This window comes from Lycorma delicatula, chromosome 6, assembly GCF_047948215.1.
Source record: "Lycorma delicatula isolate Av1 chromosome 6, ASM4794821v1, whole genome shotgun sequence".
NCBI lineage: Eukaryota > Metazoa > Arthropoda > Insecta > Hemiptera > Fulgoridae > Lycorma > Lycorma delicatula.
The window spans coordinates 152,610,227-152,754,405 of NC_134460.1; positions in this window are offsets into that span (position 1 = coordinate 152,610,227).

Sequence of the window (144,179 nt, forward strand, 5' to 3'; positions counted from 1 at the left end):
AGAGAATGAATGAAGATGATTTGCATGAATATAAATGAAGTGTAGTCTTTTACTGTGTCAGGTCGACCGCTCCTGAGATGTGTGGTTAATTGGAACCTAACCACCAAAGAGCACCGGTATCCACGATTTGTATTCAAATCCGTACAAAATTAACTGTGTTACTAGAATTTGAACCTTAAAACTCTCGACTTCGAAATCAGCTGATATGCGATGACGAGTTCACCACAAGCTTAACCCACTGGGTTACTTGAAATCGGTCTAGGTTTATATAATGTGCGAGTGCGGTTTTGTGTGCAAGAATTCACAGATTTGTCGGAGATTGTACAGTTTTCTACGGCACATATTGCCTACTTGTAGTTTTATCTTGAATTAGATCTTTCAGCGGAATAATTTCAATATAGATTATGAAATTAATGGTATCTAATTACCGGTTTGATTTCTTGAACTTATGAGCTTTAAAATTTGAAGAAGTTATTGATTAGTTACAGAGCTTTCAGTAATTAAAAATGTGCGCACTAACAGTATGGACTTAGAATAATATTACAAAAAAAAATATGTGCAAAAACGCTTCATAAATTGTACATAGGCAAGACGTAATATTTTTAAATTATCTTAACCGCTTAATAATTTAATATTACTGTTATTTTTCAATACTGCATTTAATTAAATTTTAAAAATGGCGGTGAAATATGAACTTTTCATTTTACAGTAGAAGTACCGCATTCTTTTACTGTACTGTAGAAGAATGCGGTTCAATGTAATTTGTCCAATTGGTTTTGTCCAACGTAATTTTACAGCTTAACAAATCAGATGATATAAATTTGCATCAATAAAATCTCTATTAAATTTTCTACTGACACTACAAATTCCAGTTTCACCGTTTAAATTCGGTATCACAAAAATGTAATGGAAACTAAAATTATATTTACTTTTTTCAATATTTCTTTTATAAAATTTTATACGAATAAAACTTTCCATAAGAGTCTGTATTTCGTACTAATAACGACGGGACTAAAGTATAATCGACAATCACTCATATCTCGCAAACGAAACAATACGGAATAATAATACATTTTATTCGATACAAAAACTTACATTTATTTACTCCGTGTAGTCATCCTTTACAGCTGTACTGTTTCTCCAACGGTGAACCAATTTTTACTGCCTCATTATTGTTCGTCAATGAAGAATATTGGCGGTCTTTCCTCGATCCACGACCTCACTGCGTCCTTTATTTTATCATCGGTGGAAAAATTAAACTCTATATCTTCTTAATATTGCAGAAACGAGTAAACGTTGAAAATAGGAAAAAAGTTCAAATTTTAACTTCACAAGAACCAAATGGACGGTCGCTCACGATGTGTGTGGCCGAGCATTATCGTATCGCAAAATTATCGACTCAATGGTCGACGAAGACTACACACACGTCTCCCGAGGTAATTTAACGTTTATAAGTATCGGACTGAATTTACAGTCGATATGGCTTCCAGATAGTAGTGATGTATAGTAGAACAAAGTTAATTTAGCGTAACCACCGCACAGCACGGTATGGAATGCTAGACGGGTGGAAGTAAGACTGGGTCTGCGGTGCGAACGCCTGCGCCCACACCGACCTACGTATTCCATCTGTGCACTCAATACGCGTACGTGATGAATGGCAACTAGGGGCGCGCTGTTGTTTGTTATTTTTTACGAAATTTTCTTTTTGCATATTTTATTTATTGTTTTATTTTTAAATTTCTTTAAATTCTCAACGTTATTTTTCAAAAAGGAAAAATAGGATAGTATTGATCGGGCAGATAATAAATGATGAGATACTGTATCTTTATTTTTTTTTTTTTTTTTTTTAATAAACCATGTATTATTTTAGTCAGTCAAGTGGCTCGATGCCATTCATACCATCGTCAATTATATTTTCCGTATCGTCGCTATCTGATATTTTTCAGACTCACTGGCATTTTTATCGCTGTTATTAGTCACTACAATAAATTTTTTTTCAGTTTGCATATCAACAACTGCATCCGTCTCTGAATACTCTTTTGCAAATTTTAAAGCACGTATCCGAAACATAATTTCCAGTCATCAGTCGTTAATTCAGAAAATTTTTGTTCTGCTATTTCCTTAACTTCACTTTAATACTCGTATTTTGCTGAACGTTTTTGTTTTTCACTAACAAATTTCTGTTAGCAACAGTCATTTTCCACCTGAAAAATTCTCTTCGGCTATCTGATTCTTTACTCTTGCCCGAATCAGTTCGATCGGGTTAAGTTGAGGACGGTACGGTCTTTTTTTTTTTTTTCTTCAGTCATTTGACTGGTTTGATGCAGCTCTCCAAGATTCCCTATCTAGTGCTAGTCGTTTCATTTCAGTATACCCTCTACATCCTACATCACCAACAATTTGTTTTACATACTCCAAACGTGGCCTGCCTACACAATTTTTCCCTTCTACCTGTCCTTCCAATATTAAAGCGACTATTCCAGGATGCCTTAGTATGTGGCCTATAAGTCTGTCTCTTCTTTTAACTATATTTTTCCAAACGCTTCTTTCTTCATCTATTTGCCGCAATACCTCTTCATTTGTCACTTTATCCACCCATCTGATTTTTAACATTCTCCTATAGCACCACATTTCAAAAGCTTCTAATCTTTTCTTCTCAGGTACTCCGATCGTCCAAGTTTCACTTCCATATAAAGCGACGCTCCAAACATATACTTTCAAAAATCTTTTCCTGACATTTAAATTAATTTTTGATGTAAACAAATTATATTTCTTACTGAAGGCTCGTTTCGCTTGTGCTATTCGGCATTTTATATCGCTCCTGCTTCGTCCATCTTTAGTAATTTTACTTCCCAAATAACAAAATTCTTCTACCTCCATAATCTTTTCTCCTCCTATTTTCACATTCAGCGGTCCATCTTTGTTATTTCTACTACATTTCATTACTTTTGTTTTGTTCTTGTTTATTTTCATGCGATAGTTCTTGCGTAGGACTTCATCTATGCCGTTCATTGTTTCTTCTAAATCCTTTTTACTCTCGGCTAGAATTACTATATCATCAGCAAATCGTAGCATCTTTATCTTTTCACCTTGTACTGTTACTCCGAATCTAAATTGTTCTTTAACATCATTAACTGCTAGTTCCATGTAAAGATTAAAAAGTGACGGAGATAGGGAACATCCTTGTCGGACTCCCTTTCTTATTAGGGCTTCTTTCTTATGTTCTTCAATTGTTATTGTTGCTGTTTGGTTCCTGTACATGTTAGCAATTGTTCTTCTATCTCTGTATTTGAACCGTAATTTTTTTAAAACGCTGAACATTATATTCCAATCTACGTTATCGAAAGCCTTTTCTAGGTCTATAAACGCCAAGTATGTTGGTTTGTTTTTCTTTAATCTTCCTTCTACTATTAATCTGAGGCCTAAAATTGCTTCCCTTGTTCCTATACTTTTCCTGAAACCAAATTGGTCTTCTCCTTACACTTCTTCCACTCTCCTCTCAATTCTTCTGTATACGGTACGGTCATAGTCTTAAAACACTGTGACCGTAGTAATCCAATATTTTGTCAAAAGATAATTGTTCGTTGCGCACTTTATTTAACTTCACCTTATCGATAAAGTTGTACTTTTAACATCAGCTACGAGCACGGAATATTTCTAGTTTGCAACCGTTCTAATAGCATTTGGTTTCTATAATTTGAGTTCGAAACACGGTGTAATTTTTTATAACGGTAAGATGCATTGTCGAAAACTAAAACCGAACGAGGTGGAAGATTTGGAATCGATTTTGTTTTTAGCAATTTTTCATAATTATCGGTATTCATGTCGTCACGATAATCACCTTGTTTCTGATCCGATTTGAATATTAAAAGAGCATTGGGATTTCTCCGGTTTCACCTCCGGCGTGCACCAATATCGATCTCTGTCCTTTCGATATAGGTTTCTTGTAACCGTGAACAGTCACCAAAACTTTTTATGCAAATTGAATGAATGCAAAGCTCCTCAGAAAAAATAATTACTCGGCCATCATTTCTATACCTCTGTAAATTTTGCAAATAATTTACGCGTTTTAAACGAATATCGTGTTTTTCCGCTAACAAATTTCTGTTAGCAGCAGTCTTTTTCCACCTGAAATCCAAATTTCGTGGAATGTTTCTTAACGTTTCACGCGTAAAATCAAAATCCAAGTTTTACGTTCTGTGTTTAACACCGCTAATAAGTTATTTAAGACGGTAATTATTGATAGCGTATATGAAGATTATATGTAGTATTCTTTAATGCGCATCTTTGAAAATCTTCAATACTAAATTTTTTCTTTATTCTTTTTCGAGATTTTCCTGGCGTAGTGAAATATTCGTTTTCATCAAGTTCATATTTTTTAGTTAAAATTTATCACATCATGTGAATTTACGCGACACATAAATCAGCAAAGCGAGCTAGTGTTTCTTAAAGTAACATACCAGGATTTTCTTGTGAAATCTTTTTGTAGACGTTCATTATAATATATAGTCTGGATTCTTAGAGCCCTCCCCGTCAAAATCTACAATTAGATCTTGGTTGAGGCATTACTGTAATTCTATCTAAAAATACACCGATTTCGAAAGTAGTATTGAAATTAATATTATATTTTACACAGTGAAAGGAGTATTGACTGCTGTAGAGTATACACATGTTTTGGTTGCGTGTGTGCTTGTGGTGGGGATGGGAGTGCAAGTCAGTCAATTTCAAGTCGAGCTGCCTAGGAGATGTATACGTGCAGTGTTTAGTTAATATATGTTTAGGCAGGATTATAATTTAAACAGTACAATTCCCGTTATTCATATGTCATTTTTACACCGTAAAAATAAAACATTATTTCGTAAATTTAATTGAACTTTATCTGGGAGTAGTTTATTCCCTAACATTGATAAATAATGTTTTAAAAAAAGGTAATACTATTTTATTACACCCAAGCAAACCACTAGACAGGAATGCTACCGATGGTCACCTTCCCCCTCCATACACACACACACACACACACACAAAAGTTTTTCTACCGCAACGTTATGTTTACGCTATGTTAACTTTGACATCCTCTACAAGTGTTTGTAATTCCACGACACTGCCCAGAAATTTTATTTGCTGGTTACGTTATGAATTTTGTTTTGATAGCATTGAATCAAGGTACCGGTATTCCATCCTCTGCTGTTTTTCTTCCGGGTCGCGATGATGCGACCAGAGTTTCGTCTCCCGTCACAATATGAAAAAGGAAGTGATGTTTCTCATCACGATGACATTTCAGAAGCGGTTTGCAACATTATTTTCGTTGTTGTTTTCTGCAAGTCTGGTGGCACTCGCCGCGAACAGATTTTACTGCAGCTCAATCGAACTGTAATATGTCCTATTCGTTATTTCGATAAGCCTCTTCGAGTGGCGATGCGTTGCTGTATAATGCGATTCATCCACCTCCTTCTCATCGATCATAGAAACCGGTCGACCGATGCGATTTTCCATCCTCAATATTCGCTTTACCGGTTTTTGATGCAGGAAATCTTATCGTCCGCCTTTTCCCAGAATTCGACCACCAACTTAATCATTATGATCGCCTTTTATTCAATGATGAATATCACTAGCGTTCACTTTTCCCGCTGTTAAAAATTCAATCGCTGCGCGTTGTGTTAGCCGCGTTGACGTAGCAGGCGAACTCGATTCCATATCAATGGCAACTGAAAAATTATAGGGCTTGGGGCAACGAGTTTTGGAATTTTGGTAGCAGGGAAATGAAACTACAAGATGACGGCATTTTGTTCCTCCGTTACATTCCAGTGTACATTAGCTTTCAGCATCCCCCGTATTCATTAAACAAAAATTTCTCGTAGTCCTGACTCAATTTGAACAATTTAAGTCCAACACCATTTCCAGATATCCCGTTTCCATTTTCTATATTTATGTAATAAAACTCAGTCTAGTGTTAATGTTATAATCTTACTAATATTTTAAAACTCTTTAGTAAAGATATAGAACGATAAGTTTATGTTAAATTAAACACAATCACTATATTTACTGGCTTAGCTATTGACATGTTAATTATTTATATACTGGCATATTTGAATTTACTGTTACTTCTATTACGACGAAATAAATAAGTAAATAATTTTTTTTCCTGAATTTTTACGGGCATCGACTGCTAAGGTCATAAGCCCTCGTCACATTCTTTAAAAGAAATTATTATCTCCATTAGGATCGTCATATGTAAGGGTGTAAAGGGCCCTTACATTTTATTTAAAAACACAAACTTCACAATAAACATTAAGACATAAAAGACAAGGACAATCACAAACACTTACGGAGTGTAAAGGGCCCCGATATTAAAATTTGAGATAAGGTTCTCAAAAGACCATGAAATTAAAAATTCAACTTATCAATACCATTTCTTTCTTTATATATATATAAAACTACCGCTTAGAGATTCTTTTATCACAGCTTTAAACTTTCATTTTATAGACTTTTAAGAAGTCCACTGGCGTGTAAAAATGCAACTATATTTTCTTCATTTCCATTATCCAGATCAGCACTAATATTATTTGTAAAACGGAACCTCTTTCTGAGGTCCTCATATATGGTACACTCTTCTATTAGATGCTTGATTGTCAGTGTTTTATTACAAACACTGCACATTGGTCTCACTTCACCGGTTAACAAATATAAATTTGTTAATCGCGTGTGACCGATTCTAAGTCTGGTCACCGCTAAAAAGAGACTTAAAGTCTCTTTTCCATTTATAAGGAGAAGTTTTTACCGAGTTTAATTTTGTATTTAAACTCCTCCATTCAGCATTCCATTTGTTTTTTACTATGTTTGTTAGACGGGTTTTAACATCTGCCACTCTTACAGGAAATGCATCCAAATCATCGCGGACTGTTGCCTTTCTGGCAGCTTCGTCTGCGATTTCATTACCTGTAATACCAGCATGCCCCGGAGTCCATTCAAATACGCATCGCTGTCCTCGTTGTTTTAGAACGTATAAAATGGACAGGATGTTTGCAATTAGGACATCCTTAATGTTCTTGTTCCGAATTGCGACAAGTGCACTTAAAGAATCGGAACATATTAACACTCTCTCTTCGCAATAGTGTTCAGTGTAGCGAAGAGCTTGCTGAATTGCAGTGAGTTCTGCCGTGTAGACACTGGCCACATCTGGCAGTTTCCAAAAGTGGGCTTCTCCATTTACATATATTGAGCATCCAACACCATGTTCGGTTTTAGAACCGTCAGTATAAATTCTAATATGTTCTTCGTAACTACTGACGGTTGCCAAAAATTCCTGTTGGATGATCACTGCTGGTTTCTTTTTTATTTCTCCTTGAGAGAGATCCAAACTTGTATTTACCGCTGGCAAGAGCCATGGCGGTATTTTTCTAGTAGAAATTGCCAATGTATCTGGAAAGGCAATTTCGTATTTACTTCTTAATTCGTGGTACCTAATTCCGGCTGGTCTGGAATAGGTAGCACGACGTTCGTATAATGCAGCCATAGGATGATTCGTAAACAATTTATTATTTATATTAGCAGGATAAGCCCATACATTTGCTGCATATCTTAACAAAAGGATCTCTCTTCTATAATGTAGTAGCATTATTCCGGCTTCAGACATCAGACTAGCCGCCGGACTTGTGCGGAAAGCGCCTGTTGCATATCTTATTCCGCTATTATGAACTACGTCTAACTTTCTTAAGTGCGACTTTCTAGCGGATGAATATACGATACATCCGTAGTCTAGTTTAGATTGAACCAATGCTTTATACAATCTCAATAATGTCTCTTTGTCTGAGCCCCAATTTAAGTTCGATAAACATTTTATAATGTTTAGGGCTCTTTTGCATCTATCAGTCAAGTCCTGTATATGTAAGGGATCCAATACTAGTCCTAAATATCTTATGCTGTCTTTATATTGTATTGGATTATCATCAATTGTCAACGCAGGACTTTGATGAGGAATTCTCTTCCTACAAAAGTGTACACAGCACGTTTTTTCTGGTGAGAATTGGAATCTGTTATTCCTTGCAACTTCATTTAAAGCATTGATTGCTCGTTGCAATTTGTACCTCACCATAGCAGTCTTGTTGCTGGCATACACAATTGCCAGATCATCAACACAGGCGCTTTTGCTGATTTCTACTGGAATGGCTAATATCAATTTATTAATGGCAATGGTAAACAAGCTACCGCTCAACGGCGAACCCTGCGGTATGCCATTTTCCAAGATTCTTTCACATGAATATTCATTGTTGATGCGTACTTGGAAGGTCATTCATATAGTTGCTGAGCAGTATAGGCAGATTGCCACGAATGCCCCATTCATGTATCTGGAGCATTATACCATGACGCCAGGTCATATCGAAAGCCTTCTGAAGATCAAAGAAGACTCCGACACAATGTTTCCTTTTAATGAAGCTGTTATATATAACGTCCTCTAAGCTGATCATTTGATCAGTGGTAGAATGGTATTGCCGAAAACCTGCTTGATACGGTGATATCAAGTTTTCTTTTTCCAAAACCCAGACGAGTCGATTATTAATCATTTTTTCAAATATTTTTTCCATAGCACACGTCAAAGAAATAGGACCGTAGCTATTAGGATCTGATTTTTATTTTTCTTTGGTACTGGAACAACATGAGCTTTTTTCCACTGCTGCGGGTACGTTCCATCCCGCCATATTTGATTATAAAGTTCTAATAATCTGCGTTTTGCAGTGGTAATCAGCTGCCTATTATAATGGATTTCATCCGGACCAGCAGCTGTGTTACCTGCTTTTTCCAACGCTTTCACGAATTCTTTCATTTTAAATGGTACATTATATGAGTAAATAATTTTGTGATAGGTCGACTTAAAAAATCTAAATTTCATCACAGATTAGTTACAACAAAGAACTCTTTAATAACATCTTTAAAAAAAATATTATTTTAAATTAAAACATCTGATGTGGACAATACATGACTTTGTACGCCTATTAAATTACACTTACACATTTTTTTAAAAAGAAAAGTACATAAATTTTTTTTTCAAAAAATGAAAAAATATCAGAAGTTATTCTGATTGAATATTAACAATTGAATATTAACAAGGTTGTTGAGTGGGCTGACCGCAACTGTATGCCCTTGAATTTTCGGAAGACCAATCATTTGACTTTGTCTCGTAAGACGTCGAGCTCTGTTTTCAGCTATAGGATTGGTACGCACGCTATTGTCGCTGAGACATTGGTTGAGGACCTCGGGATTTTATTTGACGCGAAGTTGTATTTTCACGAATATGTTGCTCGGATTGTCAATAAAGCACGCCGGGACTTTGGTCTTGTCCTTTGAATTTGTGGACGGTTTAACAATATTTCCACTTGTAACCTGCTGTACAAATCTTTGGTGAGGAGTCGCTTGGAGTACTCGACCGTGGTGTGGAATAGTACACGACGTTTTGCCTCTGATCTGATTGAGGGTGTTCAGAATAGGTTCTTGAACTGGATGCGTTTTAAGTTTGGAGATTGTTTTGTCGGTGCTAGTAGAGAGGATATGTTGAGGCGATTAGGCCTTTCCAGGTTATCTGATAGAAGAACGTACTTCGACTTGGTTTTCTTTTATAAAGCACTGCACAATAAACTTCCGACGCGTTACCATGTTGTCTTGCGGAACCAGGCCAGGTCAGTGAGGTCTTTTAGGCAATTTGTGACGCCGGTTGGTTCCACCGTGTCTCCGATTGAGCTGTGTACCAGTGTTGCAGTGGAGTTCCAGGATAAGCTAATCTTTTGGGAAGATGAGGCAACCTTCATTAAAAATTTGAGAGGGTTACGTGGCGATGGATCATTGTCCTTGGTGTAATGCTCACTTTCATGATTTAAAATTATTGTTGTTTTTTTAAGGATTATTGCTTATAACTTGTTTTATTTGGAATGTATTAGTAATATTGTGTTTTTGTTTTTGTATGTTTTCATCCATGTGTTTTTATTATCACTCCGTAGCTACCGTTTTTAAAGTTCTAATTTTTTTTTGTATTTGACTGTATAATTGTTATTATTTTTATTATTGTGTTTTGAATATTGTATTTTTAATTTATATGTGGGTTGTTGACTTGTGGCTGTTCTTTTGTGACTTTATGTGATATTGTGCAGCATACAAAGGTTTTGTAACTGTTCTGTTGCACAAACAAAGCAAATAAAATAAAATAAAAAAATTATTATTATTATTATTATTATTAATAATAATAATTCATCGTAATTTTTTTTTACAACGAGAGGTTAATAATTATTAATAAATCAAGATATTTAATTTAAAAAAAAAAAAATATTAAAAAAAGGAGATTAAGACTGATTTGAACCGATGTGCTTTCCCCTAAAATCCAGATATTTCATTAATTAAACTTTAACTCTGAAACCGATGAAAATATGTACCACTTATGATATACCGTTGAAAATCTCTTAGGGTTTATTACTGCAATTAAGAAAAAATCAAAAAACCAAATTTGTTGGATTTTGGGTTTTTTTTTGACATTTTGGTCCAGTCGATTGCAATCAAAAGGGGAGGTGCACAACTAGATATTACAACAGTCCTAAATCCAAAATTTCAACATCCTACGGCTAATCGTTTTTGAATTATGCGAGATACATACGTACGTTCAGACGTCACGCTGAAACTAGTCAAAATGGATTCAGAATGCTCAAAAAGGATATTTCCGTTGAAACCTGGAAACCGAAATTTTTCGCGATCATAATACTTCCTTTACTTCGTACAAGGAGGAAAAAAGATATCTTAACATATACCTTTTTTTACATAAAATAATATTTAAAAAAATAATGAAACAATTTGTTTTATGTTGAATAGTCCCTGTTTGTCGACCTAATTTTTAATTTTAATTTTATATAAAATAAATTTTAAATCATTCAGTTAAAAAATTGATAGACAATTTTCCTAAATATTTAAATGTTTGCTAATTTTAAACTGCATACAGCCGTTTAGAAAATTAAAAATACCTGATAATTTCATTGATGTATTAAAAAAAATTATATTAATTACGAAAAACTAAAAAAAAAAAATTACCTGAGGTCCATGAACATGAGAGTAATTATTTATAACCAATTAATTGTAGAGTGTGTTGTAATGATGTACCTGAAAAAAAAAATAAATTATATAATGAAGAGTAAATTGAAATAAAATTGTCTTTGGTTTAATTAATGATAAAAACATATTACCCTCATATAAAAAAAAAAATTTAACTACGGTTTATTTCTATTTATATTAAACTTAAATAACTCGTTTAGTTACAACGAAAACAGAACCTAGAATAGACGTGTTTTATTTCCCAGTCACTTTTTTCTTAATTGAAGTAATTTCATTTCCTTACTGAAACGTATTTTAAAAACCTGAAAAAAGTTACTTTTCGCATACTTTTAATGAAATTGCGAAGTTTTAGATAAACGGTTTTCCAGTTGCCATCTGTTCTAAAGTAGAATTAAATTCATTCTATATCAATAAGATATAAGAACAAAAAACCGGAACAATTATTTTAAAAATAAAAATTTAATGTGGACACCACATGACTACCTTGTACGCTTATTAAATTACATACACACATTTTTTAAAATGAAAGTACGTAAAATTTTATTTCATTAAGAACTTCTGATATTATTTCATATTCTTTTTTTATTGTTATTGAATTATTATTTATCGTAATTTTTTGTACAATCAGAGATTAAAAATTATTAATAAATCAATATAATTAAATTTAAAAAAAGGAGTTGGAAGTCTGATTCGAACCAATGTGCCTTCCCCTTGTAACATATAAACATTTCATTAATTAAAATTTCATTTGGCTATAACTCTGGAACCGATGAAAATAAGTACCACTTACGACATATCGTTGAAAAGCTCTCCATGAGGGCTTATTGTTACAGTTAAGAAAAAGTAAAAAATCCAGTTTTTTTTGGGATATTGGGCTTTTTTGGACACTTTTGACCCAGTTGATTGCAATCAAAACTGAAGGTTCACAACTAGATGTTATAACAGTCCTAAATCCAAAATTTCAACATACTATGGCTAATCGTTTTTGATTTATACGAGATACGTACGTACATATGTGCGTACAGACGTCACGCCGAAACTAGCCAAAATGGATCCACAGATGGTCAAAATGGATATTTTCATTGACATCTGAAAATTGAAATTATTTTTGATCAAAATAATTCCTTTACTTCGTACAAGGAAGTAAAAAGTATTGCATTTTTTCTAAATTCGTGACTACAATATATTAAGGTAAACAGATACCCATCAAAATCCATTTTAAAAAAGCCGACAAAGGATTGCATAAATTTCCCGGCTTTGTTCTTGAAAAATTTTAATTTAAAATACGCGATTGGGTTTTGAAATATCAATGATTCTTATTATAATTATTCTTACTTAACATTGATCAAATAATATTCAGTTTCAAGTCTGCGACACAAACCAATTCTTCATGCGAGCGAAGAGATGAAAATCACTCGTCGCCTAGTCCGGTTTGTAAGGGGGATGATCAAAATTTCCCATTGGAATTGATTCAGAAGTTCTTGAGTTCTTGGATCACTGTGAGGACGAGCGCTGTCATGCAAAAAAAACAACACCGGATGATAGCATACCGCGGTTCGCCTAATTTTGTTCAACGTTTTACCGAAGATTTGAGTCAAATGGCATGCATTGCAATACTTAGATGATGATAACGAACTTAAAAATGCCGTGAAAGGTTGGCTACGTACCCAGGTGGCTGAATTTTATTAAGAAAATATTTGGAAATTAGTGAAACGCTATGACAAATGTATGAATTTAAATGGCGACCAGTCGAAAAATAATTAAAAGCTGTAGTTTTAATTTTTACATAATAAAATATTTTTATCTATGCCGGTTTTTTTATTTACAACCAACCGGAGGTTACTTTGAGAACCGCCCTCGTATCAAAATAAAAACCAATACACTATCAACACATACATACACATCTTCAGAAATTTCTATTTGTTTTCTTGAATACATATCACTATAAAATGTATGATTTCTGCTGCAATAGCAATAGAACTATGGCGGGAAAAATAAAAATAAAAATAAAACACTTATGGCAATTTGAACAAAAATACAAACATATCCTCTTTGATAATACCTTTCTAATGGTTTCATTCAAATGCAGTAGAATTGAACATCCGATAATAAAAATCAAAAATCCAGTAACAAAGGAACGGATTATTTTTTTTATTTTATTTTTTTTTCGATATTATTTTTTTCAAATGGAAAATAGTTGTTTATATTTTTTATTGGATAACATTTAATTAACAAACAAAAAAGCCACTTTTTTCACGTGAAAAACTTTTAGGCCAAATAACGGAGTATTAAAAACTACTGCGATATAATAAACCATCACTTAAATTGATATGTAATTTTATCTAATTTATTTATTATTCTATTTTATGTTTAAAATGAAAATTTTTAATTACAAATATCATGAGATGGTTTATTTATTTACATACAGAATAAACACATTTGTTATTTTAAAATAACACAATTTGTTATTTTCTGAAATGACCGCAACACAATTCAAAAGTTTTCAGTTAATTATATTATTACGTACATTGTAAAACGAAAACTGCTATATAAATAAAAGGAGTTAGACGACTGAAACGTATGAAAATATAAAAGCATATAGATTATTTTATCCTTTGATAGAATATATATTATTTAAAATGTATTTTACATAAACTTTGTACAAGCCAACAATATTTATAAAAACAAAAATATTTCATACGCGATGATTACATTAAAAGGTGAATAATTTTAATAAATAAAAACTGTAAATTACAAATAATTTCATCGAAGTCTAATTCTTTATTTAACATTTTATAATATCACATTCTGATCCCTGTAGGAGAAGACACTCACCTTGTGACGATCTGAGTTGCTACACCGCCCCCTCTGTTCCTAGCACTGATGCGCTTTGCCGGAGTTCCGTCTTTTAGATCCTCTAAACCTGACAACGTAACATAGTCATAGGTTTGGCCTTTGTCAAAATGCCACCGTTGCAAACGCCTCGGCAAACATTTCCATCAGTGTATTAACAAAAATTATTATCGTCTTCGAATCGCTTCTTCCAACCACGACCGCCTACCATAACTTACAACCCTCAATTATCAAATTAACCGATTTGCGGAAGCACGAACCCTGCGCCTTCCTCTAACACCGAAGTTTACGCAGAAACTTTCCTTCCATATCTAGCTTAAATTAAACTAAGCAGTCAGATCCTTTACTTGATTGAGTCTTTAAACACCAGTAATACTATTCTCATATCAAAAAAACAACTGTCGGATCGCAACAACGACAATCTTGACCTACAATTCAATTTACTCAGTAATTTGATTAACTTAAAAATCAAGAACAGATTAAAAAATTTAATAAGCCTCTAATGAAAACATATCCTATCTCTCTCTGCTGTGGACCGCTTTCGGGAGCGATGTCAATGCCTACACCCTCCCACACCGCAGCTCCAGATTAAAAAACTACCAGGTTGGTGGTGAGATCATTTAAATGATGCGATGATTACAAATGAAACTGGCACTTTCGATGCTTTGTGAACAATTTATTTTTCAAATGTATTATTCCTTACACGGTTTAATATAGGAATTTTATCAAAATTTGTATTTATAAAATGTACGAAAATGTTTTCCATGTACGACCGGAGTCACACAAAAGATATCAACATGCAATTCAAATCGTTCAAAAAACACGCGAAAGGGCCAAAGACGCTTAATACTAGAAGCAGAGTTTGAGATTCGTTGTTTTAAGTCATCTACGTTATCAGGAACAGCACGGACAAAAACTTTGTCTTCATAAAACCCCACAAAAAGTAGTCACAAGGTGTTACGTCTGGATTTCTTGATACTAAATTTATTGATGCCATGATTTCGTCAGTTGTACAGCCAGTCCAAAACGCTGAGGGGGTGGGGTGTGAGCGGCTATGTTAGGAGAATGTTGGAAAACTATTTTAACGATATGAAGCTGGTATACAAGCTTGATGACACTGATCTCTGGTTCCGGTCCACGTGTGGGGTGCCCCAGTGCTCCTTTTTTAGCCCCCACCTGTGGAATATCGTGTACGATGAAGTCCTCCGGTTGGGATACCCGCGAGGTGTGACTCCTATTGCCTACGCTGATGATTTAGCCCTGGTTATTGTAAAAAAGACCGAAGAGGAGGTGACACGTGCCGCGAATGCCGCTATCGCGATGGTCGGCGAGTGGATGGCCGGAGTGGAACTCCATCTGTCCTGCGATAAATCTTTATTTGTATCAATGGCGTGAAGGCGGCGATTGATGCCTTTCCCGATTTTGATGGAGAGAGCGATGGTCCGATCACGAGAGGCCGCCAAATATCTTGGAGTGTGGTTGGACCATAGGTGGTCGTTCACTCGTCACGTCCAGGCGTCGAGTGAGAAACCTGGGCAGACTGTCAAGAACTTGGTTAAGTTATTATCGAACGTTGAAGGGCCTCGTACCTCGAAGAGGAGGCTGTACGCGCATGTGGCGAACTCAATTCTTCTTTATGGCCCACCAGTGGGAAAGAGAGCTATGGCGATAGGGCGTAACAGAAGACTGTTGGAGGGAGTACATCGCCGTATGGCTCTCAAGGTGGCGTCGGCATACGCCTCTGTCCGACTGAGGCGGTGCTGATGATGACTGGGTTACCGCCACTGCAGCAGCTGGTGGCGGCTTGTGCGCAAATTTACCAGGGTGTGTCAAAGAACAATTCCAACACAACTGTCTACAGGGATTGGCATGCCACGTGGGATGCATGCCACGAAAGGGGGTGGACGCATCGTTTGATCGCGCACATTGAGCCGTGGGCCGAGAGAAAGTTTGGCGAACTGACATTCTGGCTGACACAATTCCTGACCGTGGGGCTATGGGGTCTTTCGTTCATACCTGTGTGGACGAAGAAGAGCTGAAGAGCTGAAGATCCCTTCTGCCCCTACTGTCGAGAGTTAGACACGCCGGAACAAGTGACCAGTGGCCGCGGTGGAATGACGAACGCCGCGACTGTACTGCCGTAACTGGACCTCTCGAGTGGGGACCATCTTTGGAATGATGTTACGGAATTCGGTGGACTTCGACACTCTGACGAGGTTTGTGTTGGGAATACTGCAACTGCAACATCGGGAAGCGAGGCGGTGAGGAACAGCTCCGTTCGCCCGTATACATATATATATATATATTTTTTTTGTTTTTATATAAAAGAGTCATTAGCGGAAATAGGAAATTGCTAGCGTATGAAAAGATGTCATGTCTAATCGGGATTCGAACCCGGAACCTCTGCACTAAATACTGAGACGCTACCAACTCAGATAAGGAGGTCGACCAAAATATTTTAGTATATTGTCCTAAACTAAAAAAACCTTTTAATAAGTTAAATAATTATGATTTTTAAATAATTATGAACCATTGGCCCAAGGGGTGGAAAAAATGGGATTTCGGAAAAAAAAATCATACCTCCCTTAATACGGACAGTATCGAATCGGTTTAAAGTGGTCGACAGTCCTCTCAACATTACATAAAACCTTTGTCTTCAACAAGTCTTCAACAATATGACTAACCCTTACGACAAGGGATGACCAAAATGTTGTTGGAATTGTAAGAAGATGGAGCTTGTATGATAAGCATGTGAAACGTTTTTCACTTGCAATTGTCGTATTTAGTAAATTGAAGTTTAAGAAACTTAGGCGGAAATCTTTTTTATCCCCTGCTTAGCACCGGTGAAATCTACCTTCGCCTTCCGAAAAAATTTTTTTTTTTTTTAATATGGATAGGCCTACAATAGAATCGCTTGTTAAAAAAAAATTTGTTTGTAACAAACCCAAACGTTAGAAAACTTTATAAAACAAGAGAAGAAATTGTTAACAAAGTGGAGTTGAATACGGAAATTAATTTTATTTACTTTAATCCTTCATTTTTGTATTAAATTTCTTGGGTTTTTCCTGAATGCATATGTGAATGTAGCAATGTATCCTACGTTATTATAATCCAATATCCTTGATGAGGATAACAAAGAAAACAGCGAATTTTTTCAACAGTAATTTTTAATTTAACACATTATCTGCCTAAGGTTCTTTGGAAAAAAATTAGAACGAATTTCCTAGAAAATTTAATCCAAAAAAGTAAAATAATAATAGCTCAAATTTATCTGATTAGTTAAGTAAGATTTTAAATGCAAAAAATAAATAAATACAAACGAATTAAATTCAAACTCTTTTAATGAAAATTTTTGTGATAGCGATTAGAAAAAAAACGTTTTTTTTTTTGGTAATCGATATAAATTAAATTTGACGAAAAAGTAGTTCGTGAACTCATCAGTCGTGTTTAATCTTTCAGTGACTAAAGACGACTAAGAAAAGAAATTTTCCAAAGAAAAAAATTTCTTTATCTCGTATTCAATGTTTAATTAAAATCAATTCTGCAATAGATATATTTTGAGGTAAACATTATATTATTTAAATTATACAAATATTCTACGCATTTTTCTTTAACAAAAGTATGTTAATTGCATTAAATTTATTAAAGTTTTTCACTGTAATAAATCAATAGTCTTCTCTGGAAAGAGTTTATTATTAATATATTAATAAAGTTTGATATCAAACGTTTGATACAAAACGATATCAAATTTTAGTTGATTTATTCTATACGTCTCAAGCTATCTGTGGTTGTTTATATCTTGTAAGGGTATATAAGTAACACAGTGTTTGAAACTAATGAAGTTCATTACAAGGAAATCTTTCTAGTAAATAGAGTGAAGGGTGTCGCTTACGGAGATGAAATTAGAAGCTGATAAGCAACAGTACATTGTGTTTTGCTTAGTGCAAAAGGATACAGGAAGTCGTTTCCTACGTTACTTTCCTTTGCAAACTTAGTACGGGAATTTGTTTTATTTTAGGATATAGCTGAATTAATTTTTTAACAAAAAATCATAGCAGTTGATGCATCTTTGATAATCAGACAAAATACAAACTTCTTTGAGATTTATAGTATTACTTGGAACGTGATACAAATCGATTTTTATTAATTTTATTTTCTTTAGTAGATATTACGAGAAATTTTTGTGAGAATTATATTCAAAATTCATTTTTGAATATAATTTATTAAAGAATCATTTTTAAAATATCTGAAAAATTTTATTTTTATAAATTAAGCATGTACATACATTTATATATTAGCCGGCCCGTCCAGCCAGAACCTACATCCTCGGGGCTCAAGTCAGGCCAGGCAAATCCCGGAGCCAACACAGGAGCTCCTCGGGAACTTCCCGGACCAAGGGGCCTGCCCCATAGCCGCAAAGCTCGTTTCGCTCACCATTCCAAATTTTCCAGGGAGACCGGCACCCTGGACACCGGCAGTTCTTGCTTCGGTCACCATTCCCGTCCACCCAGAGGGCTCTACCCCCTGGACCCCGCACTGAACGTTTTCCTCATGATTGAATAAGAATAATACTGATAAATAATAATTATAGTATTCAAGCTTTATAGACACCTGAAAAAGAAACTAAATTACAAAAGATAGAATAATAGTAACTTTCTTTCTTTCTTTCTTTCTTACCTGTTTAGCCTCCGGTAACTACCGTTTAGATAATTCTTCAGAGGATGAATGAGGATGATATGTATGAGTGTAAATGAAGTGTAGTCTTGTACATTCTCAGTTCGACCGTTCCTGAGATGTGTGGTTAATTGAAACCCAACCACCAAAGAACACCGGTATCCACGATCTAGTATTCAAATCCGTGTAAAAATAACTGGCTTTACTAGGACTTGAACGCTGTAACTCTCGACTTCCAAATCAGCTGATTTGGGAAGACGCGTTAACCACTAGACCAACCGGGTGGGTCAGAATAATAGTAACTAAGGTAACTAAAGTACACACACCTATGACGACGAAAATTTCATAACTTTTTCTTTGCCGTATTGGCAAAAATATATATTGAAGAAATAATGAATATTTAAAATATTTTAACCTTCAAAGGAGCTAGGGTCACGATCTGTGGCTTAAAACTTTCCACGGTATAATACGAATGTATCCCGAAAATTTGAAAGAAGTTGTTCGGTTGGATCTTCGAGATTTTTCGAGATAACATACATCTAAAAAACCTCTCGGTTATGCCAAGAAACATGAATAAGAATTTGGTTGCGATTGATCGAGTAGTTCTTTATTTAACCCGAACAAACAAAAAACTCTCTTCATCTTTATATAATATGTGTGTGTTTGTGTTTTAACTGTTATAATCATAAAGGTTGTCGGAAAATAACACGAATCGCAAGACCCTTCTAAAAATTACACAATCAGACTCAAGGATAACATCCTGTCCCCGTACGGGAAGACACACTTGTAACGATCCCAGTAGCCACACCAACCTCTCCGTTCGTAACCCTGATGGGCTTTACCGGGCGTCGTGTTTTATATCCTCTAAACCTGATAATAATACACAGTCATCGGTTTGGTTTCTGTCAGTACGCTACCGATACAAATGCCTCGGCAGACATTTCCATCAATGTATTTACACAACTTACTATCTACTTGTTATGGTCTCTTCCAAACAAGACCACCTACCATAATTTACAACACTCAACTATCAAATTAACCGATTCGCGGAAGCGCAATTACCGCGCCTTCCTCTAGCACTGAAGTTTTCACACGAATACTTTCTTCCCGTATAACTTCAATTAGACTATGCGGTCAGATCATTACTTGATTGAGTCTTCACACCAAAAATACTATTCTCGCACCGACAAAACTAGTGTTGATCGTTAGAATAACCATATGACTATGTATATAGTAATTATATTATTATTATTTTATACATAAATATATATACGTTAAGTTCGAGACTCGACGAATTGAGTTTTTAAAAAGTATTTATTTTTATTAAACTAATATTTTATTATGTTAAATATGTACAATTTGGATAACTATCGAGTGTAATATTAATTATTAATTAATTTATAAATTATATATATAAATGAATTATATATAAATTCATGATAACGGTTGAATATGGTATATACTTTTCTATAGATAATAAACGAATATTACCGAAAAAAACATGAAATGAGCAAAAAAATTTTTACATCGGCAGTTGGTTCTGTCGTCTGAAGCTAAAATTCTTCAGACTCGTTAAATCGAACCCGAAATACCTACGAACACGAGAAATTTGTATTTATACGCTGTCAGGCAATCCTTTTCAAAATTTTGGGCAGTTGTGCTACCTTTCATTTACAATGGTAACGTATAAAACACAAATCTATTTTATAATCCGATTCAAAAGTTATGAATTTTCAAAAAAATTAAGTTATAAAAGTACAGTCCTGTACAAATTAATGTGAACAAGAGGTAATTTTTATTTAGTTATGTTGTATCACTGATTCCAATGCAGGTGTTTCCTTCCATTTCAAGTATTGTCTGAAAATATCTTGTTTGTTTTGAGAGGTTGTATGTATCGCTTACCTATTTTATTTTGGTTTCTTCTAGTGTAAATGATTTTATTGTGATTTCGTAAATGTATTTAGAAAAGTAGTAATATTGACTTAAGTGCAAAGAAAAGAAGCAAGATAATAACACTGTATGAACATACTCGTACGACTCAAAGACTGATAGCTGCGTAAGGTTAGACTAGGTGTAGTCGATAAGATAATTAGACAAAATCTTGAGACGGCTACAATTTGTGAAAGAAAATGTAAAATCACCTTAAAAGATGATGCTATTTTACGTACAATAAGTAAGTAAAATTATTCCTCAGAAAATAGTTTTGAGTTACAAAAAGACTTGGAATTATCCTCTATGAAAATTGACGACTTTACTGTACGCAAAAGACCATGAAAAAGAAAATTCTTCTTTGGGCCAAAAATACAATAACTGGAGTGCTGAGATTCGCCGAAAAGTTCTTGTGGTTTCGCCAAAACACATCAAACAAGTTGTAAAGCTTCCGTAAAAGAAGATGTTTTCAGGATGTTTCAGCTACTTTGAACCCAAAATTTAGTACCCATCTCTGGGATGATGAACAGTGAAAATTACATCCCGCGATTTGACTTCAAAAACTTGCAGATTTACTTGAAATCGAAAACGCTGTTTTTCAACAAGTTTGGCCCTCTGCCACTCATCGAAGAAAGTTAAGCTCTTCACGTCTCAAAAGGGGATTCAGTCTTTGGACCGGTCTGTAAATTCACCAGAACTTAACCCGATTGAAAATTTGTAGGCACTACCAAAGAGAAGATGATTTGTGCTGTGATAAAGGTTGGTTTCAAGATCATAAAAGTAAAGAAATATGTAAAAAATGTATAGATTCAATGCATAAAAGAATTGAAATTGTTAACGAGCGAGGAGGACATATTAAATACTAAAAAAATATTTTAATAAACATTGTACATTGTTTGCGTGTAATAAATTTGATTATTTTTGAAAATATATTCTTGTTCACATTAATTTGCAGAAGAATATATAGTTGAAACCGATTCAAATACCGATTCGATATTAACTTAAACGTCAGGATTAAATAAGTAAATTCTAAATCTTTAATCGAGGGATGAAATCAGCGTAATAGAAAAATAAATACGAAATTCTCATCGTTTTTGCAAATATAATGATTATAATTACTACTTTATGTAAATTTTATTCTGCCATTAGCATGCTATTTACATGAACGCTTAAAGGCCTATCTACAATTACAGCGAATCGAGTGGACAAATAAATATGACGGCACACTAATGTTTGTGTTTAAGTATACTTCGTAATATCAACAGGACGTATTTCAACATACAGGTATATTATGTATGTAAAAGCACGAGTTTAGAAACACAAACATAGAGATAATATTACAGATATTAGGAATATAGGTATCATTATACATAAATAATATAAGAGATCGTTTCAATTTATCTGAAACTAAATTTAAATATAATTATTTCTTTTTTCTTTTTTTACGGGTAAGCTTTTACAATGTTTTACTAACAGATCTATTTTATTTGTTTTAATTATCCGTAAAATATAAGTTTAGCTGAGTTGCATAACTATGAAATATTTATTTTGAAAAGTAATAATAACTTCTATATCGATTATCGGAACGATAATGATTATTATTAATAGGCAAATACCCTCTTATACTATTTTATATTTTATTCGGATTATTTTGCGCGTCACGAAATATTGAGAAAAAATTTTTTTAAATTATATTTTTTATTATTTAACCTTTTAATTTTAATCGTAGAGTTAAAATTTAACAATTCTCCAAATCTTAAATTGACTTTTAATCTAATGACATTCTTTCTTCTAATTTTCTTATTTTCCTTTTCACTATTAGTGTAAATGGATTGTTAAATTAAAAATTGGGCCGTAATAAAAACTAGTGAAAATTAATTTATTCGAAAGAATAAAAAAATATTAACTTCAGTTTGTGATTTAGTCCTAGTATTTTCATGCTTGTATTGCATATAAAATCACTGAAAGTATTACAGACGCCGATCAGAATTGTTTTCTATAAGAGTATTTTCAGTATAAAACCAGTTTCTTAGTATTACTTTTAATTCTGAATATAATTTATATTTCAGTTAGTTTTATGTGTTGTTACGCGACCGTTCGTTTGATTCATTAAAGAACGCTATAGAATACCATTTCTCTCTTCATTTTCCTAAGTCTGACACTGGATGCTTGTTATTCTTGATGTAATTTTTAGTGTATTGGCATTTATATCAGATAACCTAAACGGTTAAAGGTCTTCACACTCAGACACACTCACATGTTTGTGAAATTTTTGGTTGAAAGCTTTTTTTATTTGATGATGTCTCGTTTAAAGAATAAAATAATTTTCAAGCTAAAAACAGGTTGGAAAAAATACTTTAAAGTTGTAAAATTATAAAAGGTAAAAGGTTATACTGAAAATGATTACTCTTATAGAAAACTATTCTGATCGGCGTCTGTAATACTTTCAGTGATTTTATTTTAATTAGCAGTTTAAAGGCTGAATTTGAAAAGTCTACCCGCTTTAAGAACAATTATCTAAGAAAAAAAACGAAGTTTGTATGCGGGGGTACTTTTAAACAAAAAAGTTTTGGTAAAAGTTTTTTTTTTTTTAAATAAAGGTGGTGAGTTTTTGAATTTATATTTTCTTCTTTTTAATTTTATTATTTCTATTGTCATTTCCGTAATATTTTCCAACATGATTTTTTCCTAATTAAATAAAATTACAAAATTTCAACCCGCTAAACACTACAACAACTTCCATAAAATTTATTTATACATTCAATCTAATACACAACTCATCTCACGAAATTTTGCTACTAAAGATAAAGATTCTCCTGATAGAAAAAAAATATCGCCCAGTACAGATAGGTTCCAAATTGCAAGGCAATCTCTCGTGAGATGATTCCGTAGTCAAAATAAGAAAAGATTTCGTATAAACATACGTCAGAAAAAGCTCGTTGGCGAGTTTGGAATGCGAAACATTTAGTCTTGGTTTATACTTTCTGTTAAATTAAGCCGTACTAAAATTCTTGCGCTACAAATCGAAGGATAAATTTAGTGCTTCCTAATGGTTTCTGATCTAAGAAATTGAATAAAAGTAGACCCAGATCTCTATCTCGCTTATGTTTTAAGACAAACAAGATAAAACACGAAAATTTTATCGTAAAATACACGTTTTGAATAAAATGTTAATTTATCAAAATACAAACAGAAATGTTTAAATTTGTATAGAATTTATTTCTGAAAAAATTGATGTAAATTAACGTCTATTACAATTAAACACAATTTAAATAGAAATTTAAATCGTGTATTTTGTTTTTTTTATTAAAGTAGAACTTCTTAAATTTACGTTTAATTTCAGAATGACCTCATTTCACTAAAGGGAATTGAAATCCCGGTGAAATTTTACTCAATAACAAAGCGTTTTCGGATAATGTTTTTATAAACCTTTTCCTCCTGAATCATTTTGTGTATATATATATTTTTTTTTTATTCAGTCATTTGACTGGTTTGATGCAGCTCTCCAAGATTCCCTATCTAGTGCTAGTCGTTTCATTTCAGTATACCCTCTACATCCTACATCCCTAACAATTTGTTTTACATATTCCAAACGTGGCCTGCCTACAAAATTTTTTCCTTCTACCTGTCCTTCCAATATTAAAGCGACTATTCCAGGATGCCTTAGTATGTGGCCTATAAGTTAACTATATTTTTCCAAATGCTTCTTTGTTCATCTATTTGCCGCAATACCTCTTCATTTGTCACTTTATCCACCCATCTGATTTTTAACATTCTCTTATAGCACCACATTTCAAAAGCTTCTAATCTTTATATATATATATATATATATATATATATATGTATGTATATTATCAGCCTTTCTTTAAATTACGTATTTCTTTTTTTTGACACTAAATGAAAATAACTAACGACTTAGTAATCCATCATAAATTTAAGTTGACGTCAAAAGGTCCATATTTGTAAAAAAATTTGAATAACTGTTTTCTTTTGCAGTGAATGAAGTAAATTTTATTATTTTTTTAGTTTATTTAATATTTTTTTATTTCTATTTTCATTAAAATATTGATGACCAGCAAATAAATAATGTCATATAGAGACATCGCTCTCAAAAAAAAAAAAAAAACAGAAAAGCAAGAAACCTTCTCTTGATAAAAATAATCAATGTGATTTGGTGAAACGTTTTGAATTTTCCTCTAAGAATACTTTAAATATGAGTTAAGACAATATAAGACTTATAAAGGTTATATTATACAACAATCTAGTAATAAATTATGACGACGATAAAAAAAAATCTCATTAAATCCTCTTTACAGGAAAATTTAATTTTAATTTAAATATTCCACACTTAAATTTCGTGGCTAAACTTTCAAACGGGACCATCAGAGAAAGTTTATAAACAAAATAAAACGAGAATCATAGAAACCGATTCATTTAGTGAAAAGAAATATTTGAATATTCATACAAATAAAACGAATATACGGCGAACTTTACCTGTAATTGAAATTTATTAAAAAACAAAAAATTAATTTTGTAAACTATTACATTTAACCTTCGTTTATTTCTAAATCAACAAAAAATTTGTGTAAAATTTTACGTTCGATAATATACAATTTAATTATAACTTATTAGATTTCTATAGTGAAAATCCTACCCTACTAAACGGCATTTGTTTGTGTGTCTGTGTCTGTGTTCCCCTTAGCTTAGCACAACAATGTACCGAACAGTAGCGTTAATGCCGATTCGTTAGTAATGTCTCGTGGTCATCAGGTGTATACTTGTTATATTATTATATATCGATATACCATATATATATATATATATATATATCGATATATATGCGAAATATATAACGATAAACCGTATTCGAATTTTCGGACGAAAATCTCAAATATCTCAAAACGGTCGGTCGTAGCGCTCTGAAAAATTGTTTCAACCCCGCTCGACAATAATTCCTTCCGCTCCCGATGACACCCGTCGGATGATAATATTTTTAAGTGCTCCCGGGGCACCGTTCGGAAATTGGGGAAGGGGCGACGGGGTGCCACGGCAACCTTGGCAACCTTCCGTCTGATTTTCACGATTCAAACAGCGTACGTATCAGCAGGCCGAGCACTAACCGTTTAACGCATCGGATACACTCTTGATCGACCGGATTTTGGTTATCCGGAAATTAAATCGTTTACCCGTATGTTTTGATTGCACTCACCCACCGTAAAACGTACCGATCCGATCTTTCGCTAAATACGCTGAACCCTGTGCGCTAACGCAGCTGTAAAATATAAACTTATTAACAGTAAAAAGTAAAAAAATAAAAAAAATATTTTAAAAACTATTCTAATATTATATGTACTAAAAAGCAAAAAAAAAGTTAAAACACCACTTAAATTAAACGCACTAAAATGTAAAAAATAATTTTAGGACGGTGTTTCAGAATGGATTTGACACCAACTTTGATAGTGATATATAAAATTATGTGAAAGTCTTAGCTTGAAATTAAAAATTTACCGGCGACACCCCACTCTTTAGGCCATTCAACATGCACATGAAAAATTGGCAGAAACATTACATTTTTAATTTAAAGCTATAACTTTCACACAGTCATACATATCACCGTCAAAGCTTGTCATCAAATCCATTCTGAGATACCTTCATAAAATTATTTTTTACAATTTATTGCATTTAATTTGAGTGGTGTTTTAAAAATTCTTTTTACATATTTTTTATCTATTTACGTGATTGTTTTTCTTAGTAAAATAATGAACTATAATCAAAAAGTAGGCGCCGGAATGTACCGATCAATAGCGGAAAAGCCCGAATTGTTAGTACCGATTTCTAGAATTAAATTTCTTATTTAACTTTCGTAATATCGATTTTCATCATTCAAAAAAAAATATTTTTACACAAGAGGTAATCAATTTTGGACACCTAATAATCCTATTCCGGGATGCCGCCCGCCAGGAGGGCCTAGCTGCAGGGCGTGCCTACGGCACCCCTCCGTTTTAATTACAACTAAACCGATTGAGAATTTTTTTTTAACGAACAAAGTAAATGCTTTTACGGTAAATTTTAATTTTGAATAAGAAAGGATCAAAAATTAAATACAATTAAAAGTGGATGAAATAAAAATAATCGTTTTCTTTAATAAAGTTTCATGTAATAATCCTATTACTCAGAATAATTTGTTTTGGCGTGCAGACATTTTTCATTGTTAAAAAATATTATATTATTTCTTCTAATCGAAAATATATTAATTATAATAGAATTAATAATTAACAAAATAAACAAATTATAGGAGTCATATGCTTTCGATTAAATAATTTTTATCAATAGTATTCTTAAATAAAAAGACAACACGATTTTTCCATACGTTAAAGATTCAGCTCGTCTCCGATTTAAAATAACAACTGGACAATTCAAATTTATTTTTTTATATTTGCTCTAAAAGCCTGGTCGCAACATGAAAAACAGAAGAATGCAGGCTGTTTTTGAAAATATGATTTTTATTAAAACCTCTTTTTTGTCTCTAAACAATCAGATGAAAGTTACTTTGAATTAATATATTTCATTAGTAATTAGTGAGCTTCAGTAATTTTAGAAATTACTTTTGATAATGTTTTATTTTAGATTTCATTAATATTTTTTACGTGTAATATCAGAAATCAATATTTTATTACGGAATCAAACTAATAATTCAGTCGACATTTTCAGTCCTCAAAAATAGTAAATATTTTTTGAAAAAAGGTTTTTTAAAAGCGGCTTTTGCAAATTAAAAAATTAAACACCGGCTAACTAAAGAAGCCGATATTTTTTTTTTTTGTAATAACCTAAATCATAAGTTACGAAATAAATTCTTTAGACTTTTTTTTTCTTAATATTTTGACAATCTGTAATTTTATCGAAGATCAATAATCTATAATGCGTTGCCTCTACCTTTAACTGTAAACAAGAAATATTAACATGGAAAAAAGGAAAATTCTAAAAAGATTCACTTTACGACGTAAGATTATTTTTCCATTATTCAATTCTTTTTATAACTAGAGTAAAAAAGAATATCGAGGTTTTAATGTCTTACAATACCTTTTGAATGAGGTGTACAGTGTTGATTTAAACCTCGGATGAAAATGTAGAAGGACAGTATTAGTTGCGTGCATGGCCGTTCACTGATTCCCACTTGACAGAGCTTTCAACCAAAGACAGGACTCCTGAACAGAAAGCCTTCTCTATTTTTCAGTTTCCTAAACATGAATCTGTAGTTACACATCGACGTAAGTTCCGTAAAATGTTTAATTGTGGTCCTCCGAGTGTCGATAACATTCATCGATCACATAATCGGTTTGAAACGACCTCCAATTACAATGTTTACGTACTAACATCCGTAAGAGACTAGAAAGAGTACTCCCGTACACTAAATGGAGGAGTCCTGCGCAGTCGTAAAAAATCTTTTAGGAAGGCCGGTCACATACTAGCGACACCGGTGATGACAGTATGGAATGTTTTAAGAAAACGCTTAGGTTGGCGTCCATATCGTTTACAGCAGTTACAGGGTTTGAAGCCTACCGATTGCGCTGTGCGTTCTGACTTCGCACTTAGGGATCGAAATGTTGCATCATGAAGATGAATACAACTTTCTCGATCGTATCGTGTTTAGTGATAAGTTAACATTTCATTTAATCGATCAGAAAATCCTCGTGAACGCCTACAATCCGAAACGGACACCACGAAATTGTTTTCTGGCCAATATTCCGACGACAAATTAACAGGCCGTTCTTTTTCGCTAAGCAAGCACAACAGATTTGTTTATTTGGATACTTGTTTTTTTCTCAACTGCGAAATGGATTAGGGTATTCTATTTGTCAAAAAGTCGGTGTGGCTGTTCACTGGCTACGATTGAATGGCGTTTCCCGGACCGCTGGATCGGTCAACACTTATCGGATTACAGAGCTTGTTTGCTGTAACCTCCAAGGTCACTTACTCTTCCTGACCACCACGTGATTTTCTCCTTTGGCGTTTTGTAAAGCCTGAAAAACAGCTATCGTTCCCTGAAGCAATTATCGCTTCCATTACTCCAGACATCCTGATTGAAGAGTGGGACGAACTCTCCTATCTGTTAGATGTGTGCCGCCTGACAAAAGGTGCACATTGAACACTTGCTGGAAAAAACTGTAATAGTTACTCTCATTTTATTTCTGAATGTATTTATTTATTTAATGTCGGTCGATATACACGAATCAGTTTTTAAGAAATTTTGTCATACGATCACAATTTCTGTCTCGTTTTAAATTTTCACTGGTATTGAATCTAAGTCGTGAATATAAGAATTAGCATGATGCGTATTTTTGTAAAAACGAGCAAAGATTAATGAATTATAAATTTACTTAAAAATATAAATATTGAAAAGTTACATTATTTAAACGTAAGCAATTGTTAAGAAAATGAAAAAATGTAATTTATTATTTATAAGACAACCGCTTACTGGGTTGGTATAGGGATAAAATCTTCGTCGTAAATCAGCAGTTTTATACGAGATTTTTGAAGTTGAAGATTTTCAGGTACAAATCCTAGAAAAAGTAAGTTGCTTTTATAAGAATTTGAATACTAGACAGCGGACACCGGTGTTATTTGGTGGTTGGGGTTCAATTATCCTTACATCTCAGGAATGGTCGGCCTGAGGCTACGCAAGACTACAACTCATTATTTACATGTCATACACATCATCCTCATCTCAATAGGCCATAGGGTTGTTTAATGTTCACAAGTACTACAGATTGCCACGTAAACATCAGAATAAAAAATATTATAATAATAATAATAAAAATATCAGTTTATTTAGAAATTATATGGGTTATTCAGGCCACCAAAAAAATGTAATAGCCATCGGAATTCTTAATCTTGTACTTCTGTCATCACCAAAGATTTAACAGATGAATACGGTATTTCTATGAATATAAAATTTATCACATCGTTACTAAAACATATACAATATAAGATAAAGAAGAAGAAAACAAAGAAGAAAACTAACAAGAACGGCCAAAGCTTGTCGAATTTTGCAGAAACCATAATATGATCTCAAAATCCACCTATTTTATGAGAAAACCAAACAAATTGAAGACTTGGAAACACCCAGATTGGAAAAAAGGGAAATGGTAACTCGATCATGTTTGCATGGACCGGAATTATCACAAGGAGATTTATAATGTAAAAGTCTTGAGAGGAACAGATACTGGATCGGACCATTACTTAATTAAAGTTAAAATAAAATTCACCCCGCATAAAAAGAAAAAATCCCAACCTAAAAACAAAAGAGCTTATGATCCACATAAATTAATAAACAATGCCATCTTTGAAGAAACAACAAAAAAAATCAAATTAACTAATAATTTAAAAGAACTGACATCCCAACTGAAAGAAATAGCTGAAGAACTAGCCCCTATAAACCCAAGAAAAAAACACCAATGGTGGAATGAAGAATCTGACAAAGCATTCAAAGACCGACACCGGGCTTGGATCAACCACCAAACCCAGAAAACTGAAGAATCTAACCAAGAATTCACCAAACAAAGGAAAATAACTCAGAAAATTATAAGAGGAACCAAACGACAAGCCCAAAAAACTTGATTCAGCAAATAGAAGAAAGTTCCAAGAAAACTAACTCCCGAGACTATTATAAAATTTTTGGTCAGGCTCTTCAAAGATATGAACCACCCTTATGCTGAGAGGAAAAAAAGGAAATATGGCTCCCACCAATAAAGAAAATGCTGAAATTTTGGCAGAAACCTTCAATAGATTCCTCAACTGTGACGACTCCCCAAAGCTTTTTGAGATTGACACTGAAACTCCAGTTAAAACTTCACCGGTAAATATCAACCCGCCAACAATTCAAGAAGTTCTCGCTGCCTTAAATGAAATAAAAAACTACAAAGCAAGCGGAGAAGACCAGCTTTTCGCAGAACTCTGGAAACACTCATCAGTTTATTCAGTCAAAACTTCCCTACATTTATGCCTCGTGAAAATATGGAACGAAGAAAAACTTCCAGAACACTGGACCACAGCCCTCATTCATCCATTGCACAAAAAAGGGGATAACACTAATCCGGAAAACTACAGAGGCATATCTCTCCTGGATTGCACATACAAAATCCTGTTGAGAATCATATACAACCGATGCAAAGACCAACTTGAACTGGAACTTGGGGAATACCAATGGGAATTTAGGCCATGGAGAGGTTGCCCGGAGTAAATAATATCCCTAAAACTTAAGACTTTCCGTCTTTTATATAAAAAAGACGGAAAAAAACAACTAATAATCACCTTCGTCGACTTTAAAAGGGCCTATGATTGTATACACCGACCATCCATGCTGAATATACTGAGAAACCTGGGCCTTCACCCTAAACTCGTAAACATGATAAAATTAACTTTAACCAATACCCAGTCCAGAGTGAAATTCAGAGTTGAACTCTCTCGACCCTTCTACATAAAAACTGGATTGAGGCAAGGAGACGGCCTCTCACCACTCCTTTTTAACTGCGTCCTCGAATTTGTCACGAGAAAATGGTATGAAATAAATCCCAAAAATATAAAAATGGGTACTAAGAAAAACTCCATCACACTAAATTGCCTAGGATTTGCAGATGACCTCGCTCTTTTAGCAAATAATATTCAAGAAGCCAAAACACAAATCATGAGCCTTCAAAACCAAGCACAAAAGATAGGGCTTCATATCTCTTTCGAAAACTGAACTGATGGCCATAGATCCTCTGGTAATAGAGCACATTACGGTAAACAATCAGAAAATTAAAATAGTAAAACAATTTAAATATCTAGTGGAAATAATAACTTATAATTTAAATGAAAAAGTGACATGGCAAAACAGGACAAATAAAATGATTAAATCCCAAAAATTAACTCGGTCAACATATAACAAAAAATGCCTTTCTGCTAAAACAAAACTTAAACATTATAAAACTGTAGTACAGCCAGAAGTCACCTACGGAAGCGAGACCCTTTTCAAAATCACTCAGAAAAACCGAATCGAAAAAATTCTGAAAATAGAGAGGAGAATTGTCAGAACGTGTATCAATAAAAACACCAAAAAGAAGGCCGATGGTGGATTGTGCCAAATGAGGTGGTGTATCGAGAAATAGAGCCTGTTACTGATACTATGCGGAAAAAAAGAATCTCTTTCTTCGGTCATCTGATAAGGACACCGGAAACAAGACCGTTAAGAAATATCATCGAAAAGCTCTGGTTCCAAAAGCTAGAAGTAGGATGGATCAAAGAAATTAGAGAAGATATGAAAGAATTAGGAATTTTCCTGACTGACCTACAGAATAAAATTGGAAAAATTACAAAGCTAAAAGACAAAAACATTAGATTTAAACAAACGACAGAATACAACGAAGAGGGTGTTTACAGATGAAGAAAAGAAAGCAAGATCTGAACGGATGAAGAAATACTGGGCAGCTCGGAATAGTAAAATAACACGCTTTTCTCAGAAAAGATCCAACTACAATTGACTTAAGTGGTCCCATGTTGGCCGTAAAGCATAATAATAATAATAATAAGATAAAGTGAATTTAAGTCCAGCGGTCCAAATCTGCGTCAGCTAGAAGTTAAGGTCGTATAACCTTATATTTATATTTATAAATATAATTAAATTTATAAAAATTTAACGTTGTTTAATAATAAAAATATTTATATTTTTATAATTAAACAACGTATGATTAATATGTAAATGTAAGCAAATACGTACTGTTGTATACATTTAAAATATTTAAGTAGCAGCGATGACTAATTTGTATAAATACAAAATCTTAAATTCATATACTACAGTAGTAAAATTTATCGCTGGTTTTACTACCGTCCTTAATTTCATTTCATTTATTTAAAAGGTAGTTTTTTCTTTAGCTTTTTAGATAATAATTTTGGTTCAAACCAAATTAATGTGCGCATAAAAACACGGTAAATTTTACTGAATAAGCCACTAACTATTTGCAGTCAGTATTATCAAAATAACATTTTTTTATAAAAATACAAAACACTGTACATCAAAAATATAAAAAACAATGAAGACGGGTGAAAAAATTAAATGTATTGAGATAGGCTATGAATAATAATTACTACGAACTAATAAACAAGACTGAAAGAAAAATAACAATTTTTTAAAATTTATACTTCATAAAAAAACAGTTTTCACAATGGAAGACTAAACATACCGAGCATTAATACGCACACTTGGAATGTCACTGAGCGTACATTCTTTTTTCCAAATTTGGTGGAACACTTTTTCTCAGATGAAATATAACGATTCTTTTTAGCATATAATTCTTTAACATTTTTTTAATAATAAATATAAAATCTCAAATTTAAGCGTTAAAATTTAATATTTAGTTCCTAAAAATGATAAATTTATTAACTCGGTTAACGTAACGGGACGCTAAGAAACCAATTTTTAAATCGGAATAATGCGAACAAGTGTTCGTAGAAAAATACTCAAAACGAGATGCTACGCACAGTGTCCATGTCTTACAAATAACTGTACGTGAAATTCCTAATGGGATTTCACGACCTGATGTTGACATTATGTGAGACCCGATCTGGATCTCATAGTAAGTTAAAAAGGGCTCGAAAAATCGACGTGGCAAAAATGTTCTGTGTCCATTTTTTCTACAGTTAAACGGGAAATTTTACGAAAAATTACAATTTAAATTAACGAATCAACTTTATATTACTTCCATAGTTTTTTATTTTCAAAAATTAATATTTCTGAAGACATAAAATTAATATTTGCACGTACTAGAAAGAGCGGATGTAAATTTAGGAAACAACTAAAGTTGTATTTTTCAGAGTTGAGCGCAGGGTGGGAGAGAAGAAATGCTAAATTTTATCTAAAATATATATTTCTTGATCTTACGTAATATCTCTTCACCCTCTCAAACATAAAGAGCAACAAATACGGAAAGTATCTAAGTGACTTGCTACAGATTGTAGAAAGGTCGACTGCGGGTACGCAAAGATTTGAGAATGTTGTGGCGGGTTGAGAGACAGAGATGGTTTATTGTTGAAGCTATACTTAACGACTATAAGGAAGTTCTCTTTCGACTAAATCTAGCTTTTAACTCTGAAAAATACAGGAGTAGTAATGAATCAACGGTTCACTCAGACCCATCCCTAAATCGTTTCGGTGGTAACGTGTGGAAAGGATCGATTGTTGCTCTTCATGTACGCAAATTTACTGTAACTTTTTGGTTTACTAAAAACGAAAAATTTCTTTAAACGTTTACAGTCAAAGTAAATTCGTCTATTTTTATTACTAAGTATGGCGAGTAATAGAAGTAAATAAAGTTTTTACACGGTCGATAAGGGTGAGATTTTAATAAATTCTTTTTTCTTTTACCAAATTCACAAATTTCTTTCTAAATAATTCTAGCGAGCAAAACATATAGTTTATAAAAACTATTACGAATAATAACGATGAAAAGAAATAAAAGCGTTTACAAAGAAGAAATGCTTTTACTTTGATTTCAACTACGTACTTTATTGTACCGTACTTATATATCGCAATAAATAGGATCAGTCAAATGGAAAGCGAAAATCTTGAATATTAAACATATTTCTTTATGAAATATTCGTATACATGGCTTACGTATTTCTTAATATAATTATTTGAATGAACACAAAATACCTTGGGAATTGTAAACCAATAAAATTGAAAACTGTCTTTTTACTATTTACAATCCATCAAACATATACAAAAAAAAAGAAAAGAAAACATTACAAGATATGAAAATTGAAAAAATATAAAGTACCATTTAATATAATAAAAGACGTTTTTTTTTTTTATAGAAGAGGAGAAATAAATATAACTTATCAATTCTATACAAATATTTACGCTCTTTATTTAATAATTTCAATAGTAGAACCGAATCACTGTTATATTATTCAAAAAAATATTTATTTGTAACAAATATATATATATTTAAGTGTAATTTATTTAATGTATGTAATTTATGTGTAAGTACGTAATAAATAATAGTTATTGAAGTATATTGCAAAACAAAACCGATCTTTTTTTTCAATCAAAGATAATGTTTAAATATAAATTTAGACTTGTTTACCTACATAAATCGGTTACAACTGCTTCAGTAGTAGAAATTTAAATTAACTATTTATTAAATTATCTTGCTTTAATTTTCTAAAGAACTATTGTTATAATATTTAAAGGTAGGGGAAAACAGTTTAAATATAGAAGGAAATTACACCGGTAAATTAAATACAGAAGAAACTCAATTATTTATTCTGGCTTCGTACCGGACCGTTGTAGTTAGAGAACAGATAGACAACAAACTTCTTTGCAGGATTAATACGATTTTAACTGCTTTTATCAGATAAATTTTCTTGAATCCCCTGTTAAATAATTTTATACCATTTTTCCTTTATCATGTATCTTTCGATTTTAATCGGTTAATACCGGTTTATTAATTCTTCCTTTTTTATCCTGAGTGTTGAAAAGTGTTTTCTTCTTTTTTTATTCCGTTTAACCCAGTTTAACGTAGTTAAAACCCGTTTTAACTAAAATTATCAACTTTATTTTATTTTATTTTTCATCCGCTTTAAACACGTTATATCTGCTTTTATATGATTTATCATTTTATATCTGGTTTTTCCTTGTTTTACCCGATCTGTTTAATGCAGTATTATCTATTTTTAACCGGAAATTTATCCAAGTTTGCCCTTTTTTATTTAGTTTTACTCACTTTTAACGAAATTAAAAAAAACAGTGATTTTCTTAATTATTCGTTTTATTTTTTTAACAAAGAAATCTTAAATTGACAAGATATACCTCAGCACTACAGCTTCTGATTTAAACAGCTGCAATTATGTTTTGATGTTTGTCCATAGTTATTTATTCATTATGTACCCTATCATAACGCTACTCCGGTACAAAAACGAATTATTTTATATTCAAGATTTAAATTTTTAATAACGATTTTATTTACCCTTTTCATATCAACATAACCTCATCCCAACATTATTAATAGAAGATCTGAAAAATATCATTATCCAAATTAATTCATAACCTTCCAAAGGAAGGGAGGTGTACGATTTTTGTTTTGAACAGATATAACCGAGAATATGACTCAAATATGATTCAAAGAAATCAGAATATGATTCAAAGAAACGGGAAATTTTGAAAGTTGTGTTGGTAGCCGTAGGCGATTAGTACCACTTGGTAAGTGGCGCCAGCCTCTCTATCCTATCCTGCCATTTAGTTGTCATGGATCCTTGGAGTGGTGCGCAACGTGTATTTGATATCAAAGCGTTTTACAAAAATAATAACAGTGTGGAGGGAGCGCGAAGAGAATTTTAATCTGGGACGGTACGACCGTGTTCCATCAGCACGTGCAATTAAAACATGAATATCTAATTTTGAGGAAACCGGTTCGGCAATGAAAAAGAAACCTCCAGGCCGTGAGCGAACCGTCCGTACACCGCAGAATGTTCAAGCTTTACAAGATGCTGTCACACGAAGTCCACATCGGTCAATCCGTCGTCTCTCAGCATCTTTACAACCGCATAGTTCAAGCGTTCGAAGAATGTTAGCGAAGGACTTGCAATACCATCCATACAAGTTGCAGATCGTCCAGGAACTGAAACCGAACGATGCAGTTATGCGAGCACAATTCTGTAATGTAATGCTTCACAAGATAAATGATAACGAAGAGTTTTTTCACGAACTGTGGATGTCAGACGAAGCGCATTTCCACCTCAGCGGATTTGTTAACGAGCAAAATTTCAGATACTGGGGACAAGAAAATCCTACGCAACTACACCAGCATCCGCTGCACAGCCAGAAAGTGACCGTGTGGTGTGCTACGTCATCTTACGGTGTTATAGGCCCTTATTTTTTTGAGGATGACAACGATCTTGCGATTACAGTGACGTCCGCCCGTTACGTAGCCGTGCTTGAAACTTTTGTTGTGGAACAACAAAAGAGATTTCCACCGATTCTTAACACAGCCTGGTTTCAACAAGACGGAGCAACGTCACATACTGCACGAATATCGATGGCAGCTGTACGCCGATTGTTTGGACAACGTGTCATTTCAAGAAAAGGTGACATTAGATAGCCTCCCAGAACGTCTGATCTCTCAGCTTGCGATTACTTTTTTTGGAGTCACCTTAAAAGCAAAGTGTTCCACAGAAGACCTGCTACAACGGAAGAACTGAAGGCAAAGATCCGAGAAGCAATTGCGGAAATTCCAGTTGAGATGTTACGTCAAACCATGAACAATTTAACCAAGAGACTTCGTGAGTGTTTACGTAGAAGAGGAGGTCACCTACAAGATGTCATCTTTACTAAATAAACTAAAATGTATGTATCCTAAAATGGCAACATTTGTACAATTACATGAAATAAAATTCATTTTCTAAAAAAAATTTTTCATTGTTATTTAATTTTTTAAATTTACCGTTTCTTTGAATCACCTGTATATAATTTCAAAAAGCTTACCAAATTCTAATTTGATTTCCTCAAACGCTTTCGGCTATTCTGCCATCATCAAGAGGATAATTATGACTAAATATATAAAACTATAATCTTAGATAATTACATTTTATATATATAAATATTTTCCGGAAAAAATTAAGAAGTCCATCTGGAAAATTACAAACCTCATATATTAATTGTTAATTAAGTATTGTTTTCATCTCATTTTATATTAGAAATATTTATAACCGATAGATTTTGTTGAAATTTATTATATTTTTAAATTTATAATTGATAATTTTATTATAATTATTACATACCTTACTGAAATATTTATTGACTAATAGAAACAAAATATGTTATTTGATTTTCACAAAATTTATTTTAAAAATTCCAACAGTTGTTTCGGTACACATTACCGTCATCAGATGTTACGAACAGAATACTCAGCGTTCTTTAGTATTCTGTTCGTAATATTTGTGTACCAAAACAGCTGTCGTAATTTTACTTTTCCATCTAGCGCTGTAGCAGAGCTATAGCTCTGGAAGGGAAAGTATTTTAATCGGTCCAATTTGAGCGTATGCGGTTTTCACCGGTTCTTGACGTTTTGATACCTACAGAACCCAAAAAACCGGATGGAAATTTTCCGGATGTTTGTACGTACGTATGTTTGGTATCGCCCTCGAAATCACTTTATATCTTCAGAACAACCGGACCGACTTTGACCAAACTTGATTAGATTACTTCTATATACGGGGCAATCATGCCATTAAATTTACAACTTAAAAGGTCAAGGGGTGAGACCGTAGAGGAAGGTCACTCTTAGTATTTCCAGATTTCCCTAATTAAGGTCTTATTTTTCTTATATACATTTGTTAAAAATTAAAAAATAATAATATTTGAAAACTCTTTTTTGCATCGCACCCTCACCCAAAAAAATGCTGTTGTCGACTGCTATGTTGTGACGTCACAGGTGAGCGGTAGAATTAAATAAAATAATAATATTTAAAGTGTAAAAAAAGCATATAAAGTTGCCGCTAGTACCACCACATTCGCGTGAATTAAATATTATATTTAAATAATATGAATATTTTAAATACGTTGTGTTCCTATGTATGTGAAGCCGTGCATCAGAAAAAGCCGCGCGACGGGGAAATCCTACAACCGTGTTGAATAATTTCTTTGAAAATCAAATAACATTTTATTTTATTTTTGTTATCATGGATTCTCATCAAGTAACGGTTTCATTCATCGATTACTTAGAATTGTGACAAACTTAAAATTTTTAAGCAAGTTATTTAAATTATTGGTAGTAATTTAAGATTTTTTTTTAAACATTTTGTACGCTACTTTATCTTTTTCTAATTCTGTAACGAAATAAATTCCATAATCAGTTTGATAATTTTCAAACCCTTGATTAAAAAAAAAAAAGCTAATTTATCAGACTTATTAAGGGTCTTGTGTTTAGGGAGAAAGAGTAAAAAGTTATTTTATAGTCACTGTTATCGTAAAAGCAACTTATCGTACCGAAACGGCTACACAATATACCAAAATATAAAAAATTCCGAGTCGTATTTTAGAACACAAAGGGGTCATTATACACTGTTTTGCAACGAGTCGAAATAGATATACCCAAAAAATGAGTAGTGCAAATTCATAGTTTCTTTTCTTTTGTTACATTTCATATTATTGGTCGGACAAGACGGAACACTAGTCCGATTAAAAGGAGTTCGTCTGTGGGTTTTTGTTCCTTTCCTTAGCATTTATTTTCTCTTCCTTAGATAAACATCACGGTGATCGGGACAATTACATAGATACCATCTAAGGTCCCGTTCCGATACCTTGTGCCAGTCGCTCCTTTATCGTAGTTTACCTTGTTAACGATCATGTATGCCCGTTGAAATGTCGAGGGTCTTTGTTTCCTATACTCGTTGTGTAACTGGCATGGCAATGATTTATCGGTAGGTTATACGCTACGGAAGTAAAAACATTGTCTCTAAGAACGTATACATTATAAATCACTTGATGGAAAAAAAATCATTCTGTAATTATTAAATTTTATGTTTTTATGAATTATTCTGGTAAGATCGAAAAATCTGTAGTAATGACGGCGAAATATACACAAAAATTAATACGGCTTTCACTTTTCTTTTTTCTATTCAGCGTCCGGAACCACCGTAAGGTATTACTTCAAAGGATGATATGTATGAATGTAAATGAAGTGTACAGTCTCAGGTCGACCACTCCTGAGAAGTGTGGTTAATTGAAACCCAACCACCAAAAAACACCTGTATCCACGAACTAGTATTCAGATCCGTATAAAAGTAACCGCCTTTGCTAGGATTTGAACATCAGAACTCTCGACTTCGAAATCAGCTGATTTGCGATGACGAGTTCACCTCTAGACCAGTCCGGTGGGCTATAACTCAGTTATCAGAAAGATAATAAATATTTATTAATATTTAACATGCATTTGTGTATTCGTGAGTATATGTGTGTGATTGTTTGATTTTTTGAATGCCTGTCCCTACATGTAAGAGGTTTATGTCGGTGCATTTCACAATTTTATTTTTTTGTCATTTTTTACGAACGTAGCAAACAAGAAGATACAACAATATGAAGATGTAAATAATATTTATATTGTTCTCTTTTATGCTTAATATATTTGTAATACATATTATAATATATATTTGTAATATATTTATGCTTAATATAAAAATTGGAAGAGAAAAAATTATGGTGGTAGAAGAATTACTAAAGATGGACGAACCAGGAGCATTATAAAATGCCGAATATTTTTTTACATTAAAAATTAATTTAAACGTCAGGAAAACATTTTTGAAAGTACATGTTTGGAGTGTCGCTTTATATGGAAGTGAAACTTGGACAATCGGAGTATCTGAGAAGAAAAGATTAGAAGCTTTTGAAATTCGGTGCTATAGGAGAATGTTAAAAATCAGATGGGTGGATAAAGTGACAAATGAAGAAGTGTCACGGCAAGTTAATAAAGAAAGAAGCATTTGGAAAAATATAGTTAACAAAAGAGATAGACTTATAGGCCGCATATTAAGGCATCCTGGAATAATCGCTTGAATATTGAAGGGACAGATAGAAGTGAAAAATTGTGCAGGCAGGCAACGTTTGGAATATGTAAAACAAATTTTTAGGGATGTAGGATGTAGGGGGTTCACCGAAATGAAAAGACTGGCACTAGATAGGGAATCTTGGAGAGCTGCATCAAACCAGTCAAATGGCTGAAGACAAAAAAAGTTGCATAATTTGGAGTAAAATTGATATTGTTATATCTGTTATGTTAAAACCATTTTTAACGACACAAAATAATTCAAAATAATCGTAGTGTTAATATTATGACTATAATTATAAATTTACGTTTTATAAGTTTGCCTTCCTTAGTTTGGATTACCTCGGTTACGCATTAGAAAATTAACTAATTACGTATCATTTAGACACAAAGGTACAAAGGTACTGTTTACAGTAGTGATTCGTACACATTATTTTTCATTACCGACTCCATCTATTTCTTTAAGGAGGTTTTTGTTTGCTATGCTATACATAAATTTAGTAGGAATAAGATTTATTAGTTTAGCGGAAATATACGTTAAATGTGTTCTGTAGACTAATTGGTCAATTGATATATATTTTTAAATTGGCTGCTTTAAAAGTCTAATATTTAGAAAAATTCTCCGTAACAATAAAAATTATAAAAATTTACTTTCATATTTGTGTATGTGTGTGCGAGTGCGCGCGCCGTGTATGTATTAAAACGCATGAAGTTGAGCGTTTTAATACTAAGCCGTCTTGAATGAATATAATAACAATAATAATGAGATTAAAAAAAATAAATTTTCATCCTACACACGTCATGACCATCTACGCGAGTTTTTATCCCTACTTATGTAAAGAAAATAAAAAAATGGAAATTAAAATGGGCACTTGAATTTTGAATAATATGCGCTTTGTACGTGATCTCGTATAAGTGCTTCTTATTAATATTCAGTATACACTAAGCTGAGAACAATTCAAAACGGGAGTAATTTAAAATTGTAATTTGGTTATTGCTGTATTATAAAAAAAAAATATTGACTTCTAAACTTTAATATTAGGATAATTTTTTTTTGGAATTTACAAGTTCTCATTTGTCAAATAACTTTATAAACAATACAAACACAATTTTTATTAAGCGTAATGCAGTTTATATCAAAATAATAAAATCATATTAACATATTACCTTAAGTAACAATTTTTTTCATAAAATAAAAATAATACAATGATACACTTCTAGTTATTAGTAGATTCAATTCTAGACCGTGGTCTACTCACCAGTTCCTTGTACTTATGAATAGAACTTTCTTTATACCTACTACCGAAACTTTACCTAATTCATGGTCCTTTCCTACCCTGTGGTTTTCTGTAGATTTTTACTAAGTGTAAATTTGATCCGATAAGGATGTTGTGTTTTCTTTGAATTATTTTATTGTTTACTGGAATAGATCTGACTATAAGCCGACCTGCAGGTTCCCTTTTTTATCCGATAACTTCACGAAATAATTAACTTCAATTACTAATCGGACAAGCCGGGCCCTCTAATCCGCCTTAATAAAGGTGTGATATAAATCATTAAACTAAAAACAACGGGTTTAAAATTTATCGTCAATTGTAGAGCCATTAATAGGGAAGAGAAAAATAAAAATATAACTAAATCCCAAAAAAATTAACTTGAATTTGATGTATAACTGCAAATGCTGGCACAACATTTTTTAGTTCTGAAACGTGTAATGTAAATTAAACGAATAATTTATCAAAACTTAAGCGTTGAAAATACTTTAAATTAATCAATAAGAACAAAATATCTAACAAAAATTTACATTTTTTTTTCACTCTCCATAGCAAAGGATGGTACCTGGGGTTTGTTCGTTCAATGCGCTCATACTTTTATTTTAATTGCTACTAGCGCACAGCGGACCAATGTTGGTGCGCCGGCCGGCTGCGCGCAGCTCACGAACGATTCAGTCGTTTAAACTATTTTACTTCTCGAATGATTCATTCGTTTGAACAAATTATATTTCTTGATACGAACGATTTATCTAAAAATATAGTTTTCTGCTTTGGGAATAAAAAAAGAAAACACTGGGGTTAAAGCCGTGTTAAAAAATCACAATTCAAGAAACAGCTAAAAATGGATTTTGAAGTTTTTCATTGTAAACGTTGTTGGTATCGTTCGTACGTTAAATTCATGGACGTTATTTAGTTGCAAATGGCAAAAATATTTAACAAAATTACGCGTAATGAAACATAAACCATGTAACATTTTTCCGGGGGGCCATATAATGCCTTCGGCCTTTTGCCGAATGCATTATAAACTTAAAGTCAAATTTAAAAACCAACAAACTTTAAAATAATCCAAAGAAGAATACGATAACCACTTCTCACTAGCTAAAACAAGAAAAAGAAAATCAAATCAAAAATAAATTAAAACAACTCAAAAAATCAATAACGTAAACTTTTCAATCAAATTATTTAGAAAAATTAATACATAGAACGAATTATTATACAAGAGAAATATACTTCATTGTAAATTTTTTTTTGGATTTTACGCAACAATAAGACCCTACAGATCTTTTTTGTAATTCAAATTTACGACCGGTTCTAGATAACGAGTCATAAAATATTATACATTTAAATAAAAATTTATTTTGTTTTAAAATCAGAAATAAAAATCATAAGAATGTGTATTTTTTAGGTAACAGATTTGAGGTGGAATAGGTGACGTCATTTAAAATATTTTTAGAATTTATATAAAAAAAGGAAGATGAAGGCTAAATATTTATTATAAAAGTAAATTTTTGAATATCATCTCATATCAACTAAAACAAGTTTGGCAAACGTTTTGTACAGAATGTAATGCTGCACGGATGTAAAAGATCGAACGACTGGAAAAATAGCCGTGAAAGTTTTAAAAACTGATATTGTAAAAGAATAAAAAAAGACAAATTTTACGATAAAGAAAAAGAAAATATCTCGGTTAGATCGTTTATTCATCCCGTTTACTACATCGGAATTATCTAAATCAGAGGACACAGAACGAAAAAGTGGAGCAAAAGAGAAGGTTAACAGTGCCACCATATGTCAAAGAAAAAAAGTTACAAAGAAATGAAAGTTATTCAGGACTGAGAAAATCCACTAGACACCTGTCGTGAGACAGATTTAGAAAAAATAAGAACCAAAGTAAAGCCATATTTTTTATTTAGCAGAGACCATAAAGAAGTCAGTAATAGTGGTACTCTAATAAAATTCTACAATATTACGTTAGAAAAACAGATGAATAAAGAAATAATAATAAAGAAAAATAACAAAATAAATTACTGACCCTCAATCTTCATTTTATGTCACTATTTAGGGTTTTTTTTCAAAATGAAATTCATACACATATATGTCGGTTATTTTTATAATCGTTAACATGCAGAGTGATTTTTTAGTCCTGTGTACCCAATTTTAAATGTAATTTAAGGAAGGAAAATTTAGGTGGAATAAAAAAATGTATTTATTACAAAAGAGTTTTAATAAAACGCTATTACTTACATAATTGTTAAAGAATATGCTCAAAATGCCCCCACCCCTTGCGGTTACACACGCACGGACTCTTTTCAGCATATTAGCAGAAACCTTTTTAAGAGTCGCATTGGAAATATTCGCGATTAAGTCTGTAATATTGACTTTAAGTTCATCAATAGTGTGAGGATTGTTTTTGAAGGCCTCGGACTTAATATAGCCCACAAAAAGTAGTCAGGAGATGTGAGGTCTGGGAACCTTGGAGGCCATAAGCCCTTGCTTATTATTCGACCGTCAAAGAACTCTTGCAGAAAATCCACGGTTTCTCAAGACGTGTAGCATGTAGCGCCGTCTTGCTGAAACCAGCAATACCGTACTTGATGTTCTAGGAGGGACACAAATTGGCGCACAATATTCTTGTATACTTCACCGTTTACTGTCTGTTCGAAGAATATGGATCTGACTATACCATTACCAGATATCGCACACTATACACCAATGTTGTCAGGATGCTACGATTTGTCTTGTAAAGCGTTAGGATTTTCAACCGCCCAAATTCGATAGTTTTGACTGTTCACATAACCATCGAGATGGATCCAAGCTTCATCGCTAAAGAACACTGTGTTTAAAAATTCCGTTATCAATTACGAGAGACCTAAACAGACAGCAATATTGCAGTCGCTTGTTTAAATCTGGAGGCTGAAGCCCTTGGACTAATCGTACGCGATACGGATGCAATTTCAATTTTTTAGCGGCTTTCCGAACACTCGAATATGACAAACCGACTTGCGTGGAAAGTTTTCGTAAACGTTTCCGTGGAGAATTGTGCAATCTTGTTTTCACATTTTCTAAAACGTCATCTGTCAAGCGAGTCGGTCGACCACTAGGTTTTCTGTCACAAACATTACGTCTCTCGAAATCATGTTGCTAGCCTAGAAATAGACATTTTTTCCAGAAAAAATGTCAATTTCTAGGCTAGCAACATTTCTAGGCTAGCAACGGAGGAACACCAAAAAATTTAATTTTAAATTATTCTTTTACACTCGCGTACGATTTCGTAGTAAAATATTGTTCAAGAGTGAAAACTCGTTGTTCTATGGTAAAAGACATTCTGTTCGTAACATGACCGGAAACGGCTCAAAAGTTTACACAGCTCAAGGAGAATCAACTCACATTGCCGTATCTATGCCGGTTGAGTAGCGCTACCAATTTCGTGTTACAAAACAAAATTTCCCTTTCTTAGAAAAAAATTACTAAACAATCACCCTGTATTACCCAATTTTTTAATGATTAATTCCCCAATAAATTCGAAGCTTGTACGAAAGGATATAATTTGGACATATTTTAACATTTAAAATATTACAAGAATGACCGAGATTACATCCTGAGTCTTTCAGATATTTTCCTAAAACGGCACCACTTCATCACAAAAAGTTCTGTTTTTTTCCCCGAGCACAAACCAAAGTGTCGTTATTAGGCACGAATTCGATATTTATATAATAAAATTAAATTTAAAAGAACTTAAAAATTAAACCAAAGTAATATATAAACAGAGTAGAATGAAAATTCCTATGTCATATATTTGTACGTACGTACGCGCCCGCGCGCGTGTGTGTGTTTGTTCGGTGTTGGCCTCGAAATCATCTTATACCTCCAGAACTACTGGACGATTTTAACCAAACTTGGTCAAATTACTTCTATATATGGGGCACTGTTGCCATTAAATTTTCAATTTAAAAGATCAAGGGGGTGAGGCTGTAGAGCAAGGCCACCCTCAGTATCTTGAGATTTCGCCTAATTAGATCGCATTTTTTTTAGGCGCATTTGTTAACAATTAAAAAATTACATTTGCAAAATTACACAACCACCCCAAAAAATGCTGTTTGGTCGTCTGCTATTTGTTTGGTCGTATGCTTTTTCTAGTCAAGCTGATCTTTAGATTCCCATGTCGTTTGCTAAAAGCGAAATAAAACCATAATTAAATGCATTAATTAAAATTTAAGAAGAACAAAAATACACCAGCTGGCATACGCCAAATGGCAAAAATAGACGAAAAAGATTTTACAAATAATTTTTGAATCCAGATGTACGGCCTTTTAAGAAATCAAACGACATTCGACAATATAGTCATATCGTTCCTAAAATATTTGTAATGTTAACCCCAAATATAAATTTCCGACGCCGTGCCGTGTAACAGATACGGTCTACTAGTATGTGGTGTACCGTCAGTTTACAATCGCAGCGAACATAAACGGGTGCATCAGTCTGATTTATCAGATATCCATGAATGAACCTAGTGTGCCGTATTCCAAAACGGCAAATTATAACCGGTCTCCAAGCTGAATTACATCAGTCGGATTCATAGTTTTTTTTCTATTTGCTACAAATTCTTACAGCACATTTCCTATAGTAACAGGAAGGATATCCGGCTGTAAATTCCGCCAATTCCCTACCGCCTTATAACAAAGAAAAAAAAAATGGAAAGAAAAACCGCCTGTAATCCTACGTCACCTATAATCGATAATGTCTCAAATAAAAAGAAAATATTTAATAAATTAAAAATAACGGAATGAATTAAAATATATTTCTATTAATTTTATTGTTTTCCTTTTTTTATGAAATAGCGGACATTGACAGCTACGGTCATACCACGGTGGAAATTGGTAACGTATGAAAGGATGTCAGCCTGTCCGGCATTCGAACCCGGGACCTCTTCACGAAAGGACGAGACGACATCTACCAATAATTTATTTAATATACTCAAAATAAAACAAATATAGTTACGAGAATCTAATGGAATAATCTGTTCTAGTGACGTACTCGTATTAGATCTATATAAGTCGGTTTACACCGGTGTGTTATTATTAAAACAAAAAACAATTAAAACAATGGAATAAATAAATTTTTTATTAAACATTACCTTTTGCGTACAAATAATTTGATTAAGAATGCGATGGAATTCATTCAAAATTGTAAAGCAAAAACTTCAGATAATAAAGATTTTTAAAAAAAGAAGATAAAAAATAAAACGTATGATAAAAGTAGATGAAATGAAATACTGAACAGAAAAGATGCAATTTCCGGTATAAAAAAAGAAAAAAAAATTGTTGTAGACCGACTATAGAATATAAGCAATGAGCCAAATCGTGATTGTCCAGATAAAGGATCGCGCGCGCACTAAAGAAAAGTAAAGATAGAGACGGATAGTCTCTAAGAATGTGTTTCTATACTGATCTGACAAGATCCTAAGGGAATAATTCTTCCTATAGGAATTCAAAAAAGCTCATGCCTAGAAGACAGGTTCTCAGTTTCTTAATATAAAAAAAGGATTTTTCTTCCCTGTATTTATTTGTACGTTCTATAAAATTACATACTATATATACACAGTAGAAAATAAATCTTAGAATACCGCTAAAAATAATTTATTCTTTTATAAATTGTTCAAGAAATAAGATAAATATTCTATTTATTTTTCTAATTACACAAAACCTCCGATAAATAAGCAATATTACCGATATATAAGCGCCTTAAGCTTAGAAAACAATTTTTTTAAATAAAAAAAGCAGAATTTAGCTTACGAGAAGAAAATTCTTTACCATCGGAAAATATTTTAATATTTATATTTTCAACGTCATATGAACCGAGGAAATTTGTTTATAATAAAATGATATTATACACAAGCGAAATATCAATCTTCTCTTTCATTTATTCATTCTATAATCCTGTTCTTGCTCGTCATCTTAGGAAATCAAAATAGCAGGAAAATTCCTCTTGAAAACATTCGTTAAAATCTATTTAAAAATTTCTCCCGACGTTAAAAATTTGTGCAAATTCTGATCGATCGAATAATGTTAATTCTCCCATTTTATGAATCAAATTTTATTTGATTTAATTTATCATTCAAGTTAATACATTTTAAAGGTTAATACTGAGGTTTTAAAAATTATTTAGCCCCTCAAGATAAGAATTAAGGCTTGAACACAATTTGTATTTTAAAAGAGATTTGAAAATCGGCATTAACCGATTGGCACGACAGGCGTTAGGCTATATGTCTGATCGCTGCTAGAAAAAACCAGACAGGAAAGCTTCTCGGTTGGCACATACTCTCTTCCTACTAGATCCAGTAAAAACTAGATTTTATTGGATAAAAGTTATTTGTCGGAAAAGAAGCTAACGTTGAGTTAAAAGGCAAATACGTAAAATGAAGTAAATAAGAAACTTAATAAAAAGAGCTCTTAAAATAATATTGCGTATTAATATACAACTTTTAACTTGTTTAGAAACCCCGATGATTCGTAAATCTATAAGAGCTGTATGTATGTGTAGACCATTCGAAAAGTTCTGGGCTTGGCAAAGAATGAATTTTTCAGAATCTTGTTTAATTTTCTGCCTAGTCATCTTGCAATTGTATGCATTTAAGCCAAAGACTTTACATTTTTTTAATAACTTCCGTATAATGCGATTTGTCTGATTCTCCAAAATAAGAGGTTGCCTCAGATTTGATTTGAGGTTTGCCTTTTGAATAATTAATGATTTAATTAAATAATTTCAATGAATAATCGTCCAGGGAGCTATTATTTTAGGTTTGGGAAAAGGAAGTAATCGCTGGGAACCAATCCAGTGAAGACAGAGCACGAGGAAGTTCTTCGAAGCTTAGATCAAGGAAATTTGCACCAACAAGCCTAAACCTATGTGCAGGGGCATTATTGTAATGAATAGCACCTTATTTTTGGCCAAATGTGGATGTTTAGCTTGAACAGCATCCTTCAGTCATTTAAGTAGTGAAATGTAATACTCCCCGACAAATTTCCTGCCTATTTCCAGGCGGTCTACGAGCATCACGCCACAAGAATCCTAAAAAATTGTAGTCATAATTATTTCCTACACACAGAACAGTTTTCTCTTTCTTTAACGCCGTTTGACTTATTCCCACCCGCTGTTTGGACTGGTTATTGGTCTCTGGCGTGAATGGTAGATCCGCATTTCGTCTGCTATTATAAAACGTCATCTACTTTATAAAACTCAAAGAAATAGCATTTAAATAATTTTAAATACTCTCGAGAACTGCTCAATCGTATGCGTTTTTGATTGATTGCTGGTAGAGGCTACCCTATTGTCGCAGAGCCCGCTTTGCTCGCCACTCATATCTATCCAGAGGGCTCCACGTCCTGGACCCCGCACTGTTAGTTTACCTGATTATTGAGATAATAGTACTGATAAATAATAATTAAAGTATTCAGGCTTAATAGAAACCCGAAAAAGAAACTAAATAACCAAAAGCAGAATAATAGCGGCTTTCTTTCTTTTTCCTGTTTGGCCTCCGGCAATTACCGTTCAGGTATTACTTCAGAGGATGATTGAGGATGATAAGTATGAATGTAAATTAAGTACAGTCTTGTGTAGTCTCAGTTCGACCGTTCCTGAGATGTGTGGTTAATTGAAAGCCAACCACCAAAGAACACCAGTATCCACGATCTAGTATTCAAATCCGCAAAAGTAACTGCCGTTACTAGGACTGGAACGCTGGAACTCTCGATTTCCAAATCAGCTGATTTGGGAAGACCTGTAGAATAATAGTAGCTATGGAACCTAAAGTACACACGCCTATGACGACGAAAAATTGATGACTTATTTCTTTACCATGGAAGCAGAAATATCATAATGAAGTAAAAGGATTAATTTTTTTTTCCTTAATGAATATCTTTAATTTAAAACTTCATCCTCCTTGAGGGTGAAGAAATAAAGAATATTTTTAATATTTTAAACGTCAAGGGAGTTAGGGCCTCGGTCTGTGGCTTAAAACCTTCCATGGTATAATACTAATGTATCCTGAAAATTTGAAAGCATTCGATCGGTTGGTTCTTCTAGATTTTTTCGAGATGAAATATATCGTACAACTTTCTCAGTATGCCAATAAACATAGGTATAAGTTTGGTTGCAATTGATCGCGTATTTTATTTATCCCGAAAAAAACAAAAACCCTCTTCCTGTTTATATATCAGCATAGAAGATATATATGTGTTAATGCATATACTTTTTTATCGATTGTACATTTAAACGTACTTCAATTGTTTTTGTATATATCATTATTGTTATTAGCGTATTTATATTTTTTTTATAATTACTTTCACCTCAGTATTTTCGTGAAACCCTAAAATACATCCCCTACAAATATTTTATTATCCGCCTTTGAGTTTAATAAATATTAAATAATATTTTCCCCATAGAAATTCCCATTTACCATCCACAATCTGGTTACTTTAAGTAATGTTATACTCAATTGTCAACCGCTTGATTGAGCTGAATCATATGATTTTTATTTTATGAAAAATCAGTGTTCAAGAAATAAAAATAATATATAAAATAATAAATATATAATAATAATAATAATAAAGAAATAAAAATAAAATATTCAAACAAATTAACTTCTACTAATACTGATTTCGTAAATTTCCTTCCTGCGTAGTCGGGTAAGAAATGTCATCAAGAAGGTACAAATAAGATATTTTAAATATTGGTGAAAAGAAAACGAATTTACTCAGAAAATAATAGTGAAGTACATTCAAGATTCAGTAAAATTTGAACAAAATGAAATATTATGAAAATTGAAAATGTACAAAATAAGAGAAAGATAACAAATTAAAAATTATGTAATATAATAGGGCGTAACATAATAGAATAATGATAGTTCTGTTTTGTTACAGGTTACCTTATGACATAACGTTATAATTTTCTGTTGGTGGAACATACACGTAAAAATATGGCAATTAAATCAAAATGTTTAATTCCTTAATTGTTAGAAAATTAATACGGCAATTTGTAGAATTTTTATGCATTTCATACGATCGTAAATTCGAGTAAGGTTTAAGTAGCAAAAATATGGATATTTTAATTTTCTTTTACATTTTTAAATAATAATTTCAATAATGAATTGAAATTACGTTTAACGTAGAAGTAATTGAGGAATAAAACAAACACCAACCTAAATTTTTTACGAAGCTATTTGCTAAGATTTAATCTTACTATAAAAGTTATAATATAACTGATGAAATATTTTTAATTTGTTGCGCAAACGAAATAATGGTACTCGTACATTACACAGATATGTTGTATACTCCTACATAAACAGTATAGTAAAACATAGTCCGTTCCATAAAGATTAAATACCTCTTTTAATTAGCATTAGACCTATAACAAACATCTTATATAAAAACTTTTACCGAAAAGGTCTGAATAATCTTACTTTTTAATTATATCTCGATTATTTAAATAAATAACACGAATAAAAAACCCATATTTTTTTTTAAGTTGAATAAAAGATATATTAAAACATTTTAAAATATAATAAAATTGAAAGGTAGCACACAGGAATAGGGAAAATGCCCAAATCCTTGCCAAAGCATTCGAAGAACTTTTAAATGCGGAAGAGTCTGAGGAACTCCTGAGAATTGACACGGACACACCAATGAAAACAGAGCAATCAAAATTGACTCCGTCTGCTGTACAAGAGATCGAACAAGCCCTTAAGGAAATGAAAAACTATAAGGCGAGCGGAGAAGACCAAACAGTTGCCGTGCATTGGAAATACGCTACGCCTAACATTTTACAGATACTGCCAAGGAAACTTACTAAAATTTGGAACAGCGAGGGTCTTCCAGACCACTGGCCAACAGCAATCATCCACCCCCTATTCAAGAAAGGCGATAAGATGGATCCAAACAACTATAGAGGGATCTCCCTATTAGATTGTACGTACAAGATATTCTCTAGAATACTTTATAACCGTATAAAGGATCAACTGGAGAAAGAATTAGGAGAATATCAGGGGGGATTCAGACCCTGGAGAAGTTGTGCAGAACAAATTATCACCTTGAAACTAATTATGGATATGTACAAGTTGCGACGCAAGGGCTTAATCATTACGTTTGTGGACGTAATGTAATCCTATGCTTAGGATTCTGAGGAATTTTGGGCTGCACCCAAAACTGGTGAAAATGTTGGAGCTGACGATGACGGGCACCCGGTCGAAGGTGAAGTTCAGGGGGGAGATATCGGAACCTTTTGACATAAAAACTGGTCTCAGGCAAGGAGACGGATTGTCACCATTACTGTTTAATTGCGCATTAGAATACATCATGCGACGTTGGTACGAACAAAATCCAGAGAAAGTAAAAATTGGAAGTAAATTTAACAACGTAAGCCTTAGCTGCCTTGGCTTCGCAGACGATCTAGCGTTCCTTGCAGAAACAGAGGAAGAGGCTGAACACCAGATAGAATCATTGGCCTCTATCGTGGCTAAAATTGGACTTCAGATCTCGTACGAAAAGACAGAAGCAATGTTCACTAAAAAGACACAGCGGAAACATTTGGAAATCAACGGTCGCAGAATTAAAATAGTATCAAAATTTAAATATTTGGGTGAATCCATCACATGGAATCTAAACGAGAAAATAACCTGGCAAGAAAGAGCACACAGACTAGCAATGACACAAGTGGTCGCACGAAACACCTATAACAAGAAATGCATTTCCAAACAAGCCAAGATAAGATACTATATAATACTGGGTCAAATCAAGATAGCATCGAGAACTGAAAAATTAGCCAAAATAGAAAGAAGGATCGTAAGGACCTGTATTGCCGGGGTAAACTTGGTGGAAGGAAAGCGGAGATTACTCCCAAACCATAAAATCTATGAGGTCGTTACACCAATTACAGAAGAAATAAGAAAGAACAGAATAAAATTCTTTGGCCACCTCTTGCGTTTGGAAGAATCAAGGAAAAGTAAACGACTCTTGGAAAGATTGCTAAAGCTAAAAACGCAACCGGTGTGTCTCGCTGAGGTGCTTCAAGACATCAAAGAAGCAGACATTGCACTGCAAGATCTCAGAACAGGATCTAGAAATTATAACGACTTGCCCTGTGATAAATTTGCAGAAAAGCGTAAAAAGAAAACTGGGACGGTTTGGACAGAGGAACGGAAAAGAGATTTTTCCAGGAAAACGAAAGAGTATTGGAAGATAAGAAAGACTAAACATAAATGAGTAATTGGTCCTTCCGTAACAAAAAAAAAGTAAAAAAAAAATTGAAAATAACTTGTATTTACAGTGCTATCAGAAGTGTGACTAATAATTCAATGAACTTTGAAAGTTTAGAATTAATATTTGAAAGAGGAATCAAACTGTTATTTATTTTTTAAACAGTGTTTTTTTTATAATTTTAGTAAACTTTTAGAAACGAAGTCTACTGCTCTTTTTCACTAACTCAAACTGTTCAACGTTCGTCATAAAAGTAGAAAAATTGTCGTTGCAATAACGGTGAACTTTGAAAGCCATTTACTACTTATCTAACAGTTTCTTTTTTTTTAATAATTCATATTATATATATATATATATATATATATATATATATATGTGATAGTGCAATATGGTGATAGCGTTATAACTGTTACACGTTTTAATATCATACAATATTCCTGGAATATTTATATTCCAGACCATTTATCTCACAAACTATAGGAAATAGAGTAAAAATAACATTACACGTTACGATTAAACATGACCTCAAAAAATCCGTATGACCTTCAAAAAAAGGTCCAAGATCATATGTGACACTTATTCCGATGTAAAATTTTCCGCTTTTTTCATTGTTGGTGTTAAAAATATATAATTCATTTGAAAAAATCGTGTTAAACTTGAAATAAGGTCACAGTCAAACCCAAGGTACCATGAGGTATCCCCCTGCGATCTGAGTACCTTTTTTTAGGTAACTTGTTTGTATTGTGCGTAGTTTACGGAAAATCGCTTAGGGCGATCAAAATTAAAAAAACCCTAAAAGGTCCAAGGTCATACTGTGACTACATATTTCAATGTAACAGTTTTTGCTCTTTTCACTGGTGAGATCTAAAATAGATCTTTCCATTTGAAAAACCTTACAATAATGTCAAGGTCAAATACAAGGTCATCATAAGTTGTCACCCTCCAACCACAGTAACTTTTGTTCAATTAATTTTTTGTATTGTGCGTATTTTACGAGAAAAACGCCTGTGGCTATTAAAATAAACTCTCTCTCTCTCTGTGTGTGTGTGTGTGTATATATATATAAAGCAGATGTGTGTTTTGTTCAACATTACTTTAGGACGCTTGGACCAATTTCAACTAATCGTCTACACATATGATTTACTATCTACAACAAATACTTTGGGGGTAAGACACCCCTAGTACTCATAAAGGTGATGGTAGAAAGGGAATGACGTAAAAATAATCAAAAAAGACCGATATTAGTGTTGAATATATAGTTTTCGAGGTCGTATAGGCTGATTGGTGACAGCCCCGTTGACATTTAGTCCAAGTTTGGTCAAATAGAACTCTATAAAACCTTCTGGAAATTTTAAGAAACGAATAGAGTTCTGTAGAACCTTCTAGAAATGAATAGAACTCGGTAGCGGTAGAATGCCCCAGTCTTGGACTCGTAGTGTTCGAGAAAAAGATTGGGGTAAATAAATACCCGAGTGAATCCGGATAATCAAATAGTTTAAATAGTTTTATTATACATGGTAAAATGTTGGGTACAAACTTTACGTATACTTGTTAGTTTAATCTGCATAAAATACAAAAATAAATTATATCAGCTCTATAAATAACATATTAATGTTATAGGATTAAAACGATCACAACCCAAAAAATATAAATTCATATATGATTGAATGACCCTTGCGCAACAATAAGTAAAATAACTATTATTTCTATAATAGTGTTATAAAAACTATAAAACACGAACAATGAATGTAGTTCAAGTGATAAAGTTTTTTATAAAAGCTGAACGAAGATGAGATCAATCCGGCTGTTTTCTACCAAATGGACCACGGAACAACAGGGCATGTGCGTAACGTTTCACGCGTACGTATGAATGTCATGTACACTGTAACTTCACCTGGTTCCAACTGTCCCCGTCCGGCTAAAATCTGTGTGTATGAAAAAACTTGACATTGAAAGCTACAAAAAAAAATTTAGACAAGCAGTTTATAAATCCCTTTAAACGTTAGCAAATATAACATTTTAGTTTTTTTTTTAAATTAAAAAACACACTTTTTTTCATTAATTAACTTTATACGAGACATTTTCAAAGAGATACACTGAAATAAACAGAAATCGGTAGACGGAGATTTCTATGCCTTCATTTTATTAAAAGAACGATATTTTCTAAATATTAAAACGAAATAAACATTTTTTTTAAATTAAAAAAGACAGTTAGTTATCTTCATTTCTGACGAATACTACAAACATCGAAAGAGATTTATTTAAACATATTACTTAGTTATCAAAACAAAAAGAAATACTGTACATGAAATGGCTAATGTTGATACGAATACCGTTTATAACTCCAGGTTATAAAAACTAACAAAAAATATACTGTTATGCAATACGTAACGCAGAAACAACGTTTTTCTCTCTGCATACGTATTACATTAACATTTATTTCGTACCCTGAAGTTATTTACTAAAAATAAAAGTATCTTCACCATTTTCATCTGGTTTGTGTATTTTTTATTTCTTTATTTTTTATTATCGTACATATAACCTAATACAAATACAACGGCTTTTACGGACAATAATTATTGTTAAATATAGAAATACGTATAAAACTCTATCATATACGTGTCATTTTCTAGAGATTTAGACTAAAAAAAAAAATTAATTTTTTTAAAATAAAAAACAATAAGGTTGTTCATACCTTTCTTTCTATTATTCATAAACAAACTTTTTTATATTTTAAAATTACAGTAAAATCCCTCTAAAATAGATTAAATAAAATAGTGTTCGTTCATTTTAATCTGGACGTATAAAGAATGAAATAAATAGTAAACTGTATTATATTAAAAATCTTATTTATATAAATAAACTTCTGCCGTTTGGAAAACCGCGCATAGGTAGCAGCTATGGTTTGCAGGTAGGAGCAAAGATGGCGCTGAGTCAACGCGATGCTGCACATCTATTTTGATACATTGCAACGGCAATTTCCTGTAGAATTACAGAAAAGTATTCCTGAATATAACAGTGTCACTAAGTGATATCATAAACTTCAAGATGAAGATTACTTGCCGGACTCTAGACGGCCGGCAAAGGAGTCTTACTTAACCGACTTTCTTTCCTGTTAAGCCTGCGGGAATTACCGTTCAGATATTACTTTAAAGGATGTTATGTATGAGTGTAAATGAAGTGTAGTCATGTACAGTCCCAGTTCGACCGTTTCTGAGATGCGTGGTTAATTGAAACCCAACCGCCAAAGAACACCGTTATCCACGATCTAGTATTCAAATCCGTGTAAAAATAACTGACTTTACTAGGACTTGAACGCTGGAACTCTCTTGACTTCGACGCGTTCACCACTACACCAACCCGGTGGGTTTTACTTAACCGACTACACTTTGATCTTAGCCCAGAGGCCAAGAAGCGATTTTACATAACCGACTGCTCAGTTCCTTTTTCTGTCTAATGAATGAAGGACATTTCTTTACACTAGTGTTCCTTTCATCATCCTCTAAGAATAACAATGATCGCCATTATGAAAAGCAAAATTTTATCAGTAAGTTATTTATCAAATTTTATGCTCACAAAAGTTGTTCCGACTAATAGAAAAAACCTTATAGCGAAGTAATTAAATAAACAGAAAACCGAGTTAGAAACTAAACAATAAAATGAAAAAAAAGTCTTTAAAACAAAACATAAACTCGTTTGTGATCATCAAAGAAAGGTAGTACGGTATCAGATAGTTGTATCGGTTAATCTATGTATCTGTAGATTTGTGCGCATTTATACCTTTCCCGTCTAGATACCGCTGCAGCTCTAGAAGGGAAAGTATTGTATTCGGTCCGATTTGGGTATACACGGTTTTCACCGGATGTTGACGTTTTAACACCTAAGAAACCCAAATACCTGGATGGAAATTTTCCGTTTGTTTATATTCTACGTGTGTGTCTCTCTTTCTCTCTCTCTCACTCCCTCTCTCTCTCTCTCTCTCTCTCTCTCTCTCTCTCTCTCTCTCTCTCTCTCTCTCTCTGTGTGTGTGTGTGTGTGTGTGTGTGTGTGTGTGTGTGTGTGTGTGTGTGTGTGTGTGTGTGTTCGATGTTGCCCTCTAAATCATCTTATATCTTCAGAACTACTGGACGATTTTGACCAAAGTTGGTCAAATTACTTCTATATAATGGGGCTCTGATGCCATTAAATTTTCAATTTAAAAGATCAAGGGGGTGAGGCTGTAAAGCAAGGCCACCCTCAGTATCTTGGGATTTCGCCTAATTAAGGTCTTATTTTTCTTAGACGCATTTGTTAATAATTAAAAAATTACAACATTTGAAAAAAAAAATTGTACAAAATCGCATCCACACCCCAAAAAATGCTGTTTGGTCGTCTGATATGTTGTGACGTCACAGGTGAGAGGCTGAATTAAATAAATGGATAACAGTTAAAGTTAAAAAATTAAATCTGGCTGAGTCTCCAACTCGATCGCCTGGTCGACTCGGTATCTGACGCGTTAAGCCTCGTGGCTACATCAGTCTGCCAACCGTATAATGTGTTTTTAATTCTGATTAATAATACATAAATTGTACAAACGAAATAGAAAAATCCAACATTGCTAAACACATCCTGAATCTAAATCATAATTATGATCCTAAAGTTTTATTATAAAACAAATATTTTATAAAAATTTCACTTATGCTTAAATAACAACAAATTGATAAACGAATAAACCAAATTTGAAAATAGTATTTTATTCGGGCAATAATTAATAATTATAGTTTAAAACTATAATTATTAATTCTTGTTGGCCAAACTGATTTCCTTATAATAAACATAACAATTGTGACTACCACACTGACAAGACGCATTACGTATATCTTGTATGACTTTTAATCAATTGTTATATTTATAAAAATATTTTTTATTAATCTAACCCATTTAGTGTGGGAAGTAATATTATTATAAGTATAGTTAGTTACCCACCGGGTTGGTCTAGTGGTGAACGCGTCTTCCCAAATCAGCTGATTTGGAAGTCGAGAGTTACAGCGTTCAAGTCCTAGTAAAGCCAGTTATTTTTACACGGATCTGAATACTAGATCGTGGATACCGGCGTTCTTTGGCGGTTGGGTTTCAATTAACCACACATCTCAGGTATGGTCGAACTGAGAATGTACAAGACTACACTTCATTTACACTCATACATATCATCCTCAAAGAATTATCTAAACGGTAGTTACCGGAGACTAAACAGAAAAAAAAAAGGTATAGTTACAATACATACCTGAAGATGAAAATTATTTCCCGAAAGCGCTAGGATGTAAATTTATACAAATATTTGTTGGAAAGCGGATTTACATTTATAATTTTTTAATATTATATACATGAAAAATATTTAAAAAAATAATGAAGATTTACTTCAATCTGTATTTTATTGTTGAATAATTATTTATAAATTTGTGGTCGTTTTGATATGAAATTCGTTTTTTTTAATCTGGTTATCTGGTAAGTTGATTTAATCGAGAATTTCTTTTTATTGATTTATTTTTTTTTTCATTTTGAAATTTTAAATTAAGGTGGAAATGCTCTTTTATATATATATATATATATATATATATATATTTTTTTTTTTTATTTTTTTTTTTTTTTATTTATTTATTTTTTTTTTTTTTTTTTTTTTTTGTTGAATTAGTATCTTTCATCATTTTAAGTTCGTTGTAGATTAATTATTTATTTTTTGTTAATTTATTTTTTACTGGATTTAATTTTTTTTTTTAATTATGATTAAATTAGTAGATTTAAAAATTTTAATTATGAATTAGGCAAAAAATAATTTCGCCTGTTTATCAAGAACATGTCGTTTTGTTATTTATTTAAGGTTTAGCCTGCTCAGTGATTTTAAATAGCCGCAGTATTTTGACTGTTATAAGGTAGCATAATAATTAGTCTTTTAATTGAGGTCTAGAATGAATGGTTTGACGAAAATTATACGATATTTTTTTAATTTAATTTGAGTTTTAATATTCAAAAAAATAAACGAAATTCACGATTCCGTGTTAAATAAAATTAATATATACTATTTATTTTAATTCAACGAGTACAAGTTTATTAAAACAAACCTACATACGGTTTTCTAGTCAAACCATTTTTATTCGGTTCTATTTTGAAGAAAAATTTAGTTAATCCAATCAATAATAAATTTAAGTTATTTAACGACTCATAAAATGGACGGCGTACGAAAAAACTACACTATAAACTTTATACTCTAAAAAAAATGTTTGTTTCCATACGTTTAGATCTCGAATGGCTACTAAATAATAGAAAAATTCCAGATCTGATGATAAAAATTTGAATTTTAGAACCGATATTTTATGAAATTATCAATTAAACATGATTTTTCCAGTTAAAAAAAAATATTCTCATAGCAAATCGTTCTATATAACAATGAAAAAAGTCAATTTCTTTTAAAAGTTAAAATTAATGTTTTATAGAACGGGGTCCTAACTACTATGGAAAAGGAAAACAAGGAGGTTCTAAATAAAGTGCTTTGTATAGCCTACACTGAAACAAGTACAATTAATAGCCGCCGTATACAAAAGTAAACAGAATATGAGTTGCGTTACTACTGTAAGACAGACAAAGGCAGTATTGTCGCTGAATTCCTAAAATAATAGAACGAGTACTGCAATACAGATTTATTCAACGTAGTCAACAATTATGAAAATTGCACGCATCCTGCAACCCGTTTATATTTAAATGTCACGTATTTAAATAGAAACCGATTTACAAACCAACTGCTATATTTCTGCTTAAACTCATCTCTAAAATAAACATAAGTAAGTATAAGTAACATAAGAAAGAGAGATTTTACGCTTTTAGTATTACAATTACGGTTTATTACTAACTGAAATTACCCTCATGTAGATTAAAGTAATTAAATTAAAAAACGCCGCAAATGCAATATACTGCATATACTGCAATATACTGCATATACTGCAATATACTGTATATATATATATATATATATATATATACACACACACACACACACACGAGGTCTGTAAATAAAGAATAGAGACCGGTTCAAAAAAACTTTTTATTTACAATCCAATTAAACATGGACTCTTATCACCTTCGAATTAATTCTCTTGGGAAGCCACGCAACCTTTGAAACGGTTTTCCCACTCTTCATAGCAGTGATGGATCTCAGAAACCGGAATATCTTTCAGACGGTCGGCTACATCTTTTAATGTTTTCTACTCTTCCTAAAAATTGTGTCCTTTAGAGGTGTTTTTTAATGTCGGAAACAGGAAAAAGTCTCAGGGCCTCAAGTCAGGTGAGTAAGGTGATTGAGGAACTACAGGCGTGTTTTTCTTTGCCTAAAACTCATTAATTGAAAGTGTTTAATTGGATGCTGCATGATGCAACATCCAATTTTCTTTGATGGCTGGTCTCACGTGGGCAACTCTTTTCCGCAGTCTTTCAAGAATTGCCCTAACATATTGATTTACAGTCTATCCTATACGCAAAAACTCCTTACAAACAATGTCATTACTATTGAAGAAACAAATTAGCACGGTTTTGATTTTTGATTTGCTCATTTTTGCTTTTTTTGGACGGATGAGTTTAAAGTATGCCACCCACTCCTTGCTCTGGCGTTTTATTTCTGGGTCGTACTCAAACATCCAAGATTCATCACCAGTAACAACATTTTCTTTTTTAGAAAAACCCTGTTGTTTTTCTGTTCAACAGTGCGGTTTTTTTGGGACCATTTTTGCACAAACGTTTTTCACGTCCAATTCGTTTGTGAACATTTGATGGACTGTGGTACGGTTCAAATTCAGTTGTTCTGCGATCATTCTGACAGTTAATCGCCGGTCGTACCGTAACAAGTCTCTGATTTGCTTAACATTGTCGTCGCATTTTGACGTTAACGGCCATCTGAAAATTGCTTTTAAACCACCTAAAAACTTGAGCTCGTGACAGAACGTCATCTCCATACACCTTTTCAGTTTTGAAAAAGTTTCAGTAGCAATCTCACAGAGTTTAACGCAAAACTTGATTGCACACCGTTACTCATAATTAGTATCACTATTTTTGTACCGCACAACAAAACGTATTTCACAAAAAGTTTGTTTACGTCTCACGTGGGTATAATAGACCAAGAGTATTAAAACCTAATATAAATCAGCTGTTCATATGTTTACTAATAACTTTACACATTTTTGTCATTTTTGGCTACCAAAAAAACTAGTCTCATTATTTTATTTACAGACCTCGTAAATATTTAAGTATGCCGGATGATATTTAAGTATGGAAACATCTTCATACTGCATATATGAGAAGTATTTGTAAGTAAAAAGAAATGGGATTGTTCGCAGTCAACAAAAATGTACATTTTTGTGGGTTTTTAATTTTTTTTCCGCCCTATTGGATCACCATATTGAATTAAATTTAATTTTTTTATATAGGAAGGTGAACAACATTAGACACGTGATTTCGATTTAAAATTTTACAAGAAAAGCAATGGTAAACCCCGTTTTTTGTTAATGCCTTCGTTATTGAGTTGTATGCAATCAAAGCTGAGATGACGGAAAAATCGTGTTAACAATAAAATACGCTGCATGATCAATTTTATTGCATTTTACATTCATTATGAATACAATAACGAATTTTTAACTTTGCTATAATACTGATAATAATAAACAATAACTAATATTTAACAATACAGCAAGAAATGAAACGGCTGCTGTATCAACTGATATTATTTATTGATATAGGAAAAGTCCTAAACCTTTGTTGTCAGTTTATTTTAATATTATGATAAAGCGGGGAGTATTTTATTATTAGATTCACTTTCTTTTTTTTAAGTAAAAATTCTCTTAACGATTAAAAATAAAAGTAACTTATTGGTAAAATGTTAATAATGTTTTTGCAGTAGGATAACGGATTATCAATTACATATTTATACATATTTAGTACGGCAAAATAAAAATTGGATGTGGATAAACTCTCAAAAAACAGTCAATATTTTTATTATCCTAGTTTATATCTCTAACGTTGCTACGTATCAAATATAGTTATAAAGAGAAAGTGAATTATAAATCATTCAAAATTTTTATGTCGGGGTCTTTGAGAATTTCGAGATTTTACGACTCCCCGAGTCCAAAAACATAAAAAAGATAGAACTTTCCGAAAGACGTATGTATGTACATACATACCCTGCCATCTACGTAAATACATAGGTGTTGGTTTTATCGGTTTGCTTGGCACCCGCCACCACCCCATTCGGTCGCCCTAAAGCATAAGACCGAATGTCTGTGCCAAAAAGGGCTACTGAGCCTCGAAGCAGCTTAGCGACCAGTGTCCTAACTAGCTCCTAGAGCTAACCTAAAAGCGTGAGCGGAATAAGCGTGGTACCAAACTCGCTTGCGTGTCGCACCGCCCTGTAGTTATATATCACTAAAATGGGTAGGCGCACTCTGTCAACTACTAAAGCATATATGACTATCAGTAATTAAATTTACCTCGTCGAAGATGGCAATTCGCTGCCACACCTAGGCCGCTGAATACCAGCTTTTACCTGCCCATCATTATAGCGCTTCGGGCGTTAATCCGGCTGGTAGCCAGCCACATCTCTCGGTTAGCTTCCTACAGCAGTGTGGTAGGAGTATTTTCCCTTAGATAAACTACTGATGTCGGTTGAACGAAGCAACCGCATCAAGGAACTCCCACACGGTCCGACAATGCGGCTCTCGCCACATCGACTCGCCGCTTGCGAGTGGCCAATTTTCCCCTTGATCTCTAACTTCCAGGATGGCCTGAGTTCTGCCCCCCCTCCACCAAAGACCTGGGTAGTCGAACATCATTGTTCGTTCGACTGCACCTCCCCGCAGACGCACAACACATCACGTGCCAGGTGGGATCCGAAACAAATATTAGTTTAAATTTACATGGTTGGAGAGCATTCCGGCTCCCGTTGCCCTTAAAAACGAAGAAGAGGCATACAATCTCTCCAGATTCTGTATAAATCAATACAAGGACGTTCCTTTATTCGTAGCGTGCTATTCTTGTTGCCATGCTTCCATCGCGAGGCTGTAAATCCTCCTTCGCAGGCGGGAAATTTGGAGCTGTTCGAAGTTTAGAACCGGTGCATTGAGATCATCGTTCCACTCCGATACAGGCGCGGCTCGAAACCGCATCCTAAATACCTCGGCATCACTGCCTCTTCGCAATTTCGACATGGTCGCCCGAACTTTCACCACTAAATCGACCGAGAGAGCCTTTCCTAAAACAGTGATAGCCTCGTAGAAGGTTGCTTTAAAAACACCCGCATATACAATTAAGGCTTTGGGCACTCCTTAAATTTTGAAGCGGTGCTCTATCTCTATCCAATCTATGCGCCCAAATGGACGCCGCGTAAGAGGTCATACTTTCGAAGACACCTCGGTACACCATGTACAAATGACGGCCTGACAGCCCGTAATCCTTTCGAGAAATCCTCTTAAGCTTGTGCATCACAGAGATGGCGTCCGCCGCTACTTGCCTAATGTGGTTGCTAAACAGCAACTTCCCATCAAACAAAACACTAGGTATTTATGAACTCGAACTCGGCTGATTAGACAGTCTTTATACCTAACACGGGGGTTACAACTGTATGATAATTTGTCTGCACCCTTGAGAAGCTAAGGTACATAGGTGTGTTGCCCTATATTTTAATTAATACCTTCGGAATACGGGATAAAAACTTTTCGAAAATGGGTCACTTCCAACATAGATTATTAATAGCATTAAATTTTGGACAAAATTAAAAAAATGACTAAGAGAAGTTTCCGTCATCTAGATTTTTTTTATTTCTTATGCAATGGTCGTAGAAAACTGAGCTTAAATAAGGTGAAAATATTTATTAATCTATGTAACAAACCAAACTTTAAGCCAATCGGATTTAGAAATGGAGAAATAAACATCATTATTTCTACTAAACATTTTCACCTCGTATCACGAAAACACGTTAAAAAAATAAAAGTTGAAAATATTTTAAATAAAAATTGAAATTTTTATTTAAGATATTAGGTAAGAACTCGCTTCGCCGCTCGCTCTTCTCGTCTAGTCAGGGGGGTTCGCCTCCTGGACCGCCGCTGTTTTCATTATCCTCACAGTTGTGAGAATAATACTGATAAATAATAAAGCCTGAAAAGTTCTCTTTCTTCAAAATCTTTTTCGTTGTTGTCAATGAAGCTCCTGCTGTAGATGCTGTGGACAACTTCACCTCCAAACGAACTAGGGTCTCGATATGACCTTAAAACCGTCCTTGGAGATACATGAATGTATCTTAAATTTTAAAGCAATCAGTCGGTTGGTTCTCCCGTGATGCTTTTGCAAACAAACAGAACCGCCACAAACTTTCGCATTTATATATTAGAATATGCATTTGTAGCAAAAAAAAAAATGATTATTTCTGATATGATTACCAGTGCGGGATTAGTTGTTTTTGAATAAAAATTTTACTTTTAGTAGATTTAAATTAAGTAAAATATCAACATTTTTTTTTTAAAATTAAAAATAGCATATACTAAAAAGAATAAATATATAGCACATTTTTTTGTAAAATTTTGTAATTAATATCCAAAACCAGTAAAAATATTTCAAATATATTTATATAAAATGTAAAATACAGATTAGTTACACATTTACAGTTTATGAGTTTTACATACTTTCTTCCTTTCTTTGTTTTGTTAATAAGCTGTCACAAATTTTACGCAAGAAGAAGAATTTAAAGACTAAAACACAAACATATATCACAATATATATATATATATACACGCCTAAGATTTCGCTCGAACTTCAGCTACCGCGGTGAAATGAGGTCGTACTGAAGTTTTTAGAGCGTTAATTAAGGGCAGAGTTAGTAATTTATTATGGTTTTTGACCCGAAAAATCGAATAAAATACAACTCAGAACCGTATCTACAGTGGTTTTTTTTTTTTAATTCTTGGGTGAACCAATAAATTGGAATAAAAAAAAATTGACGAATAAATTTATGTTTGACGAATAAATTTATTAAATGGGTAATAAATATATAAAACTTTTAAACAAAACTTGCAGAAAATTTAATTCTTATTTTGTTCGATTTTTCAGGTCAAAAACTATAAGAAATCATTAGTACTGCCCCTTAATTAACGTGCTAAAAATTTCAGTATGACCTCATTTTTACTGGGGTAGCTGAAATCCGAACGAATTCTTTCGCTAGCCGTAACTCACAAACGAAGAATTTTAGGACATATATTTATATGAAATTTTCCATTATTTTCACGACTAGAATAGGTTATGAAAGTCCCGGGAGAACTTCGTGATACACTCTGTCTGTGTGTGGTGTGAGTGTGTGTTCGCGCGCGCGCGATTATGTTATATCATTTTTACAAACGTATTTATTTAATGCCACGCTAATAAGTTTTAGAACTATGAAACAATTCTGTTGTTTCCGAAAAGTAAAACTTGCGTGAATTATTCAACATGTTAATATTATCAAATTGTAATGTGCTCGTTGTTACTCCCAGATTTAAGTCAAACAGTTTGAAACAAATAACATGAAAACAATTGTAATACAACTAAAATTATATTTCCATAAACATGCAACACTGTTAAACAGTAATAACACAATCGTGCGACCTACAGAACTCTAAAGAAGAAACACGTAATATTTCAGAAAACAGATTTGGTAGGATTAATTGCACATGATTAGAAATTAGGAGAATTCAAGATTTTTTTTTTTTTTTTTTTAACTAACTTTATTATATTCTGTTACGCTAATCAACATAATTCATCAAACGAATTTTTCTCATTCGACAAAATTATATAACACGGCATTACTTTTTTAACGAATATCAAGAAGAAAAAATATGTTAGTAATACAAATATAATGAAGAAAGAGTACTACAAATTAAATATCCCCTTTAAATGACAGTTAAAATTCCTTGTAAGTTTAAATTAATTTATTTAAAAACAATCTATATTAAGCCAACAGAACATTACTGCGCGAATCATTATACTGCATTCATTAAAAAATCACAATTATTGCCTCACAATATCTCAATCCATTAATGATTACTTTATTTATTATAACCATTTTTTTCCGTTTTTATATGAACTACTCGTCTCATCTTGCCAGAACCTGAATCCTCAGAGTCCATGTTGGTCCAGGCAAACCCTTGAGCCAACTCAGGGGCTTCTCGTGGCCTCTTGGAGCCACAGGGCCTGCCCAAAAGCCGCAGAGCTCGCTTCGGTCACCATTCACATCTACCCAGAGGGCTCCGCCCCCTAAACTTCTGCACTGTTCGTTACCCTCATGTTTGTGAGAATAATACTGATAAATAAAAATTAAAATATTCAGGTTTTACATAAACATGAAAAATAAACTAAATTACAAAAGACAGACTAATAGTAACTATGGTTAATAAAGTACAAACACTTTCCTCGACGAAAAATTCACAACTTATTTCTTTGCAAAAAGGTTTAATCTTTTTCTCCTTAAACAGACAAACCTTTTATATATACATATATTTATTGATAAATAAAGTATAAAGTACGCCGTTTGAATTTTGAAAATCGGAATATCGGTTTCGAAGATAAAGCAACATTGCCGAATAACCGTGGTCTGTTTGTTACATGGAGAGTGTACCTGATGCATGAAAAAGTTAGCCTTTAACCTACTAACAAATACACCGTTTGAATTTTGAATATCAGATGATTTTTTGCAGAGATATAAGAGTACACCATTTTACTTCCCAAAACAGCCCCCAAGAGCCCATTTGTTACCAGCCCCATTTGTTACCAGATTATCGGTCTAGCTTCCCATGAGGTGCTCGCATATCTCACCTGCAGACTCCACGGGAACCTCATTATTGTTAAACAGAAATTTTTTACATTTACATAATTATATTTTATTTAACGTAAATTTAATTGTATTATTTTTGTAATATTATTCATTCGATTGATTCGAATCATTAAGTTAAACCCTCCTCACACATTGATAGAGACTCACAATACACAGTGCATTAATTCAATTCAATAAAGTTTGTGCTTTAATCGGCAAATCGCAACTACTACATATGTATTGTCGCGTGTTCGCGGCTCGATAAGGATATTGAGAGGTTGACAATTAAAAAATGTTTTTAAAATTACAACTTATTAGTCAAAGAACATACGTAAAATAAGATAAATCAGTAATAATGACAATAGTAATAATAATAAGCTACAATAATAAACAACTCACAATAATAATTAAAATAATGACAATAATAAATAAACAGATAATGATCGTAGTAATCACAACCTGAAAAACAAAAACGATAATAGTAATAATAATAAATGGCAATAATAATAGTAATAAACAGTGGTTACATAAAGAACAGAATTTAAAGTAATCTTTAAGATTTATTCACAGGTAGGTAAATAATGAAAAGAAGAATTCAGTCTCATTGACAAAAGACATTAACATGACCGATAGTCTTAACACTTTTAACCACTAGTCTTTCATTAACAACAGTAGTACAATAGATAAGACAAGTATAAAGTTCTTTTACTGCAAATACTCTTGCTATTCACAAACAAAACTACCCTAACAGTTTATGAATGAAATTTAGTACATTATCTCTTTCACTTATAGTTTTACAGTAATTCACCGAACAATTTCTTGTTTTTTCGTGTACTGTCCACACTGGAATAACTTGTGACGTATTCACTAGAAATTCGCTTCTTCACTGACCTCGCAGAATACTTTCTTGCAGAATTTCCTCGCAGACTGACATCTCGCAGAACTCACATTCCGCAGACTAACATTATAACGTCTCCCTTAGACTCATTTGGAAGAACTAACTTCGACCGGTCTTCCCTGAAGTATTTATAGTCCTACCTTCTTTATCTGCCGGACCAGACCCCAGTTGAGCGTAAGAACGATCGACTGAGCCCTTTCGTTCCCATGCATTCCTAACTTGGGTCCGGTAACTCTTCTCATGAAAGAACATTTGTTTAGGTGTGTCAGCGGGCAGTATTACAAAAGACGATTGTTAAACGGACCTGTTACCTTTACAAAAAGGGTTCGTTTTAGTGTCTTTCTGGATTCCTAACGTTATTATATTTTCTAGTACTTTCTTCTTACTCGGTAGGAATCCGTTACTCAGGTCCGCTATACCGGTCTTGTTACACTATATTTTTCTTAGAGATTTTTCGTTATGAAATATATCTAAAAACCTTCTAAGTTAAGCCAAGAAACACGGATGATTATTTTTATGGATTCAATTTTAATTTATTTCTACAATTTTTTTTTTTGAGAGTGCAATGCTGAATGAATATAATGTTGATGGGTTCAACGTTTCACACGGTTCCCGTTTATTCATTTAAGATTCGGTACAGTTAGATTTTTATCCGTACAGTAGAACATATGATATGATACAAATATTATACATTATAATATAATATAAATATTATACATTACATTTATACATTATATAAATGTAATTTGAATAGATTATAAATTTATAACATAAAAATAAGAGAGAAAAATAAAAAATTCAAAAATAATATGAAATTAACTTAAAAAACCGCATATATTCAATTCGTTATTTTAAAATGTTCAACTTTCGAAGAATTTGGAGATAGAATATTTTTTAATAATTAATTTTTAGTTATTTTTAATTCTTGCATCGACTTCTAAAAGCGGAACAATTAAGAACGTATTGTCTTTTAATTTTGATTCAATTCATTTTTTTTTCAAGGCGGTTTATTACTTCTTTTTTAAAGTTTACATTCATGGAAATAAGAATTGAATTTTTACGCAATCTAAGCAATAAAAGACAGAAAAAGCAACGTATCATTCAGACCTTTTATAGAGCCATTTTACCTTTTAACCTTTTATTATTTTGCATTAAACTTAATGAAGCAAATTCAGTTTAGTCATTACTCGCTCAACATGGAAAATTTGTTTTATCCATTTATGACAATTTAAACAGCTAAATGTTTGAACAGTTAACGCACTAATAAGTACTTATACTATGTATAAACGAATAGACGAAATTAAATTTTTCGTAAAATTTATTTAATCCGCATTAGAGTATTTCAGCTGCGTAATATAATTAGTAGATCTAAATGAACATTAGTCATTAGTCGTATGGAAATTTTTAATGTATCGAATACATATTAATTACAACTAACTGTTTTAATACGACACAGAAGTTTTACGTTTAAATTATCCATTAATCATAAACTGGTAAATTATTCATACTTTTATCAAAATAAGGCAAAATTGATATCATAATTTTTAATAAGGCCATTCTCCAAACGTGTATATATTTCTTATTTACTAACAAAATAATATTTATTTAGGTAAAAAATTATTTTGATCTACATTACCACGGACCGACCAAAAAGCTAATAATTTTACAGCAAATCATAATAAATAAAAATTGTAAATATTAAAAACTCAAAACTATATATATATTTTTTTTTAATAAAAATAATAATATTTTTTTTTAAATTCTGATATTTATAAACACCGTGCAAACATGTCCAATGAATCAGGCTAATGATATAAAACAGAAAAACAAATTTAAAAAATTAAAACTGGATTTTTATATACTCTTAATTAATAAAATTGATAATTAATTTAATGTTTTTTTCTTCCCGAATTGGATTCCACAGTGAAACAGAACACAATCCGGGGGAGTGTCCTTTTACTCTAACAAGCCGGCTAGATCTTAACTGTTAATGCCTGCCTCTAACTCCCAGAGTAGGGTTACCAGGCCCGACTATGTCGTTCCTGTTCACCCACCTTAGGAGCCGGGACTCGGTCTTTATGCCTTTTGCCCCAAACGAGAACACCCAAAAGAGCATTCTCGCTGGGACTACGGTCTTTTCTACAAGAGAACGAGAGAGTCCCCTTGCCTCATCACTGCTACCCGTCAGTGCATGCACAAACGAATAGCAGCTCACCAGGGAGCTGTCCCTCATCTCCTCGTTCCCTAGCAGCCCTATGCTTCTGTTGAAGGAATCGCGTGATAAAATCAGATATAGCACGGAATTGTACTTCATTCGCCAACATACGGCCCATGATACTCTCCACCGTAAGCGGCCCAGTAATCAACTCACATTGCAAGCGCTCCCTATCCCAGGACCGACAGTCAAACACGACATGCTCCGGAGTGTCGAGCTCCCTGCAGGATAAACAAAAGGGGTCGTCAGCCCCCGCTGTCGTGCATTCAAATATACCCGGAACACGCTGCGGCCAGACACAGGAACTGGTTCAACCAATAGGAGACCTCGCCAAAACTACGGCTGACCCATGGCTTTACCTGCGGAATCAGGCGGTGAATCTGATCCTGCATCTCAGCCTTACCAGCCCCTTGGAGCCCAATCCGTATGGCGGCAAGCTGCTGAAATGGGTGTCCCCGCAATAAGCAGCACCGCCTCAGTGGAGACAGAAGAGTACGCAGATACTACGCGGAGAGCTATCCGCCACTGCACGCCCTCAAGCATGCGTCAATTCCTATCGCTTCTCAGTGCCGGCAACCACAACTGAACACCATATAATAGTACCGAGTTGATCACATTACCATCAAGCGCCCGCTTTGAGGCCTGAGGGCCGGCCACATTTCCTAACAACCTACTCAAGGCAGTCACCACCGCCCCTGCCTTCTCTCATACCTCCCGGAAATGCACGTGAAGGAGCGACGGTGATCCAGCCAAACACCTAAATATTACGCAGCCTCCACCTGAAATATAAGAGTATCACCAACCTTCCGTAGTGGAGGTAACGGAGGCCTACCTAACGGACATAGGAATGATGTCTTGTCCGGCGAGATTGTTAGCCCTGTATCCTGCAACCAGTCGTGCGCACCACGAATGGCTTCGTTGGAAATAGCAACCACCTCGTCCACTTGCCTCGCTGCAAAGGCAATAATCTGCAAAGGCCTCAACTACAAAGGCGATCGGAACCACCCCGACCGGATACTGAAGACGACGCACCCCGTCAAACCCCGTCAAACACCAGGTTCCACAGGGTTAGACTAATCACTGATCCCTGTAGAACAGGCCGGCCATGTACCGGAACGGAACGATGATCACAATGCAACGGATCTAAATTTCGTTCACTTGCCCACCTTCCGCCTGCGGAAGAGGCTGCAGAGACTCTTGATGGAAGCATGGCAGCTGGAATGGGACACCACGACTAAGGGAAGTTCCCTGTACAAGTTTATACGGAATCTGAGGGGTTGGTATGTCTCGAGTTCGTTTTTAAGGGTAACGTGTGCGCAGGTGCTCACCCACCACGTTAATTTGAACCAATATCTGTTTCGGTTCCGCCTGGAAGCAGATGAGCTGTGCGTCTGCGGGGAGGTCCAGTCAAATGAACACCTGATGTTTGACTGCCCTGCTCTTGGGGGGGCCAGAGACCGGGCCACCCTAGAACTTACCGGTCAAGGGGAAAATTGGCCATTCACATGCGGCGAGTCAATTTGGCGAGAGCCGCATTGTCGGACCGTGTGGGAGTTCCTTGATGCGGTTGGTATGTTCAACCGACATCAGTAGTTTACTTAAGGGAATGACTCCTACCTCACAGCTGTCAGAAGCTATCCTGGAGATATACGGGTGATCACTAGCCAATTAAGGCTCCAAGCACTTTAATGCTGGCATTCAGCGACCTAGGCGTGGCAGCGCCTAGGTCATTAATTTTTATTTATGAATGTCATACATATTTTTAGTAGTTGCCGTGGTGTGCCTACCCATTTTAGTAAACATATGACAAGTGAGACACGTAAGCCGGTGGTGTGTAGCACCGCTGTTAGTCCGCTGACGCTGTTAGGTAAGCTCTAGGAGTTATTAGGTGAGCATTAGGACACCGGTCGCTAAACTGTTTCGTAGCTCAGTAGCCGTTTGTGGCACAGATATTCGGTCTTATGCTTTAGGGCCACCGAATGGGATGATGGCAGAAGAAATGCCAAGCAAACCGATGTTAATTGACCCCTGTGGAACCCCACAAGTGGCTGAAAACCTGAATCGGGGTCCGCAGTATCATCGATCTGGTACCTTTTCTCTACGTGCCGTTGTACAGCCTTCTCGTGCCACTACTAATCTGATTAGCCCGTAGGGCTGCAAACACCGCTTCCCAACGTACAGAATTAAAGGCATTCTGAACATCAAGGAGGATAACAACCGGAATGCGCCTTGTAAGCCAGGTCCCGACTGTCGCCTCTTCGACCAAGCGACACACGTACCTCACAGCATCGGGAGTCGACCTGCCTCTAGAATATCGTACTGAAGTTCAGACAATCCTCCATGAAGTTCAATGTCCTGTTTCAAACGAGCATCAATCATCTTCTGCAGAAGTTTACAAATCGAGTTAGTCACACAAATCGGACGATAAACATCTCGTCAGCATATAATTTAATAAATTATATTCGGCTAAGTGAACATTCTATATAGTATCTACTTATTTTTAACGCGTTTTAAAACTGTGTTCCATCTTCAAAAATCACTCCCACTGGTAGTCGTCATCACGTCAAAGTAAAATGAAAAACGAAAAAACAAACATACACGTATAGGCTACCCGCCCTACGTGGACGACTGTGTGTATATAATTCGCGTTACTGAATGGTTTTACGTGTCGATTGTGTTATGACTGTATACGTATGTGTTTGTTTTTCCCTTTTTCATTTTATCTTGATGTATGATGACGGCCACTAGCGAGTAATTTTCTGAAGATAGACCAGAGTTCCGAAACGTGTTAAAAGTAAATAGATACCATATAGAAACATCACATAGACAGATAACATATTTTAAATTAATTATCAACTGTGACTTGGATACATTTTGATGAATTATGATAAAGTTGATTCGTACGAGTGACAGATATCAGTGTACTTTTTCGTTTTAAGCCCCCCCCGCACGTTTTTCGAATTTTTTTCACATAAAAATTACATATAATTATACATAATAATTAATATGGTTCGCAATAATTTATGAACAAAAAATTAGAGAAAACACACCTACATGCTGTTTTATACCGATCATTTTAAATATTCTCCATATTAGCATATTTTACATATGAATAATATAAGCATTATTGCTTATATTATGCAATTATTATAATTATAAATACAATCTGACCAAAGTTAACCTACGCTCGATTCGCTCGCTAATCTTGACTAATTAACAGTAATGTTTTATTTACATAATAAATAATTTCAGAAATTACTGAATTTATTATTTAAATAATCAAAACATTACTGTTAATAGTCAAGCTTACCTAGCGAAGCGAGCATAGGTTAAGTTTGATTAGATTATATTTATAATTTCTCAGCAAATGCCCACCGGTTTGGAGGAATTCTGCCTCTACTGTACTTTCTTTCTGAAAATGCGGACTCGTCTATTTCTACCCTCATTCCTTACGACCTTTTTAAATGATCGGCATACACATGTCTGTCAGGTACATTTTTCAATCCGTTATTGCTTCACTTGACATTAACCTACGCTCGCTTCACTCGCTAACCTTGACTAATATGTTAAAATGTTTAAAATGACCGGTACGATGTTTATGCTATACTAAGCATGCTATATTATAATCTTTATGTGAAAAAATGCGAAAAAAGTGGGGGCGTAAAAATAAAAAGTATCAATATCTGTATTTAAGTAAACTATTACCTGTGATAATAGTTTATCACAGGTTTTCTGTCGTTATCTACTATCTGTTATATGTGTAATACAGCTAAGAATGTTATAGTAGATAAATTTATCAATCGAAGAGTAATCTCAAACCATTTTGGAAAATCTTTATTGCAAATACGGAAAAAAAAACAAAAAGGAAATGGAATTTTCTCTAAAATATTTCACCGATAATAAAAATGAAATAACCTTTTTGTATTTTTAGAGCTAGTTGAAAATTTACAAATGGTGAACCAATAATGAAAAACATTCCTGTAGTTCGTCAACAACCTTATTCGCCTGACTTGAGTCCCTGCGACTTTTTCCTGTTCCCGAGTTTTAAAAAAAACACTCAAAGGACACCATTTTGGAACAGCAGAAAACATTAAAAATATGTAACCGACCATCTGAAGAATATTCCGGTTTCTGTGTTTCAAGACTTCTATGAAGAGTGGAAAACCCGTTTGAAGTGTTACGTAGCTTTTCGAAGGTGATAGAGTACACGTATAATTAATCGGATTGTAAATGAAAAGTTTTTCTGAATCGGTCTCATTTTACTTTATTTACAGACCTCGTATACCGTATTTTCTATGATTTTTAATTTTAACCATCCTAATGACAAAGGAAAATAACTAACCGTTGAAAAATTTCTATAAAACTTAAAAACGGCAATGACTTATTTATACGAATTATTATACAAAATTTTATGATTTCAACTACACATTCCAGGGATATTTGGGAAAATAGACTCCAACACACATATACACAAACATATTTACAGAATTGCGGCCAAATGGTTTTGCATTATAACATTTAATGACAGTAAAAACAGAGAGAACTCAGAATTTTAATCCGTACAATACTCATAATAATTGTAGAATGTTACGCTACAATTACCAAGAGATTAAAAATAGTTTAATATACTCTTATCAGCGTTATTGTGTTACGTCAGATATTTCTAATGTAAAAAAAATCGAGATACAGAAGTTTTATTACATTTATATAATGGAATAAATCCAGCTGTTCTCATATATATATATATATATATATATATATATATATATATAATGTACTTATATTAAATAATATATTAATTGGACCAATTGCAATATTTTCCCTTCTAGAGCTATAGCAATATCTAGACGGGAAAGTATTGCAATCGGTCAAATTTGGGCGTAGGCGGTTTTCTCCGGATCTTGACGTTTTCAATAATAAAGAACCCAAAAAAAACGGATGTAAATTTTCCAGATGTTCATCGTACGTGTGAATGTTCGGTGTCGCACCCTAAATCACCTTATGTCTCCAGAACTATTGGATCTATTTCGACCAAATTGGTCAGATTACTTATATATATAGAGCATTGACACCAATACATTTTCAACATAAAGATCAAGGGGGTGAGGCTGTAGAGCAACGTAATTTTTAGCATCTCGAGATTTCGTCTAATTAAGGTCACATTTTTGGTTAGTCACATTTGTAAACAATTAAAAAACATTATTTGCAAAAAAATTGTAAAACCACATCCCACCCCAAAAAAAACCTCTAAACTACTTATATGTTGCGACGTCAAGGTGAGCGGTAGAATTAAATACATGAATAATATATATATATATATATATTGATTTATTTTTTGTTTTCCCTACATCCCTGGGCCGGACATCCAATTAAGTATACTCGGTCCAGAGACGTGTCTTTTGACTCTAAGGCGGTCTTCCCGCCCACCGGTTTTACACCCGGCATGACACGTCAACCGCCCCGGTACTAGATCTTTTCTTGCCTGTCTCTAATTTCCGCCGACGAGGGCAAAGCCCGGCTATGCCGTTCCCCACCCCGCCGGATCCCCCACAGAAACCGGGTCTCGGTCTTTATGATATTTGCCTCAAACCGGTGCGACCAGCACAAGGAGCGTGCGCACCCCCAAAACCAACCACACCGGCCGGGTCTAGGTCTTTTAATTTTATCCCCGCGAAATCTCCCCGGAGTCCCCGTCCCCTCACCGAAACCTGCACGCCAGGGCATACAGGCTCTCAGAGACGGGGCTGTCCACCTATCCCTATTTACGATTGAACCTAACGATTCCTTCGTCGCGCCTCCTCTCCCTTAGTGCGAAGAACCGTACCGGCGAAATTGTTAAAAACGTTCTAGTTCTGTTCCCTCCTTAGCGACCACTCTACTATGTTATTCGCGTTTAAGTTATTGACTGCTATGAATAATATTTAAAGTATAAAAAAGTAATCCCTGATCAACTCGGTACCTGGTGCGTTAAGTCTCGCGGCTACACCGGTCTAACGACCGTACAAGCGAAATATCTTCTACGTAAGTTGTGAAATTACATTAGTTTAGCTAGTGCCGATCGTTGCCGCTAGTCGCCGCGCGAATTAAATACGGTATGTGCCCGCGCTTTAGTTAGAATAATTGATCTAATTAAACGTAAAAAAATATTATATTTAAATAAAACTATAAATATTTTAAATTATGCTGTGTATGTAAGCCGTGCATCAGAAACAACCCACAGTTTTCAGCTATTATATAAATGTACATTCACACGCACAGTCCAATTAACGATTCATAAAGAAATTTAGCGATGAAAAACATCGGTTTTTAGTTTTGTATAGGTTGGTTTCGAGCAAAAATAATGAAAGTTTTTTGTTAATTTACTATTTGTAGCTATATATTTATAGATTAGTTACAACCAAAGACCTAAGCCGTGTTCTTCCTATTATGTTCACTTTCTCTCGTACATTATTAATAGCTTCCATTGAAGTCAACGGTCTTAATTTATATCGCTCTTAACCGATTGTGTTCGAGATAAAATAAATCAATTTCTCATTTGTAAAAACAGTGTAACCACCAGATAATACTTCACTCTTTATTCGCTACTAAAATTGATTAAAAAAATAAAAAAAATATTAATATATCGAAATCTTAATTTTATAAATATATATAGTTAAATATATTATAAATGATAACTGACATAGCGCGTACATTAGACCTGTACACCTTAATATATTCATTTAATTTCTACATTCAAGGAGGATTTTAAATCTTCACGCGTGAATTTATAATTAATGTTCAAAACAATTTTCTGTTTTTTTTTTTTTGTTTTTAAATCATACTATATCTCAGTGTTAAAGTTAATAATGTATTTTCTACAAAATTGAATTTTGTACATCTACACATATGTCAATATCGCGTTTAGAATTACCTCTGTTTTCAAGAGTACGAATAGTTTTGTTATTTAGGTCGGGACTAATCGATTTATGTTACAAAAAATAAGATCAGGTTTTTCTTTTCGCTAAAATATTTTCTCATTGGCAAACAATAATTAAACCATAAACCGCGAAATTTCACATCGTTTACTTGTTTTCACATATCATAACTGACAGATAGATACTAATTGTTGTGTAACGTAAAATAGTAATGTATGCATTTTTTTAAATTTAAAAATAATTAAATAGCAATTTTCTACAAAAGAAGTTTAACTATAAAAAAAAAAAACTTTAATTAAAATATCCTTCTGACATCTGTTGCGACTTCATTTGAAGGAGAAAAAAAAGAAAATTACTATACCAAATATTTGAACGATTGAAACAAAATGCGGCTCATAAATTTGCTTTCAAAAGGAATAAAATTAATAACCGTTTGAAGATTTGAAGTTTATGTCAAACCTAAAAATTATCTTAAACTAGTTAAGGGACAACATTTTGTTTAAAAGTATTAGACTAAATTTAAATCAATAAGAACCATTTGCAGTAGCGTGCAAATTAATCCGAATACAGATGTTATTTAATAAAAAGTACTTTATTTAGAAAAAAAATATCATATCTGAATAATCTGCGAATATCTAGTAACTGATTTGTCCTCATTTATTCTTAAACATTTTAATTACACGATTTGGCATCGATTTGACAACTGTAGTACACATCTTTTTGATTTATCATCGTAAAACTATAAGGATATTTTATTACTTTAACGAGGTTAATTTTTTTCGGGACAATTCATTTTTGAGAATTGTTTTTTGACTATTGCCCAAAGATTTTCAATCAGGTTTGTGTCTGGGGAGCGTCCACGGGAGCACTTTCATATTTCGTTCTTCGAAACCTTTTTCCACTTTTTTGGCGGTATGGCATATCGGCAAATTTTGTCGGAAGAAATCCGTTGCCTTGTGGGAATTTGTTTGAAAGTTGTGTCACAAACCTTTCCTTCATGATCTTGATATATCCATCGCTGTTCAACATAAAATCTTTTTCTGTTTAGCCTCCGGAATTGCCGTAAGGTATTACTTTAGAGGATGATATGTATGAATGTAAATGAAGTGATGTCTTGTCCAGTCTCAGGTCGACCGTTCCTGAGATGTGTAGTTAATTCAAACCCGACCACCAAACAACACCGGTATCCACGATCTAGTATTCCAATTCGTATAAAAATAACCGTGTTTAGTAGGATTTGAACCTTAGAACTCTCGGCTTCGAAATCAGCTGATTTGCTATGACGAGTTAACCAGTAAACCGGCTCGGTGAGCTGAACATACCGTCTGCTGAGAGTAATGAACAAGAGCTTTCAAATGTGAAACAATCCCAAAACATTTTTTTTCTGGGGGTGTTTAACCGATTTGGATATGAGCCGGTGATGAATTTTCATCTGATGCTTTTCCTACGTATGGGAACCCTTTCCCCCTGAACGTAAAAATTTAAGTCGTCAGAAAACATACCATTTTTCCAGTTTTCGATGATCCAGTTAACATGCACTTTGACTCATAAGAACCGCTTTTTCAACATTGCTGGTGCTATATGTTTCGTTTTATCTAGCCGACGAGCTTTCCGTCCAGCTGCAAGAAATTGGCGTCTAATCGTTTTTGAGTTATACGAGATACAAACGTACGCATACGTACGTACAGACATCACGCCGAAACTAGTCAAAATGAATTCAGGGATGGTCAAAATGGATATTTCCGTTGAAATCTGAAAACCGAAATTTTTCCCGATTACTATACTTTATACAACACGGAAGTAAAAAGACTAGCTGTTATGCGTGAATATATGCACTCTAAAATCAGAAATAAGAAACCGTCTGAAAGAGAACGTATGAGAAAACGGCATGAACGTTTAATTAATCAAAGTTTGTTCACAGATCAAAATTATCCTGTGTATTATATGTAATGTATATCGGGTCTGAAAGAGTTAAGATGAGATATCTCGATTTTTGATAATTTCATTAACGGTGCTACATATCTTGTGCAGAAACTCACATTACCTGTCCTACAGAAGATCATATAACCAACCGTATCGTCTAACTTGATGCATACATATAGAATATTAGAATTCCCACTTTCCCTACCTATCTGCCGGACGGCGAAAACTTTTTTTGTCAATTTTCAGACCGATATTTTGTGTCAAAAAATGTTTTCAACATCATGATACTACCGCGCATCAGCAGGTGCATCAGTTACAACAAGAAGTATTTCAATCGAAATAGTAGTAAAAACGTTATGCGCGAAAACAAACATAAACAAATATATACGGGTGAATACATAAACCCCTTTTTTGAAGTCCGTTAAAAAATAAAATATAAATATAAAATTGAAATTAAGAGATAGTTAGATGAAGTTAAGTAAATGTTTTATTATTTTAATGTTTAGATATGGTATTTCTATATTAAATAAACACAAACCAGTGATTGTAAACTGAATATAAAAAATTATGAATACGTTAACAAAATAAAAACTTTTTTTTTATAATTAAGGCTCAAAAAATTAATATTTTTTATTTACTTTTTATATGCTTTAAATATGGTATTTTAATAATTAAGATTTTTTTTTTTATAATTCATAATTGTTCCAATCGATCTCGTAAGTCCGATGCTTTCGAACCGATGTTTCGTACTGCCCAGCCTGTAGCACGAACTATATCTTCGTACTTTGCACAATAATTATTTCTTGAGAAAAAAATAATAATATTGCGCTTGAAAATAAATGTACTCCCTAATACATTTATTATCAATACCTACCGATTAAAAAGTAAATTCTTGAAAAATTTCACCGACAAAAACATATTTTTTTTTGTTTTTTTTGAGATGGCGGGTATCGACTGCTTTGGTCATTTTACTCGATGAGAATGGAAATTTGAAGCGGATGAAAATGCTACGTCTGACCGGGATTTGAACCCGGAACATCCGGATAAAAGGCTGAGATGCTACTAGTACGCCACGGAGATTGGCGGAAAACGAAACCCTTTTTCATCAAGAAAGGAAGAAAGTCCTCTACGGAAATTTTCCCACTTTAATACCTTTTCAATTTTATGATGTCTGATTTATGGTTTCTTTAACTGTTCAGTTTTCTGCGAAGCAAAAGGGATTTTTGTTACTAAATCTGTAGATTTTGGATATGATATGATTATCTCCTAGTCGATTATTGTGTAATATTGCATTTTTCCAAATTTATTACAAATTAATGTTAATATTCTTCTACTTATCCATTATTTTGTTTGCATATGTTTTGTTGTGCATATAAGTGTGCGTGTGTGTTACACGAAAACATTATTTAAAGTTATTTTTATTTTCTGAAATCTAATTTTTTAACCCAAATCACTTGTTTTTTATATTTAAAAACTCTGACTTGGACAACACATGACTTCTTTCTACACCTATTAAATTATATTTACACCCTTTTAAAAGTACATAAAATATTATTTCATTAAAAACTTCTGATATTTTATCATAGTTTTTTTTTTTATATTGAATTATTATTCATCGTAAGTTTTTTTTACAATGACAGTTTAATAATTATTAGTAAATCAATATATTTAAATTAAAAAAAAAAAAACAGATGAAAAAAAAGGAGATAAATCTGATTTGAACTGATGTGCCATTCCCTAAGATCCAAATATTTCATTAATAAGATTCTGTTTGGCTTAACTCTGGAACCGATGAAAATAAGTACCACTTATGCTACATCGTTAAAAAGCTCTTAATAGGGCCTATTACTTCAGTTAAGATAAAGTCCAAAATCAAAATTGTTTTGGATTTTGGGGATTTTTGGATACTTTTGGTTCAGTCGATTGCAATCAAAAGGGGAGGTGCACAACTACATGTTACAGCAGTCCTAAATCCAAAATTTCAACATACGTCGGCTAATCGTTTTTGAGTTATACAAGGTACATATGTACGTACAGACGTCACGCCGAAACCGGTGAAAATGGATTCAGGGATGGTTAGAATGGATATTTCCGTTGAAATCTGGAAACCGACATTTTTCGCGAACACTATACTGCCTTTACTTTGTACAAGGAAGTAAAAACTTGTTTTTAATTTTATACATTTAGTTGTTATCAATCGGAGCGTGTTAAAAATCTTTTTTATAACAAATATTATTTTAATTTTATCTAAAATTATTTAATAAATATTAATTTATTACGGCGTTAAGAACAACGTATTATGCAGCTATTTGTTGTTAATTTTGGAGAATTTTTTATTAAAAACAAAATATTTAATTTATCCGTACAAATATATTTTTAAATTTGCGCAAAGAAACACGAAATTTACCTAATTACTACTGATACTGATAACTACGACCATTTTTTTTACGAATCGATCGGCAGTGTTCCAGGTCAAGATAAAATTATGTATAATGTTTATCCTGGATTCCAGCGGGGCTTGATGCTGAAGATGCATTACGTTTTTTCTGAGATGATGTGGTCCCATTTAGTTCAAGATGAAGACCGTTACATGATGCTTTTTCTCTGCTTAATATTGCAGCTGAAGTTAAAGATTACGTGAAGCTACAGTATGTAGTTTTATAGACGTCTCTCGTTTATTTATTAAGTAGATACTGTTACTTAAAATTTTCACGTAGTATATATAGAAACTAATACGGTGTTTCATAAACACGTTTATTTTCTCTAACCAGTTTTCCAGCTACCGCCGGGTCGTGTTTCTGTACGTGTAAATTAGCAACTGCAATCTTCGCTACCGGCTTGCCAGTTCTGACGTAGCTGCAAACGGTCATAAATATATACTGATTCCGTAAATATATTTCATAAATATATACCTAATTCACTTTCCCGTCCTATAACACTCCACTCGATAAGTTAAATGTCGACAACTGACATACGCATATAATGATCTAGGATTAATTTGACATTTTAATAAGGGAAGACAGACCAATCGCGCATTAACCATTTTTATGCATAAAACGATCTTAATTTCGTCTAAGTACGATAATATAATCTCTGAACTTTATTGTTTAAACTCGATAAACCGACAAACCTTTTATCTGTTTTATTTAACCCTACCGAAATGTAAGCATAGTAATAGTACTGTTAATATTATTTAAATAATACATTACATTGGCATTAAAAATCGAGAGCCTGTAACGGCATAAAATTCCTCTATTTTTTTTTAAATTTCCATCTTAATACAGATGTATAATTTGTTTTTGTTACGGTAGCCTAATAGTATCGTTTATTTAACGTACACCAATTTTTTTACCACATTTCAGGGGATATATTTATTTAAAAGATTCCAAATCACTACACTAAAATTAAATTATTTTATTACTAGCCGACCCCGACTTCGACCCCGTTCGAATCCTAATGTCTGTAATAGTATTAAGTATTTTAGAGAGATATTCATTAATGAAAAAAAAGATAACAGTTTTACCTAATTATATTTCAATATAATGAAGTAAAAGGATTAATACGTTTACATATTATATATATATATACATCGTTCGTATCAAGAAGCATAGTGCTTCTACACTTTTTATTTTTATAAAAAATTTCAAAAACTTACGCCTGACAAAATGTAAAAGAAAACAATAAGTATAATAAATGTTAACGTAAACAACGTGCTATTTATACTAGACAATACGCAATTTATTACAGTTTTTAGTTCAATTTTTTCCGCTAGATGGTAGCACCCAAGAACAGCTGCGCGTAGCCTCCCGGCGCATCACGTGGTCCGATCATAGCAGCTAAAATAAAAATGTGACCGCGTACAACAAGAAAACCAACGCACCTTGTTTTTTATTGGAGAGATTATACTAAATGTAAATAGAATTTTTAACAGTAGGATTAACTTGTTACATACTAACTCACTTACTGTGTTTGTACTTGCTTTTACCCCTAGTTACTTATACCTGACTTTCACTAGAATGAATAATTACCAGTTTTAGTATGATATCCCGTTGTTTATATTTTCTCATAAGATAAACTATTTAAGAAAGATTAATTTTTAAAAAAACTAAAAAAAAATTGTGTGCTGTTCAAATAATATTGCAATAAATATTTTAACATAACAATATTAACAACCGTATATAAATAATAATCATATAAGCATAATGATAATAATAAACCGTATTAACAATAATCCACCATATAAACGCAATATTTATATTTGGTCGATTATTTTTCTATGAATATACGTAAGCCTAATTATTAGATAATGTAAATACTTGCGTGCAAAAATAGGCGTGCTTAAGAGCAAACAGAAAAAACCTTTATGATCGGCACAACAGAAAAAAAACTACCGTAAAGAAATATATACAGTACCATAAGTTCTTATACTAGGCATTCATACTATTGACGTAAATTTGCTTATGTGAATTTTTCCCGTATTACCGTCCCGTAAAATTTATTAACTACGATTTGGATTTACAAGCACATTTCGTCGATGATAATTGGTGAATTCAAACACATCTTTTTACCTCGTGAATTAATATATTAAATCTTTAAATACCGTTGTTTTTCGTTAAATAATTGACATTAACGTAACTTGCGGTTAAAAAATCTTTCTAAATACCACGGTACTGAAGGATAAGTCATAATTATTTCAAAGTTTTCAAATTTAATCCTTGTCCTGTTGATCGTGCTAAAATAAAACTTAAAAAATAAATATCGCAAACAAAAAATTCCTTTATAGAAGCTTATAAATCAAACTTAACGATCAACTACAAACATATCAACGCGGGAACGAAACTATGCAGTTAAAAAAGTCACAATAATAACGTAAGGTACTGATAAGCTACAGTCACATCGAATCTATAATCTCTGAATTGTGCTTAAAGAAAGTTTCTTCATTTTAAATCATACAATAGAATAAAAATATCTGCACCGTAAATCAGAAAAATTAAAGTTTAAACTCGACAATCGAACAAGAAATAAAACGTATTTTAAAGAGATATGATTAAATCTCTAATAACACAAAATAAATGTAGGCGAAACCGATTGCGTTACCCTCACTTAGCACTCGTTCACGGGCTCATATTCACGATGTATTTTACAAAACTCATTTGGGAGAACGGTTCGCTCGAAAGTAAATGAAACAAAGAAAATTACTGAATAAAAGAGCGTAACGTTTACAAGAATCCTGCAATCACTCGTAGTGTGAATTATTATGAAATATACACAGAATAAATAAAAGATGTTCGTTCCATTAAAAAAAAAACTTCAGTAGTCTGTACTTTATATAAAAAACAAGAGACAATTTGTTGATTGCCATAATATTTCAAATAAGTGAACGAGGGATTTTAAAAGGTTCAATTTCACGGATGGAAATATTTTTCAGCAGTTTCATCAGTGTAAAACAAGCTCAAGGGAATATTTTTACGATACATACAAACATAAGACCGTAAATATATTTCAATTTAGTTCTACCTTTTATCTTATAACCGAATAAAACTTTTATGTGAAATATAGCTTTTGTTATTTTATTTTTTATAGAAATATTTATTTTTTTAAATTTATTTCTTTATAAGTTCAAGTAAAAACAATGATGAATAATAATATTGTAAAGTCAATGGAATAGCTATAAAAAAATTCTAACATGTAGAATAGATAATATTTTCCATAAAAAAAGATGTTGAGAGGATCTGTTTGTTTGTTGTATGTGCTCACATTTTTATTCTAGCTGCTATTGGCGCAGAGCGATTAAGTGATGCGCCGGACAGTTGCGCACAGCGCACGAACGATTTATACTTCTTTCGAACGATTTAGACTTCTTTATGCGAACGATTTATCTAAAATTATATTGTGTTTTGGGGATAAAAAAGGAAAACAATGGGGTTAGAGCTGTGGTAAACAATCACAACTCAACAAATAGCAAAAATTGTTCATGATTTTGAAGCTTTTCGTTGTAAAGTTTTTGTTGATGTTAGTAGCGTACTAACATCAAGTTAGCGTAACTTTATTGGTTTGCTTGGCACTTCTCCCGCCAAGCAAAAGACCTAAAGCAAACAACCGGCAAAACCATTTAACAAAATCAGGAGTAATGAAACAAACCTTGTAATATTTTCGCGGCAGGTCGCAGGCTATTCTTTTTCTACTCAAATCTAATCAACGTTAACGAAAAACAAAGTTATGTCGATTCCACCCGTGCTCATGAGTTCTGTATAGAATGACAATGAATACCGGGGTTGAATCCGTTTGTAAAAAAAATACTGTTAGAAAATTTGCATCGAAGTCAGCGATGAGAAACTGATAATTGTAAGATTATCTTAAGAGATTAAAGACTGGAAAAGCAAGACTGTGTCAAAATAAAATTTAAAAAATCAACTAACATAATTATAGATAATACCGCCAAGCTTTACTTCAGAAAAATTGTTCAACCAATAAATCTTTTTCCATTCCTCAGAAGTCTTGATCCAGGATAACAGTGCGTTCCCTTCACAAAAAATAATCCTTGTTCCAAGACGAACGTGATGCAACAAATGTTAAGCGAAAGTGAGATTTTGTTAAAATAAAATGGTATGAAGCTTTTTCCATTTAAATAGATAGTTTTAGATTGATCTTAAAATATACGACTACAGTTAATGGAAAGCCAATAATGTTGATTTCTTAACCCACTTCCCCCGCGCCGACGACAATTTATACTCGATAACATGTTATCACCAACTGTTAAGGTTATCTATAAAAACTGTCAGGTTTAGAAGTCTAGTTAGGTACTAAAATAATAGCTGATATTTAAAATTTCCAAAAAGATGAACGATAAATCTTTGAATTTTAGAAATTATACATATATTAAAATAAAATTTATAGAAAGATTACTACCACAGAAACAAAGAAAATGTTATGTCAGTTTTTTCTTGAAAAGTATTGTTATTTTATATGAAAATAGGTTTTAAACTGATATGCTGCAAAAATAACAAATACTATAAATACTACAAAAATTTGAAATAAAGAACATAATTTTTAATTTTTTGAAAAATTAAGTATCGTAAAAACAGGTACTTCATGCATATCTTATTTTATAAAAGTCTAAGATTTTTATAAAAACACGCTTAATTCCAAAGCTCTAGTAGACCGATTTTAACGATTTGTGTTTTGTTCTAAACGTTTTCACGAGTATATTTTTAAAAAATTCTTAAGATGTCACTTTTCTCGTAAAACCAGGAAACTCAACCTTTCTTTCTTTTCTGTTTAGCCTCCGGTAACTACCGTTTAGATAATACTTCAGAGGATGATATGTATGAGTGTAAATGAAGTGTAGTCTTGTACATTCTCAGTTCGACCATTCCTGAGATGTGTGGTTAATTGAAACCCAACCACCAAAGAACACCGGTATCCACGATCTAGTATTCAAGTCCGTGTAAAAATTTTCTAAACTTTACTAGGACTTGAACGCTGGAACTCTCGACTTCCAAATCAGCTGATTTGGGAAGACGCGTTCACCACTAGACCAACCCGGTGGGTCAGGAAACTCAACCTAATTCCTTTAAATGTTTTGAAAATATAAATTAGGACTATTTTAGCAAAATTTACGGTCCAGAACAGAACTACTACAAGATTTTGGCGTCAAAACGTAAAATTTTTCACAAACTTTCTTAAAACGTGTAGAATTGATAAGGCTTTTATTCTTCCTGTTTCTAATTACACAATTAAGTGCCGTTCGTAAACTGTAAGCACTCACTCCTTTCTATCGATCAATCAATTTCCATCATTTCATCCGATATTCACATGCCAACTAAATCAGTGGCACTAAGCTAAGAAATCGTATAGTAATTGGTACATTAATTTTCGTTCCGGAAAAGTTGTGAAAGAAATGTGTTCTTTTCAGAATTTTACTTTTTTTCTTTAAAGCATCTTATTTTCAAAGCACAAACTATTCTTTTCAAAATTACATCACTAAAAGTAATTTAACCTGTCTCTCTCGCTCTCTCAATTTCTCTCTCTCTCTCTGTGTGTGTGTTGTGTGTATGTATGTGTGTGTGTGTGTGTGTGTGTGTGTGTGTGTGTGTGTGTGTGTGTGTGTGTGTGTGTGTGTGTGTGTGTGTGTGTGTGTGTGTGTGTGTGTGTGTGTGTGTGTGTGTGTGTTTAACACGATGAATATTAATGGTTTATAAATAATGTTTGTACCAAAAATGTAAAGTTTAATTGTTCGTGAAATTCAATTTTATGGGATTTATAAATAGGTTCCGAATGCGGTAATTGATTACGTAAAGGTTGAATTTCCGCTAAAACATTTATATGTAATATAATATATATCACTTAACAGTGGATTTGGGAATTTTAACGGATGTAATGTTCCAACTCGGTGAACAATTTTTGAACTACACCTATTAAAGTGTTTTTCGATATGAAAACAACATATATAAAAATAACTAGGAATAAAACTTAAGTTGAATACCATTCACTGTACGATTACATATTAGATTACAATTACAAACAAACTTATATAATACGGCCTTATGAGGGGTGATAAAAAAACAGCTAACAACATAGTTGTAGGAAAGTCTGTCCTACAACTGTGGATTGTTTCTGATGTACGGCTTACACGCTCGAATGTGTATTCGTGCAGGAAAAATTTCCATCCGGTTCTTTGGTTTTTTGGGTTCCTTAGGTGTCAAAACATCAAGACCCGTTAGTAACTGCATATGCTCAAATCGGTCCGATACAAAATACTTTCTCTTCTACAGCTATGGCGCTATCTAGATAGGAAAGTACAATTATGAGAATTTTACTTTTTCTCAAATGACTTTACTTATTCTGCTATACTGATTTTTTTAAATTCATAAATCGTTACAAATCATTTTTTCTTTTAATGTTCTCTTGATATGTGCAAACAAAAAAGTAATAGAGTGCCATTTCTGGAGAACAGAAAGGCTCTGACATCCGCACGGTGTTATTTTTGGATAAATAATCACACATTAGAAACGAAGTGTGAACTGGAACATTACCGTAATAAAAAATTTAAGAATTACTTGCCTAGCTGGTTTTTTTCATACTGCTTTTGGTAAACGGTCTAAAACTGCTAAATAATACAATTTTGACCGTTCAGCCTTGAGGTAAGTGTTCACAACAGCCGTTCAACTTTGTGTTCACAACTTTGTGTTCACAAAGTTGAACGGTTGCAACCCACTGAAGAAAGAATCTAGAAGCTTTTGAAATGTAGTGCATCAGGTAATTGTTAAAAATAAGATCTACAGACGAAGTAACAAGTAATGAGAAGGTGCTAAAACGAGTAAAAGAAAACAGATCCCTACGAAAGGTTGGGCGTGGGGGATCCTGAAGGCCATTATCAAGGGTGCGATTGAGGGAAGGAATTTCCAAGGAAGAGGAAGGCGGAATATAATAATGGATCATGAATGACGTGAACTGCCAAAACTATCAACAACTCAAGAGGATACAGAACAAGACACTTTGGAAACTCGCTGCAAACCAATCTTCGAACTGATGTGACAATGGAGAAAGAAATTACCGCTTGTAATAAAACCATCAACTTGAATAAAGCGTCTAATTTGGCTGAAAATATTTATATACATTATAGATAATACTGTCAATACGTGTTGAAAATACATTCAATCCATTTAACTTGCAAAATTAAACTTCCTGTTTTTTTATCGCATATCAGGTATTCAAAAATTCAGTGAAAATCGGTTAAGAAGATTATTTTATAGAAATAAAAATAACAATTACGAAACAAAGGTTTGATTGTTGTGGATTATGATATAAGAAAAAAAGAATATTACTTTCATCGATTTATTTATTTATTTTATAAAACTAAATTATTAAACAAAATTAAATTACACGCAAAAATTATATTTTTCACGTGTTTTTTAAATTCAATTTATGTACCTCGCATAAATATTCACAAATTTTAAGTCCCTTTTCTTAAAAATACACTTTAGTCCTTTTATAAAGAGCCTACTGCTTCTGGGAGTATACAGTTTAGAGAATAGAATTTAACCCCGATCAAATGATAAAACTTTATCAATAGTTTTTGTGCACAGATAATACACTACTAGCACAACCTTCTCACCATTGTTATTCTTAAGAGGAGGAGAAACTCCTCTCTAAACCTTTCTTTATCAACCTCTCCTCGCCATGTCCTCCTTTTACCTATTTACTTTTTTTTCTTTTATTCAACTTGAAGTCGGTCCATCCAAACGTAGACTCTCACACTTGCCTAAGTGTACCGTATATGAGGGTAAATTTAAATATTCCATACTATTAATCTCGCTGAGTATTTCACTGAATTTATTACTTTTAACTTTTTAGATCTTAAATATGCTTATTTTAAACTAACATCAAAATACAAATTTACGCGATTTAGAAAATTAATAATGAATATTCCTACAAAATATTTTATCAAATGATTAAAACTGATTTTTTTTTAGAGATGCAGGAATGATACTAAAAAATTATTGTGTATCATAATAATTTCATAAATACAAGGGTGAGCAACACAAAACTAAACCCATAATGAGACCGCTACCCAACACTATTTAGGATAGAATCTCATACAAGTAGCACGACTCGTCGATGTATTTGTTTCTGATTATTGATGCCGTTTGTCAAGAAGCTACGTGCCTGTGCGTATACGTTTTTTTGCAGTCCAGTATTACGACTGCAGTTGTGATTGTGTAAAATACTTTATTCAATCCAGGAGGGAATATCTACAGTTGAGGCCTGTATTGGATTCGTTCTGGATCCTTTGAAGAATCAAGTCAAGTATGCGTAGAAAAAAAAATGTCGAACGCCTGTATCCCAACGAAGAGCAGTATATACGATTTAATTAAAAAATGGCGTACAACAGGTTCGGTTTGAAATGCAAAACGAAATAGGCAACCTTCAGTGAGGACCCACAGATCATTGCCGATATTGAAAGAATTACTGCCGGTCCAAAAAAATCACTACGCAACTTATCCCGACAATCTGGTGTTAAATAGACATCTTGTAAACGTTTTCACGAATTAAAATTGAAACCGTAACGCGTTATAACTGTGCAACAATTAAAGGAAACAGGCAAACCGAAACGACTTTATTGGAACTGTTCTCGAAAACATTTTTGGTGAACAGATAGACCTGATGTCGTATTTCATGCCATACGAGGCACGGTTTTATTTATCCGGCCGTGTTAATTCGCAAAACACCCAGGTATTGGGTGGCGAGGAATCCTCGCGAGATATTCGAGCGTCCATTTCACGATGAGAAAAGTGATGTTTGGTGTGCCGTTTCCGGTAATTGTATAGCGGGACCAATATTTTTTGACCGGACTGTCAATACACAAGTTAAAATTATCGAAGAATTCTATTCGCAATTACCTGAATACAACTTCTTCCAACAAAACGGAAAACCGAATCGCACATCAAACGTTTCACTGAATCGCCTTCATCCAGCTTTCACAGATGAACGAGCTGTCAGCAGAGAACGGTGACCTCCACGTTCCCCAGTGTTGTGTATGTGATTTTGTGAACCGCCTTCAGTTGAAAGAGTTTCAACTCTCTCAACTTAAGGTGAACGTTCAACGAGAAATCAACGCGATTGACAACAACGTTATACGTCAGACAACTCTTAATACGATTAGTCGAGCACAAAAGTGCATCGATACCCATGATGGTCATTTTGAACTTCTTTTGTAACAATAAAATAAATAAATGCGACATTGATACTACGTTTTATGTTTTTCTTATTTAATTTAGCCGTATCATTCATAAAATTTCATTCCAACATAACCTATCGATTCTGCAGTGGTTACGTTAAGGATTCGGTTTTATGTTGCTCTCTCTGTAAAAGAAGAATGTTTATAAACACAAAATCAGCAACTTTAGAAAATATTATTATTTAATAATTATAAATGTATCAATCATTATATACACACAAAGTGTATTAAGAAGGTCCCCCGGAACTTTTATACCCTACCCTACTCTACTGGTGAAAATAATGGAAAAAATTCATATAAACATATGTCTTAATCTTCGTCTGTGAATTACGTCTAGTGAAACAATTTCGCAAGAATTTCAGTAACCACGGTGAAATGAGGTCGTACTGGAATTTTAGGATGTTAATTTTGGAACAGAATTATTGACTTCTTATTGTTTTTAATCTGAAAAATCGAATAAAATAGATCTCAAGACCGTATTTTCAGTAGTTTTGAGAAATCTGAAGTGAAAAACCAGTAAATTGACGTAAAACGACCCACTTCTCAGGAAAATGGTGATTTAAGCGATATCGGAGTCGAAACGGTACAAGAAAATTGGAGAGGCGCGCCACCGTACTGAAAGAATAGTTAAGGCCTCAGCGCTAGAGGAACATCTTCAAGCAGCTGCAGTATTTCTTCTTAAAGAAAGTGCAAATAGACCTGAGCAATTATGCGGCCACATAATGTGAACGGTATAAACGGCTGATTATGTAGAAGGCCGCACCGTACATTGACGCTAAATCACTGTTGAAAATATCTCCTTCCACCGTTTCACGCCGATTTACATCTGCCAATGTATTCTCACTGCGTAAGCTGTTCACGCCATCTCAAGTAAAATTTGCCTAGTCTGTAAACAAAACATACTTGTAGAGTTGTTGATTTGTATTCCACCAGTCGCAGAACTCTAAGCGAAGCGGACCGTCTCCTGGGGGTAGATGTTAAACCGGTTGTTTATGATAAGGATAAAACTTGTTTTAAGTGTCCTCCAAACCATCGAACGCGAAACTCCGACCCCCTTATGAGAGAAATATAACAAATTATTTGAAAAGTTACTATTTCAAAGTTAGCAATAAAATAACAGCTGATATAAGTGAGGGATAGCCCCTTATGAAGTCGTCGTCCGTCTGGGCTTGCTTGCGGCGAGGAAGTCCGTAGGCGAGAAGGGACTTTCTTTATCCTGTTTAGCCTTCGGTAACTACCGTTTAGATAATACTTCAGAGGATGATATGTATGAGTGTAAATGAAGTGTATTCTTGTACATTCTCAGTTCGACCGTTCCTGAGACGTGTGGTTAATTGAAACCCAACCGCCAAAGAACACCGGTATCCACGATCTAGTATTCAAATCCGTGTAAAAATAACTGGCTTTACTAGGACTTGAACGCTGTAACTCCCGACTTCCAAATCAGCTGATTTGGGAAGACACGTTCACCACTAGACCAACCCGGTGGGTTAGGCGAGAAGGGCCGTTTGAATTTAAAGGACACGCCCTGCATTGAACCATGCTTAATGGCTCATCTGCGTCAGTAATTCCCCCTGTCAACACAAGGAGCACTAGTTCCGCAGCCCGCCAGTTTGGAATTTCCCTTTTTACCTGAAGGAAATTCCCGTTTCCCTCATTCTCTTAGACCGGGAAATTTTAAATTCCACAGGGTTGCTAACCAAATTATTTTTTTTTCCGTTTTAAATATTGATTATCTATTATCTATTTTATTTAATTTAATTAATATTTCAAAAGTCGGTAGCACTGACGTACAGCTGTTGAAGTAATCTTCTGCGCTGAGACGTCACAGGGGAGAGGTAGAATTATATAAATCAATAATATTTAATGTGTAAGAAAGCAACTCGGTCTGGCTAGGTCTCAAACTCAATCGTCCGGTTGGGTCGGTATCTGGTGTGTTAAGACTCGCGGCTACACTAGTCTGCCGGCCGTACAAAAAATGAGAAATATTTTCTATGTATGTTGTGAATTTACATTAGTTTAGTTAGCATCGACCGTCGGTCGCCGCTAACACAACCACACTCGCGCGAATTAAATACGGTATGCGCGCGCGCTTTAGTTAGAATCATTCAAAATACAAAAAAAATAGTATATTTAAATAAAATGCATCAGAAACAACCCACAGTTGTAGGAAGAACGAGGCTTTAGCCGTATATGTACGGATGACTATGGACATTAAGAAAATGTTAGGCTGGAAGCATTAGGAACGAAGGCGTGAAAGAGATTGGAAAAATGGACAGAAAAAGTTAAAAATGAGTATAAAAAAACAAAAGTATAAGTATAATAAAAAGTATAAAAGAATAGAAGCTTAATCAAAACCAATTCAGAATAGGATAGCTGACCAGCCGATACGTAATAAAGAAAGAAGGAGAATCTATTAAAGCACTGTTAAAAGTTCAAAATAAGTATACACAGATACACACACACACTTAACTCTAGTAAACAACAACCTCCCCAAGAATAACTTAATTCTATTAACTCCTTCATTCCTATTTAACAAATACCAGAAATAGTTCTGCTTGGTTAACAGTTACATCTGAGAGACATTTGAAATGAATAGACAACTGCTAGGGGTTGAAAATACCGGTGAGTGAACAAATACAATTTAGTTATTCTGGGAAGATTTACTAGAATTTGCTAGATTTGTTGAAGAGGGACGACATTTAGTTTAGTTACAATGTGTGTGTGTGTGTGTGTGTGTGTGTGCGTGCATTACTTTCCTTGGCGCTTTTTGCACTTGAAAACACTAGGATTTTAAGTGGAAATGTGATGTGATCGTAGCCTAATGTTTAATTTTTTTTTATATAGAATTTATTTATTGCTTTCTTAAAGAAAATATTGAAAATTTATATTTAAATCTTATATCTACACCTGTGGTTTTTATAAATACCAAAATTATACACATTTTCTACCGAAATGACGAGATAAATTTAAAGAATAAATTTATGAGAAAATCGTTATGAAATTAGACAGAATTACATGTACATAGCAGATTACTACTGTACAAACTTGATTACAGAAAAAGCTAGTAAGGATTGTATGTCCAGGACGTGATGTAAAGCTAGTGTCGATGCCTTATTATTAGGAAACTTTGAGGAATCTACTCCTAGAAGAAGAGTATTTATATTATATTTATTAGGAGGTAGTATATAATCTTCCAAATACGCTTTCGCCGATGACTGTCTCCGGTTAGTTCGTGGTAACTCACGACTGCAGCTAGAAGGCCGGGTGCAGGCGGCTTTGTCAACCGCGGAGGGGAGGATGGACATGCAAAATTTAAAGATTTCTGTGCAGTTTATGCTTCTCAAGGGTGCAGAGAAATTATCGTACAGTCGTAACCCCACATTAAGTATAAAGGCTGTGTGATCAGACGAGTTAAGAGTTCATAAGTATCTAGGTAATTTGTTAGATGAGAAGTTGCTCGGAAGGATTACATGCTGTCGGGCCGTCATTTGTACACGGTGTACCGAGGTGTCTTCGGGGCGCATAGGTTGGACAGAAATAGAGCACTTATTCAGATTTTAAGGAGTGCCCAGAGCAGAGCATTAATAGTATGCACTGGTGTTGGTGTTTAAAACAACCTCCTACGAAGCTACCGCCGTATTGGGAAAGGCTATCCCAATCGATTTAGTGAGTGGTGAAAGTTCGGGCCCATGTGGAAGTTGCAAAGAGGCAGGGAGGCCGAGGTATTTGAGATGCGGTTTCGTGCCGGACCTGTACCGGAGTGGAAGATCACAATGCACCGGTTCTAAATTTCGTTCAGTTGCCGATCTCCTGCCTGAGGAGGAGGCTTTACAGCCTCGTGACGGATGTATGGTAGCAATAATGGCACACCACGACTAAGGGAAGGTCCTTGTATAGATTTATACAGGACTTGAGGGATGGTATGCCTCTCTTTGGTTTTTAAGGGCAACGGGAGCCCAAGTGCTCTCCAACCACGCGAACTTGAACCAACATTTGTTTCGGTTCCGCCTTGCAGATAAAGAACTTTGCGTGGAGGTATGTTCGACTACCCAGCTCTTGGGGGGCCAGAACTCAGGCCACCCTGGAAATTAGAGATTAAGGGGAAAATTGGCCACTCATAAACGGCGAGTCAACGTGGCGTGAGCCGCATTGACCATATGGCTGTTCCTTGATGCCGTTGCTTTGTTCAACCGGCATCAGTAGTTTATTTAAGGGAAAGCCTCCTACCTCACTCCTGTGGGAAGCTACCCGAGAGTTAAGGCTGGCCATTGGCCATCAGCCAATTAAAGCTCCAAGCGCTTTAATATTGGTGGACAAGTACTTGCTGGCATTCAGCGACCTATGCGTCCCAGAGAATTGCTGTCTTAACGTGATAAATTTAATTTATTTAATGTCATATATATTTTGGTAGTTGATTGGGTGCGCCTACCCATTTTAGAATACATGGCAAGTGAGCAGTGGGATACAAAGCAAGTGGTGTGTGGTGGCACCATGCTTAGTTCGCTCACGCAATTACGAGGCTCAGTAGCCGTTTGGGGCACAAAGTTCGGTCTTATTCTTTAGGGTGACCGAAGGGGTTGGTGGCAAGAGAAATGCCATGCAAATCAATGTTCCAAAAAAAAAACATATATACTTCAAGTCTTATAATTAAATGTTAATTATGAAAACCAATTTTTTAAATTTAACTATGGAAATGATATTTTGTTTGTGTACATAATAAAAATAAATGTACATAATAAATGATATATATTAAACGCGTAATGAACGTCCATTCATGTCTTTAAAATGAATGTTTTTTCTAATTTTTCATTCATAGATTGAATACATAATAAACAAACGTTTATTCATATCCAAGCATAATTGTACTTATATAGAATATTCATTTTTTTTTAAAATCTTTTTGAGTAATAATAGACCACTCTTAAAGGAACGAAGAATTTTCGGAATTTTAGAAGGAAAGGACTTAACTACTTTCTAACCCTTGCTTATCTCGGACTTCACAAAGTGAAGAAAGGTTTTTTTTTTAATTTTGAGCGCTTTTTTACCGTTTTAAAGAATTTATAGCCAACAAAAACGATTACCGATATGAAAAATATAATATAAAAAAAAAAGATGAGAAATATGTCATGATAAAAATGAGATAATGCGTAGAAGACATTGAATTTTCCCGCTACAGATATGGTGAATACCAAAGTAACAAATATATTTTTCTAAAAAAAATCCACTGCGAAGCAAGGATATTAACAAAATTGAAAAAAAAAAAATTATCTAATCGTCTATTTAGTTACTGTATTTTTACAGTAACTAAATTCAGCAAATTATCTGATAAAAAATTTATATGATCATACAAAATAAAGATGATTTATCGGTCCACTTGAACAAAACATGACGGTCGAATTGAAAAATCCGAAAGTTTCCGAAACAACATTAGTTCCAATCACAAAATAGCTCTAAAATCTGTAAAAAAAAACCTCTGTCTTAAATCTTTTGATAATGAGTTTCCCTAGACTATTTGATTTTTTGGCCAAGAGAAGGTTGTTTTACCATTGTAGTTCCGTCAAAATTCGAAGTAAATTCGAATGATGACGTTCAACAACTTGAAAACGGTTGTGCCATCCTACAGAAGAATTTTTAATCGCAAAACACTGGAACATAGCATCTTATTGACTCCATAACATCGAATGATATCGTATTGGAACAGTTCTTCTTCTACATTGACATTTTCTACATTGGCACGTCTATCGTGGGTGTATGTAAGCTCAAAATAATCAGCTATAGGACGGAATTTCTCTGGAACCTCATCGATAAAGATATTAAAAAAATCAGGAACTGATTTTTTTGATATCATTATCTTTATAATGATGTGTAAATAATAATTAATCCTTCCAGATTTTTTTATTTTAGCCCTAATGTGTAAAAGCGTTGCGTAAATAATTTATCATATAAAATCACGTATACTGCAGCCTCTAACCGATCTCAAATTTTGCGATTAAGTTTACAAAAATGTAGCAAGAAAATAAAATCGTTACTATGGAAATCGATGATTAATTAAAACATGATTTTCGAACAAAAGGACACCTAGAAATAAAAAGAATTATAAATATTGGGAAAATAATTGTTTGAAAAAAGGAATAGAAAAATAATTTTGGAAATTTCACATTGTAACCTTTAGATAAGAACTTCTGACCCTGTACCGGCAGTTAATTAGCGTCATTTTCTAAGAATTTTTGTCAGTACACATGTACAGTGTTAGATTAAATAAAAAAGTAGTTAAAAGGAAGAAATTCTTTAATTTGATTTAATTTTGCTTTTGAAATGAAATGTTTTCATTCTTTAAAATTGTAGTTTATAAAATTAAAAGACCGGACTGTAGTTGTTTGTAACAAGTTGCTAAATTTCAAACATTTTTTGTAAAAGATTTCAAGAGTCCTTTTGCGTTCTTTTCCATACCATTGTTAAGTAAAATTATAAAGCGGAATTCGTATTTTAGTAACAATAATTCCTTCAAAAATTCCTGTCTTTAGTTGAGCTTGCTTAAGGCGTAACACTAAAAAAACTAAAACGTCCGCCGATTACTTTGATAAAAGTCATTCGTTCATAAAAGGCTTTATAATTTTCACATCGATAAAGGTGAACACTTTACTCTTTGATCGCCACTACCGATCGTAAAAGAGAAAATCTATCCGAGGAAGCCTTTGGTCTTTATGGCGTATTGTCAAAGACGCGAGGTTCAAATGGAAAACAGCTGTAAATAATAGAAAAATGTTAGCAAAAAAATCAAAACGCAAGCAAAGCAGACATATAATTTACACGGACGAATCCTATGTATAAGCCGATACCGACCAATATCGTGGAGTATCGTGGAGTGAATATCCCGGACCAGTATCGCAACCTTGCTGCTCCGGTTTATAAAAGCAAACGCGCTTGCGTTGTTCATGCCGGTTCCGATAATGTCAAGAATGCGCTTCTTACGCTTAAATATAAGACAAAACAGGAGATTACCGTGATGATATGAATTCTGTTATTTACGAGTGACGGGTAAAACAACTAATACCTAGTCTTCTTTCTAACTCAGATATCATCGTAGGTAATGCTTCGTACCGGAACCGCGCTCCGAATTCGAACTAGAGAAAAGCAGACGTCATGGACTGGCTTGTACGAAATAACATTCTAAACTTGAGCGGTTTTAATAGAGTATGTCGCGAAAACCAATGTTACTTTTAAATTAGACGATACCGTTGCACTAATTGAAGAACAAGCAAATTCAATAACGAATGCCGAATGGAAATCAAGACCGTGTCAAGAAAATAGAAAAATGTTATTTTTCTCTGGAACCTTTAATCGATAATGACATCAAAAATGTGGATATTAACGTAAATGGTGATAGCGTTTTAAGTAATGATTTTCATTTAAACAATAGCGGTGACGATATAAGCGATGATGACTTAGAAGGAATTCAAATATTATGATTTCATTCGGTAAGTAGTTCTCAGGTGAATGTTCGTACGCTGTAAAGTACTTTTAAAGTACTACCGCGCCACTACTCCTTAGTTACTTCTTCCTCGTCAATCACTTTAATTAGATGTAAAATCGTCGAAGACAATATTATACACTAATAATTGAATTAATCATTTTAATTACAATATTAAATAGAAAAGAAAATTTATTCTTCGAATTACCAATTAAGTTATTTATTATATCACTTTACGTCGCACGCAGAAGTAATACGTTTAATCATATTACTTGGCTATTTTTAAAAATAAAACAAATATACCAAAGCTTATATTTTTTAGTATCTTTTTGATATTATAAAACGTTTTCTGTTATATAATTGATGGCTTCGCACAAAATAAATATATTGCTGGCGCGCGCGTTTGTATGTGTATCGTGTGACATGTGCAAATTTATTGTTTTATTTTTAATTCAGAGTATAGATATGACGTGAACGCGTAACAAAACACGTCAATAAATCGATAACTAATAATGAACATGAAACCAAAGCGTAAAACAAAAATAGCCGTACATCAAACAACAGAAGGCACGCGACTTTTTAAAATACTTCTGCGTGTACTTCTGTATCATATGCGTAGTTACTCTAAAATATGTTTATATGAAATGTTCGAATAAACATAAAACTCATTATACACGTTAATAAAAAAAGAGTACTGCTTCAACCGCGTTGTTCTGGTAATCATCAGACAGCTATTATTAGTCAGCTGTGTTATCATCAGAATTAATAGTATTATCCTCCAAACCAAATAGTTGCGCCCTACAACGGGATTGAGAGACGCGATACATGTGCCTCTTATGAGACACCGGCACAAATATGTGAAGTAGCTTTATCGTTCCTATAATTCATTCAACGTCTTTAACGAATATCTGAGTATTCTTTCGACCGACTCAGCGGTTAGTTTTTAATATCTTTAACTAGTTCGAATCACCACTATAAACTGGATTACGTTCCAAAACCTTAGAAATAAAGAAAAGGTGATTAACTACCGTTTAATATGCTCGTTAGCCGACGTTGCAGAGTATTGTACATCCGTTTTCAAGAACAAGTTCCATGTCTTTCCTTTTATGCTATAAGCATATAATTAGCCGCTATTAATGTGCCGTAAAGTGATTTCTCATTGTTTTCTTTGATGAACCGCACATACAACAAATATTTAAAGTTCACTGTAATGCAAGTGTCAATCCTTACAAATCACTCCTTCTTTTCCTGTTTAGCCTCCGGTAACTACCGTTCAGATAATACTTCAGAGGATGAATGAGGATGATATGTATGAGTGTAGATGATGTACGATCATATAGATGATGCGGGGTAAAATCTATCTATTATGCAGGATATAGAAAATGTGATTAGAACTCTGTACACACATAATGTTTCATCGATTTAGCATCAAAAATAAAATTTTTGAAGAACTAGCTTAAGTGTTAGAACATGATGTTATATCATTTGAATTGTTAAATGAGGTTAGATGGTTAGCCAAATATTTCGCCGTTGGTGTTTCAATAAAAAACTACGATATATTGAGTACTGTAAAAGTCATAGGCAGAATTCAACGACCCCATTTGTAAATATTGTGAAACAAATTTGATCGATTGACAATATCGGGTAGCAATATTTGCTCAGAAAGGTGTATTAGACGAGCTTACATGCTTATGCAAATATCTAAAAAAAGTGATTTAACAATTATTGATGCTCATCGGTATTTAAAAAATAAAATTAACAGACTGAAAGCTCAATATTCGGACACGAAATCTTTTGTGACACTGTACGAGAAAAATTATCGGAACGTCAAAATAATATAGATTCATCGGCTATAATTCGATTTACTGAACGTGTATGTTGACTTAAAGAGCAGGTCGCCATATGAAGAATTAAAACACCGTCAAACATTTGATAATGATACTACCGTAAATTCAGAAAACAATTTTATTTCGGAAAGAAAAATATAAACAGCTTTCCAAAAAGATATTCAGAATTTACGGCGAATAAATACGTTGATATAGATGAAATTTGGAAAGAATATTCAGAATTGAAATTTACAATTCTAGAGAAAACTAAACTAGGATCGCTCAAGACTTTCACCGATACATTAACTGTTATCCAAACCACCCCTGAATTATCTAACCTTTCCTTTTTATATAATATTATGGGAACTTTTCAAACACCCTGCGCAGACTACGAATATGGATTTTCTGTTACGAATTCCATAATAATAAAATACCGAAAATGAACACTTGGGTGACGTAATTTATTATGAGAAATAAATTACGTTTAGCCAACGGTCAAGAAGTAAATACAGATGAAGTTTACAAAGAATGTATTTCTATGAAATACAGAAGACAAAAAGTTTAAAAAGTTAATAAAATGTTAATCTAAAGTACAATAAGTCACCTAATTGTTTTCGTTCAAATTCGAAATAACAGTAAGAAAACTTCGCAGAAATTGTTTTTGAATAATTTTGTTTTGACCATAATTGATTTTTGTGCGCGCAGCTCTGAAAGAAATTAAATGTAACTTTGCCTTTGTGTGAAAACCTATGCGCTATTCACATTTTCTCCATTCTAAATGTTAGATCTAATACAGTATTACTAAATTAAATCCGACAGATATGATAAATAGGAAAAAAATAAGTTTTTTTTTTAAATAAGGCTAATTTTTTTAATACAATTCAAAAATCAATTATCACAGTAATTGTAGCAAAAGGTAAATAAATAAAATGACTTGCTTAATCTAATTTTAGTTTACGTCAAAAAATTAAGAATAATCATGTTCAACCGGATATTGCAGAAAATGATTTACTCTATAACTTTTGCCAGTCGGCTTTTCCATACAACGTGATGCTTTTTACTATTCTAAACCTGGAGCCACTGCAGTCGTTGAGTAAGTGTCAAGTACGAGTAGTACAAGTAATATTAATTATAGTTAGAAAAACAAAATGTAATATCATCCATTTTATACGTATATTCCGTGTAAAAAATCGCATAAGAAAGAAATTAATCTAGACTACGTCTTTAATAATTAGTTACTTAACAATTTAAACCTAACAAAAATTAAGAAAAAAATGAAGCGACTCGCGAAAGACGATAGGCGTTGGAAAACGTGACAACTATAAACCTATAATAAAAAAACTGATAACAAAAAAAAAACAAGAAACCTCTTCATCATTAAGGCCTACCCTATTAACGACAATGTTCTTCCCTAACAATCATGTAGACCGATCGATTATAAATCTAGCGTCAATTTTTCCTCATTAAAAAAATATTAACAATTATAAAAATTATTTCAATATATATGGAAATACAAGTTTTATTAAAAATATTTACGTTAAAAAATTTATAATAATGCTAATTACGGAGATTTTATGAACGCAAAAACCGGTATAATAATTTATTTTAAGATTTTAGAATATTTTTTTATTATAATCTATACAATTATTTAAGAATTACACCAAATTTCACGGTTTAGTTGGATTCTTCAATACGCCACGCATTTTAAAAAAATGGACTGGGTTGTTCATTTAGGAATCCTGCATCGGTTTTGGGGTAGATTTTAAACTACAGGAAGAAAAAATTATTATAAGCTGATTAAATAATGACTTTCAAGGGATTACCGGAGGAATGGGCGTCCGCTATCGGTTTGTGACAACCGCCTTGTGACGATTCCGGTCGCCGCACCCCCTCCCCGTTCCAAGCCCTTATGGGCCTTGACGGAGGTCGTCTTTTGACCGTCTAACCGATTACACATCACAGTAATTAGCCAGGCCTCAGTTGGGATGCCGCCGATAAATGCCTCGGTAGACCATCACATCGGTGAATTTTGATTCGGCCTTCGCCTTCGCTGTAAGCTTCTTTCGGACATCTTGACTGTCGTACTTCGTTGCCCTCTGAACTAATTAACCGCGTTCGCGGAAGCACGAACCCCGCGCTTAGTTTTATATTAACAAGCTGTAAGTGCCTGTAAATCCCTCGTAAAATACGACTCTGTTTCAATAATAATAATGCATACTACAAGAAAATGTTCGCAACAACGAAATTTAGATCGAGTTCCCTTAGGTATCTCAACTTGATAATTTAAGCCCGTAATTAAATTGCAAAACTCCGGTTTGGTCTGCCACGAAGAAGAGGATAGACCTCTTACTCCCACTCAGCTCCTTCGCAGAGTACCGCGTGAGATTTTTTTAGTTTTAAAATTTCTAACGCCACGTCTGAGTAATAAGTGTATTAATTTCAAAAAGTTCCAATATCAATTCAGACAATCGCGTGTAAATATAAATAAATATCTGTTTTTATAATGTCATTTAGTTTAAGCTCCACAAAATTTCTTTATAACAAATTTTAATAGATTTAGCATTTTTCCAGTTATTTCGCTTAGGCACGGCGTACCTCTAGGGCTATGAAACTTGTTTATATTTTAATATTAGCCGGTTAGCGATGCTCGCTTCGCTCGCCCGATCATCTAGCCGGACCCCTGACGCGTTCGTTATCCTCATGGTTATGAGAAACGTATTTATAAGATCGTTCAATCTCCAGCCGTTGATGTCTTTCCTCTTTTGTTTCTTGTTCTCGTGAAACACGGCTATACTCAGCGGCGCTTCAATTGAATCGTTCTTATAGAGCATACTGAAAAATGATTGAAAAATCTACACGGATGGAAGAAGAGGAAAAATGAATAATAAACGGGTAACGTTATGCGCAAAAAAGAAAGCTGAAGAAGAAACTGTGAAAAAGAATGTGTAGACTTTGCAAATATTTGCAAAAAAAAAATTAATTACAAAAGACAAAATAGTAGTAACTATTAAATATTTTACAGATATTCATTAAAGAAAAACGAATCACTCATTTTACTTCATTATAATTCTGTTGATTTTTGTTTCTTTAATGAATATATCTTTAATTTAATCGTGGCCCTAGCTCCTGGTCGGTTGCAATGATGTTGCAAATATACAATCAGACAAACATTAGCATATATATGTAAGATTATAACAACTTCCCGTTTAAAAAATTAATAATAAAAATATTCTGAACGACGGAATTTCCAGACCGGTGATGGCTGTGTAAGTAAATTAGACAATAATGCGAAATAATTTTCTGAAAGTTCTTAAATCCAGATGAACATGGTATCGTTCATATGAATAAAAAAAAAAATTGATACTTTATTCATGCAGATTAAATTTGTATTATATTTAGTAAGGATTAATGATCTCTATAAAGCTTAGAAAGAGTTAATTTTATTCGATTTAAATTTATTTCGACTATTATTTATAATTGTAATTATATAATACAATTTATAACGAGTAAATTTATGAAAGTAACGACTCTCATTTAGTTTTGAATTTTCCGTCCGCAGTTTTCTTGAGGCCCTTAAAAGATCTGTAGACTTAATTTAAGGTTGAATATTTTTATCTTTTTCCGAAGATATTAACTTATCTTTCTGCACCCTCCAACGTACGATCCACGTATCGAGTTTTACGGTTGAAAAGAAGTAGCGAAGTTGCTATGATCTTGGTTTAAACAACGCTTAATTTTAATTGTTTTAAAAATGATTGAAAAGTAAGGATGAATCCTTTTGAAGGACCTGATTGAAGCCAAAATGTACATTTAGGTAGATTTATTAAACATTACGATGATTATTTCCTCTGTGTGACTTTGAAATCACTTCACTAATCGCTTTCTATAATAAACGGCATGAAATGTTTTTTATTGTTGAAAATACCGGTCTCATTTCCGACAATAGGAATTTTGATCGCTTATAATCATAGTTGTGGTACTTAATATAAATACTTAACGAACTGTAAATAAATTAGGAGTACGTTATAGAAAATATTAACAGATTCAAGATTAATAATAAAAATTAGAATATTTATTAAATTAACTATTTTTTTTTAATTATAGAAAACTTTACGCTAACTTGTTTTGTATTTTTATACTGAAATACTATTGTAAGGAAGAAAATAAAAAAATAAATAATAATATATCAACAAAAAATAAACAAAGGACGGCTTCTATATAATAACCGCAGTTATTATACGCCATTGTCACCAAATAATAAGTTGACAACACTGTAGATTATGCAATGTGACAGGCTTTAATCAAACTTGATTAAATTGTTCATTACATTGAAGAAGGACGGAGAGAATCACTAGCAGCAAATTTCTACAAAATAAAGTGACGTTGAAATACATGCCACTATCAATTACTTGTTTATAGAATATAGTAGTCTTAATTGAAGATGAAATAATTACAACGGAGACATAACATTTTTTTTTCTTTTAGAAAAGAAGACATTTAAACAAAACTAGTCATTCGTGACGTCCGTTTAATTTTTTTTTTAAATATCAGAATACGAAAATTTTACACTAATTTATAGCATTGAATTATACATTATTGTTAAAACTTTATAGTTTATTCATCGATAGTTCGCTCTTTATTTTTATTAAAAGAAAGTTTAAAAATAAAAATTAATTACAAAAAACTGACACACACAACTTAATTTAAAATATTTTTCATTTTATCTAAATATAATATTTTTTTCGTTTAATTCAATGATTCTAATTCAAGCGCACGCGAATACCGTATTTCATTCGCGCTGGTGTGGCAGTACTAGCCGCCACTTTAAATATTTTTTTACAATTTAAATATTATTCATTTATTTTAATTCTACCGCTCACCTATGACGTCATAACACTATGACGCCCGTTATAGCGGAAGACTACAACAGCATTTTCCGAGGTGGGGGTGCGATTTTGAAAAACATTTTTTTTGCAAACATTGTTATTTTTTAGTCGTTATCAAATGTACCTAAGAAAAATATGACTTAAATTAGGCGAAATCTCGAGATACTGAGAGTGACCTTGCTCTACAGCCTCACCTCCTTGACCTTTTAAGTTGAAAATTTAATGGCGTTATTCCCCCACATATAGAAGTAATTTGACTAAATTTCGTTAAAATCGACTCACTAGTCGATATATCTGACTCAATAGTCAGTTATATCCGGTGATATAAGGTGATCTAGAGGCCGACTCCGAACACACACGTACATACGAACATTAACATCCAAAAAATTTCTATCTGGTAGGCTTCTTAGGTGTTTCAAACGTAAGATCCGGTGAAAAAAGCATACGCCTAAGTTGAACCGATTACAATACTTTCCCTTCTAGAGTTGTAGCGCTATCTAGACGGAAAAGTAAAAAACAACGATAAGATAATTTTTCATTAAAAGTAGCTTCTTTTTTTAATCTTTCTCCACGATCCTATCGTAATTTTTTTCTACATTATTTTTAATAACAATAGGCAGTTCCAAAACGTTGGACCATTTAATAAAATAATACTGTACCTATTTTAATTGAAACTCCTTCAACGGGAGTCGTTCTGAATAATTATATCCCAAATAAATGCTTCTTTCTTTAACAGAACTTCAAGGGTTAGCGCGGCTATTACCTTAAAAATTTATTACGTATTTCATATTTAGCTAAATTGAAAACCGCCTCTGTACTGTTTACTGCTAAATTATCAACAAAAAATCAAACGTACTTTATTCTAATGTTAGTAATCAACTCGATTTAAACACGTATAAATATTTAGAAAAAATAAGAGTTTAATAAATTATATTTAAATTTTTTACCGGTATCAGAGATGAACGATGATCGACTCGTAGATTCAAATTATTTTACTGGATTGCGCTGTTTAGTTTGTAGAAGAAAAATATTATTGTATTACACATTTCTGCTTGTCAGCACAAAATTGTTCATTGAAATGTACTTCTCCAGTCTGGATAATAATGTTCCAATCCTCCGGGAGATTGTTGCCGGGATGTACCTGGAGGGGATTTGAGATTTCGTGCGGGTATTTGTTTCGTACTACAGTTCCTTAAAAGTATATCGTTCTTTCTCATTTATACATTTACTGTCGATTTCTTTTTTCCCCGTTCTATGGAGTACTGTTCTAATACAGTCAAGTAAAAACGGATCATCATATATGCCAAAAAAATTATTCAACTAGCTGGTATTACGGCACGAAATATAAAAAGCATTATTTTATTTTACTTTAAAAAAAAATTAAACTAAATAAGTTTCCCTGTGCAGATTGTTTGGAATCAATTAACGGTATATTTTGAGGTCCATTGTTTGCTTAAAATGGGTTTTTTAAACGATATGAAAATGTTTATTTCAGCAAAACAATTTGAAGAAGCAACCTACTGATGCTACCGTTGTTATCGGTGCTTTTTTTAACGACTGTTGTTAATGTTCCACGAACAATAGACCCAGGACTAACTTCAGTGAAGAAAGAAATACTTCGTTAGCATTCAAAAGTTTGTTAAAACACTGATTTTGATTGCCAAGTAATTTTAAAGTACTACCACATTTCGTTATTTATTTGATTAAAGAGCGGTCATATACATGTAAATTTTACAACTTAATAAAATGGAAATTGTTTTCTAAGAAAAAAATGTAAGCTTTGATTTCAGTTTGTTTTTCTTAATTATAAACAAATTTGTTTTTAGTTTTTACTTTACCATCTAGATAGCGCTATAGACGAACTACAGCTCTAGAAGGGGAAGAATTGTAATCGGTCCAATTTAGGTATATACTTTATTCACCAGATAGTAACGTTTTAATATCTTATATATTTCCACCCGATGGAAATTTTTCGGATGTTAATGATCGTATGTACTTGTGTGTATTTGTACACATCTGGCCTCTAACCTTATATCTCCAGAACTGCTGGGTCGATTTTGACCAAACCCCGTCAGATTACTTCAAAATATGGGGCATTCGTGCCGATAAATTTTCAACTTAAAATGTCTAGGGGGTGAAGCTGTAGAGCAAGGTCACCCTCAGTATCTCGAGATTTCGCCTAATTAAGGTCATATCTTTCTTAGGTACATCTGATGACGATTAAAAAAATAACAAAATTTCCCAAAGAATTTGTTTTAAATCGCACCCCCACCCCAGAAAATTCTACTGTAGTCATCTGCTATGTTGTGACGTCACAGGTAAGCGGTAGAATTAAATAAATCAATAATATTTAAAGTGTAAAAACGTATCTCGATGTGGCCGGGTCACGAACACGAACGGCCGGTTAACCCATATTAAGCCTCGCGACTACACCAGTTTGTCGATAGTAAAAGCGAAATTTGTTCTATGTAAGTTGTGAAAATACATTAGTTTATTTAGTCCCGACCGTCGCCGCTAGTACCACCTCTACACCCGTGCGAATTAAATACGGTATGCTAGCGCGCTTTCGTTAAAATTATTGAATTAAGTAAGCGAAAAAAATATTTTACTAAAATAAATGTTAAATATTTTTAATTAGCGCGCGTGTGTGTGTGTGTGTGTGTATCAACCCGCAGTTGAAGATCTTTCCCGGAACGCGGCTTTAGCCGCGTGACAAGAAAGTCCTACGATTGTGTTGTCAGCTTTTTATTTATTTTTCATACGCTTATTTTGAATGGATTTAATTATTTCAGTTTTACAAAAATTATTTTGAACGAACGATTGTTATAACCCGTGTATATTATATTTTTACGTAACAGTGTGCGTTATCTAAATGAAGAGAGATATTTAAATGTCTAAAACAATTAATATTACCCAAAATCAGTAAAATAATTTGAATAGACGAATAAATCATCGTTTATCTTTGATACCGTTAAATAATTTAAATATAATTTATTAAATATTTTTTTCCTTTAAATAATTTTATATTTTTATATCGTTCTAATTTTTTAACGGTTGATAAATTTTACCTATATAAAAAATAATTGCCAAACTTCGTTTTTGAAATACATTTGATTGTTTGTTGATGATTTAGCAATAAACAATAGAGAGGCGGTTTTCAATGTAGCTATTATTTAGATCGGTACTACCTCTAACCTACTGTATAAATAATAATAATAATAGAAGCGATGATAATAATATTTGGTGGTTTATAATGAAAAGCAAGGGTCTTAGTAAATCCCAGTATATGGATCAATAATTGCACTAGGAGTACAATGCTTATCAACACTGGGCAGTCAACACCGCGTTCATACATGATTAAACACCAATCTATTTTCGGGTAATGTCATTACACTTATCGACAAACAAAACATAAATCATTTTAAACAAAATAATATTAAGTGAAATTTTTTATCATAAGGTGTCCATAAAAAAAATAATAAAAAGACACAGACTTAAAATTCTATTCTTATATATATATATATATATATGTAATATAACATACTATAAAATAGTAGTAAATGAACAATAAACATTTTTTTTTTTTTTCATTTTTACCTCTTTACCTCCCTAAAAAGCTTTCATAACAATCAAAAGAAATAATCCTTAAAAAAGCTCAGTAAAAAGTATTTTTCTAATAAGTTAAAATTAAAGTAATTACAAACTACTTGATAATTTTAAATTATTAAAAAACAACGCCTCAACTCTAAAGTATTCGTTGCGTGTACAGCAGTATTAATTATAAAATGTAATACAAAAAAATAAAATCATTACGTTTGTGCGGGAAAAGAACATAGCGGCTAAAGGGCTTTATTTAATTATCTCCTAAAGCAGTTTTAGTTTTTTTATACAGGTTACACATTTGAAAAACAAAAAAAATATTTACAAGAGGTAGTCAATAGTACGCACAATTTTATTTTCAATTACTATTTTACATCTAATTTAGTTAACCCCAGAGCTAATACTGTTTGTAAAAGTAATTACTGTGAAATATTATCAAAAACGATTCGATAATTTATTTTTTTTTTTTTAAATTTACCTATACGAAAAAAACAGTAATTGTTGCAGGCAGACCTCGGTTACAGACGAGGAAATTTTGGTACTCGAGTGAAGTTATCCGACCAAATAGAGGGGGGAAGGAAGTAAACATCGTCAGGATCAATAAGATTATAAAATCCTACGGCGTAATGGTGAACGCGTTCAATAAGAAACGGATCTCCAGGACGGGCAAGATCTAGTAGTATACGACGGTAATCCGACAGAAGTTTTATATGCGGAAGAATGCGTAGCTCTTGCTGAAAGACGGATAGTGAGGAAAACGGCGAAGAAAAACTAACGACGATAGGAAATTTAGGAAGAAAGAGGAACTTTATCGAGAGTTTGATAGAATCACGGAAGCGATACGTAAACGATGTATTCTACGAAAATCTGACAAGAATTGTTTCAAACAGGCATACGAAGACATTTTTGACGGTGACAAGACGAAGGTTAAATGATTCAAGCAAATTAAATAAAACATAAGGGCAGCAGATATAAATGTGACCAATTTAAAAAACAGAAGGGTGTTTAGGGAAAAAGCTCTTAAAATTCAAAGGATCCAGAAAGAGAAGAAAGAATGCGCTAACCTAAAACGGTCGGAAGAAAGAAGGAAGGGGCATAGTAAAAGAAGGCGTATTGGAGAGCTAAAAAACTAGCCAGAAATTAGCTATTCTATGTGGTTTCACAGTGCCGCTGTCGAAAAAGAAACAATAGTACTACCTATACAAAATTATATTTCGACATAGTACCTAAAAAATTCCTTGTTCCAAGACCGATTCTCAAAATAATTAGTCTGTAAAATTTAGTGAGAACGATTTCACAATGAAAAGTTAAAGCGAAAAGGATTTAACAGCAGTAACCTAAAAATAAAAAAATAAATCGGTTAAAATTCTCAATCGTTCTGTTCGGATGAAAATAAAAACATAAGACAAAAACGATCAATGAGAATAGAAATGATGCTGAGCTAGAAAATGTGATATCTTTGCGTATAAAAAACACCGTGTAATTGAGAACATTACTCTGCAGGAAGGCGAAACAGCAGTGAACAGAAAAAAGTATAGACTAACGAAGCAAGTTCATTCAATTGATTAACGCCAAGAAAGTTTTTTGCAAATAATAAATCGAATAATATTTATACAATAATTAAATCCACAACCTTTAAAAACACAAACATCGAACTAAGAACATAATTAACATTAAGCAATGATACTGAAAAAATTTAAAAGAGGTACTTCCTCACCAAAGAGATATATTTGTTTTTAATATTAAAATATAACTTCACCGGAAAAGAAAATTAAATTATTATAACCGTAATATACTGAAATAATTAAAAATAACGAGTAGACCCTAAACACAAGCATTAAGTTTAAATTCACTCACCACTGTGACTTACTGCTTAAACGCGTATGAAAAATACACAATTTCAGATACACTACCAGAGTATATCTAAATTTTAATGAAATTGATTAAAACGTTTTAGAAATTATCAGCCACAAGATGTTGAAATTTTATCGAACAATTGAGCATAACACAAGAATGATAAAGCCAATCTTCATCGAATTTTCCATATGCACAACATCAGATAAAGTACTACAGTATATCTGAAATTGATTTAGCAGTTTTTGAGATTTTCGAGCCGCAAAACGTTACACGTAAATTGTATTTTCGTACTCCTCTTGTCATAAAACGTAAATAAGATTCAATTTCAACATGGAACCAAAAGTAAAGTATCGTGTTTTTTTTTGTTTTTTTTTTTTGGAAAAAGTCAGAAAAAAATCAATTAAATTGGTTATTTTGCTTCAATATAAGAAAAACAATAATATTCAAATTTAAAATCTCCTTTTATTTGATTTGATTAAAAATGCACGTTGCAAACGAAAAAATCATACAAAAGGAGTTTTTTCTTTTACTTTTCCGTCTAGACAGCGCTATAGCAGAGCTATAGCTTTAGAAGGGAAAGTATTGTAAACGGTCCAATTTCGGCATATGCGGTTGTCACCGGATCTTGATGTTTCAACACCTAAGGAACCCAAAAAACCGGATGGAAATTTTCCGGATGTTGATGTTCGTATGTAAGTGTGTGTGTTCGCTGTTGGCTTCTAAATCACCTTATATCTCCGGAACACCCGGACCGATTATGACCAACCTTGGTCAGATTACTTCTATATATGGGGCATTGATGCAATTAAATTTTCAATTTAAAAGGTCAAAGGGATGAGCCTGTAGAGCAAGGTTACCCTCAGTATCTCGAGGTTTCGCCTAATTAAGGTCATATTTTTCATAAGCACATTTTTTAACGATAAAATAATAAGATTTGCAAAAAAAAAGTATTGCAAAATCGCACAATCGCCCAAAAATTACTCTAAACTTTGAAGCTTCGTTGCGATCGCTATGATGGTTGTTTATCATTGTGGTTTCTTCTATTGCCGTTAATTACGCATATAAATTAAGCTTTACTAGTTTTTTTTTTTTTCACTCTAGCCCCCCCCCCCCGGGCCGGATCCACAACAAAGCAAAGCACAGCCCAGGGGGTTTTCTGCTCAAACGGGCATCCCCGTCCGACAGGCATAAGCCTAGTCCGACAGGTCAGCCCGCCGGTTAGATCTTTACATTGCGTACCTCTAACCCCTAGGGCGGGGTATCCAAGCCTGACTATGTCGTTCCTACACCTCACCCCAGAAGCTGGGACTCGGTCTTGATCCCGAGCTTTACTAACGCTTTATTAAATTGGGAGCCCCAAACCCCACCAAACTGTCGGACACGACCAAAAGTCATGCGTTTTTTTAAGTTTTTCTTTTTTCCCTTTTTTATTATAATCAAGACTGTTTTAAAAACAGATTTTTTATAAAATTGAAGTTTGGCTCCTACTTTGTAGTTTGAGCAGAAAGTAACAAACATGGTCGTGTGAGGTATCAATTTATACAATTTCAAGGACTTTGAAAAGATTTAATATTAAAGGTGTTGAAATAGAAGTTTTTTTTTAGTAATACAAGATTTGTAATAATCGGTTTTAACCTCATTCCAATATAAAATCTATTGTAATGCCAATATATAATGATTACGAGTATAATGTGGGATTTTTTCATAAATAGCCGCGTGACGGAAAAGTCCTAAAACTATGCTGTCAACTTTTTTTTATACAAATTACATTTATAAAAGATAATATTTACAATAATGATTTACGTTTTACAATTAAAACAAAAATTAAATAAGATTAAGTGTAATTCTCTTTCTTCCTCCCTCGCTCTCTCTCTCTCTCTCTCAATCTCATCCTATAAATAGTATCAACATTTTCTTTCATCTAATTATAAATTGTAATTGTAATTATAATTCTGGTGAAGAATGAGATTATTCTTTTAGAACTAAACAAAATTTGTTACAACATTTATTTAAGTTTGTCAATGAAAAACAGTTTATCCAAAGTATTTCGCGCCATCTGAGTGAAAATCAAATAAATGATTATGGACACAATCGGTGAAATCTTCCTGCAGTGGGGAGGGATTTAAATTTTGTCCGGTGCGTTTTTACCGTACAGCGATTCCTTTATCGTCCTATATAAATCACCATAAGGATTTTTCCTTATCCTTGATCCCTTCTTCCCCTTGTAACGGTTCTACGGGTGTAGATCTGATCCCATTAAATTTTTTTGTTTAACCTCCGGAACTACCGTAAGGTATTACTTCAGAGGATGAATGATGATGATATGTTTGAACGTAAATGAAGTGTAATCTCGTACAGTCTCAGGTCGACCATTCCTGAAAAGTGTGGTTAATTGTAACCCAACCACCAAAGAACACCGGTATCCACGATCTAGTATTCAAATCCGTATAAACTTAACTGTCTTCACTAGAATTTGTACCTTGGAAATCTCGACTTCAAAATCAGCTGATTAGTAATGACAAGTTAACCACTAGACCACCCCGGAGGTTTATTTTTATTTTTTTACTTTTTGGAAATCGCCGCGGTGTACCAATGCCTAATTTTACGACTAATAAGAGAAACACAAAAATACATTGTTATTGTTAAAAAAACATTGATAATGCAATTATATTACATATAATTTGATTTACTTTTTATTTAAATAGAGAAATATAATTTTTTTTAACTCATTCTATTCTAAATAACATGAAAGTTATTATACAAAATAATGAGAAAAAACAATTCATTAATCATCATTTCGATTAGTAGTTATAAAATAATTTAAAATTTAAATAACTATCACTAAAAATTTTATTAAATAATACTGTTATTTTATATCACCGTTTGGCTCATTCAAATGAAACAATTATTTTTATCATCTGTTTAATTTTTACACGATAAAAATTCCACCATTCCCAAGATGTGTTGTTAATTGAAACCCAACCACCAAAGAACACCGGTATCCGCGATCTAGTAATCAAATCTTTATAAAATTAACTGCCTTTACTAGGACTTGAACGCTGGAACTCTTGACTTCCAAATCAGCTGATTTGGGAAGACGGGTTCACCACTAGACCAACCCGGTGGGTTAGATTTAATACAAAATGAGTTTTAACTCCACGCAGGAGAGCTAGCTAGCGGCGAATCTAAATAACTTCATTTGAGCCGTAACATTTTTAAATTTCTAAGATTTATGAATACCAGTAAATATGTTACGTAGTAAGAGATGGAGTTTGAGAGAAAAATAGTAGTTTTATCCATTAAGTGGGACTATGAAGGCGCTGCTTATCTATATATTTAATTAACTTGAAAACCAAATAAAAATAAATATATTGAAGATATACTCGGTATAAATATACTGAACGAATTAAACAGCGTATGCTTAGGCTAGGAGTTATTGCTCTATCTATAAATGAGGGCACCACGATAGTGCAACTACTGACACTTGTAAAATATAACATTGCGATTACATTAATTTTACAATTTTACTTAATAATAATAATAATAATACATGTATTTCTAATAACTCTTCTTTACCTAATCTATATAACGTATTTATTTAAAAAGTTTTAAGATATATTTTCACGGATTTAATTGTAAACTCTGGCAAGAAGGAATGCACTTTAATTTAAGATTAACGGCGCTAAGCGTAAAAAACACAAGTCTATGGTATGTTTATTTCAGTATCGACTGCACAGAGAACTTTTATCGACAAGTTACAAAAAAAAAGCAAAACATTAAATAAATATATTTATTACAAAAGAAGAGGAAATAGGAAGCGCTACTTTATTAGTCCGTGTCGTAGAATTTTCTAGATTCTAAATTATAAATTATTTTAAATTTATGAAAACGGTGGGACCAGTTTTTAATTACGGTGCCACAAACGTATATACTACGCACAGATTGTTAAGTTACGTAAAAAAAAATTTCTGTATCGTATCGTTCAATTTTAATAAGTTATAAAGTACATCGATTTGTAAAATCAATACAGGTTATCAGTAACACCGTCCTTTTCCATGTTAATCTCTCTCTCTTTCTCTCTCACATTCGTAAAAACGGAAAGGTACAATAAGGGTGTAAAAGAAATAAAAGCGTTCGCCCCGGAAACATTAGGATTCATTTATTTGTCTTAATAAAACAACTTCCTTCTACTTAATAAATTTCAATATTTCAAAAAGGGAATTTTGCGGTCTGTATCACTATAAAAGATTTAAGCTACCGAAATTTAATTAAATAAATTTTCTTTTATTAAAAGAAACTTTACTTGACTCTTTTATGTTTGCGCCTTAACATATATATAAATATCAGATGTCCGAAAAGAACTCCTCAATTTTAAATTAAATTTACTTTATTACATTTAGAATTGTATGTGGTTAGAGTGCAAAATCTATTTTTTTTTTTTTATTATTTCTTAATATAACTCAATATAAGCATATTTTTCAGCCCTGCAGACGTCAAACCGATCGTCTTATTTCACACCCTGATGAGCTTGTCTTCAGGAATCGCTTCCACGGCTGTTGCTATTCTTTGACGCAGATAGCCGAGACTGGATTTTTTCTCGGTATACGACGTCTTTTACGTAGCCTCAAAACAAGAAATGCATCGCGGCGTCAAATCGGGACTTCACGATGGCCATGCGGTGGGATTTTCTCTATCTATTCGGTCTACAGGAAACCTATCGTTGAGCTCAGTCCGCACAAATTTTGCACGGTGTGGAGGGGCTCCATCCTTTTGGAAAATTATGCCCTCCGTGATTTTCAATCGGCGGAAACACCAAGTTTTATAACATTTCCGAGTACAATATGCTCGTAATAGTCTGCTTGTTGAAAAATTCGATTACGCGTAACACCACATCAGACATTATTTTTCGGACAATTGCGGACGAAATCCACCGATTTATGTGGATTTTCTCAGCCCTACACTCGACTATTATGGTGATTCATTACTGCATGAACATGAAATTTTCATTATAAAATAAAATTCCCTGCAGCTAGTTTCCTAACTAACGCGGTCATTACGACTGGAACTCTGTGGCTTATCGTAAGATTTAATTTCATGGAGTAGCTTCAATTTATAAACACGAAGTTTCAATCCCCCGTGAATATCACGTACAGTGTTTTGAAGAGTATTTAGTAAACGAATAACACTACGAACCGAACGTTTTAGACTTCGTCTGAAAGACAGTCGAATTCTTTCTGCGTTTTCGGCACTTGTATTAGACCTACTTGATAAGTATCCTATCACAACACTTCCGGTTTCGTAAAACTCTTCGTACTACTTACGTATACTTTTGATATTCAGATATGTTTACTATAGACCCGTATAATTTCTTTGTACCGTAATCAATGTTTTTGTTTCTGCAAAGTCATTTCCTGACAACTAGTATTTTTATAATTTATTAATAACAAAATTTTTAATATGCATTTAATAAAAAGTTTTTGAACGACATTGTATCCGGTAAAAAAACTGAGTTTCAAACGGTTCTAAAACTCGAGTCTATTTTCTGCGTTAGTGCTATTAAAGCAGCGGTTCCCAAATTTTACCGAGCCGCGGCGTCCTACCATAATTAAAAGTACGACTACTCGTAAGTAAGAGTTAAAAATAAATAAAACTCGTGTCTTATTTTTTTACTTTAACATTAAATTAATCATTATAAATGTTTCGGTTCGATTAATTATGAAGCTTTTACAATATTTTGCGGCTCCCTGTGAAAAGTCCACGGCACATAATTTGGGAATCATTGGTTTAAAAGATAAAAACTGAGGAAATGTTGAATGATGACATTTGTAAAATATCAAGTTTTCATTTGTTATCGGGTAGTAAAATTTTCACATTCAAAATTTAAGATATGAATATTAAAAGCTATATTTTTTACCTGATATTAAGGGATATAAAGCCTTATATATATATATATTATATATATAATAATATATATATATAAATATTATTTATTTAATACATTATATATATATATATATATATATATATATATATATAGCATACATTATATTCGGTCTCCAAATGTTTTAAAATAAATTACAATTCGATTTTCTTTGAAATTTATTTTTTTCCTTTTTAAACTACGTGTTTTAATAATTTTATATAGAATATATCCATAGTTTCAATATCTCAGTTCATAACTAATAAAATAGATAATTTTCTTACTTATTTTTGGTCTATTAATTGTCGATTGGGTGATTCTCAGTCTTCGTCTGATAAAATCAAAGTTTTGTGATCGTATATGATGTAGAGTTAAGTGTATCGAGGGACAGTACGTATTTTATCGGTCAAAATTTGCTGTATCGCAATCGGTAAGTTTTATTCACACCTTATGATAGGTTAAAAAATAAGGGATTACTATCGGTTTGATTTTACCGCCTAACAATTGGTTAGTTCCTCTTACAGTTGTGATAAGGCCTGAAGTAGTGACTTTTTGATCGGTCAGTCGTATTCGTAGTAGCTGGGGCCCTTGCTATGGAATCTAGCCTTTGACGGGGTTCTGCGGCTGGGGTTCCGGGGTGGTACGTCGGTGGTAGCCTACGCCGATGACTTTGCGTTGCTGGTGAATGGGCGCTCAGAGGCGGAGGTGGAGGCGCTTGCCTCTGCGGCAGTGGCCCAGATAGATGAATGGCTGAGGACTCGAGGGCTGGAACTGGCGGCCGACAAGACCCAACTTGTTGCGGTGGTTGGCCGGCGTCGGTTGAGAAGGATTGAGTTAGCCGTCCGGGGCACCCGTGTGGCTGAGTCCCCGGCGGTGAAGTATCTGGGTGTGTGGCTGGAAAGGTCCGGCAAATTCAATCGGCACCTGGCTGAAATTACGGCTAAGGCGGAACGGGTGGTCACCTCCCTGGGTATGCTGATGGGTGCCAGGGACGGGCCACGGATGGCGAAACGCAGGGTCCTGATGACGGCTGCGACATCTGTGCTGCTGTATGCTGCGCCGATCTGGTGTGAGGCGCTGGAGGTCAAGCGGATTGAACGCAAGCTGGCCTCGCTGCAGCGGCGGGCTGCCATCAGGATACTGGCTGCATACAGGACCGTGTCGGTTGGGGCGGCGCACGTCTTGGCGGGCGTCCCACCAATTCGCTTACGGGCACTGCACCTGCGGAGGGTCTACGAGGGGATGGTCAAGAAAGACTCGAAGGCCCTCATGGTTCAGGACTGGCAATACAGCTGGGAGAGAGCGCACACAGGGGCGTGGACTAGGCGACTGATCCCACGGCTGCAGGAGTGGCTGGGGAGGGGGCATGGTGATGTTGACCATTACCTATGTCAACTTCTCTCCGGTCATGGGGAATTCGGTGGATACCTCCACAGGTTCCACCGGCGCGAATTCCCGAACTGTTTTTACTGGGGGGAGGTTGATACGGTGGAACACACCTTCTTTGCGTGCCCCAGATGGGAGGATGCGAGGAGGCGTGCTGGTATGTGCGCGGTCACGCCGGACACGCTGCTTGCTTTCATGCTCCGCAGCTTGGGTGACTGGAGGGCAGTCGCGGGTTTGGCGGCGGAGGTCCTTAGAAGGAAGGGACAAGACTACGTTGAGTGGGGCGCGGACTGACGTGATGCTGCCACGTGGTGCATTTGGATGCTGTTGTGTTGATTTTGTGTTGTGCAGCAATTTTGTTCTATTGTATTTTGTTTCTTTTGTATTGTGTACATTTTGTCGAATTTTGTGTGCCTCATTTTGAGGCTATATGCTGCTGAATGCTAGATCCTACAGTGGTTGCTGTTAGGGTCACATGGATTGTGGGCGGAAGATGGTTGGAAAAAAAAAAAATGAACCAACCTCTCAAAAGAGCTGAACCGGTAGGCTGACCTGCCATGCCGGTATATAGCCGGTAGGCGGGGAGGCCTATTAGAGTCTAATGCCACTCCCAGGAGGGAGCAGAGGGTAAGGCATATTAAAAGAATGATGAAACGTGGCGCCGTTAGGGCACGGAAGGTAGCCTTCATGTCTAGGTAGCCCTGGCCTACACGCAAGTTGTGTGGGTCGGGGTGCTCCGATGATGGCATGAGGGACCCTTGTGGTATGAGAGGTCGTGATGTAATAGCCAAGTGAACTGCCTGGCTATTGCAGTTAGGATAGGGCTGGGAAGGGTAGCCTCTCGGCGGAAGGCGCATGGGCCGCTGAAATGGTGGTCCATGCGCTCTGATGATGCTGGGGGGACCCCGTTGGGAAACTCCCTTTGCGGAGTAGACAGGATGGGCAGAGACTACTGCCACGGCGCCCTCTGGTGACTGCGTATGCTTGATTGCTGAACCGGTCGCCAGAGAGGGTTTAAAGAAAAAAAAAAAAAGTCGTATTCGTAGTTGCGATTGGTTAGCAAATAACCAATACCTGTGTCTGATATACTATCGAGCACCGGCATTCTAATATCCTCTTCCAACAATATTGGGCTTCCCTGCATTGGCTCCTTGAAGTAAAGGAATGGCTGGGTGAGACGTTTTCTGGTGGATGGATTTGAAGAGGCGATTTAAATTCCTCGCCGCACAGATCTCCAGACATAACCCCTCTGGACTTCTTCTTCTGGGGGCATGTTAAAGACCGGGTGTATACGACAAAAGTAAAATATTACTGTAATACATTTTTTTTTTTTTTTGGTTACTGGTTTTAACCTAACATTCGATACGGAATTACTAACATCCAGGAGCTGCGTGAGAGCGTTTCTTTGTGTGACTGACGGGGTACATATGGAGGTGATGCGATGCAACGTAATTTTTTTTTATAACTTTAAGACGTGTCGCAAAGTTATAACAAAAAATCACATTACCATAAATTAATCGCATTGCAATAATTTAATTTTTGTTTCATGTCGATTTTGTTTTATTTTGGGAGATATAGTTAAATAAAATTGAACAATTAGCGTTGCTTGTAGTTTACATGAAGTAATTGTTTATAAATCCATTAGGAATTAATTTATTGGAAATATATATATTTTAGTTTCTGTTAGTAGATAGTTAAATTAAATCTTAGAACTTCAAAATTACGAGCTGTTATTTGGATTGCGTTGTGAAAGTTAGTAAGGGTTGGGGAATTTTATTTTACTACTTTATATAATATTAAAATGTTTAACGTGACACCGATTATGAGTTTACATTAAATCCTTGAAGTGACTGTTCATAAAGTTATTGTTTTAATTTTTTAATAAACTGCTCCGTAAAAGTCGAGTGTCCAATGCCCTTGCGTCATCTGTAATTTATACTGATGCAATAAGTGGATCGTACCGGACGTTACCACATCAGTTTTATGTAAATATAACATGGTATATTCCTCATGTTTTTTCACGGTTACAAAATACGTTAATTCACAGCACTTAAGTGTAATGTTATACTGATTTCCTCAAATCAGTAATTTTTTAACGTTATTTTTATTTTTAATTGAAATAGTAAATTCGATTAAGAAATGTCAATTTTATTTCTTAAATAATCAGAGATCCATTAAAAACACGACTTAATAAAATATTACTGTAATAATTTTTTTTTTTTTTGGTTACTGGTTTTAACCTAATATTCGATACGGAATTACTAAAAATGAAAAACTAAAGTCTCAAAAAATATGCTGCTGTTCCGATAGAAATAATTAATCAAAATATCATTTCCATAATAATTAAAAGTAATATTGAATACAGTTAACAATGGAAGAAGGTCGATCATTTAAACGAATCGATAAATTCGGGTTGCTGATTCTAGTAACTGTAAAAACAGAGCTTCTCATTTTGTTCAGCAACGAAACTTGATTAACTATACCGACTTCTATACGATTATATCGATACGAACAATTATATAAACCATAAACTTCTTAATACGCAATAACACACCTATTACTCGCCTGGTAAAATTAATAAATGTAGCTAAATTCTACGTTAAAAAAAAGAAAGCGGCAGAACCGTACAGTTCTATTCTTTAGATACATCTTCGAGTAAAAAACACAATGTGCATTTCTCATAGCCCGGCAATTACCTTCTGAAAGGGATAAACTCGGACGTAAGTCCTAACAAAAATCGATAAACCGTAGTTAAAAAACTGATTAATTTCTTCAACCGCCTTTACTCGTATGACCAAAGATTTTACCCTGACACCAACGGGGATCGCCAGGATTCCAGCCGCTGTCCTGAACGGTAGCTGCTGGTTTGTTGGACAAATCAAGAAACAGATGTGCAATCGTAGAAAAGATAACATCAAAAAACTTATTTAAGTTCAAAGTCTACTAATTTTCAGAGTAGTAATGTAATAATTCAAGTCTTTAACAGAAAAAAGCATAGATGAATGAAAAACACTTTTTTTAACTGGAATATCTTTTACGTACAAGATTAAAGTAAAAGAAAAAAATCTAAGGTCGGTAATATATCAGTATTTTAATTAAGAGATTATTTAAATCCGTTTAGTCATTATAAAGGGTTGATCTTATTAAGTTACATACAGCGGTCTCTGCATACGGTACAAGTTTACCGGTTTATATTTACACGGAATATATATAAAATATAGATACAAGGTTTCCCGGGAGGATTTTGCTGAACTCTATTAGCGTATTTTTCTCATTAAAATAATGGAAAAAGTTGAACATGGATACCAAAACGCTTCGTTAGCGAGTTACGGCTAGTGAAACATTTTTCCCGATTTCACCTCCTTCTCTATAATGAAGCCCTACTGAAATTCTGGGAAGGTAAATTAAGTGAATAACTGCAGTGGTTTCTTATGGTTTTTGACTTGAAAAATTAAAAAAAAAAATGGGTCCTAGAAGTGTATCCCCATTATTAAATACGAAATAGGGTATAAAAACAAAATAAATTGAGTTGAAAAATACAGTTTTTTAGCTACGGCGTAAATTAGCAATGGTAAATTGTCAAAAAAAAATCCCTTTCAGCACGCAGGTAGGCGGAGGTAGATTTCACCGCTGCTAAGTAGGAGATAAAAATGATTTCCACCTTAAAGTTAAGAAAAACTTAAAATTTAATCAATACGACAATGGTTGCATGTGAAAGAAAGGTTCACATATTTAGCATACAAACCCCATCGTCTTACAATACCAGCAAAACTTTAGTCAACCATGCCGTAAAGATTGGTCATATCAAAAATTGTTTCAGACAAAAGTTTTAGGTAATGTTTGAAGAACTAACAACCAATTTAAACCGATTCGATACTGCGCCTACTAAGGCAGGTATGATTTTTTCGTCATCGAAACACTATTTTTTCCACCCCTTGGGCCAATGGTTGGTGATATCAGAAAACTTTACCGAAATAAATTTTAGGCCCTTATCCAGAGAATAGTAGAAACTTTAAAAGAATTCAATATTTTACTTAATAAGAATGTTATAGCGATATTTTGTTTTTCGAAACTCCCATTTCCATTTCAATGATCTGAATTTGGCCATTAACGAACTGGACCGAGATTTTGGGGCGACGTATTTTATTTATTTATTTTAAAGTGATTGGCGCAAAATTACATCAGTTATCGAGTCTACAAGAAAGTTAAATATATACAGAGTGATTCAGGAGGATAGGGCAATACTTTGACAACTCATTCTAGAGGCTAAAAATAAGAAAAAAGTTCATATAAACATAGGTCCATAAATGCTTCAATAGTTTTTGGTCCAAAAATCTAATCTTCCGGCGTGCCGTAAGGGTTTTTTTTATCCCCAAAACACAAATATAATTTTAGATAAATCGTTCGCATAAAGTATAGATCTTTCGAACGAATGAATCATTCATGCTCTGCGCGTAGCTGCCCGGCGTACCACGTGATCCGCTCAGCGCCAATAGCAGCTAAAATAAAAATGTGAGCACATGCAAACAAACAAATCCACTCACTATTCTTTTTTATAGGAAAAATTTATACATTTACAACAAAGTTACCTACCTCCACCATAAAGTTTGCGATGGATAATCAATGAATTTTTTAGCGCGCGAAAAATGCTATGCCTGACAGGAATTCGTAACCTGGATTTCCCACAGGTAGACGAGACGCTACCACTCCGCCAGTGAGATCGGCAATTCGTTATGATTTCGATAGATTAATTAGATTACAGTAAACAAATCATCCTAAGTAATCATATATTTATTATCTTACATCATTTTTCAGTTATTTTTGTAAATAATTGATTATTAGCATAATGCACGATTTTATTAAGTAAAATTTTGTAAACACTACAAAAAAAAAATTAATATTTATAAGTTACATACGAATTATCATATCGCCAAACTTCGTGATAAATATCGCTAGTGGATATTTTTTTAACCAGAAAACTTTGAGAATTTAGCTTAAGACAAGGAATTTGTTGCACGGTAATAAATCATACAAAAAAATGCTTCCAAAATGTTACCTGTTAAAAAATTTAAATCGCGTATACATCTTTTATTTAATTAAAAAATTTGTGTATTACGTATTCCAGAATTTTATGAAGTTACTTATACGAACGTTTCTACATCCGTATTTAGAATAAAGTGTACTTCTACACTTTGTACAGTACACTTTGTTCAAAATTAAAACGGCATAAAACACTAAAAAACTAATCCTCTCTATCAGAAAAGACTAATTATTACATATGTACTAAAGAGAGTTAACGAAAAATTCTGAATTCTTTGTAAAAAAAACAAAGTAATAATAGGGCAAAATTTTTAAATCGTACTTTATCTTTGTTCTGACAACGACAATATTATATCCTTCAAACGTTAATCCTTTATTAAGGATTAGATTATAACGTTTTAATAACTAAAATGATCTCCAGTAGCACCTTATGAACCTTGAACCCGTAAATATTGTCACAATAACTTAGTCGTACAATGCTACTGCGTACGTCTATACATGCGAATAACTTAGACCAACTTTTATGTCAGTTACAGTTTATTATTAACTTAAGTTTAAATTAGATGAATTTCATAATACTAAATTACAAACTTCATTTTAAAGTTTGTTAATTTAATTTAGTACCGTCAAAAAAATAAAAATATATCTAGATAACATAAGCGTAATTATAGATAATTTCCCTACCGAGTAGAAGCAAAATAAATAATCCGTTGTTTCAAAAGAAAATACCCGGGAGGTTACTTAATTTGTTGTTTAACAAAAAATTAAAGGCTTGTAAAATAACAGATAATGAATGACAATTAAAAATTAAAAACTGCTAGCATTAAATAAAAAATTACATTTTTATAATCGTACTTTCTTGTAGGTCATAAATCACTGTAAATTTGGAAATCTAGATTATGCTCCTAAAACTTTTACAAAAAAAGATCTGTTTTTAAGTCTGAACCTAAAGAGACATTTTGATTGCTTAACAATCACCATCAGTTGACATTATGGTAAAACTATACTTAAAAATCTTGTAAAAACATGTAAACAAAACAAAAAGTAACAACATTATTAATCGATAAATAAACAATATTTATGAAACTTCATAAAAAAAAAAGTATTTTTTGGCAGAATTTTTCAATCAAAAATAAAAGCAGAGTAATACAAATTATTAGGATTTTTAGATTTTTGTCTAACGGGAAATCCCATTAGAAGCATAAATTTTGTTTAAAAATATCTCAACCGTTTAGGCTTCCAATCGGTACTGCTGTAACGATTTAACGAACGCATGCCTCTTTTATGAGCGGGATAAATAAAATTTATCTTAAGAAAAATAAAGGCTGCATAAACCGTAGACCGATCAAAGAGATGAATAAAATTTTAAGGGTAAGGTATCTCTTTCATCGGTTTAAGGTTCATCCTGTTTGTAATTTTCTTGCGATAAATTTTAACCACCCGATCTATAAAAGATGTCACGGTAAGAAACTTGGACTGAAGATTAAATGTTTTAAAAACTTTTACGGTACGTTTACGCTTTATATTAGAATTGCCTAAAACAACCACGGTTATTATCTGTATACGTTCGATGTTAATACTATTATATAAGGAGGGTCTTTGTTTGTTCGGGGTATAAACAAAAAACTACTCGATCAATCACGACTAAATTTTTAACCGTGTTTCCTGGCATAACTGAGAAGGTATTTAGATATATTTCATCTCGAAAAATAAAATGTGGAGATTTGCCGTTTGAATCGCAAACTTTAATGAATCGAATTAGTGAACTGTGAGTCTATCGCTGTGTGAGCTGGGTTTGAACCGAATGATTCGAATGAATAATATTACTAAAATAATAAAATTAAATTTACGGTACATAAAATAGAATAATATTAAATAAATTTAAAAAAAATTTGTTTTACATAATAGTCTTCCTGCGGGGGACTGCTTGTGAGGCTAGAGTGTTTATTTCGAGGTGCTCTCCGGATTTAGTTTCCAGTAATTACTTTCTCTTTCCAAACTTAAAGAAACGTCTCGCTGGACCGAGACTTACATCAAATGATATGGTCAAAACCCGAGTCAACCGCTTATTTTGCAGAGTTCAATAAATCGCATTATGTGGAAGGATTAAAAAGCTGTAAAATCTACTGTAAATGGATCGAACTGGAAGTGTCTAAAATGAAACTGTTTATTTATATTTACTTTTTTCTGAAAGGAAGGCTCATAAAAACTTAAATGATTCTGTAGATCCTTGTAAAGGAAGGGTTAACACTTTTATAACCGTTTAAACTTATACAAAAATATTTTTTTTAGCTTTATTTATAACTAAAATTCTAATTTTTCTTGATAACAATGTCATATTATTTACATCATACTATTTTGTCGTACACAGTAATAAGCAGAAATCTTATTTAACAGTTATAAATAAATAAAAGTAAAATAAATAAAATTACCGGTTGACAGATAGTTATTTTATTGGAAAAAAATTGTTTTAACGTTTTTAAAACTGCCTACTAGTTAAAGAAAGTTTTCTATTTCAAAAAAAAAGTTTTTGAAATATACTAACTACTCGTACTTATCTAACTTTATCTAGTTTTTTTCATTCTTACTAAAATAGTGCGTTGTTACTCAAATAAATAATTAAATATCACAGTTAACAATTTCACCACGTGATTGTTAATTTTTTTTTTTTGTCTTCAGTCATTTGACTGGTTTGATGCAGCTCTCCAAGATTCCCTATCTAGTGCTAGTCGTTTCATTTCAGTATACCCTCTACATCCTACATCCCTAACAATTTGTTTTACATATTCCAAACGTGGCCTGCCTACACAATTTTTTCCTTCTACCTGTCCTTCCAATATTAAAGCGACTATTCCAGGATGCCTTAGTACGTGGCCTATAAGTCTGTCTCTTCTTTTAACAATATTTTTCCAAATGCTTCTTTCTTCATCTATTTGCCGCAATACCTCTTCATTTGTCACTTTATCCACCCGTCTGATTTTTAACATTCTCCTATAGCACCGCATTTCAAAAGCTTCTAATCTTTTCTTCTCAGATACTCTCAGATCGTCCAAGTTTCACTTCCATATAAAGCGACGCTCCAAACATACACTTTCAAAAATCTTTTCCTGACATTTAAATTAATTTTTGATGTAAACAAATTATATTTTTTACTTAGGGCTCGTTTCGCTTGTGCTATTCGGCATTTTATATCGCTCCTGCTTCGTCCATCTTTAGTAATTCTACTTCACAAATATCCAAATTCTTCTACCTCCGTAATCTTTTCTCCTCCTCGTTATTTCATTATCATATTTTAGCACTAAAATCTCGGAAATACCAAGGGTATGATGAAAAAAATATCAAAACCATGCTTAAAATAAATAAAAAAATTAATAATTAGCTTTAACAAAATGAAACTAAATTTAAAAAATAATGGGCAAAGTAATTTTGAAATTTTTCATTAATATTCGACTTTCCGAGCTAGGAACTAAATTACAAAAAACTAATTCTTAATCTGGAAAATCTAAAAAACAACGGAAAAATTATTATTTTATAGTTTTAATTTCATTTTGTTTTTTTATAATAATTTTTAATTTTATATCTTATTTAAAGTTTGGGTAGGCTTACAATAAATGCTGATTTTCTTTTGGCCTCCGTTACCACCGTTAGTTAATGCTTCAGAGGATGAGATGAAATGGTAATTTTGAAGCGTGTAAAAATGTCATGCCTGACAGGGATCGAACCCGGTACCTCCAAATATATGCTTCCAATGAAAAAAATTTATGTAGGCCCCACATTACTTCCTTGTACGCCTATTAAATTACATATACATTTTCTTTTTTAGAATGAAAAGTACATAAAATTTTATTTCATTAATTACTTCTATTTATTCTTTTTTTTTTTTTTTTGTTATTATTGAATTTATCGTACTTTTTTTGCAATTAGAGGTTAATAATTAACCTTAATTAAATCAAAATTAAAAAAGAAAAAGTTAAAAAAAAGGAGTTGAAATCTGATTCGAACGATGTGCCTTTCATTTGTAAAATCCAAATATTTCATTAATTAAAATTTTATTTGGCTACAACTCTGGAACAAATGAAAATAAGTACCACTTGTGATAATATATAGTTGAAAAGCTCTCCATGAGGGCTTATTACTGCAGTTAAGAAAAAGTTCAATATTCCAATCTTTTTGGATTTTGGGCTTATTTGGGAACTTTTAGTCCAGTCGATTGCAGTCAAAATGAGAGGTGCACAACTAGATGTTATAGCAGTCCTAAATCCAAAATTTCAACATCCTACGGCTAATCGTTTTTGAGTTATGCGGGATGCGTACGTACGTACAGACGTCACGCCGAAATTAGTCAAAATGGATACTTCCGTTGAAATCTGAAAACCGAAAATTTTCGCAATCACAACACTTTCTTTACTTCGTATAAGAAAGTAAAAATCCGTCCATAAAAAGCAAAATATAACAGACGTATAGACAGGTTTCTATCTGTCTTGGTAGAAGTATGAAAAATATATGCAGCGAAATGACAGTACAGAAACTGCTTATGAACATAATTGTTATTAACTTTATGTTAATTTTTAAATGAACTGTAATTAAAAATATTTCATTTTTCATTCTTTGCGGAGGTTTTTTTGAAGTTAAAGTTATTTTTTTTAATTTCCCGTCTAGATTCCGCTATAGCCCTAGAAGGAAAAGTGTTGTTAACGGTCCAATTTGGGCATATGCGATTTTCACCGGATCTTGACGTTTTGACAGTTAATGAACTGGATGTTAATGTGCTCGTGTGTGTGTGTTTGTGTGTGTGTGTGTGTGTGTGTGTGCGTGTGTGTGTGTGTGTGTGTGTGTGTGTGTGTGTGTGTGTGTGTGTGTGTGTGTGTGTGTGTAAGCCGTGCATCAGAAACAACTGTCAGTTTTTTTTTTATTTCATAATCTATTTTATTAATTGTACTATATTTACGGATGATTCATACGGCTCTGATAAAACATTCTTCAGTTGATAAACGTTTTGGGATACGTTTTCAAAACAAAGTATTTCATGTAATGAAAGTGTTTATTGGTTCAGTTTGTTGTTGGAATGCTATCAAACAGTATTTTTTCCAAATACGTTATACAAAGGTTAATGCGTTTAGTGTACGTTATAAACTTTGTACAGCATTTTATTTGCGAATAGTAAATAATAATTACTATAATAGTATTAATTTGAAAGAGAGAAATATTTATCTACAAAAATATTTGGCTTGGTATCATAAGATGCATATATTTTTATTAGCCGTTGCTAATACAAAATATTGTATGTGAACTTTCAAAGATGTCTGAGTGAAAATAGGTTATATTTCTAAACAAATATTTCCCCAAGATATCCAGAAGGTTCGCACCACCTTTTTACAGCTTCCTCTGCGGTATTAGGAACACAAAAGCTCAAAGCCGCATTAAAATCTCTCCGTTCTTCTTTATTCCCACGAGCTAATCCCTCTTAATGGCTCGGCTCATTCAAACAACTCTACTCCCCGATGATTCTTTCGTTTTTCTAAAATTATAACCCACCCTCTTCCTATAAAATATTCTAACTAGGTAATAATATATAATTTGGTACACGCTAAAATCTGTATTATTTTTGGTCGTAATATTTATTGTTAATATACATTGCGAACGATCATTAATCAGTATTTTTTTATATTAGCCGAGGAAGGAAAATAAAACAATTCCTTCACTAAACGGGATATCCTGACCGTACTGATGAGAGTGGAACTTTACTTAATCAATATTTTTGTGCCGACAGGCTTAAATATATTCTGAAATAAGTTATTTTTCCTCCATTCAGTAAAGAGCCTCTGGAACCAGGTTCAAATTTCCATTATAAAACTTATACAAAAATTCCCGTTAGAAGGCACCGAACAAGATGAATTTGCACATCTGTACTTAGCAAAAACCGATTTGTTTTTTTAAATTTATTAATAATTTCACTGAACTCAAAACGTTAAGCCTTAAAAGGTTTGGATAATTCTTTTTTTAACCGATTGAAATCCTTCCTTTTAATGATATGACACAGAAAACCGAAAGCAATAACTACTATTTACTTTTTCTATTTATTTCATAGACCACGTTATATAGTTTTTCTAAAAATTGTTTTTGATCTGTATCGCTAATGAATTATCGATTTTTTTTATAGATATTAAATATATGAATCATTAAGCAGAAAAAAATGCCTTCAGAATTAACTTAACAGAAACATAGACGTATGTAGATGCATATCATACCACAAAGTTTAGAAAGCTTAAACACTGAGATGCAATAGTTCTGCCCCAGTGAATAGGATCATATATCAAAAATATTATCGACAAATATTAGAAAATCAATTTTTGCTCGGCTGGCTGTCACCTTATGTACGTTTTATGAAATTGGATTATGAATTATATAGAAAATAAGTATGCTGTACTCAAATATATACGGATAAAGTTGCATTATATGATATGGCATTAGTCAATCGACAATAAGCCGATCGACTAATGCTTATAGAATGCTGTAAAAACTTGATAACTAAAATGTGATTTTTTTCTGGAAATGATTTTTTAAATAAAAAAAAAATTCTGTTGTATTGTTTTATTCTGAATTCAAGCTCAATATCTATTACCTCATATTACTTAGCGTAATTCAGGGGGAAAGGAAAATAATTTTAATCCGTTCTAGAGACTGAAATAAGAAAAAAATTATATAAACATATGACCGAAAACGCTTTGGTATCGAGTTACGACTAGCAAAAAATTTAGCCCGGACTTCAGTTCCCCTGGTGAAATGAGGTCGTACTGAAACTTTTAAGGAGTTATATAAGAGGTAAACTTGACGGTTTCTTATGTTTCTTGACTTAAAAAATCAAATAAAACAGACTCCAAAACTGAATTTCCCTTATTCTTCATGACATCCAACGTAAAACAGAAACATTCTGTGACAAAAAACACGTTTTTTAGCCTTGAAATACAGTAACTTTGTTAAGCGTTTAATAAACGAGTAAATTTTATTATCCAAACTTGTAGAAAATTTAATCCTGGTAAAATTGGTATAATAAAGTCTATGAAAAATAAAAATAAACTTTTATTATTAAAAATAAAACTAACAGAAATAAAAAAAAATTATGAATTTGTAAAAATTAAACACCACTGTTTATAGTAAAATAAATATAGACATTTGAAAAATTAAAATACGTAATTTACCTTTAAAAAAGTAAAGTGTAACGTACTTTATAATTTACTTTTTAAAAAAACTCGCTGTGGTTTATACTGTGCCTATTTAAAAAACTGCAGCTTCTGGAACGGTAACCAAAATGGAGTCGAAAGTATTTTCTGAACATGATAAGGACGCAGTCCTTGAGCATGTAATGTTCTCCATACTGTGCTTTGTGAAATGTTGAGTCGTGTAGAAATACTTCGCGTGCTCGTTGTACGACTAAGCTGTACCACCTGAAGAATATTTTCTGTTTCATCTCCACATGCCGGCTGACGTTCAGATGAAATATGAACGCTGGGAAACGTACTATTCTCACGAAGATTATTGAAAATACTAAAAAAATATTTTACGTTTTTGAATTACTCGTCCAAGATACCTACGTCGGTATTCTTCCACCCCAAAAGCCGTAAACAAAGACGCGGAATTTTTCAAAACTTAATTTTTCATAAAACGCCTTACATAACATTATATAACGCCTTAAAACTTTTTCTATGACTTTATTTCACCGGGTGATCTGAAATTCGGGCGAAATATTTCGCTAGCCGTAACTCGATAACAAAACGTTTTCGGACATATGTTTGAATGAACTTTTCCTTCTTTCAAGATCTAGAATCGGTTCACAAATTATTTCCGTTTTCTCTTGATTCTCCCTGTACGTAATAAAACAGAGTTTTATAATAAGTATATTATAATCTATTGAAAAGTAGTATTAAATATCATTAAGTCTTTGGATGATATTAAATAAAAATAGAAACCGTTAATATTAAGAAAAAAAAACTATATTACGAAATCGATTTAGGTAATTATTGAATGTTAATGATCCAACTACTTATGAATATGCAGTTACCCCTTACAGCGCAGCTTATATACCGGTTCATCAATCAGACGGTGATGACACTTCTAACCCACATCACGTACGTTTCATTTGCTACGTATCCTATCATCTAAACCGGTACACACCGTAATCGAATGCGTCCCGACCTGCGATAACCGTACGTAACCTTTATTACAAACTGTTGGTATTATATTCAGTTAAAATATATAATAATAATAATATACACAATAACAAGAATGTAATATTAAAAATATTTTATCGTTCAATGTATTTTATAGTGATATACTAGTATTTTTTTCAAAAACCAAGAGAAACATTTATAAATATTCTAATATTTAATAAATATAAAGAAAACTATAAAGCGTTACTAACTTTTTTCAAATATAAATGAATAATACTTTTTTGATACATAAAAACAATATATAAGTTTGTAAAAACATGGAATCGGTTTAAAGATTCACTGTTTACTATTAAGTTGTAATGAACTATTCTAAAGTGGTAAAACCGAACATGTTACTCTTTCAGAATTTTTTTATAACAAAAACGCAGTAGATATAAATGAAAAATATAAATTGATATATAAGATAAATAACAAAACATCTATAACAGTAGAAGAGGTAGAAGTTTTTAATAATAATAAAAAAATAAATATATAAAGGGTAAAAATAAATAAATATATATCTATATAAAGAGTAATCGATTAAAAATAAAAATAAATTAGTTTGTCATCATATACGTATGCTAGTAGAAATTTCTAGAACCGTCGGATAATATTTTTAAAACTTTTAAAGTATATCTAGACCATCGATTCCCAAAGTGGTCCAGGACCCCCAGGGGACCCCCAGGGGTCTACGGGAGACTCGACGGGGTCTACGTTGGCGTGTGACAAAAAAATGGGGGTTCACAATTCGTAAGCGGGAATCCACGAAAATTCATCTGGTTTCGATAGTGAAGAACTAAAATGTTGGCTTGACTTTGCCTATCAATCTAGGTATATAATGTTTTGAGAAGCTCAGCGACTGTTACTTGTAAAAACTTGCATAGTCCATATTCCTTTTCTTTTTCCTGTTTAGCCTCCGGTAACTACCGTTTAGATAATTCTTCAGAGGATGAATGAGGATGATATGTATGAGTGTAAATGAAGTGTTAGTCTTGTACATTCTCAGTTCGACCGTTCCTGAGATGTGTGGTTAATTGAAACCCAACCACCAAAGAACACCGGTATCCACGATCTAGTATTCAAATCCGTGTAAAAATATCTGGCTTTACTAGGACTTGAACGCTGTAACTCTCGACTTCCAAATCAGCTGATTTGGGAAGACGCGTTAACCACTAGACCAACCCGGTGGGTTGCATAGTCCATATTCCATATTCAGTACAACGAACAATGTCGAGACTTGCAAAGCGCCGCCGCTGCCGCCGCCGCCGCCGCCATCCGCAACGCTTGTTCAGACGTGCAAAGGGACGAAATACGACTTGTGGTGTGTGTTTATCAAAAAAAGGAGCAGATTCTATATCACAGAACGGGGAGATTTGCGCTTATTCCTAACAAAACTGAAGCCCAATATTGATAATTTGCTGTCAATCCATCAAGTACATCCCTCCCATTAAAATTCTAACTATTTTGTGATTGTCATTGTAGAAGTTACATTACGTTATTAATTTTTAATTTTAATTATATTACGACAATTTTATTATATTACACTGCAATATGATAACAATAATAATTAATAGCGTAATGATTACATATTTGAATAAATGCAACAAAAAAATATACTATTTTTCTTTTGCTTTTTACCACTCTGAATGGGAAGTTTTCTAAATAAAATAAGTGAGAATCGATTGCTTTCTTGTGCTGTGAGTAGATGTCAAAAATGTAAAGTTGGATGGAAGCATTTTTTTTGATCGGCCAACTTTACTTTTTTGACATCCACTCACAGCACAGTCGATCAAAAATTAACCGATCAACTCTCACTTTTTTTTCGGAAGCTGTTAGTTCGTGGAACTCAGCCGTAACGAAAATTTTCATAGTTAGATCTAATCTTCACATTTTCCGTCGACTGGAAATACGGTAGAAATGTAGCTACAGGGGGTCCACCGGAACCAGCAAAATTTTGAAAGTGGTACATGAGAAAAATTGGTTTGGGAACCTCTGATCTAGACGTTTAACAGACTTTTATATACATTTCGGAATATAAAATTAGAATGGAAAAATAAAGAAAATACTGGCCTATGAACAGAATAGGAAAGCTAATCGGCTGAGACATAACATTACAGGAGAAGGACCGACTAAAACGGTGTTAGAAAGATCGGTAGACGTGAAAAAAATAAAAATTCTTCACGATCTAAAATGAAATTTGGGTTATTAATAACTAAAAGTTTCACCAGGAATAGAGGAAACTTGAAACAGGCACGGTGTAAAGTAGCTGTTGCCTCAGAAAAACTAACCATATTGCAATAACATATAGATGAATAGAAATAGAAAAAAAAAACATATTCCCGTAAATTTTACTGAATTATGCAACATATTGATCGAAACGTGATGTAATATAACACTGAAATAGCGGTGAAATTGAAACAGTAACAGTAAAATAAAAACTAGGAAATTCTCAGAAGAAATATATATATATTATTGTATAAAACACCTCACACTCGCGCGCGCGTACGTACAGACACACACACAGAAACATTAAAATCGGTTGTATATGTGTCCCAAATATCAATCACAAGTTCGCAAAAACGTAAGCTGAAACACTACTTTTTCAATTTTTTATATAAAGAAATTAAAAACAACAACGATTTATGATTTCTAAAAAAAAAAAAGATATTTAAGGAAACCAATTTTTCAGCTTCGAAAATAAAATACTTAAATATTTACAAATAAATAAAAAGCTTTTTGAGATACTTTCGTAATCTATAATCGAAAGGTTCGCCAAAAATCAATATACTGAAGTAGGACTTCATATCTCAAATTCCTGATCTTCGTAGCGGAGTGGTAGCATTTCGGCCTTTTATCCCGAAGTCCCGGATTTGAAACCCGGTCAGCATGGCATTTTTCGTACGATACAAAGATTTTATTTACATATTCTACAGACAAGTTTCATGCTTAAGTGGCGAAATCATCAAGTAAAATCTGATATAGAATGAGCGAGCAATGTTTTGTTCCTGTTATAAAACCAGCGTAAAAACTAGTGTGCATAGTAATCTGTTCCGTTACTCGAACATCGGTTACGAAAAATTCAAATTTCATGAGATTTTTAGAAATACAACAATTCAAAGGAAAAAATTACGTTTGTAACTTTTCCAGATTAATAAATCAGTAATTTACTTCCTATTATAACTGGAACTCTATCTACAAGTTTTTATTCCTTTTAAATTACTTTCAATAAATTAGAAATCTATATAAATATAATACAAAACAAATGAAACTAATTTATATTAAACGTAACTAAAATAACATAAGCCATAAATCGAAACTAATTACAAAACAACCGGGCGGTGGAGGGTGAATTTCAATATTTTATCGATAAGAGTATTTTGTTGTCTTAGATATTGCAAACGCTGAAAATCTACATTCAGTCCGGATAGACAGCCGACCTGAAATAATCTCAAGTGGAGAAAATTTAGATATTTTTGAGATATCAATCGTGAAAATTATTCTACTACTAATTATTAAGTTTATTCTTACTGCTTTTTTAAGACGAATCATATTATTTCAGTATATACAATACATCGACGCAAAATTTACGTAATTGTTCCAACGAAATTTTAATAAAAGAAACTTGAGAAGAACTTAAGAAATTAAAGGAACTTGAACAACCGATCAAAACACTCTTAATATCAACCGATCATAATAATCAATGTGATAGAGTCTCCGCCTTTCATCGGGAAGTCCCGGATTCGAATTCCGGTCAACCATGACATTTTTCATGCGCTGCAAAATTCCATTTCCATATCCAAATCACAAGCTTCAAGTTTATGCGGGGATATCACAAAAAAATGTTATCAACTACCAGAGTAGGACCGATAAAAGCACTCATTGTTTCTTATCGATTAAAATACGAGTACATTTTAACCGACCACGCGTATGAGTACACCGTACATATCAGAATAAACCAAATTTAGATAATCGTAATAAGCATTTACACTATGACACGTATGACATAATTTAATTATAATTACCTTTAATATAATTATACAGTATTGAACGGTGTTCGCAAGATATCCCAACCGATCCCAACACCTGATTTTCTTTAAAATTCATGAGAAAGTATGCGACCATTTAAAAAAACGGCAAGTTTACGTGAGTCACAATACGATTTTTTTATCAGTAGATATACCAATACGATTTTTTAAACAATTTTTCGTTGAGAATGAAATAATTATTAAAATTTTACTACTCTTATAAAAAGAAAACTCTAAACCAACCTCATTTTCGTTTAACCAGTATGATACATTACATTAAATCATGAAAAGTGAAAATCATTTATGGATTTTGAATTTTTCTTTGTTATATTTTAGAGTAAGACTTTATTTAAAATAAATTCTGTTAGATATTTATTAGTTTTATAACTAAATGAAATTTTTATATAAAAAATGAAGGCCTTTGATTACCATTTACACTTTTTTTCTTGCTCGTAGGCGTAACCATAAATCGATTTTACTAAGAGTACGGTATATTTCACACAAGATATCGCCAATGAAAAGAAATTTTGCCCGCCTTTCTATGTCCTTCTCAAAAATCCATTGCCGTATAGGCTTTTAAAATTTCTACCGTTTATAAAGAACATAAGATATTACTACCGATTATTCTATACAAGATTTTCACGTACCTGTGTACTTATAATCAAACGAGGCAGGCCGCTATCTTGTTGGTATCCATCAGGGACTGTAGTTCAAAATTTATTAAATTTTACATTTTTAAATGTATTTTTATATTATTAAATGTACATAGAAATAACAAAATAACATAAAAAGGCTTCTTGCTTTGAATGTAAACTAAAAGCAGGAATGTATATCATCTCATTACGGAGAATGTATGAGCCCACTACAAACCAACAAACACACACACACACACACACACACACATATATATATATATATATATATATATATGTTATGTATGCTTGGAGACGGGATAGGAAGACGTGTAAATGGATCTGAGAATAGACGAAAGCACATGATATCACCGCGAAAGTAAAAAAAATTAAAATTGTGGTGGGCCATGTAGCAAGAAGAACTAATGACAGATCGACTAAATTAGCACTTGAATGAATACCACCAGATGTTAAACGTACACGAAAAAGACCAAAGGTGGATCGATGATATTATCAAATAAATTGGACCGAATTGGCGAAGATCGCACAAGACCGTATTAGTTGGAAACTTATGAAGAGAACCACTCATCCTGCAGTGGTTCGATAACGGCTAAAATGATTTTATATATATATATATATATATATATATATATGTTATCTAAAACGTATTGATCCTTTGGAGGCCAAATTTTAGATTACATGGTGTTGAAAATGGTGCACGTATGGTCTGATAATGTTACTTTTCATTCAAAATTAATGTATCAGACCACATGTACACCATTTTTTCGATGACCTACTACTTTTTCGGCAACACAATTATCCCGTCGCTAGCACTTCTGTGGTTTCTGGCAAAATACTTTTGACGCGTGATTTTTACAGGCCTCTTCTGAAACATAACACCGATCGAGGAGTTCTGCGGAGACCGAAACAAATGATGGTCTGACGGTGCCGGTTCCAAGCCAAACGGTGAATGCATTAAAACCTCCCAGTCAAGTCCCTCCAATTTCTGACGGGTCGTTCAAGAAGTATGCGGTCTGCGTTGTCAACTTAGTGTATGACACCCTTTCTGTTGAGCATTTTGGGTCGTTTCTTTTGAATTGCTAGGTGCAATCGTTGCTAACTGTCGACAGTACAGGTCTGAGTCTATCGATCTGCCAGGCGGCAGCAGCTCGTGATACATGATGCCCTTCCGATCCCACCAAACGCAAAGCACAACCTTTGTGGGCGTCACTGTGGGCTTTGCCAGTACGTGGAGCTTCTCCTCACTTCGATCACGATTTTTTCGTACAGTTTTGTCGTAGATTATCCGCTTTTCATCGCTCGTGATCAACCGGTTCAGGAACGGCTCGATTTAGTTACGTTCCGGTAGAAATTTGCACAGAGAAATTCGATCGAGTAAATTTTTCTGTTTCATATCATGTGGTACCCAAACTCAAGCTTTTTTTACAGCCAGCTTTCCTCAACTGGTTTAATACTTTTGATAATGTATGTTTAGGTCATTGGCGATGTCATGACTCCCTCGATTTTTGCCAGAATACGCTAACGCTATCACGTGCGCAAAAGGCTCAATACTTTCTAGGCTACCTATTGTATATATATATATATATATATATATATATGTGTGTGTGTGTGTGTGTTTAATACTCAAACATATATACATATATGTGTATATTTGAATATTATAAGCAACTGAATTGGTGGCCTGCTACAAAAAAAAAAACAAAATTGCAAAGTTTTAACAAAGTGTAATATAGTTTTTTGGAAGTAGTTTTTAAATTACAACACTCATTTAACGATTTAATTTATAATTTAAATTACACTTCACAACATAATGAAGAGGAGAATATGTTGAACCGCGACATTTTAAGTTATGCAAGAGACAACTGAGAATCACCGCATAACATGAATTTTACATAACATGTAAAATTCATGTATTTACCTTTAATTAATTATACAAATATATGAAGTCCACGCGTACATCCACAAACTCATCTTCACCCAGCTCCTTCATTCAAAGCAGTTTTTACATGTCGCGGCGAAGCTTCCCTCGTCGAATACCGCGTTTTTTACGAGTGGAGCACAGAAAACTATCTTAGACAAATGAAAATTGTTGTTTTTTTTTAATAATTTTTTTTATTTATATCACTTCTCATTTCAGTGTATAATGAACTTTAAAACAAAAATAAAAATCATAAATCTTATTCTTACACGCTTTCTGAAATTCAACGAATACGACAAAATTAGTCGGTAGTTTTAATACTTATTCAAAACTCATAAAAACCTTTTATTAAAAATTGAATAATTTAATTTAATTTCCTAAATTAATATTATTATTTTAAAAACCACCAAAATCTGAGCGCATATAATTTATTCAAAAATAAATTTATATAAAATAAAATAATAAATCTAAGTAAATTTTTACAATTATTATAAAAGCCCTCATAGAAATTTCATTTTACTAGAAAACTAAAATTTGATGAAACTAACTATTCACAAGATTATGGATTTAATTCTAGTTTGACATATTTTGAATTATAAAAGTTTCTGTAAAATTTTTCTCATTCGCAAGCTTTTCATACATTTATAATGAATTATATAACAAAAATTACTATAGTAATAAAATATGAATGGATTAAACATAAGATAAATCTTTATAAACTTTCGTATGTTATAAACTGACGCCCGTACAACGTAGCTAAAGAAACAAGATGACGTTTAACGAATTAAAAATGTATAAAAATAGAGAAACAGACCGTTTACTTTTCTATCCTGTCGCTTCTGCTCTGGAAAAACTACCCGTTTTATTTTTTCAAATAAAAGATAGCCGGGAATAAAAAAATAACCCCTTATACTTTGAAAAGATTAAAGAATACAGTAAAAGAATAACACCGGTGTAAAACGATCAATATTACAAAAATCAACTTTTCAGAGACCGGATCTCCGACCTTTCATCCGGAAGTCCCGAATTCGAATTCCGGTCAGGCGTGGCATTCTTCTTACGCTACATAAACTTCATTTCCATATCCCACGCACAAGCATCAAACTTATATTGCGATATCATCAAGCCCAAATAACAAAGCCGTCATAATATTAGCAACGGTGAGAAATAAATATCTGATAGCCCAGACAATGATATTTTTTTATTTAATTATCATATCGAGTTAAATAATGTTTAAATATATTTCTGCGAATAATTAAACAACGAGGGGTTTTTTTAATATTATTTTAATTCGGGAAAATATTTTATCGCTAACCATAACCATACGAGATTCGCTAATTACAAACTCCACGAAAATGCGGACTAAACGTTTAACCGCCCCCTTCTAGCAGAGCTCAACTTCCAATAACAATTTAATCCCTAATGATGGGAAACATTACTAACAAGGTAAATTCCACTTACAAGTGGCTATAGATAACGGAATGAGTAGTTAGTTATAAATGAAACTGCGGTTCAAATATGCACTCTTCAGTTCGTGTAAAAATTAAACAAAAAATAATCTCAATTAATATCGTACGATTATTCGCATTAAGCAATCGATAATACTTATATAAAAAATACAGAAATTAAAAAAAAAAAATCCAAAACATATTGTAATAAATAAGCACTTTTTAATTTTAAAAAAATTTGTTATTTTAATATGAAATTATTTTGAGTTTTAAACTGCATATATTCGAATTTTAACATAATTATTTGTTAAATTTTATATTAATGAAGCTATAATATTTTTATTATCGAAACCGTATTATAAATGTAAGAAAATGACACAAAATGAAATCTCCAAACGGGCAGTTTACAACACAGAAAATTATGAAATTTGAAAAAAGAAATATTAAGAGGAAGTAAATACTAAAAATAAGTTAATATAATGTGCCACGTTTTCAGAAATTTCTTATTTAGGTAATACAATTTTAAAGTATTAACAAACAAAAAAAAAGTTAGAGATCAGAAGCAGACCGCCACGGTAGTGCAAAGAGAAAATGCGATAAGTCTGCAGGTATGAAATATAAATCTAAGAATTAGATGGATATTTTAATAAATATTTACAGTAGCCGCTACGTAACGGCGAGTTTGAATGATCAGACCGCACGTCACTGCTATACTATTGTTCTGAAATATCAACACACCACGGTTAGTCATCTCTTAGTATCATAAATATGATGCAACTGTCGTTTACAATGTAACGTATTTTTGTGCGATTACATTAAGAAAGGGACAACATGTTTTAAATAAAAAACAATTATTTTTATTTTACTTTACTTTTGTTTATCTTTTGCTTTTCCACGAATATAAAGTTCAGTTCTGTGGTTCTACCTCTCGGTACAGTTCTTTTGGCGTATGTCTGTATTTTTTTACATATTCGATTAATGTAAGATACAATATATTGTAAAACGTTTTTATCGCGGTTTACGGTTCAAATCTTTTAAAGTAGCTCGTTCACGTGCGAATAGTTACGGCTGAATTTAAGTCTGTTGTGAAAAGTAAAAAACTTCGAAGACAGGTGTGAGAAATTGTAAACAACTTGTATGATACCATGAAAAAGAATCTTTAGCTGTAAGAAAATTAAAATCGCTAAACAGAAGTGCGAGAGAGAACTGTAACTGTCTGTGGCGTTTCCAGAACTCAAGTTCAAATCCTAATCCGCCGGTTTGATCTAGTAGTGAACGCTTTTCGCAAACCACTTGATTTCGAAGTCGAGAGTTCCAACGTTCAAATCCTAGTAAAGGCAGTTACTTTTATTCGGATTTGAATACTAGATTGTGGATACCGGTGTTCTTTGTGTTTGGGTTTCAATTAACCATACATCTTCGAAATAGTCGACCTGAGACTGTACAAGACTACAAAACTTCACTTACACTCATATATATAACATCCTCATTCATTCTCTGAAGTAATACCTGACGGTGATTCCCGGAGGCTAAACAGGAAAAAAATAGGTTCAAATCCTAAGATAAGAAAAAATAGAATTTTTTCGATCCGAGGGGCCAGGTCGTTCATCACACCGAAAAAGAAAAATAAACGTTCTATACCGGCTATCGGAGTAGATGATTTTGATTTAGGTGCGGTGAAGCGAGCTGGGTATAAAAATTTACTCAAAGATAGGAGAGCGGCCAACAGTTAAACTCTGTAAAGAATTGGAGATTAAAATTAATTTTAACGGCCATGAAACTAGTATAAGAAGAATTTTGAAAGAATTAGGTTTTAGATGGTGCAAAAGAGAAAACGAAAGGAAAAGTTTAGTTGGAAAACACGACATTAGGCAGAAAAGGATTTCATATTTGCAGGCGATCAGTGATTTCAGAAAATGTAACCGTACGATCATATACTTAGATAAATCCTGTGTTTTATCATGATTTGGCAGCGGTGCAGGACTTCATTTAGCAAAAAATTAAGGTGAATGCTTAATTATAATTCACGCCGAAGGTGAAACCGGCTTTATTCTAAACGCAATGTTAACTTGGACAACCAAATTACAAAGTAGCAATTTCTATATCATGAATTCTAAAAATTATTTAAATTAAACTGAAGAAAAATTAGTTCTGTTAAGAACTAATTTTTCAAGGATTTTTTCAAGGACAAGGAATGTTAATTCCTGTCAGTCTGTAGTAATTATTGACAATGCTCCGTATCATAATACCCTTTCTGAAAAACTTCCAGTGTCATCAAGCAAAAACAAAGCAAGACTGTTTGGCTACAGAAACATCGTATTCCATTTTCCTCTCAAATGCTTATAACACAATCTTATGAACTAATTAAATTGAACAAAATCAACTAATAACGATACCGATTTGACGAATTGTAGGAAAGAAGTAAGCATCAAGTTCTGCAGCTTCCACCTTACCATCCTGATTTAAACCCCGTTGAGATGGTATAATCAGAGGTAAAACGACATGTTGCGAGCCACAACGCAACCTTAAAGATGTCAGAAGTGCAGTACCTGCGTGAAGATAAAATGAATTCGATGAACGACAAACCTTTCTGAGAAAAGTTTAAAAAATCGAGTAGACAGTTTCCATGTGATTTTACCTGAATTAGATTCAACATTTTAATAGCGGTTAAGAACCGTTTGGTTTCAGAAGAGGAAAAGGAACTGAGGATGTTGTAGGATCGGTCAGGATGATCGGCGAAAGATGCAGAGAAAGAGGGAAAGGAATTAGTTTATGTTTTGTAGATATGGAAAAAGCCTTTGATAGTGTTAAATGGGAGAAGCTCATGCAAAGATAAAAGTGTAGATCGGAAGACAAGGAAATTACATCAAGGAATTACATTTAAAGCAAAAATCGGTTGTAAACGCATGACAGCCTTACCGGTTGGATAGTATAAGGTGAAGGAGTAAACAAGGATTTAAAACAAAGATGTTGTTACTCTCATTCTTTTTCATTTTTATGTAGAAGACATATTTAAGAATATAGAGCGGGATGGGTAAGGAATAATCACTGGAGGTCAGAAGATTGCTTGTGTAAGATTTACTGATGACTCGGAGGAGAGGTTTTAAAGGTCTTATAATAATGGTTGTCAGGTTCTGTAAATATGCATGAAAAGCTTGGCCGACACATATTTTCCATAAAAAAAGACAAGCTACTTGCTTAACTTTTTACCCTACATGGGAAAATTAAAGGTTACTGCGGGCTACTAAATTCTACTCCACTTGGTATGTTGTAAAACAATGGAAAAGCTTAATGCATTTTTAACGAAACAAGAAAATTAAAAATTAACCCAAGGGTTCACGGTTTTGACACTGTATGGAATTAATTAAGACAATGTATTCTGTTTGAAAATAAACAACCTTCTTCAAAATTATTCTGTCAAGTCTTTTCCCTTTTTTGTCGTCCAGTCAGTTGAATGGTTTTATGCAATCATCCGTTTTTTCTACTCTATCATTTTGAGATTTATTAATTTAAAAATATTTTCTATATCTTACATAATGTATTATATGCTAAAAAAAATTCTGTAGTAGTTTTACAACCAAATTTACTCTGAATCCAAATCGTTTAAACAATAATATTTTGAAAAATCTGTGAGATATGATTCATTAATCTCTCTCACCTTCTTCCACGATTTTACCTCTTCTGCGATTCATAAATTTTAAATTAACGAATACCTCTTCCAATTCTTGAAATAATTCTTTGTTAATACATTTCAAATTTATTTTCCTTTTATAATTTAAATTGCTTTATTTAACATATACGATAAAAGATTCAGATTTCAACAATAATAACCTAGAATCTCATATTTTTTGCCAATAAAAACTAAATCTCCAAAAAGCGGTTTCAATAAAGTATTGGCGAAGAGACCTTTCTTAAGAAAAAGAATAATAAAGAATTCCACGTAAAACTGAAGGACATCGAAAAGTCCATGATTTTAAGCTAAGCGACTAGCCGGTGCCGAAAGAGAATATAGGCAGAGCGAGTCGCTCGAATTCAAATGTAATCGATTCATCATGCCTTTTAAAAATTAAACGTACATTTTCTTGTAATCCACAGAAAAAAATTGTTCAGTAGATCAACGGATCAACTGTTTTTGGTATTCAGTTACACCAGAGGTTCCCAAACTTATTTTTCTCATAGACCACTTTCAAAATTTTGCTGGTTCCGGTGGACACCCTGCAGCTACATTTCTACCGTATTTCCAGTCGACGGAAAATGTGAAGATTAGATCTAACTACGAAAATTTGCGTTACGGCTGAGTTCCACGAACTAAAAGCTTCCGAAAAAAGTGAATATGGAATATTTAGGTTTTTACAAGTAACAGTCGCTGAGCTTCTCAAAACATTATCTGCCTAGATTGATACGCTAAGTCAAGCCAACATTTTAGTTCTTCACTATCGAAACCGGATGAATTTTCGTGAACCCCCGCTTACGAATTGTGAACCCCCATTTTTTTGTCTCGCAAACGTAGACCCCCGCTGAGTCTCCCGTAGACCCCTGGAGGTCCACCTGGACCGCTTTGGGAATCGATGAGTTATACCAATAACTGCGACATTATAGATCGCAGTGGAAATTCTTTCCCTTATCGATGATGGTTTCAGGTTTACGTACTTTAAACTGTTAATAGTGTCTCATCAGAAATTTTGTTAAGCGGTTCGATAAACTTTCTGGTGAGTATCAGTTTGGATGTTTAGAAAAAAGTAATTTTGCAGTTTTGTCTTGCAATCGGACACAATAATTTGTTATATCCACTTCTAAGTTAAGTAAAATATATCCAAAATTATTTTAATAAATACAGACGATAAAAAATCGCATTAAATCTCAAATAAAATAAAATAAAATTATTAAATAGTAATTTAAAAAGGACAGTTTTATAATTGAAAGATCATTTTGAAAAACTAAAATCAAGAATTGAGAAAAAATTCTTTAAATTGAACATAAATTTTTTTGTGAACCTCGTTAAACCCAAATTTTAAGGTTAACATTAAAATTATAAAATAAAAATTTAATTCGGTTTGAAGAAATATTTCTTGACAAATTTCATCTCCTCAAATATAAATTTATAAAATAGTAGTAACACTAATATGGATTCATCGTAAAATTACGTACGCCCGTAATTTTCTTTTAATTTGTCCTACGTTTAAAGAATTTTATTTGTACTAATAAGAAGATTTTAGTCGCTTCCTCGGTCATCACTAAACACGTATTTGGACTCAGGGATTACCAGAACGTTAAAATCTGAAAATGTTTGCATAACTTTATTAAAGATTTGAAGGCCCGACAAGCTGAAATCAGGTTAGAATTTATAAAACAGTAGATATTAACAAAAAATTTTAGTTTTTAAAAAGATTACATGTGTTTATTAAAAAATGAACCGACTATTTTTTTTTATACCGACCTAATTTTACTCGTATATCGCAAATAACGAAAAAAAAAATATTATATAATAATATATTTTAAAGTTATCACTAATTTTATTACATCTTTTATTCATCGATATCGCAAAAATAGTACGTATATTTAAATTGAGGATCGATCGATTGTCAAATACATAAACAAGTACAGAAGAAGTACCGTAAACAATTAAGTTTACACAACGAACTAAAAATACGAAAGAGGAAATGAAAAGAACGATAAACTTTATTTGATGAAAAAACAGAAAATAGTAAAAACCAAGTATTTTGTCAACGATTCAACAACAGATATCTCTAATATCAGAA